This window comes from Bufo gargarizans, chromosome 6 (genome assembly GCF_014858855.1).
Source record: "Bufo gargarizans isolate SCDJY-AF-19 chromosome 6, ASM1485885v1, whole genome shotgun sequence".
NCBI classification, from domain to species: Eukaryota; Metazoa; Chordata; class Amphibia; order Anura; family Bufonidae; genus Bufo; species Bufo gargarizans.
The window spans coordinates 329,109,977-329,254,155 of NC_058085.1; the positions used below are offsets into that span (position 1 = coordinate 329,109,977).

Consider the following 144,179-nt stretch of genomic DNA (forward strand, 5'->3'; position numbering starts at 1 on the left):
AAGAGATGCAAGCAGGCGATCGAATTAATCCAAAGACATACGACAGAAGTTGTGAAATTTTGTAGGGTCCTGCCGCCGGTCTGCATACAACGTATGGAAGTGTCCCTTCCTGAGCCTTTGTGAGACAATAGGATGCACCCATTGCTTCCTTCTCCTCCTTGGCAAATGCCGTCCAAATCGCTGAGAAAGTTCTCTTTCAAAGTAATTTGGCATGATTGTCACACAGAAAAAAACTAGAATCAAATGCCAACAAGGCGCAAGATACCCACTAAGCACAATAAAATGGCGCCTGAATGAGCATGTGACTTTTCTACATTTGTTTCCTTGACAACTATGAATATATAATATTTTTTTTTCTCCCCCCCTTTTTTTTCCCCTTCTGTTTTTTACGGACCATAAAAAACTCAAGACATACGGAACACACACGGAAGACATTCTTCCGCAAAATGCGGACACACGGTTCCATTATTTGCGGACCGCAAATCAGAAAGGATATCACATGGTCGTGTGAATGTACCCTTATCTATACACAGAGTTGATATCGTTACAGGCAGGATTCGAATGACAGATAACACAGGATCGACCATTCACAATAGATGATTGTCTAAGCTTATCTATTCTTTTCTTATACAAAGAACTCCGCACAGGTCACAAACCGGCCTAGAAAACTCTCCCATAAAAGGCAATAAGGTCCTCTCCTGACCATTGTGTCTATGGGCCATGGGGCTGCCGTAAAGCTATTTCTTTTTAATGCTGTGTAAATGCTATTAAAAACAGCTCATGCAAGATGGATGCCCCCATAATCATGTTCAGGAAATAGAAAAGGGGGTTAGACCCCCCCAGTGCTAGGACTGGCCCTCAGGGGAACAGGGGAATCCCCCAAGGACCCCTAGGCAAGATGGGACCCTAGTCCCTCCCTCCCACTGCACAAGTGGGACATTGCACAGTAGACTACATGTAGATAGGCAACATACAGCATCTCAACCAGCCTATGTTCATATAAGAACTGGGCAGATAATTTAACAAATTATCCAGTTTATAATTATAGATGCATCGGGTGGCAGGGATGAATTGTAGGCCCAGAGGCATGCCGGACAGTATCATCTTCTCTCTCAAAGTCAAAGGGGATCCCCATAATCAGTCACCTTGTAACATCTTGCTGCTGAACTGTGAGTAGATAATATTTGCATGTAATTTTACTGGTGGGTCCCTATAATTATAACCTGTGCTGTCACAGGTTACATCACTTCTCACTACAAAACTATGGTTCTAATGGCTTGAGCACCCAGAATTTGCACCTCCAATCCTAAACTTGGTGTGCAGAGCTATGGATGGAGCAGCCTTCCCTATTTATTGACCTCCCAGAGTTATTTTGGCACTGTATAGCTGTGGTAATCAGACCCCGTATGTTATTTCTACACTGTATAATTGTATTAATTTGGCAATATGCCCATTAAGGCACGAGTCATGATAGGGTCCAGTTGCAAGTAAAGTGCAGTACTAAGGTTACAATATTCAATGAAAGGGATCCTATAGACTCTTCGTTTATAATACTTAAATAAATGTTGATAAAATGCAAGAATTACACTTTTCAAATGTAAAATTCTTTTTTCTTTAAGTGTGTTGATTTTCATGCTTCTTTTTGTCTTTCTGCATAATTGAAGCTCAGGTGTTCCCTATGATCTTTGTTGTTTCCTTACACTAAGCTACCGGAACAAGAAATGTGTGAAGATTTGTACTGGACCATGGAAGCATAACACCAACCCACATTACTGAGGAGACAAACCCCTATTTTTTTACCGGAAAGGAAAGATAACATGAAGAATCTGCCCATTAATAATGAGACATCACAGGGGCTTTGGGTTTAGTTTATGTTCTACTGTAAGGAAGGGGCTGGAAGGAATTTATCAAATTGTTCCTAAGGTGATCAATTAAACTGGTTTCTTCCTTAGGAGACAGTTATTAGATAGTAGTGACTAGAGATTAGCAAATTTTTCAAAAATTCAAATTGGCCAGTTTGCTGAATAATAAAAAAAAAAAATCGGTTTGATCCGAAGTTATTCACGGCGAATTGCATTACAAAAACGCTGCAGAGAACCTTTATTGTAACATAGTTTATAAGGCCGAAAAAAGACATCTGTCCATCCAGTTCGGCCTGTTATCCTGCAAGTTGATCCAGAGGAAGGCAAAAAAAAAAACTGTAAGGTAGAAGCCAATTTTCCCCACTTAAGGGGAAAAAATTCCTTCCCAACTCGTATCAGGCAATCAGAATAACTCCCTGGATCAACGACCCATCTCTAGTAGCTATAGCTTGTAATAATATTACACTCCAGAAATGCATCCAGGCCCCTCTTGAACTCTTTTATTGTACTCACCATCACCACCTCCTCAGAGAGCTCCATAGTCTCACTGCTCTTACCGTAAAGAATCTTCTCCTATGTTTGTGTACAAGCCTTCTTTCCTCCAGACGCAGAGGATGTCCCCTCGTCACAGTCCTGAGGATAAATAGATGATGGGAGAGATCTCTGTACTGCCCCCTGATATATTTATACATAGTTATTAGATATTTTTTCTAAAGTGAATAACCCTAATTTTGATAATCTTTTTTAAGGGTCCTGTAGTCCACCCAATCCTGTGGAACACTCCCTGTCAGTATAGAGTCCTTAAATGTTAGAAATAAGGGTCTGCCTATGACATTACTTAATTTTCCTAGGGTACGGGGGTGTATGCCATCTGGTCCTGGTGATTTGTCTATTTTAATCTTTTTAAGACGCCGCTGTACTTCTTCCTGGGTCAGACAGGGCACTTTTAATGGGGAATTTACTTTTACATTCTGCATTTCATCTGACAGTTTATTTTCCTCACTGAATACACTGGAGAAAAAATATGTAATAGCTTTGCTTTCTCCTCATCGCCCTCCGCAACTCCCCCCTCATTACTCTGTAGAGGGCCGACAGCTTCAGATTTATACTTTTTACCATTTATATAATTGAAGAACATTTTAGGGTTAGTTTCGCTCTCTTTGGCAATTAATCTCTTGGTCTCTAGTTTGGCTGCTTTTGTTTGTTTTTTACATATTCTATTTTTTTCCTTTTAGTTTGTCAGTGCTTCCTCACTGCCCTCCTGTTTAAGGGTACTTTCACACTAGCGTTATTCTTTTCTGGCATTGAGTTCCGTCCTAGGGGCTCAATACCGGAAAAGAACTGAATCAGTTTTATCCTAATGCATTCTGAATGGAGAGCATGCTGCGGTTTTATCTCCGTCCAAAATTCCATAACATTTGCCAGAATGCCGGCATTTTTTCCCATTGAAATGCATTAATGCCCTGAGTGTTCCGGCAAAACGGATCCGGCATTGCGGTCTGCGCATGGTCAGACAGAAAAAAATGTGAAAAAAATAAATGCCAGATCCATTTTTCCGGGTGACACCGGAGAGACGGATCTGGTAATTCAATGCATTTGTCATACGGATCAGGATCCTGATCCATCTGAAAAATTCCATCAGTTTGCGTCCGTATTGCCAGATCCAGCGACGGAACTGCCTGCCAGAATCCTCTGCCGCAAGTGTGAGAGTTCCCTAAGTGATTTAAATGCTTTCTTTTTGTCATTTATTGCTTTCCTTACAGTTCTATTTATCCACATTGTTTTTTTTTTGTTCCTGAACCTTTTATTCCCATAAGGTATGTACCTCTCACAATTAGATTTTAGGATGCTATTAAAAATATCCCATTTTGTGGCTGTATTTTTGAGGACATTGTCCCAGTTAGTTAGGCCTATGGCCTCTCTTAGTTGGCTAAATTTAGCTTTTTTTAAGTTTGGTATTTTTGAAGAAACACTCTTTTGAATGACAATTGGAAGGTTATTACTTTATGGTCACTATTTCCCAGGTGGCCCCAAACTTCACATCTGTTGTTCTGTCAGGTCTATTGGTTAATATTAAGTCCAGTATGGCTTTCACTTTAGTCGGGTCCTGAACTAGTTGGGAAAGGTAATTGTCTTTGGTTATTGCGAGGAACCTGTTTCCTTTATGAGATCTACAGGTCTCAGTTTCCCAGTCTATATCTGGTTAGTTGAAGTCCCCCATAATGACGACCTCACTAATGATTTGCAGCCTCGTCTATCTAGTAGCAGATTTTCTGTGGACTCTGGTATATTAGGTGGTTCATAATGTACTCCCATTAGTATTTTATTATTGTTTTTGCCTCCATGTATTTCTACCCACAGTGACTTCACATGTTTATGTCCCTCACTTATATATTCCCGGATAGTGGGCTTTAGACAGGATTTTACATAAAGGCAACCCCTCCCCCTCTACGTTTTTTGCAATCCTTTCTAAACAGACTGTAACCCTGTACGTTAACCACCCAGTCATAGCTATCATCCAGCCATGTCTCAGTTATTCCCACTATGTCATAGTCCTCCTCACATTTCACTAATTCCAGTTCACCAGTTTTATTAGTCAGGCTTCTGGCATTAGTAAACATACAATTAATAGGTTTGTATGTTTTTTACCCTACACCTTTCCTTCTAAACTGTTTTAGCCCCTCCTTCCATTTCTCCCCCAGTCCCATTACCTTGCCCCCTGTCTCTATCTGCACTATTTTCCCATTCTATAACGTGATTACCCTCCCCCCCCAGTCCCTAGTTTAAACACTCCTCCAACCTTCTAGCCATCTTCTCCCCCAACAAAGCTGCCGCTTCCCCATTTAGGTGCAGCCCATCCTTACAATAGAGCCTGTAGCCGACATAAAAGTCAGCCCAGTTCTCCAGGAACCCAAACCCCTCCTTCCTACACCGGTTCTTGAGCCACTTGTTAACCTCTCTAATCTCCAGCTGCCTTTATTGTGTGGCTTGTGGTACTGGTAGTATTTTGAAAAACACTACCTTTGAGGTCCTCGCCCTAAGCTTTGAAGTGTTGTAGAACACTGTGCCTTGCAGTAACACGCATAGGAAGTCTGCTGTGGTAGTGAAATAATACTGTCAGTATGACATGCAGATGAAAGGCGTTGCTCTCAAAATCACTGCACACTTCACTTATTTGGGCAGTCACGGGGCCAAAACTGACCAAATAACTCAAGTATAAACTCAGCCTTACAGGTCAATGTTAGCACCAAGAAGAAGCGCACTCTTTTTACACCCTCGTCAGCTGATTGCACATAGATGCCTACAGAAACCTGTTCTAGTAAACGTTTATACAAGTAGAGCCCCCCCACAGAGTGGAGAGGGTGTAAGCAGCAAGTTTGTGTTGACATCACTGAACATATAGCTGCACCGCTGAACGGCAAATATATTGTACTTTTGCCACTTATACACGCCAAAAAGGGCTTTATAACATATAACTGCACCGCTGAACGGCAAATATATTTTACTTTACCACTAATACATGAGAAAAAGGGCTTTAGAACAAATAACTGTACCGCTAAAGGGCAAATATATTTTACTTTTGCAACTAATATACTACAAAAAGGGCTTTAGAACATATAACTGCACCGCTGAATGGCAAATCTATTTTTATTTTGCCACTAATACACGACAAAAAAAGCTTTAGAACATATAACTGCACCACTGAAAGGCAGATATATTTTTATTTTGCCACTATTACACGACAAAAAGAGCTTTAGAACATGTAACTGCACCACTGAACGGCAAATAAGCCCTTATTTTTTTCCACTTATGCATGCCACAGAAGGCTTTAGAACATATAACTGTAACGCTGAACTGCAAATATATTTTACTTTTGCCACTAATACATTTCAATAGGGCTTTAGAACATATAACTGCACCGCTGTACGGCAAGCAGGCCCTCATTTTTTTCCACTTATACATGCCATAAAAGGCTTTAGAACATATAACTGCACCGCTGAACGGCAAATATATTTTACTTTTGCCACTAATGCACAACAAAAAGGACTTCAAAACATATAACTGCACAGCTGAATGGCAAATATATTTTACTTTTGCCACTAATGCACAACAAAAATGGCTTTAGAACATATAACTATACCACTAAACTGCAAATATATTTTACTTTTGCGACTAATACACGGCAAAAAGGGCTTTAGAACATATAACTGCACTGCTGAACGGCAAATAGGCCCTTATTTTTTTACACATATACACACCATAAAAGGCTTTAAAATATATAACTGCACCGCTGAACGGCAAATATATTTTACTTTTGCCACTAATATATGACAAAAAGGGCTTTAGAACATATAACTGCACCACTGAACGGCAAATTAATTTTACTCTTGCCACTAATACACAGCAAAAAGGGCTTTAGAACATATTACTGCATCGTTGTATGGCAAATAGGCCCTTATTTTTTTCAACTTATACACGCCATAAATGTCTTTAGAACATATAACTGCACCGCTGAACGGCAAATAGATTTCACTTTTGCCACTAATGCACGATAAAAAGGGCTTTAAAACATATAACTGCACAGCTGAACTGCAAATATATTTTACTTTTGCCACTAATGCACGACAAAAATGGTTTTAGAACATATAACTGCACCAATGAACTGCAAATATATTTTACTTTTGCAACTAATACACGGCAAAAAGGGCTTTAGAACATATAACTGCACCGCTAAACGGCAAATATATTTTACTTTTGCCACTAATACATGACAAAAAAGGCTCTCGAACACATACATTTCAAAAGGGCTTTAGAACATATAACTGCACCGCTGAACGGCAAATAGGCCTTTATTTTTTTCCACTTATACACGCCACAGAAGGCTTTAGAACATATAACTGCACCGCAGAACGGCAAATATATTTTCTTTTGCCACTAATATACAGCAAAAAGTGCTTTTGAACATATTACTCCACCATTGAACGGCAAATATATTCCACTAATGCATGACAAAAAGGGCTTTAGAATAGATAACTGCACAGCTGAATGGCAAAAATATTTCGCTTTTGCCACAAATACACGGCAAAAAGGGCTTTATAACATATATCTGAACCGCTAAATGGCAAATATATTTTTCTTTTACCACTAATACATGACAAAAATGCCTTTAGAACATATAACTGCGCCGTTGAACGGCTAATATGTTTTACTTTTGCCACTAATACATGACAAAAAGGGCTTTAGAACATGTAACTGCACCACTGAACGGCAAATAGGTCTTTTTTTTTGCCACTTTTACACGCCACAGAAGATTTTGAACTTATAACTGCACCGCTGAACGGCAAATATATTTTTCTTTTGCCACTAATATACAACAAAAAGGGCTTTAGAACATATAACTGCACAGGTGAACGACAAATATATTTTACTTTTGCCACTAATACACGGCAAAAAGGGCTTTAGAAAATATAACTGCACCACTGAACGGCAAATACATTTTTATTTTGTCACTAATATACAACAAAAATCTTTAGAACATATAACTGTACCGCTGAACGACAATTATATTTTTCTTTTGCCACTAATATATAACAAAAGGGGCTTTGGAACATATAACTGCACCACTGAATGGCAAATATATTTTACTTTTGCCATTAATACATGACAAAAAGGGCTTTAGAACATATAACTGCACCACTAAACGGCAAAAATATTTTACTTTTGCCACTAATACACGCTAAAAAGGGCTTAAGAACATATAACTGCACCGCTGTACGGCAAATAAGCCCTTATTTTTTCCACTTAAACACGCCATAAAATGCTTCAGAACAAATAACTGCACCTCTGAACGGCAAATATATTTTACTTTTGCCCCTAATACACAGCAAAAAGGGCTTTAGAACATAAAACTGCACTGCTGAATGGCAATTAGTCCCTTATTTTTTTCCACTTATACATGCCACAAAAGGCTTTAGAACATATAACTGCACCACTGAACGGCAAACATATTTTTCTTTTGTCACTAATACACGACAGAAAAGGCTTTAAAACATATAACTGCACCGCTGAACGGAAAATATATTTTACTTTTGCCACTAATGCACGACAAAATGGGCTTTACAACATATTACTGCAATGCTAAATGGCAAATATATTTTACTTTTGCGACTATTAAACTGCAAAAAGGGCTTTAGAACATATAACTGCACCACTAAACAGCTAATATTTTTTACTTTTGCCACTAATGCGCGACAAAAAGGGCTTTAGAACATGTTACTGCACCGCTGAACAGAAAATATATTTTACTTTTGCCACTAATACACGGCAAAAAGGGCTTTATAACTTATAACTGCATCGCTGAATGGCAAATAGGCCATTATTTTTTTCCATTTATACAGTACAGACCAAAAGTTTGGACTCATTCATGAAAGACTATAAAAATTGTAGATTCACACTGAAGGCATCAAAATTATGAATTAACACATGTGGAATTATATACATTACAAAAAAGTGTGAAACAACTGAAAATATGTCATATTCTAGGTTCTTCAAAGTAGCCACCTTTTGCTTTGATTACTGCTTTGCACACTCCTGGCATTCTCTTGATGAGCTTCAAGAGGTAGTCACCTGAATTGGTCTTCCAACAGTCTTGAAGGAGTTCCCAGAGATGCTTAGCAGTTGTTGGCCCTTTTGCCTTCACTCTGCGGTCCAGCTCACCCCAAACCATCTCGATTGGGTTCAGGTTCGGTGACTGTGGAGGCCAGGTCATCTGGCGCAGCACCCCATCACTCTCCTTCATGGTCAAATAGCCCTTACACAGCCTGGAGGTGTGTTTGGGGTTATTGTCCTGTTGAAAAATAAATGATGGTCCAACTAAACGCAAACCGGATGGAATAGCATGCCGCTGCAAGATGCTGTGGTAGCCATGCCGGTTCAGTATACCTTCAATTTTGAATAAATCCCCAACAGTGTCACCAGCAAAGCACCCCCACACCATCACACCTCCTCCTCTATGCTTCACGGTGAGAACCAGGCATGTAGAGTCCATCTGTTCACCTTTTCTGCATCGCACAAAGACACAGTGGTTGGAACCAAAGATCTCAAATTTGGACTCATCAGACCAAAGCACAGATTTCCACTGGTCTAATGTCCATTCCTTGTGTTCTTTAGCCCAAACAAGTCTCTTCTGCTTGTTGCCTGTCCTTAGCAGTGGTTTCCTAGCAGATATTCTACCATGAAGGCCTGATTCACACAGTCTCCTCTTAACAGTTGTTCTAGAGATGTGTCTGCTGCTAGAACTCTGTGTAGCATTGACCTGGTCTCTAATCTGAGCTGCTGTTAACCTGCGATTTGTGAGGCTGGTGACTCGGATGAACTTATCCTCCGCAGCAGAGGTGACTCTTGGTCTTCCTTTCCTGGGGTGGTCCGCATGTGAGCCAGTTTCTTTGTAGCGCTTGATGGTTTTTGTGACTGCACTTGGGGACACTTTCAAAGTTTTCCCAATTTTTCGGACTGACTGACCTTCATTTCTTAAAGTAATGATGGCCACTCGTTTTTCTATACTTAGCTGCTTTTTTCTTGCCATAATACAAATTCTAACAGTCTATTCAGTAGGACTATCAGCTGTGTATCCACCTGACTTCTCCACAACGCAACTGATGGTCCCAACCCCATTTATAAGGCAAGAAGTCCGACTTATTAAACCTGACAGAGCACACCTGTGAAGTGAAAACCATTTGAGGTGACTACCTCTTGAAGCTCATCAAGAGAATGCCAAGAGTGTGCAAAGCAGTAATCAAAGCAAAAGGTGGCTACTTTGAAGAACCTAGAATATGACATATTTTCAGCTGTTTCACACTTTTTTGTTATGTATATAATTCCACATGTGTTAATTCATAGTTTTGATGCCTTCAGTGTGAATCTACAATTTTCATAGTCATGAAAATAAAGAAAACTCTTTGAATGAGAAGGTGTGTCCAAACTTTTGGTCTGTACTGTACATGCCACAAAAGGCTTTTGAACATAAAACTGCATCACTGAACGGCAAATATAAATATTTTTTTTGCCACTAATACACGACAAAAAGGGCTTTAGAACATATAACTCCGTGGCTATACAAATTTTTTAATTACATGTAATTACAAAAGTATTCAGATCTAAATGCTGGTTTGAAAACTGTAGAATATTTTTGGCGGCCAAGCGTGATACCAAGCTCAGCCACTATACAATGTACTGCGCTGTGCTTGCTGAACATGAAGAAGGCCGCGGTGCTCACAGGAGCACCGGTGCATTCTCAAACAGCTGATTAGCAGTGATCCCTGGTGTCAGGCCCCCACCGATCAGATACTCATGGCCTATCCTGTGAAACTCGGAAAACCCTTTTAAATAATGATATTCGCTGCAGAACTCCCCTCGCTAAAGGAAAAGCAAGCAACACAGGTTGGAAATTGCTCCTAGAGACATGTAAAGGGTGTATATAGAGAAAAAACACCAGACTCATTCGTCCTGGGTGGAAAAACCTTTTAAAGGTAATCTATCAGCTGTTTTTACCATGCTAAACTGTTGATTGCACTAAGTAAGGGCCGAGAAGAGCAGAAAACACATAACATACCAGACTGTACACATACCGTGTGAGCTTCTTCCTTTTTGTGGCAGAGCTTCACTATGAAGTGACATCTGCCCTCGGCATCCAGCTGTTTCATAATACATCCTTTTTGCTCCAAGTGACATCTATAGCATCCAATAAGGAGACCACTACAGCCCCCACTTTCTGTCAATTTGGACCCTCCTACAACATGGGGACACGTTTATTATATATTTTTTCCAGGGCCACTTTAAGTTCCTGGTTCACTCATGTCCACAACTTTTTCAGAGCAATTGGAGCACTTTCAATTTGGGTTAAATTCAGCCAAATGGCATCTGAATGAAATTACAAGAAATTTGCTAAATATTTATTGTAGACATTTTTGGAATATGTAGCTATTACAGTATCTGTTGGCAATGTAATCATTAGTCAGCATATCAGGCTCAAAAAGCAATGGCATCCACTGCAGAGGAACAACGTGGGCCACAAAATATGAGAATAGTTTTACTTTTGGGTGGACATGACAGGTCCTTATTACCTAACATATAACATGGCAAGCTTCAAAGCTTCCTGAGGATAGGTCATCAATATAATTCGCCATCCCTTTAAGCTAAATGGTGTTTATTATACATGTTTTTTTCTCTTATGACACCTGTTCGAAATAACATGAAAGAAAAAGATGAGGGAGAACAATTCAGGGTAGCAGATTGTGATGTCAAAACGCTTGATTTAACACAAGACAAAAGACCATGTCTATGTGAGCGGTGGGCAAAGTGTGAAATCCTCACGGCAGCTGATAAATTGTCCGACACAGATGAAGACATGTGCCCTATGTCCTCCTGACCTCACCAGTGAATGCAGGCAGAGACTGAGGGAAAGGCCACATTTAATAATGTCCATTGTCTATCTAGGAAGCTATTAATATGATGCTGACACAATATACTATATTGTCTTTCTTCCATGTCTCATATGGTAGGAGATCAGCGTTTGCTCACCAGGGACCATTATTTAAATGTTACTTTAAGCTGAACTCAATAGTTCATTGGCGGATGCATTATAAATGCTGTCACCTCGAGTCAGCACTATGTTTCTGTTGAAGAGTCATAGAGTATAGAAAAATAATGATGATATATAGGCTTCATGCTCATGGTTGTGCTCGTATTTCGGGCCACAAACAACGGATCCACAATATACATATGCATTCTATATTATGCTCCTCAATAGAGAGGGCTCTTCTTGTCCACAATACAGAGCAGAATAGGACATGTTCTATCATTTGCAGACTGGTCACACAGATTCGCAAAAAATACGGATGGGTGCATGGTTCCATAGAAATGAATGGGTCAGTCCACAAAAAATGCAAGCACACAGATGAAAAATACATTCGTGTCCATGACGCCATAGTAAAATTTCATCAACTGTAATTCAACTGATTAATCTAAATGCCGAAAAAATGCTGTTTGCAATCACTCTATCTTCAAAATGGAATAAAATAAAAAAAGTTATCTTTACCCCAAAATGGTATGAATTGAAATTCAATGAAAATGTCATCTCTTCCTACAAAAATACACCCTCACGCAGCTCTATTCATGTATAAAAAATAATAACATTTCAAAAAGTTATGGTTCTCAGAATTCAGCAATTTTAAAAGTAATTTTCCAAAAAGTAGTTTTTTCACAAAAGTGGTAAAACTTAAAAATAGCTATATTTTTAAACGGACTTTTTTGCATTCTCTTTCCTCCCTCAAGAAATACTGTACGGAAACATTAAAAACGAAGTTTTTGAATGAGTCAACTTCGAATCTATGATTTGAAGCTCGATTTGCTTAAGCCTAATAGTTACATACTTAGATATATAGGTGGAAAAAAGACACCGGTCCAGCAAATTAAATTTTAATCAAGGTTAAAACCAAACTGAATTTTTTGTTATCATTTGTGTCGCTTATATTTACCATTTATTATATGTGACCTTGATTTATTATTTTGCACCTATTTATTTTTAGATTTAATATATAATTTTGTATTATTTGTTTTTCCTATTTGGAAAGAATGGCTGTACAACTGAGCATATTGTCATGAGGGTACGGGTGGAGCAGTGAGCGCGGCAATGCAACATAGCAGAAGAGGAAACAATTTAAAATTGTATTCTTTCATGTAGCATACCAGTGCTGTAATATACACCAGAAATTATTTTAACGTGTGTTTAAATTCATTATATATTTCCAACCTTTAGCTTGTGCTCTGTAATAATCTATGGTGACACAGCAGTAAAAAAAAAAAAAAAAAACGCAAATCCCTGTACATTTGTAGAAGCAGACCTTGGCACAGTGAAAGAAAAAAAAAACAGCACAGAAAGCAATTTAGACAGAGACCTAATAATACAAGCTAAGGCCATCAATCTCCTTTTCTTTGAGGCAGCATGAAAAGTGCAGGAAAAAAGTGAAAGGGGAAAAAAAAAATTATTCAGCACCTGATGTGCCAGAGCAGCTGAAGCTTCATCTAGAGGTTTTTGTTTTAGTGTTTTTTTTTTGTTTTTTTGCCTGGTGTCAAACCTTTTACTGTTCACATTAATCACACAGTCCCTGTCCATTTGGGGCTTATTGGTGCTAAATTGTCTTGGTTTCGATGGGACAAATTTAATTTGATAGGGTATTGGAGGAGGGGGGGGGGGGTTGGAGTAGGCGAGCAAAGTCTGGCTCGCCAAAGGCAGTGCCTAGAGGAATGAGAGACACTATGTCCATTAATGGTGACTGGTGTAGTGCAGGTCACACATTCACAAAATACACTAATTAAATTAGATGTACTTGCTGTGTTTCATGGTGGAGAAAAGCCTTTAAGAAATAACAATGAGTCCTGAGGCAGATGCTCTTTGTGAGAGAACGGCCATAAATATTTATTAGAGTTTCCATAAATCTCACTCACCAGACGCAGATTGTGTACGTTGCCCAATATTCTCTTAATAAAACCAACTGCCTGTCTGTGTTTTGCAAAAGAGCTGTGAATAAAAGGCAATTACTTATCTAAGAGGCAAGTGCTCGCTATGAATTGGTGCTTAGACGTGGTGTTTTCACCTCTGTATTCTCCACCTCGCCGACTTAACCCTGGGAAATTGCTCTTATTGAAAGAGATTGGTGTGAAGCTTAACAGCGCTGGAGCGGATTAGGCTCGTATTCATATTGTATCATTATAAGTTTTAGATGTCTTATTGTAAGTCTTACCTCCCTCTGATTGATACAGATATAATATATTAATTACATGACATACTGAAACACTTTAAAGGGGTATTCCCATCTTATAATGTTATGGCTGGGGGGTCCCAGAGGAAATGCTACCACCTATCAGACATTGCCTTGCTTGGCAGAAAGAGAATTAGCGTGTCCATACACCTGAGATTAGAGAGGTTCCCTGCTTTGGACTATTACTACTTGTTAGAAAGGTCCCTTGACAATAAGTTGATCACAACGTGCTGGGACCACCAGTGATCAGCTGTGATGTATGGGCAAAGCTTGCACTAAGTGTTCAGTTTCCCTGCAGTGCCACCACTGGTAAAATGAAGAATTACATTGTACCCATTTCAATCAGTAAATTGGTCCTCCAGAGATGCTACTGGTAACCATTCTCCACTCTGAGTAAGAGATGAGGATCCCAAACAGAGAACAATGATACAGATTTTCTTTGCCTTGCCTAGTGGAATGAAATTACAGTGGCCGTACACCTTAGGTTAAAGGGGTTCTCTGCTTTGGGCTATTCCAACTTGTTAGAAAGGTCCCTTGACTATAGGTTGATCACAATGTGCTGGGACCTCCAGCGATCAGCTGTAATCTGTGGGCAGACCTAGTAGTAAGTGTTCAGTTTCCCTGTAGTGCCACTACAGGTTAAATGAAGCATTACACTGTACTTGTTCTAATTAGTAGGTTGCCTGTGTTACACAGGACAGGTCCTCCAGAGATGCTCTTTGTAAGTATTCTCCACTTTCAGTAAGAGATGAGGATCCCGAACAGAGGACAAACATAAAGTAATGTGCTTTTTTCACCAGGACCCAAAGCTCAGGGATGGCTGTGTGACTGGGGTGACTCTCTGGGAAATCAGTGGCTGCCATATAGCTCAAAACCAACACACAATGCCCACTGTGGTCAATTTCGTAGGAAGCCAATTTGCCTATTTGCATATTTTTGGGAGTTTGGGAGGAAACCGGAGTAGCCGGATGAAACCCAGGCAAACATGGGGAGAACATACAAACTCCATGCTCATATCGTCCCTAACTGGATTTAAACTCAGGACCACACTGCAAGGCACCAGTGCTAACCACTGAGCCACATTGCTGCCCCCTCAACTCAATATTTTCTTATAGAATACATACAATTATGGTTTCTAAAGCACAGTGCAGCACAAAATACTGCCCCACCATCACAAAATACCTCACCATAAGTACCTCACATTCCTAGCATTAATTAAAACTAGGAGCGTAAGGTTGTTAGCTACCCAACTGGCAGCTCACAAGGAGAGCTCAGATGGTCCCCTTCACATCCGCCCACTGAGAAGTTTCCCTTTAGGCAGGGGCGTAGCTATATGGGAAGCAGGGGAAGCGGCTGCTTTGGGGCCCACCCAGGAGGAGAGCTAAAAAAATATTATTGTCAGGGCCCCCTCAACAGTATATACAATGATATTGTATACAATGACATTGTAGGAAATGGACGAAGTAGCTGCCGGGCTTCGTCTGAGTGAGCGATCTTGACTAGCTACATGAGTGGGGGTTGCACTGGAGGAGGGGGTTGCGAAGAAGTTGCTGGAGTGGGCATTCAAAAATTAGCTGCAGGGCCCAGTCATTTCTAGTTACACCACTCCCTGTAGGGTCTATGGCCAGTTGGTCCCTGAATATGGGAAGGTTGAGAAAAACGTCCCTTAGAAATATCACTGTTCCATAAAAATATTAAAAATTCTATTTGGCAGCAAAAACTCTATTTTGTTAAATCAGATTTTTCACCTATTAGTGTTTCTAGTAGTTTTTGAGAAACAAAGTTTGGATGGAGACTTTAAGTTGCCATTAGATTATATCTAAGCAGTTTAAGAACAAGTTATAATTAACCGCTCCAAAATCTGAGGTTAAATGAACATAATGAGTAATTTACTCTTAAACTCATTAAAGATAAGATCATTGTTAGGCAATTACTGAAATAAGTTGAGATGCGGAATAGAGAGGGACGCAGAACACTTTACTAGTCATAAATTACAGCTGTCAAGTGAAATTCATGGGATCAAATGAGCGGGCCTAATTATTTACGCTATACTTTATAGAGCAATTAAAAATTCCCCAAATGGTGTTAATTGCCTCTTACATTCTGCGAACGCTCTTCAGGTTTCAAGTGTGTCTTTAACAGAAATACCAGCTCTTTAGATATTGTTTTGGCTTGCATGCTTCTTATGCTATGTCTTGAGCAAAGGAAACAAATGGGGGAATTTGACGGCATGGACAGAATCAGCACATAAAAAGATAGAAAGCACTGTAACGCTGCATAATAGCAAAACAAATGTCCGGTGGAAATTGCCAGTAAAACAGAACCTTGAGCTGTCCTCTCCTGTCATGGTCCTAAAAATTCTATTCAGCCACCTGATCTGTTTCCTGACAACCACCTGAGGATCACTTTTCATGAGTCTGAGGTTGTCAGTTCCTGTAGGGGCCGTAATGACAGCTCGATAGAAAAGAAATGTAGAATAGCTAATTAGAATCTGACTGACGGAGAGAAATTATAGGAGTATTCTCATCACAACTTAGAAGGGAATTTATCATTTGCGATCCTTTTAATGTCATTTTTAAGGTTTTCTTTTTCTGGCATGGCGCCAGAGGTATGAATTGGTGCCCGCTGGCGCAAGGTGTACCAGCAGTGTGGCTGAGCCTTTGTAAGTTACGTTCTGTGCGACTGGCTGCGACATTGTGTGTGACATTTAAAAATGTCGTACCTCATAAATGCTCCATTTAAAATGGCTACTTTTCGCAAAGTGGCGTGGGGTGGCACTGCTCACAAAAAGTTGCAAGTTTTTACAGAAAAAGTTGCACGTAACAGCACTTGGGACTTTTCCACACCAGATAACTGGCATAAAACAGTCTTGATAAATGTACAAAAATGAGAGTGAATCTGCATCGCACATCCTCATACTATGCTGTGATCTAATAACCGCCCCCTATGCTGCATGCTATACATGAGGCATTAGTCTACATTTTGATCAAAAAGCATAAGCCCGCTCACCATGATAAGGTTGCCTCCTCGAGTGGGAACCTACTCTAAACTTGGCGCGGAGCTGCGCGGCGACCACCAGCGCCGCAGCACTGCACCAGCAGGCGGTGGGACCCAGCAGCCAAACAGCACCCCTGCTGCCTGGAAACGCCACCCTGGCACTTGGGCCCCACCAACCTACCAACACAGCACCACAGCAACAACAGCCGCACCATGTGAACAGTTGATGTTAATTATGCTGAGAAGCATGAGGAGGTGTGATCCAGGTTCATTCTTCTTTTTGGATATTTCATAGTTCCTTTCCTTTTTTTCCACTCTGGTATTAGCACTCCTCCTATTCAGCCCAGGTGATTTTAATTAGCAGGAGACTGCATAAGGGTTAACAAATTCCTACCAGCTCTCAGTTGGAGTTCCTGAGAGCATATATTAAGGTGAGTTTTGACAATTGTTCACATGGTGGGGTGCTGCATGGCGACAGATGTTGCTGTGCTGGTGGGTTGGTGGGGCCCAGTGCCAGGGTGGCATTGCCAAACAGCAGAGGTGCTGTTTGGCTGCTGGGTCCCGCCGTGTGCTGGTGCGGTGCCGCGCCAAATTTAGAGTAGGTTCCCTCTCGAGGAGGCAACCTTGTGCAGCAGGCGCCTCCCCTCAGGGCCCTTTAAGATGAAAAAGTACTTGTTTTCGTGACGCCAGTTGCAATGAAGCAACAAGGGCACAGGGCCCCTTTTAATGATACTGTGGATGGTACCCAGGTGTAGGAATGCCAGAGTGGTGTAGGGTGGCCTAAAGGTCCCTTAATGTTGGTGCACGTTTCACGGTGCTCCTACCTGGATATGCTGGACCCCAGGCGTTGGCCCCGAAGCAATTAAAACGGGGGTGGTTGATGAAGGGGATGATTAAATAAATTGAGTCCAGACCTTGTGATGAAGTTCAATAACAGCTTTACTTTACATAAACGTTTCTCCAACAGTTTCAGGCTTTGTCTTGGTTCCCAGCAGGTTTTAGCATTAACTCTGGCAGGCGAACAAACTCTGCTCTGCTACATCTGTTGCTGTCTGGCTCTGCTGTGCTGACAGGCTGACTTAATAACTTTGCTTTAGATGTCTGCTGCAACTTCTCTCTTTGTAGTCTGACTCTAGCTTAATCCAGGGAACTTTTCCTCCTGACTTCAGAGGCTCTAAGCTGTGGCCTCCACATCCAGCAGAGCTGAAAGTGCTCTAGCTGGCCTAGACACCTGCTGCACACCCTCCCTTGGCAAGGGTTAAGCTGCAACTGACTCGAACTAACTAGTCCCCTCCCCTCCTTAGAGGGAGAGTTAGCATGGAAAGTGTAGCTCTGCCATGCTTGCTGTCACCTACTGGTGAACCAGGTACATTACAATTGAACATAACAGTTTCAAACATAGGAATGCACATTATGAAGGACCTGCAATAAAAACACAGATGACATGATATTAGTCCATTAGTGATAGTAGCAGGGTGCAGAAGTGGTAATGCCACTCTGGGGCGTTACACTTGTCGTGGTGACTGGGCTTATGCTGTTTTATCAAAATGTATACTAATGCCTCATGTAAGCATGCAACATAGGAGCCTGTATACTAGGGGCATAGCTATAGGCTCATGGGCCCTGGTGCAAGAGTTCCGTTTGGGCCCCCTACCCTCAATACTGTTTCCTAACACCACATCTCTGGTACAATAATACCTATACAATCTGTAATAAAGCGTCATATGTACAATTGTACTACATAAAGAGACTGATATCACATTTAACAGAACATGCCTCAAGCATCAAAACATATTGGACCATTACATTTATAAAAGATTAACCCTATAATCATTGTCCAGGTGAAAGCAAAAGTAACCCCCATAAAGGCTACAGCTAATAATCCTCCTGACAACAGGAAAAAGCTTCGCAACTCCAATAAGCCAATCAAAACAAATCACCTGTTTCAGGCATCCTACATATTTTCTAAGGCTATGTTCAAACTGGCGTTTTTCTGTCCGTTGTAACATTAGAACGATGGACAGAAGAACTGACTGAATAACGAATGCAGTCATACAGACTTGTCTACATCCATCAGCATAGACCTAATGTTAAAATAAAGATGGAAGCTTTCTTCCATGACATTTGTTTATGTTTAAAAAAATCACGTGCCCATTATACCCATCTCTCCCAGGACAGACGCATTGCAAGTCCGTTTTTCCATGTGATACATACCTTGTAGGTTCCTGAGGACGGGAATGTAGTTGGTACGATAGAGAGATGAGCACTTCCCACTCCAGGGTTGCCAACCTCCACTTCAGTAACTTCTGGACAAGTGATCTAAAATTCACAGATAAGACCAATTTTAAAGCCAAATCCGACCATCCTCCCATAAAAAGCATAAATGGCTGTTTTAGGGTACTTTCACACTAGTGTTTTTGTTTTCCAGTATTGAGTTCCATCACAGAAGCTCAATACCGGAAAAAAACTGATCAGTCTTATCCTAATGCATTCTGAATGGAGAGCAATCTGTTCAGGATGCATCAGCTCAGTCCCTCTTACGTTTTATGGCCGGAGAAAATACCGCAGCATGCTGCAGTTTTCTTTCCGGCCAAAAATACTGAACACTTGCCGGCATTAATTTACATTGAAGTGTATTAGTGCTGGATTCGGCATTAAGTGTTCCGGCAAAACGGATCCGGATTCCCGGTCTGTGCATGCGCAGACCTTTAAAAAGGCAAAAAAAAAATTAAACCGGAACTCATGGGGGGGCGGTTGGGCCCCCCTGACTTAGGAGCCCGGTCCGCCACTGCTGTATACTATTTATGGCGCTGAGAAGCGATAGTAATTATGCTGAGAAGCAGTTATTAGATCAAAGCATAGCATGAGGAGGTGTGATCCAGGTTCACAGTCTTGATAAATGCACTTGTTAGGGCATATCCATGTCTTTCTGATTCAGGTCCCATCTCTAGGACTCACGCCTATTTTGAGAACCGAGGTCCTCCAACCCTCTCCAGATTTGCTACGCTGATCTCAATCACTTCTAGCAGAGTTAAAGAAATCGCTATTTACCTGTAATAATACTGCGGGGGAAATGATGCTTCATACAGGGCCCACTTAATCAATGGCTTAGTGCAGGGCAGAACTTGTTGCTAGAGACAGAGATACTTTTAGTAATCGTTCTCCACACTGCTCAATAGCTGAGGGTTCTGCGCAGGGATCACGCTCTCTATTAAATCACAATTCCTTACAGGAGTCGGGCAAGAACGGGGGCAGGACCTGTGAAGGGAAGCTAACTTACCTGCTTCCCAGCGCTAGCTTCCCGCTCCTTCTCCTCCAAGCCTGCGATACCCCACTGGGCTCCCTCGCGGTCAACTTGCAGTTTGACATTGCCGCAGTGGAGACCGGATCCCCTTGTCTCATTAGACTATTCTTGCACAACCTCTTTAAAATGAGTTAACAAAATGGGGTTTCCAAACTGGACAACCCCTTTAAATGAATTATTTAGTGGATGTTAATCTCTAGCTCATCTGTTCCAAAAAGTCAGTGCTTAACCCCATTTTAGTCCTACTGCGGATAGAGCACAGCAGGGAGGCCCCTGCTCCTGCCGATTGTTTTACAACCAGATATAGGACAGAGGGGAGGTGGGGAGACCTGGCTGATTTAGTTTAAACGAAAGCATTAGATTAAGGCCTCATGCACATGGCTGTAGGCCATCAGTGCCCGTGCTGTAGACTGCAAATAGCGGTCCACAATGCACGGGCAACGTCCATGTGGCCCCTTTTTGCAAATGCGGACTCATTCTCTCTGTGCCTCCATACTGCACCGTATTTGGCGTTTTGGGGACCTATTCAAGTGAATGGGTCCACATCCTTAATACAGAGAGCACACAGCTGGTGCCCATATATTGCGGACTGGCCGTTTGCGGTCTGCAATATATGGGCACAGACTGCCGTAAGTGAAGAAGTGCTGGGATGTTTTTGAATATTTTTTTTTCATTTTTACGTTATGTTTCCCTTTAATAAGACATGGGCCACTATTAATGAGAGGGATGTGGAAGGAAACATTGATACTGTACCAGATCCAAACAGCATCCAACCATCTCCATTTATTTAAATGGGATATATAATTTATAGATTATTACTAATAAAACCCAAATACTGAGACATATTTTCATATCTTATTCTATTTTCTGTGCATGATTATATTGGTGGAGGGAAGCTTTTAAAGTTATTTTTGCTTGCAGTCTGCATTGGCGTAATATGCACTAAATTTATCAAACCTCACACATTTTATATAAACTGGCCACCAATGCCATAGCTACCACAGAGACAGACAGCTATGGGGCTCAGGGGTAGGTGGGACCAGTAGTAATTCATTTCTCCTGGTCCCAACATACAGTCACAGCATTTTCTTTCTGCCACCACTAGGGGGAGCTAAGTGCATAGAGATTTGACAGCTTCCACTGAGTGTAATGGTAACTGTACACATTCCTGTACACTGAGTTCCCTCTAGTGGTGGCTGCTTGCAGCTAGTTTTGTAATATATTATGTGAAAAGAAGCAGGGGATTTAGAGCTGTATGGTGAAGATTTATCAATGTATTTATACTGGTTGCCTGGTGGTAATACATTGAGAAGTATGGTGTTTACCTGGTCCACTTTTTCTGATATAAAAGTTGGGTAAATCAGAACACATTATTTTTTAATTAAAAAGAAAATTCCACTGAGTAAAAAAATTCCATAAATCTCATTCAAGGGTATCTTTAAAAATTAAAGTTTTGCCTAGATATGTAAGAGATCTAGAGATTGACACTTTCTTTGCAACTTTTTTTAAAATGTTGAAATTGAAAAATCTGGTATACACCTCATTAAAGTTCCTCATATAGTTAACCATGCCCACTTTTCTATCAATTTTTTCACAGTGGAGAGAGCCATGGAATTGCAAAAAAGCCACATATGCTAAAACAGCTTTGGGCAAAATTTGTGACTTTTTGGCTCCACAATTCTGGTGCACATAATATCCAGAGGATAGGTCATCAGTAAAAAAACTCTCAGAAAACCCCTTTAATACTGCAGATCTTGCACACGGCAATGCTTTTGTCTTCTAGCAGTGTCAAAAAACTTCCAGACAGGAGATACTCACACACTCCAGGCAGAATTAGCAGTAGCTGAGGTTGGCTTAGGTTTCAGCCTGCATCCACAGTATCAGCAGCATTACTAGTTCCCGAGCTGACCATAAGAGAAGGATATCTGGCCCCGGCGGGTTTTGTGGGAGGTTGTTGCCATACGTTGCGTTTGCTCTTTATTACTGCCACCGTGGCCTCCACCCTTCTCCTCTGATGTTACTTCTTCCTGCATAGCTAGGCAGAACTGTGGCCTACTACTAGGGGCGTAGCTAAAGGTTCATGGGCCCTGGTGTAAGAGTTCAGCTTGGGCCCCCCTTCCCTCGGTGCCTTGTGGAAAGAGGCAGGGGAGCGAGCACATAGCCTTTCTGCTGCCTGAGGCAAAAATCCTGGACCTAACCCCAGCCCTACTGTTAAAGATATGCTTGGAAAACATTACATACAGTGCTCCAAAACATACAGGGTAATACAGCACCACATTCTGTACCTCTTACATCCAGTGAAGTCTCCTCTGATGTAGATGTTCTCTTTCTTCATCTTCTCCATTCAGACCACACCACCATGATGATTTCCTTCAGTCATCTCTTATCTCTGCAGAGTTTGACAAGCAGATATCTCAGTTTCCTACTTTTCCATCAACCTCCCCACCTTACCCCATCCTGCCACTCCCAAAACTGTGTCCACTGTGCTCCCCAATACTATACTGCAGAAACAGTCCCCCTGAAAATACTAGTACCACACAGATAGTACCCCCTTCAATAATTATTGGCACAAAATGCCCTAAAAAATAACTGTGCCCAGCAAATAGTGTCGCTGACAAATTGTCCCCCGAAAATAGTTGTGCTAAGCTGATACTGTGGCAGAGTGCCCACCACAATAATAGTACTCTCCAAAGCCCCACCAATAGAAATATTTATCTTCCAGAGTGCACTTGAGTGTTAACAGTGCCCCCATTGTGCCTATACTAGTAGTCATGTTCCCCATAGTCATCCGGTAATAATAATTCTCCTTATAATATGTGCCGGTAGAAAAATGCCCACTAATGTGTTTCAAGACAAAAGACCCCCTTATAATATGTGCCAGTACAAAAGATAAAGTGTGGAAATAAAAAAAATACCCCTTACAGTATTCAACAGTACAAATAATGCCCCTTATAATGTGCACCAGTGCAAAAAATACCCTTATTATGTGTGCCAGTGCTAAAAACAGCCGCTTACAATGTGCACCAGTACAAAAAATACACCCTTAAAATGTGCACAAGCGCAAAAAATACCCCAATACAAAAAATGACACATTCTTTGTGCTAGAACAAAAAAATGCTCCCTCTTAGTTCCCCAACTAGAGCCAATATCCCCATTATGCCCCCCTCATAATATGTGTCAGTACAAGAACATGACCCCATATCTGTACCAGTACAAAATGCCCCTATTTAGTGTCCCCAGTAGATGCCCCCAACCCCACCCCACTCCCCATGGTGGCCCAACAGCATGGTGCCAAATAAAAAACAATAAACTCAAATACTTACCTGTTAGCAATACGGTGTGGGCCTCTTCTGACCAGTTTCCTGAGCTATATGCTGCCTGGCTCAGGAGGCGCAATGATGATTACCTCATCGTGCCATCTGTGCCGGGCTCTTAAAGGCTACAGGCACTAGGCCTGTAGCCTCTCAGAGGGAAAGGTTGGGCAGGGAGTCATCGCTCCCTTGCGCTGCCGCACCACCTAACTGCATCGCTGTCCTGAGAACGGCAATTCACAATTGGTGGTGCGCCACCGCAAGAAACAGCACAACAAGTTTTAAGAAAAGATTCACCAGAATTGTTATTATGTAGGGAACCCAAGTATTTTTGAAGATAGACATGTCAGGTCAACCGACAAGATTTGGCCTCCTCTCTGCCCACTGTTCACCCATAAAGATGGGCCCTCTTAGTTGTTGGGCTCCATGGTGTTATACTCATGGGTGAAGGGAACATCTGAACGTGCAGTTGTACAGTGGACCCCACCAGGATGGTGCAGCATCATTTTTGTCTTGCTTTTGGCCCTCCACCCAGACCACAATATACCTACCTCATATCTTCAGAACGGCCTCCTCTCTCAAATTTGTCCACGTTCAGAAGAAAAGAGCACAAAACATCTGTATGTGTTTATTCAGGATTGATTCGGCTTCACAAAAAAGAACCAACCCGGCCCCTGTTTCCCCTTGCTGTTTGCTCCTAAGATTCAGCATTATCTTTTCCAGTTAAATTGGTCTCTAATGACGATACATTTGATTTATAAAGCAGCGGCTTTGGTGATTTTTTTTGCCGGTATCACGGAGAGAAGGGAATACATTGAAAGCTCTTTCACTGTTGTCTTAATCAAACTGACAGATCCCTCTCCAGTGACTTTATTAATCCAGACTGAAGGAATGAATCTAAACACCCCCTCAGGAACCACAGGATCTTATCAGTTAATGTACTGCCATGGTATACAAAAACTAATAAATACCCAACTCTCCTACAGCCACACAAAGTGCTTTATTGTCGATTTTAAATAAAATGCTCTGACATGCGAGGCCTGACAGGTGGCTGCCATTTACAGCGTCTTATATCATCCTGAATAGGAAATGAAGCCCTCAGTACGAATCTCCACTATCGTCCCAGCTTCAGTCAGCAGCCTGTAAAGCAACATATCTCTGTTACTGAAAAAGACAGCAAAACATAATATCAAATGCAAATACAATCGCTTTGATTGGTGGCTGGTAAAATTAGGCTCAGTTATTCCATAGTTGGATCTGTTCCTAGAAAATCAGGATAAAAACAACCAATATCAATGTCATCATGGGGGTTGTCACCAAATTTCCCTCAATATTGCAATATTTTGCAAGAATTGTTTTTCACCGGCGTCAATGTTGATGTGTCCCCCAAGCAGCATGTGGCCACAAAGGCTAGGCGGTCTGGTGCCTCTTGGGGACAAGAGCAGTGAATGGCTGCAGTGGTGGACATGACCATGGAGAAGATGTCACACTTCTGGATACTGTGGACCAGAAGGAGTAGAAACGGGAGCTTTGCCTGTGGAAAGGAGCAGCATTCAGTAGGTGACTGCCTTTTCTTCTTTCATTTTAACACTCCCCTGGCACCCATTAAAAAAATTGGGGTCAGACAATCCCTTGAACCCCGTGACGACATCCGCCGGGGCAGAGCGAGCACTATTGTATACAGCAGACATCCAAGACTAATGTGTGTGATAGGAGATGACGCCAATCGCAGAAATTTAATCTCTCAGATACTGTGGTCAAATGTAACCATGGCATCTGAGTGGAAGACCCCCGAGTGCTGGACTCCCAGAGCCAGAACGCCTTCTCCTCCCTGAGATCGGTGAAGATGCTCCTTTGTGGTAATGGTTCTAAGGCTACCAGGCCTATTACAGGTGTATTCCAATGTAGGCCTGTAGGGGACCTCACTGCACTGAATTGTACAGAATTTTCCACACACTGAAGCACACAAAAAGCACATTACAGTGTGGAAAAGGTAATCTGATTATTGCAAGTTCATGTCCCCTTGGGAGGAAGTTCTAAAAAAAAAAGTTGTTGTTTTTTTTTTAAAAAAAGCTTTTTAAAATATATAAAATATAACATTATAAAAACTCTAATCACCCCCTTCCACAAAATAAAAATAAAGTATTAAAGAAATCATAGGCATTGAGGCTTTTGAAATAGCCTGTACTATTAAACTATGAAACAACGAACGTGTGCTTCCCGTTGCCGTATTGCGGACTGCATTTGCGGATCCGCAATACACGGGTGCCGTTCCGTGGGCATTCCGCATCAAAATACGGAGATGCGGAATGGTGCGGAACGGAAGCACGGAACGGAACCCTACGGAAGCACTACGTAGTGCTTCCGTGGGGCTTCGTCCAGTACTTCCGTTCCGCAAAAAGATAAAACATGTCCTATCTTTCTGCGGAACGGCCGGATCGAGGACCCATTAATATGAATGGGTCCGCGATCTGCTGCGGCTGCCTCACGGACTGTGTTCGTGCATTGCGGCCCACATTTTGCAGGCCGGAGCACGACCATGGGGTGCACACGTTCGTGTGCAGGGGGCCTTAAGGTTGCTTTCTGCACTTTTTGATGAATTTTTGCACTAACTTTTGCAGGTTTTTTTGCTGTAAAAATGGTAACTAAAATGTTAGCTGAAGGTCTACGAGAAATATCAAATGCACACGGAAGTGTTCGTTTGCTCCTGGCGGTTTTTTTCATTCAGTGGTGTGTTTTTTGGGGGCTTTCTGGCTTCTTTTAAAAATGCAGCATGCTGAACACCTACTCTATAGGGCAAAAACACCATGAAGAAAGCATTAGGGGGAAAACTGCGAAAACCCTGCGGTCTAAAAATTCATCACTCTGACATTGTTTACAGGTATAAAAAAAAAATCCAGAAACAAATTCAGGTGTGTAATAACTCTAAAGCTGGTATTGCACATAGTCCATTTTAATGGGGGTTTTTTTTTTGTACATGTTTTTTAATGGCATTTTTTAGGCAAAAACCATCAACTCCAGATGTTACCTGGAAGTATATGGACATTATTAAAGGTAGGACAAACAGGATTTTTTATTTTATTTTTTGAGTTGTGTTTTTTTGACAATTATGTTGCATTTTTGTAGTTCAATGCACTTGCATTATCTGGAGAAACTCCTATGATGTCATTAGAGCAGGAATGCTGGGTGAAGTAGTACAGCAACAGATGTCACATTACAGTCTCACCATCTCTCTCATGTGGAAAGTGATCGCATTATTCAGCTGGGAGAAATGAATTGAGAAAACGTTAAATTGTGTAATGCTATTGACTTTTAGTGAATTTATGCTTGATGTCAATTGCTGTCTATGGAGCCAAATCGATGGGGGTATTACATTTCACTGAACAGTTTGACTGAGATTCTAGCCAGACTCAACACATAGAGACCCAGCTCAATGTTCTACAAGCCTCGACTGATAGCAAGAGATGGTCTGAAAGGTGTCCTGGCTTGTTGGTAATGATTAGTTTGGAAGGATCAGATAGATAGATAGATAGATAGATAGATAGATAGATAGATAGATAGATAGATAGATAGATAAGAAAGACACACAAAAAGGTAGAAGAAATAAGTAAGAAAGTTAGAAAGATAGAGCATTATCTGTCCTATATAATGGTGCCTTTTATTCCTGATATATGAGAATGACATCATGTACAGGATCATCTATGTTGACCTACAGTCTGTATCTATGACCGGCCATGGGAGCCCTCACACCTCTCACCACTGCTAACAAGGAGAAGCTGTCATATGAGTGATGATTATCTCTGATAAATTGGATATTATCCTTTCATCATAGGAATCCAGTAACATCTGAATGGTAACCAGGGAACCCTTACCAAAAAAACTGTATGGAGTATGAATCTATCTATCCATCTCTTTCTATCATCTATCTATTATCTATCTATCTGTTTCTTCCTATCATCTATACAAAATCTATCTACAGTATCTATATATATTATCTATCCATCAGTGTCTTTCTGTTTATCTATTTCATATCCTTCTATCTCTCTAACCCTGCTTTTATTTCTTACTTTCTAACTTCATTATTTATTTCTTCTTTTTGCGCCTATCTATCTATCTAATCCTGCTTTTATGTACTACTAATTTATTCTACCTTTTTGAGTGTCTTTCTATTTACCCTCTCTGTTTATCTATTTTATATCCTTCTATCTATAATCCTGCTTTTCTGTCTTCCATGCTGCTCTCTACAGGATTTAAGAAGGGCAGACAGGCAGCACTCAGGAGCTGGCCTCCTACAGCTTCCCCGGGTCTAGATGCCGGATTATGGGCAGACAGGCAGCACTCAGGAGCTGGCCTCCTACAGCTTCCCCGGGTCTAGATGCCGGATTATGGGCAGACAGGCAGCACTCAGGAGCTGGCCTCCTACAGCTTCCCCGGGTCTAGATGCCGGATTATGGGCAGACAGGCAGCACTCAGGAGCTGGCCTCCTACAGCTTCCCCAGGTCTAGATGCCAGATTATGGACAGACAGGCAGCACTCAGGAGCTGGCCTCCTACAGCTTCCCCGGGTCTAGATGCCAGATTATGGACAGACAGGCAGCACTCAGGAGCTGGCCTCCTACAGCTTCCCCGGGTCTAGATGCCGTTATGGGCAGACAGGCAGCACTCAGGAGCTGGCCTCCTACAGCTTCCCCGGGTCTAGATGCCGGATTATGGGCAGACAGGCAGCACTCAGGAGCTGGCCTCCTACAGCTTCCCCAGGTCTAGATGCCAGATTATGGACAGACAGGCAGCACTCAGGAGCTGGCCTCCTACAGCTTCCCCGGGTCTAGATGCCGGATTATGGACAGACAGGCAGCACTCAGGAGCTGGCCTCCTACAGCTTCCCCGGGTCTAGATGCCAGATTATGGACAGACAGGCAGCACTCAGGAGCTGGCCTCCTACAGCTTCCCCAGGTCTAGATGCCGGATTATGGACAGACAGGCAGCACTCAGGAGCTGGCCTCCTACAGCTTCCCCGGGTCTAGATGCCGGATTATGGACAGACAGGCAGCACTCAGGAGCTGGCCTCCTACAGCTTCCCGGGTCTAGATGCCGGATTATGGACAGACAGGCAGCACTCAGGAGCTGGCCTCCTACAGCTTCCCCAGGTCTAGATGCCAGATTATGGACAGACAGGCAGCACTCAGGAGCTGGCCTCCTACAGCTTCCCGGGTCTAGATGCCTGATTATGGGCAGACAGGCAGCACTCAGGAGCTGGCCCCCTACAGCTTCCCGGGTCTAGATGCCGGATTATGGACAGACAGGCAGCACTCAGGAGCTGGCCTCCTACAGCTTCCCCGGGTCTAGATGCCGTTATGGGCAGACAGGCAGCACTCAGGAGCTGGCCTCCTACAGCTTCCCCGGGTCTAGATGCCGGATTATGGGCAGACAGGCAGCACTCAGGAGCTGGCCTCCTACAGCTTCCCCAGGTCTAGATGCCAGATTATGGACAGACAGGCAGCACTCAGGAGCTGGCCTCCTACAGCTTCCCCGGGTCTAGATGCCGGATTATGGACAGACAGGCAGCACTCAGGAGCTGGCCTCCTACAGCTTCCCCGGGTCTAGATGCCAGATTATGGACAGACAGGCAGCACTCAGGAGCTGGCCTCCTACAGCTTCCCCAGGTCTAGATGCCGGATTATGGACAGACAGGCAGCACTCAGGAGCTGGCCTCCTACAGCTTCCCCGGGTCTAGATGCCGGATTATGGACAGACAGGCAGCACTCAGGAGCTGGCCTCCTACAGCTTCCCGGGTCTAGATGCCGGATTATGGACAGACAGGCAGCACTCAGGAGCTGGCCTCCTACAGCTTCCCCAGGTCTAGATGCCAGATTATGGACAGACAGGCAGCACTCAGGAGCTGGCCTCCTACAGCTTCCCGGGTCTAGATGCCTGATTATGGGCAGACAGGCAGCACTCAGGAGCTGGCCCCCTACAGCTTCCCGGGTCTAGATGCCGGATTATGGGCAGACAGGCAGCACTCAGAAGCTGGCCTCCTACAGCTTCCCGGGTCTAGATGCCGGATTATGGACAGACAAGCAGCACTCAGGAGCTGGCCTCCTACAGCTTCCCGGGTCTAGATGCCGGATTATGGGCAGACAGGCAGCACTCAGGAGCTGGCCTCCTACAGCTTCCCCAGGTCTAGATGCCAGATTATGGACAGACAGGCAGCACTCAGGAGCTGGCCTCCTACAGCTTCCCCGGGTCTAGATGCCGGATTATGGGCAGACAGGCAGCACTCAGGAGCTGGCCTCCTACAGCTTCCCCGGGTCTAGATGCCGGATTATGGGCAGACAGGCAGCACTCAGGAGCTGGCCTCCTACAGCTTCCCCGGGTCTAGATGCCGGATTATGGGCAGACAGGCAGCACTCAGGAGCTGGCCTCCTACAGCTTCCCCGGGTCTAGATGCCGGATTATGGACAGACAGGCAGCACTCAGGAGCTGGCCTCCTACAGTTTCCCCGGGTCTAGATGCCGGATTATGGACAGACAGGCAGCACTCAGGAGCTGGCCTCCTACAGCTTCCCGGGTCTAGATGCCTGATTATGGACAGACAGGCAGCACTCAGGAGCTGGCCTCCTACAGCTTCCCCAGGTCTAGATGCCGGATTATGGACAGACAGGCAGCACTCAGGAGCTGGCCTCCTACAGCTTCCCGGGTCTAGATGCCGGATTATGGGCAGATGGAGCAGGATCTGCACTTATGCTGAGGGCTCATTGTATTCCTGGCTTTACTATAAACCAGAAATAGAGCTGGGAGGACATGAGGTGCTGCCTCCTTCACACTCTGCACCCACAACTCAAGGGCAGAAGCTGCTTTTCTGGGTGTTCAGTTACCTTTTGGCTTGGATACTCAGTCTCAATAAGTAACTTTACTCTGGAAAGTTCAGAACCAGCACAATGTCCTGTCTGAAGCTGTTCTCCAAGTTCTGAGCTATTAGGTACAGCACCATTCTACATAATGGAGTGTCAGCCTGGCAGAACAACAGGTCCAGGGTCATTAGGAACTGTCATGTATTCTCACTTTGCCCAGTGTCCTGCATCTCCCCCTTACAGAAATAGCAAGGGCACCCAAAGGACTTTATAGCCATGAATAAGTGCATGGAGTCTCATCAGTATCTGTAGGGTTCCTAGATGTATTACTTAACCTTTCTACATTTTCTATAAAGACCATGGTCCATTGTCCAGCAAGGACAATACATCTACTGACCCCCCTCTCCCCCTTCAGAATTATAAAAAGTCAAGTCTTTTGGTTCTCCTTGAACCTAGCCTTTAGTTATATCTGCCCCTGGAAAAGCTGAGTGAAGACCAATATGGCAGAAGGAACAGCAACTACAGATCCTTGGCATTTTTATGTGCTCCCCTTCTCAAGGGCCTAGAAAGGCTGTTGGAATATTCTCAGAAAATGTAGATGAATAGCTTTAGCTTCTGTCTTTTTTTAACTGTAGTGTTGCCACGTATTGGCTGGAAGGGGTTAATCCAGGGGGCTAATGAGGAGGGGGATGCTTCTTGAACCCTTTGTCAGCTCCTTTCCTTCTGAGTGCTCCTTCCTTTCCTAACCACAAGAAGTTTGGTTGATGGAGCTGGCGCCAGAGGGTTCCCAGCAGAGTTCACTGGGCAGGTAGGGCTGGAAATGTGATCCTCACAGACAGGGGATTCAGGAAGGGAGATCCAGGCAGACAGAGAGCTCATCAGGCCCCATACACACTTAGCCTGTGTCCATCACCGACTAAAGTGGCCTTTCAGCTGAAGGTGCCTGCTTTCTACTTGTGTGCACCTCAAAGGTCCAAGGAAATCCAGTTCCTTCCATTAACCCCAAGCTATGCAGTCACTGGAGATTGTCCCTGGCCCTTAGGATGATGACACTTTCCCCTATCTGCCGGTGCAAAAGAGCTTTTCCATCTCATAAATGAACTAGAAGCAGCACCCAAGACCAAAGCCTTCCTTCTGTCCACACCAGCCATGGTCACCACGTTGTGAGGGCCTTTCCACGCTGAGACTTGTGGTTCCACAGATGCTGCTAAACTACAAAGGGCAGCAATTGACAGCTGAAAAAAAGAAGTCAATAAATGACTTGGATTTCCAAGATCCCTTTGGGGTGAACTGAGCCCAGGATCACTTTATAGCAGATGGGATCTGACTGTAACCATATGGTTGTGCCATGTTGTGTTAGGAGTGCACTGTCTGTCAGTAAGACCCTGGATACACACACTATAACATACATCTAAATATATATATATATATATATATATATATATATATATATACACACATTGTACACACATGTATACATATATATATACATATATATATATATATATATATATATATATATAACCTCAGCTATATATATATTATATACACATTGTACACATATATACATATATAACCTCAGCTATATATATATTATATAAACATTGTACACATATATACATATATAACCTCAGCTATATATATATATTATATACACATTGTACACATATATACATATATAACCTCAGCTATATATATATATTATATACACATTGTACACACATATATACATATATATAACCTCAGCTATATATATATTATATACACATTGTACACACATAAATATATATATATATAACCTCAGATATTATTTACCTTATTATAACACTACGATTTTTAGGTGAAAATAGCAATCAATAATTGTATTAATATTGATAATATTGATAAATCAATAATATTAATAATTGGAATTAGTAGTATTGTTAGTAAAAAAAAAATAATATTACATTATAGCAGTGGTAGAAATTCTAGTAGTAATTACTCTATATAATGAGAAATGATAACACAAATGAAGAGAATATATTTTTGTATTAATAATCATCACTACTGCATTACTTATATTTGTAGTCAGCTCTGAATCGGTGCTATGTATGATATATATTATATTCAGAAAGTGAATTCTAAAAATGTAATTCTTGTTAATTCATGCAATGTATTCCAAAATAATATAATTGACTACTATTTGTCCCGGCAACGTCTTTTTATAGTAATATATATATAGTATTTATATATAGAGTATTTATTATTTTAATAATTTTAGTTTTATTCTGTATTTTATATTATTTCGGTGTTATTATTTATTATGTTTTCATATCATTATTATTATTATTATTATTATTATTATTATTATTATTATTCTGCTTTGATATAATTATTGTTATTATTAACCCATTAAGGCGTTCTTATTATTCTAAGTAATACCAGTAATGATAATAATCTGTTGTTCATATGAATTATTTACTTATTTAATTTAACCCCGTTATTGTAAATGCCGCCCAGTCTGCACAGGGGCTCTGCGGTTGTCTCAGAGGTCACTTTATCGCTGAATTATTTACCTATGAGGAGAACTGGTCGGAGTTTTCACTAATGGCCTGAAATCTTGGATCGTCCCATGAAATCTTAATGCTGCTCAATTGCAGGACAGAAAAAAATAAGAAGAGGATCGTGTATGAAATATTAATAAAATAATGCTGGATGTAAAGGTCCCCTGGTGCCAGTCACTTGTCTGCCGATTTCCTTAAATAGAGGCAATTTAGCAATGGATTTTAGCGATCCTGCTCAGGATGCCATTGTCCTAAAACTGTGCGACATTTCATCTGTACATAGAGACATTTACACTGCTGTGATCTTGGGCTGACCTCTACAGACCTGTGTATCCATCATCCCCCTTGTGTCACATCATTCTAGTTATTTGTTACATTTTACAATTCTTCTACATTAAGTTTAGCCAAAGTGTTTCTTCTGCTTCCTCCCAGCCATAGAAAAATGTCTCAGTTTGTATAAATTCAGTCTGTTTTTTTTTTTCATGGATTATTGGTAGGGCTACATGGCGATCTGGGGCACCCTTGTGACACCCAAATATCGCAGTGTAAATCCAGCAGTATGGGATATTTTTTGAGATTGGCATGTCATTGTCACTGCAAAGGTGCCAGTCCTGCTGCGACCCCATCCATTCCTATGGCAGCCATCTACACCGTGGATTCTTGTGCAAGACGTGTGCCGCCTCCATGTAGCCTTACTCTAAAAGATCAAATAGAAGGAGGGATCCAATATTTATTGCCTTATGAGAAAGAACCAAATCCGCAAAAATAAAAACTGATTGCAAATGTCTAGTTTTAAAAAATAAAAAAACTGTAGGAGTTAGGGATCAGTCACACTTCAGTGTTTGGTCAGTGATTTGTGAGCCAAAGCCAGAAGCAGAAGCCTCCACAGAGATCAGGTACAATGGAAAGATCTGCACCTGTTCTGAGGTTTTGGCTCACAAATCCCGGATGGAAATCACTGATCAAATACTGAAGTGTGAACCAGGTCTAAAGGATGATTTGAGGAATCCTTATGGAATGTAAGCTCATTCACACGAACGTGGGCTGCCTGTTGCCGTATTGCGGACCGCATTTGCGGATCCGCAATACACGGACACCGTTCCGTGTGCATTTTGCATCACAGATGTGGACCCATTCACTTCAATGGGTCCGCAAATCCGGAGATGCGGAACGGTGCAGAATGGAAGCACGGAACACTACAGAAGCACTACGGAGTGCTTCCTGGGGTTCCGTTCCGTGCCTCCGCACCGCAAAAAAGGTAGAACTTGCTCTATCTTTTTGCAAAAACGTACGGATCGCGGACCCATTCAAGTGAATGGGTCTGCGATCCCCATGCGGCTGCAATTTGCGGTCCACAGCACAGGCTGGGGCTTCACACAGTTGTGTGAACGAGCCCTAAGCTTGTAGCCGTTCAGCCAGGATCTTATTTTTTCGGTTTCTTTCATCCTGTAGCCCTTATTCACTTCGGCGATACGGATTGTGTCCGGATCTGTTCCACTGCAAGTTGAATCCGTTTTTTTTTTTCTGCTTCAGGATTTCATTAGAATTTACAGGAGTATTTCTTCCTTCCTTCATTATTTATGCGGACTGTGACGTGCGCGTTTGGAAACAAATCCGGACAAAGCTCGGACATGCTGCGGATTTCGAATACTGACGTAAATGATGTGGATAGCTCTATTCATTAGCATTAGCAGTAGATTCCGGAACATAAAAATCCGGACTACATACGCATTTGCAAACACGCTGGTCTGAAAGCAGCCTTAGTGCAGATCCCTGGACTGATGGGAATGACAGCCCCGGATTCTTTCCGTCTGGCCCGCCATCCATTGCTACTGACGACAGCCCTGCCAGACAGAAAAAAGACGCAAAGCAGACTTTTGTACTAACGTTTAGTTCAGAATGATTCTCTTTGAAAACAAGTAGATGCGTTTGGAAATCATTTTTGTTTTTGTTTTTTATTTATATGATTTCTCTAAATTCTCATGCGGACGAACGTACGGGCTCTGACCCTGTGCTGCGGCCCGCAGATAGCGCTCCACAATACACGGGCACTGGCAGTGCTCACTCCGTTCTGCGGAACCGGACCCATTCAAGTGATCCACAAGATACAGCAAAAGATAGGACATGTCTTTATCTTTTTGCGGTGCGGAGGCAGGGACCTGAAAATCCATGGAAGCGCTTTGGAGTGTTTCCTTGGGCTTCCGATTCGTGCCTCCACTCCGCAAAAGATAGGACATGTCCTATCTTTCGCCGTATCTTGCGGATCACGGACCTATTCAAGTCAAAGCGTCTGCATCTGAGGGCACATATCCAGTGCCCGTATATTGCGGACCACGGATCCCTTACGGTTGTGTGCATGAGCCCTGAGGGCGGTGTCCATCACAGCTTTTGGGGCAGTGCTTGATGCAGTTTTCGCCAAACCTAGATTTGGTTTGGAAGAAGATAAGAAATATAAAGGAAGGACTTCTATTTTTCTATATTTCCTTTCTGCTGGATCCAATTCTGGCTTTGGCTTAAAAAAAAAAACCTGCATCAAAAACGGCCACAAAACACCGAGGTGACACCAGCCTAAAGTGCGTGACGTGCACAGAGAGTCATGATAGACGTTGGCAGCTGAAGAGAACTGCCGCGAGCGAAGGGTGGCGTCCCATATAGATGGCCATCCTTTCCCAGAGGGAAACTGATGCTAGAACTGGTCCCATGCTTTTCTGTGAGATTGGGCACATCAGGTTTGGCACTCGATGTCTCCCAGTGCCAGGAAGAGAAATGTTGCTTTCACAAAGACTGGATATAGTACAACAGTTGTGTCCGTCTCTGGCGTAAAACAACTGGCCAGATGCAGCTGATACATGGACCTCCGCCTGTTTTGGTGGAATGTGGTCCAAAACGGAAGTAAAAGATTCTGCTTTGTGTTTCGGGCACTGACAATACTTGAAGGAAGACTGGCATCTAAAAAGCTCCCATAGTGCTATAGTTCTTATGGCGTTTTTCTTTGTTTTTAGTGCAAAAAGTTTCACATTGACAACAGCGGGATCTATTGGTATATTGATACAGATGTAGTAGAGTTAACACGCAGGCTTAAAGGGTTTGTCCACTTTTTACTATTGATGACCTCTCCTTAGGACAGGTCATCAATATCAGATCGACGGGGGCCCGACGCCCGACACCCCCCGCCGATCAGCGGTTTGAAGAGAAGGCAGCGCTGCCCTTTCAGCTCTGTTTACCTGCTCGCGGCAGCAATTGCAGGTGTAATTATAAGTATGGCCTCCCCATTCACGTCTATGGGATAGCTCCGAATTATTCACATGAACAGAGTCGTCCCATAGAAGTGAATGGGGGACTCCATACTTACACTGCTCACCACTAAAATTGCTGCGACAAGCAAGTAAATAGAGAAAAGCACGTATGAGCGCTGCCTTCTCTTCAAACAGCTGATCAGCGGGGGTGCCGGGTGTCAGACCCCCGCCCATCTAATATTGATGACCTATCCTGAGGATAGTTTAGACTAAAACCTTCAGGATCATCCATGAAACAAACATAATTACAAAAAACAAAATGGCTGCACACCATTATATATACAAACATTAGAGTATACATGAATAATGGAAGCTCTTAGTGCACATACATGTCGGGCCCATCTACCAGGCGTCAAGGTGGCTTCCACAGATGGGTCCCTAATATACTGCCTCACTTTAGACTTACCTAAGCCTACAATATTCAGGGCAGTGTAGAGACCAGCTACATACGTACTCTGCTCAGGTAGATGGGCGTGTTCAGTCTAAAAGAGGCGCTACCCTCAATATATTCAGACTGAACTCGCCCATCTACCTGGGACTTCTGAGCAGAGTACGTTTGTAGCTGGTTAGGGACCCATCTGCGGAAGTCACCTTGACGCCTGGTAGATGGGCCTGACACGTATCCAGAATGACCCCCGTTTCTTAGCTCTATTACTTGTATATATAATGGTGTGCAGCAATTTTGTTTTTTTGTAATTATGTTTGCTTCATGGATATGCAACTGTGATTCTGACGGTTTTAGTCTAAATTTTCTTGCAATATATTGGGGGTGGCACTCCTTTTAGACTGGACATGCCCATCTACCTGGGACTTCTGAGCAGAATATGTTTGTAGCTGGTTCCTACACTGCCCTGAATATTGGAGGCTTTAGTAAGTCCAAAGTGAGGCAGTATCTTTAGTGATAGGGACGCATCTGCGAAAGCCACCTTGACGCTTGGTAGGTGGGCCCGACACGTATGTGCGCTAAGAGCTTCCATTACTCATTTATAGTCGGTATTGTACCACTTTTATCCAGAATGACCCCCATTTCTTAGCTCTATTATTTGTATATATAATGGTGTGCAGCCATTTAGTTTTTTTGTAGCTATCCTGAGGATAGGTCATCAATAGTAGAAAACGGACAACCCCTTTAACTAGACCTGTTAATTAAACTAGTTGTGTTAAGCTTACATCTTCAATTGCTTTACAATGGCTTTTGTTTCGGGACATCACAATCAGTTAGGCCTCTTTCACACGGGCGAGATATGCGTGAGGTCAACGCATTGCACCTGCACTGAATCCTGACCCATGCATTTCAATGGAGCTGTGCACATGAGCGGTGATTTTCACGCATCACTTGTGCGTTGCGTGAAAATCGCGGGATTCTCTATATTCTGCGTTTGCAGTGCAAATGCAGATGCAGTGCAATTTTCACACACGGTTGCTAGGAGACGATCGGGATGGGGACCCGATCATTATTATTTTCCCTTATAACATGGTTATAAGGGAAAATAATAGCATTCTTAATACAGAATGCATAGTAAAATAGCGCTGGAGGGGTTAAAAAATAAATAACCATGGTGATGGATCATATGATGAGTGCAGTGACGTCACCACGGGTCCTTTTCCTCCTGGGCATCAAAGAAGAAGACAGAAGAGAAGTCGGGTTGAGCGAACAAGTGGATGAGGTGAGTTAAAAAAATTTATTTATTTTTTTAACCCCTCCATCCCTATTTTACTAAGCATATGTCTCTATGTTGTGCCTTTCCTCTGTTATTCCTCCTATAAGCTTATGAATGGTTAGCGGTCTGCATTAAAGGTCTATCTGGGTGTTACACAGTCTGTCACTATCCAATCAGTGTTGCCAGTGTTAGACTACACAAGGACACACACACCCAACTGGTAACACCCAGAGGGACCCTTATTGTAAACTGCTGACCATTCATAAAATTCTAGAAGCAATAATAGAGGAACAACACTACATGGAGTTATATGGTATGGGGAATGCAAGTAGTTAGTTAAACCGAAATGTCGGGAGAGGTGACAGGATCATTTTGAAATGAGGCAAATTTTTAACACCATGAACCACAAAAATAGCACAAAATCTTAGTCTAAAATAAGCCAACCAAGAGGTATCATAAGCAAAGGAAAAACGTCTAAGGCCCCTACACATATGTCCAGCGATCCCCTCCACTGTGAAGCAGAAGTCACCGGAGGGGAAGTGATCCAGAACTGACCCCATCATTTTCTATGGGATAGTACTCATACACCAGATGCATCACCAGACAGAAAACGCGGCATGCTCAGTTTTTCTGTCTGGCGCTATCACTGTACAGGCGCTGGATCTGTGCACCGATGTGCAGTATAAATATATCAGTTTTGTCCGACTCCAGCATAATACAACTGATATATATGAAGGTAGCCTCACATGTGTAAGGCCCCATGCAGAGGGCCATTGTGCGGCCGTTTCGTGCGCTGGGGACCTCAATTTGCGTTTCAAAATACACGGGCAACGTCCTGGGACGGATTGAGACCCATTCAACTTGAATGGGTCTGTGATTCATCCGCACCACAAAAATATAGAACATGTTCTATTTTTTTGCGGTGCAGAGGCACGGACAGAAACACCACGGAACCACTCCGGGGTGCTTCCGCGGGGTTCTGTGCCTCCGTTCCGCACCGCAGCTCCGGATTGCGGACCCATTAAAGTGAATGCGGGGAGCACACGGCCTGTGCCTGCATATTGTGGACGCGCTGTTTGCAATACGGCCATGTGCATGAGGCCTAAGGCCGGATGTACAAATATCACTTGTGTCCGGCCAGTTGTTTTATGCCAGAACTGGACACAACTGATGTATGAAAACTGCACATCGGTGCACACGTCCAGCGTCTGTACACTGATAGCGCCAGACAGAAAAACTTACCTGTAATGCGGATTTCCAAATTTATAGCATGTCAACTATGTTTGTGGTTTTAGCTGTGGATTTCCCCCTTTTCAAAACCGCATGTAATCCACAGCAAAAACCACACTTAGACATTAGATTTGGGCGCGGATATGGTGCAGAAACGCACATAAATCAGCACGGAAATTTGTGCGGATCTTATGTGCAGGTAGACTTAGGGGGACTTCTATTGGAATTATGGAGATACAAATGAAAAGATGTGTGCCCCATCAATGTTGCGTGCTACGTCTCCATAATATGGCACCCAGAGTGCTCTATGGGCCCATTCTGCATCGCCGTGTGTCTTTGATTTTGCATAAAGATACACAAGAAAATATTATGGCCATCATATGTAATATCATATTATGGAGGTATTCTCCCCTAGAAACACGGTTCAGGTATAATAGTTGTGTCTGCAATACCATAGCCTCTACTGGCGCAAGCTACTGGACCTGGACAGAAGAAGAAGAAGAAGAAAATCCCTTTATTGTCCCTCAGTGGGGAAATTTTGCTATAACAGCGGCAATCACATTTATAACAGAAGCAAAATGAGAGTAATTAGAAATTAAAGAGTAAAATACAAGAAAAACATAACAGAATTTACTTAAAAATTAAAAGGCCAGATAAATAAAAAAAAATGCTTTTTGACCCAGCCTGACTGCAGTGGATGGAGACTGCACCACATCCCTAGACATATGTTTTTGTTTTTATTTTATTACAGGATATGTAATAATAAATAGCTACAGACAAATGCTACAGTGAGCCCAGCCAACACATACATCCACACGTATGACTGACACTTGTGATAATGCAGAATAAATCTTTAGCAGGGGAGGTGAATGCTCCTGTCTGTATTCATATTTTAGTTCATTTACATTAAATATGTCACCAAGAAAACTTCTCTACATCTTATGAAATTCTGACATGAATTGCCCAGACCAAAAAAGGCAAGTAGAATGGAAAATTAAGAAATGTATTCTGAAAGAAATTCTGTTCATTGTTGTAACTACTGACTTTAATCTCTCTATTTATTTATCTATTTTTTCTATTTTATTTACTACAATTGTATGTTATTGGCATCTGATATAGAGGATAATGATGTTTATTAATTTTTCATAAGAAGCAAGTCTGTCTGTGTATCTACTTTTAGGTCAGATTTCTGCATCCAATTTTGAGAGTCAAAATCAGGAATGGATCATAAAGGAGAGAAAGTCTGAAGGAGAGACATGACTTTATTTTTTTACATTCACTTCAGGAACCTGTGTGGCTGTACCCTAATTCATCTGTCTCACAGCTAGTTATTTTATGCTATCTTGCTATATTATAATTATCTAGGTATTGATCTCATGCCTAGCTAACCATATAAGTATTACCCATCCATATCTATCTATATATTCTTTATCTATCAATGTTTGTTATCTATCTATGGCTGCTTTCAGACCAGGGTATTGAAATCCATCAGTATTCTGGCTCAGGATCCTGATGATATAACATCAGTATTGTCATCAGGATTGCTTCAGTATTTCATCAGGATTTCCAGGACTATTTCTTCCTTCCTTCATTATTTATGCACTGCTGTATTTGGAAAAAAAATCCCCATAAAACTCAGATATCCTGCGGATTTCAAATACTTATGGAAATTATAAGCCCATGTGAATAGCTCTATTCATTAACATTATTTATCTATCTATATATCCTTTATCTATCAATGTTTGATATATATATATATATATATATATATATATATAGCTAAATAAATGAATAGATAGAAAGATAGATAGATAGATAGATAGATAGATATAAGACATCTACTTAAATCTGTCAGAACTCATGTCTATTTCATTTGGCATTCATAAACCAAAATGTACCAATCCTTGCAGTTTGCACCCTGTTTGATGCCTATAGGGTGCAGCACCAGGTATTGATGGGCTCTTTGTGTTGACATGAATGAAGACAGTGGCAGACTGGTGGGAGATAATATTCTACTGGAAAAACAAAGCACACCACCAGTAAGGGCTGAAGAAGAGAATCACTAATGATGGCCCAAGGCTGGAGAGAGGACCTCTGCCTCCATGCAGGGTAATGAGTGGGGCTCAGCTTACCTCCTCCCCAGCAGACAGGGCTACTTACAGCAATGTCCTCTGTAAACAATCCAAATGGTCCTAATTAAGAAAAACTAAACTGAATTAGCAGATCCCGTGAAAGTGATTATTTGTCCTGGTAGAGATCGTGCCAACACCAATGACAGGAGCAGATTAAACGTCTGGGAGATGAAGACCCTGCAGAACCCCCATACACAGAAATCTAATGTACAGAGAGGTCGGGAGATAAGGAATAATACAAGATCCTAACAAGATCCTGAGCGGCCCCATTACTCACTGCTTAATTACACAATTGAAAGAGAATTGACATAAATTGTGTATGGAAGATGTATCATCTGCTGTAAAGCAAATTACACTGATAACTGCTTATCAATTTATACCATTTCTGGTGTCAACCTGATCGTAAAGGCTCCAATTATTTTACCAGGTCGCAAAAGGCATGAAATAATAACCATAGCCTCATCTATGTGTTCTGTCATTCCAGGAGCAAAGAGCATATTCACTGACTAACAGAGGAGCAGCAATGCAGGGGGTAATGGGATACAGAGAATGTAACAATAGTAATAATAATAATAATATTAATAAATACATTGATGGATAAATAAAACATTCTTTCATAAATTAACCAAACCCAAACATAACAGAAATAGAAAAAAAAAACGAATATATATATATATATATATATATATATATATATATAATTTAAAATATATTATTTAAAATAAATCTATTTAATAAACATCTATACCTATCTACACATACTACTCCATAATAATAAGGAAAATAGTAAAGATATGATGGTGAATATAGATAGAGATTAGATGCAAAGGTAAATAGATAGATAGATAGATAGATAGATAGATAGATGATAGAAAAAAAAGATTAGATAGATAATAGAAAGAAAGATTACAAAGGGAAATAGATAGATAGATAGATAGATAGATAGATAGATAGATAGATAGATAGATATAGACATACTTATCTATATGCATCTATGGATCTATTATCTATCCATTATCCAATCCTTCTATCTATCCATCTTCTATCTATCTATCTATCTATCTATATGACACCACATCATCTCTCTGCACTGTATCACTCTGTAGATGGGTTCTGCTGGGTATTATCTGCTCCTCTCCTCTACATCATGCTTGTTTGACTTGACTTTGTAATGCTCTTCTCTGGCACATGGAGGCTGCTGGGTTTGGCAGGGAAGAAGGAGACTCCTTTCTCAGGCTGTCATTCAAGTGCATGTTGTCCTGCTGCAGCCAATAGGCAGCGAGTGAGGGTGGAAGAGCCCGGCTCCTGTCTTCCAGGCCTCCTGGCTGGGTGATTGATGTCACAGTTTGCACACAGAGCAACTAACCAAATGCAAAAAGCACTATCCACTTCAGCTCTTCCTCTGCTCTTTTTATCCTGCCCCAGGAATTGGAAGCAACTGAAGCGAGACCAAGCTACAATTTTTTATCTCTTAAGTGATCTGAGCTCTGGGGCTGGAGCTCCACCATAGTGTGGGAAGGTACAGCATGGATCACATAGGGGCTCATCACCTGCACCAGAGCCATGCAGAGCCCATCAGCTTTGGAATTGATCAGATCTTGAACAATTCAGATCAAGGGAGTTGTATGATTTCCAGTTCCAGGCTCCAGGATTCAGACTATGGATTGGGATGCATTGTGAGCAGTGCCTACAACACCATGACAGGCAGCTACAGCAACAACAACACCGGCGGATACAACAGCAGTGCCTGCAGCATGGCCTCCCTGACAGGCTCTTACAATATGAACATGGGGATGAACATGAATGGGAACAACCTCAATGCTGCTGGGGTGATTAGGGTTCCTGCCCACAGACCTCTGACTGGCAGCGTGCACCAACCTATTTCCACTGGAATGCCTACTGTACCCAGTGTGGGGGCAATGAACAATATGAACAACCTGACAGGGTTAACTTTCCCCTGGATGGAAAGTAATAGGAGGTATACTAAGGACAGATTCACAGGTAGGTGCCTGGAAGCTCTGCTTGGCCTCTGTGCTTCCCAATGCTGCTGCCTGCACTCTGTACCCCACCAGGTGTCATGTCAAAAGAGGTCATGTAGGACATGGGACATCTAGTAGGACCAGCAGCACCAAAGGCTAGATACAGAATAAACGTTACCAGTTATTATTATTATCCACATATATTATCAATATGATTATTATTTTATTTAAAATATTAATGTATTAGCTAGTAGCCTTCTAAGAGTAATTATTGTTGTTCACACTAAATATAAATGCAACTATATGCCAAAAAATAGGAATTCTGTGCAACAGTAACTAACAGTAATACTACTACTAAAAAGTAATAATAAAATTACATATATATATATATATATATATATATATATATATATAATTGTATTATTACTGTTAGTAGTAGTTGTAGTTATGTTGCATTCGATTTCTAAATGTAAAATTTAATAAGAATAATAAATATTATTACTATAATTTTCTGGGGAATAATTTATTAATAAATGTATCGATAGAATGATAGATATGTACATATATATATATATATATATATATATATATATATATATATATATACACACACACACACACACATAAGTCAAGTGGGATTATTCTACTTTTGTTATTTACCAGACTGCTGAATGACAGACAGTATGATAAAAGATGATAAAAGACAGGTTTTACATAAAGTTTTGCGATAGATAGAATGTAAAATAAAAATGATAAAAAAAAGCATATAGCTGGGTTCATGCAGTTGGGGCCTAGTGATGGTTGTGATGCTGAGATGACAAGTGGAAATTTAATTTAGAAACTTAAATATAAAATACAATTAGAAGAAAAGAAATAAGATAAGAAAATATGGCATAACACTAGGCGAACTGTAATGTGTGTGAAAAATTAATACACGTGCATATACAGTAGTATGTAGGAAAGTATATACATGCATACATACTAATATATCTATACACCAGATATTTCTTCAATAACATGATTCATCCTAGTAATGTGATGATGATGATGATTATTATTATTATTAATATTATTATTTTCAGATGTTTGGCACAGACACTATAACTATAACAGTCGGTCACTTTGGGTTCCTATTAAATTAAACTTTTGGTCTTCAATAAAGTTAAAATATGAAGTTATTTTAGCAATCATTAGGCAGCAGTCATTCTTGGGTTTATTTGTTACATACATATATATATATATTATAACTTTATTGTGCATATTTTAAAATATCGGTAATGTTATTCCTGTGCTGTTTATACTCTCATGCAGGCAGTTTTGCTTTTATTTCAATCAGTACATACTGCTAGATTATTTATGTATATCTATAGATGATAGATATGAAATAGATAGATGGAAATAAATTATTAGAACGGGTGATTTCGTGTATATAATGTACAGGGTTCTTGTATATAATGTACAGGTTTCTTGAACATAGTGTATAGGTTTCAATTATACAATGCACATATTTTTGGTATATAGTAATGTTTCAGTTTATATTATATAGTATATTATATAATGTACAGGTCTCCGGTAGGCAATAATGTGTAAGTTTCTATTATATAGTATAGTAAATATGTACAGGTTTCCTGTGTAATGTGTAGGTTTCTATATAGCATAGTATATATGTATAGGTGTCTATGCTATAATGTACAGGCCCCCTGTATATAGTAATGTATAGGTGTCTATGATATAATGTATAGGTGTCTATGATATAATGTGCAGGTCTCCTGTATATAGTAATGTGCAGGTCTCCTGTATATAGTAATGTGCAGGTCTCCTGTATATAGTAATGTGCAGGTCTCCTGTATATAGTAATGTGCAGGTCTCCTGTATATAGTAATGTGCAGGTCTCCTGTATATAGTAATGTGCAGGTCTCCTGTATATAGTAATGTGCAGGTCTCCTGTATATAGTAATGTGCAGGTCTCCTGTATATAGTAATGTGCAGGTCTCCTGTATATAGTAATGAATAGGTGTCTATGATATAATGTACAGGTCCCCTGTATATAGTAATGTATAGGTCTCCTGTATATAGTAATGTATAGGTGTCTATGATATAATGTGCAGGTCTCCTGTGCAGTAGGGTGTAGGTAGCGGTGCTGTGTTGTGCTCCTGTCTCTCCGCTGCTGACGGCGCTGCCGCTTGTGCCTCTGTCTCCCGCTCCAGTGGCCCTCTCACCCTTCACTGTAACACGCCGTATAGGTCACCCGTACCAGAACCGGACACCGCCCAAGAAGAAGAAGCCGCGGACTTCCTTCACCCGCCTGCAGATCTGCGAGCTGGAGAAGAGGTTCCACCGGCAGAAGTACCTGGCCTCCGCCGAGAGGGCCGCCCTGGCCAAGGCGCTGAAGATGACCGACGCCCAGGTGAAGACCTGGTTCCAGAACCGCAGGACCAAGTGGAGGTAAGACATCTGACAGGCCTCCTGCTTGGAGGGAGGGTCAGCCAGAGGGGCAGATGGAGAACCTAGAGATAAATCTGATAGATAGATAATAGATAGATAGATAGATAGATAGATAGATAGATAGATAGATAGATAGATAGATATTAGATAGAAGACAGCACACAGATAATATAGAGAGAAGTTAGATAGAACACATACAGTAGATATGAATTAAAGCTAGATACTAGATCGACAGAAATAGATAATAATATTGATAGAAATAAAATAGATATAGGTAGACAGAAATGGAAAATAGATAATTTTGATAAATATAAATGAAATCTAAATTAGATAAAGAGATAGTAGATAATACTGAAAGAAATTAAATGGTTAGAAAAATATAGACATTAAGTAGATATTAGATAGATAGATAGATATAATATAGATAGATAAAGAGATGGATAGATAATTTATCTTTACATGTATGGATCTATTGTACACATGCAAAAATGTTTTGCGCCATTCTGTTCTTTTGGAGGTGTATCAGTACCGGTATCAGTATCAGTACCGGTTTCAGTATCATTATCAGTACCGGTATCAGTATCAGTACCGGCTTCAGTATCAGTATCAGTACCGGTATCAGTATCAGTACCATTGCTGGAGTTGTTCTCGTGGATTTTTTGTCAGAGTTACATATGGACCTGTTCACACCTGCATTGCTTGGGTATAAATACAGTTAGTAGCTTATAGCCTGAAGCCCCTTCCCTCCTGATATTGATAATGTGTGAGCTGTGAGCTGTGGAGGGGGATCCCCATCATCCTGCTGCACTGAGCATGTAGTCCTGGTGAGGACACAGCCAGAGATATCTCTGTCCTGATCATTATATTGTGTTCTTATTTCACTTTGTCAGTGAAAATGATGGGTGTTGAGGGTCAGAAAATCCTGATGGAGACGCAAGCCCCTGGTGTGAACGTGTCTCCTGTAGAAACTGTCACCATTCTTCCCCAATTTCAAGTCTCTGCGTTATTTCTCTATTTTAAACAGTGCAGGTAAAATCCGCAGTCTGTCTCTGCGCCTTTTGTATGTCTAAAGTTAACCCTTCAAAAAAAAAAAAAAAAATCAGTCCATTGCCTCCTGTTGATGCACACTGCGCCCTGTACATCGGCCGCATGCGCACCACAAATTCTGTATCATTCTTCATGGATTTTGCCTTTATAATTTCTATTTTATCCGATATATTCACACTGTGCGATGGGAAAATTGTGGTGTCTATCGAAATGGAATAATTATGTCATATGGCAAAGATCTATACCTAGCATAACATCTATCTATCTATCTATCTATCTATCTATCATCTACTATCTATCATCTATCTATCTATCTATTATCTATCTATCTATCTATCTATTATCTATCTATCTATCTATCTATCATCTACTATCTATTATCTACTATCTATTATCTACTATCTATCTATCTATCTATCTATCTATCTATCTATGTTGGGGTTAACAATATCAATGTCTTCTATTACCGCATATTGCGACCTAACATCCCTCTGCGCATATGGGAAATTTTGCATTCAATGAAACTGCAATTAATTTGTACAATTAAACGACCTTTTTTTTTCTATGGGTTTATAATTACCGGCATGATTGCAAGAGTTAATTTAGCCCTGGAGGCTAAATTATTGTAATACTTCCGAGTATTACAATAATTTATCTAGGAAATCAATATTTTTTTTATTGTATGCACATTTTTTAATATAATATTACACTACAGGGTACCCGGAAATTATGGAATTCTAGTCAATTGCATAAGAATTGCTGATATACACACACACACATATATATATATATATATATATATATATATATATATATAAAACTATATATATATATATATATATATATATATATGTATATATATATATATGCTACTGTATCTATTTATTTAAATACTTTTTTCATTTTGTTTGGACAAGTCTCCATTATGTCACATACCAAATACCAAATGCTATAAAATAATACAACTTAATTAAAAGAACACAGTTCAGTGTAATTTCGAACATCCTTGAGCCAGGTGTATTGTTTGTATAATATGACTCAGACTATTGTAAAGCGCTGCTTATGATGACATATTAATATTTATATAGGATACATACATAGCACTTTTGATAATCCTAGATATTTTCTATATGGGTAACGTTGCTCATGAACCTCATCTGGTGTCAAAGATTTCATAAATGTCTACAGAGCAACCCTAAAAAAGTGACAACTGTAATAATTGCTGTGTGCCATGCATCCAGAGTCACCTGGGAAATTACTAAAGACAGGTGAAATGTTCGTCCTAGTTCATTACAAGTAGAATGTCTGTCCTGTATATTATCATCATACCCGGCAATACAGTGCTGTATATAGTAATACTTGGCGACCCAGTGCTGTATATAGTAATACTGTGCTATCCAGTGCTGTATATAATTATACTGTGCTATCCAGTGCTGTATATAATAATACTGTGCTATCCAGTGCTGTATATAGTAATACTTGGCGACCCAGTGCTGTATATAGTAATACTGTGCTATCCAGTGCTGTATATAATTATACTGTGCTATCCAGTGCTGTATATAATTATACTGTGCTATCCAGTGCTGTATATGGTAATACTGGGCTATCCAGTGCTGTATATAATAATACTGTGCTATCCAGTGCTGTATATAATAATACTGTGCTATCCAGTGCTGTATATAATAATACTGTGCTATCCAGTGCTGTATATAATAATACTGGGCTATCCAGTGCTGTATATAATAATATTGGGCTATCCAGTGCTGTATATAATAATACTGGGTGATCCAGTGCTGTCTATAGTAATACTGGGCTCTCCAGTGCTGTATATAATAATACTGGGATATCCAGTGCTGTATATAGTAATACTGGGCTCTCCAGTGCTGTATATAGTAATACTGGGATATCCAGTGCTTTATATAGTAATACTGGGCTATCCAGTGCTGTATAAAATAATACTGGGCGACCCAGTGATGTATATAAAAATACTGGGTGATCCAGTTCTATATATAATAATACTGGGTGATCCAGTGCTGTATATAATAATACTGGACTATTCAGTGCTGTATATAATAATACTGGACTATCCAGTGCTGTATATAATAATACTGGGCTATCCAGTGCTGTATATAATAATACTGGACTATCCAGCGCTGTATATAATAATACTGGACTATCCAGTGGTGTATACAATAATACTGGGCTATCCAGTGCTCTATATAATAATACTGGGCTATCCAGTGCTGTATATAATAATACTGGACTATCCAGCGCTGTATATAATAATACTGGACTATCCAGTGGTGTATACAATAATACTGGGCTATCCAGTGCTGTATATAATAATACTGGGCTATCCAGTGCTGTATATAATAATACTGGATTATCCAGTGCTGTATATAATAATACTGGGCTATCCAGTGCTGTATATAATAATACTGGACTATCCAGTGATGTATACAATAATACTGGGATATCCAGTGCTCTATATAATAATACTGGGCTATGCAGTGCTGTATATAATAATACTGGACTATAGTTTCTTACTATAATTATTATAATAGGCTATCCAGTGCTGTACATAATAATACTGGGCTGTCTAGTGCTGTATATAGCAATACTGTGCTATCAAGAGCTGTAGATAATAATACTGGGCTATCCAGTGCTTTAAAAAATAATACTGGGCTATTCAGTGCTGTATCTTGTTATAATAGGCTATCCAGTACTATATATCAGTATATGCAGTGCTGCAGACTTGAGTAATAGACTATCCACTTCTGTATATCATCATACTACTATACTATCCTGTGCAGTTATTATACCAGATGTATATTGTTATCCTGGACTATCCTTGCTTTTTAATTTTATACCAATCTATACAGTACTGTATATAATACTAGACTGTCCAGTAGAGTATATTATACCATACTATCCAATTGCATATTATTATTCTAGACTATATTTGTTTTATATTATTATACCAGACTATCCAGTGATGTATATTATACTATACTTTCCAGTGATGTATATTTTTATACTAGAGTATCCAGTGCTCTATATTATTATACTAGATTATCCACTGCTGCTAGACTACCCAATGTTGTATATAATTATACTAGACTATCCAATGTATATTATTATACTAGACTATGCAATGTTGTATATTATTATACTAGACTACCCAGTGCTGTATATTATTATACTAGACTATCCAGTGCAGTGTCTTATTATACTAGACTATTCAGGGCTGTGTATTATCATACTAGACAATCCAGTGATGTATATTAGTATGCTAGTTTGTCTAGTGCTGCATATTATACCAGACTATTCAGTACTTTATATTATTATCCAGTGTTGTATATAATTATACTAGACTATCCAGAGATGTATATTATTGTACTAGACCAGTGGTGGCTAACCTATGGCACGGATGGCAGAGGTGGCACTCAGAGGGCACCTACACCCTGGAAAAAGTCTATGGTGTACCAATATGCCTTAGACTTTTCCTGCCATTCATCAGCGCAGGGCGCACTATGAACAGCACAGGCAGCGCACTGAATGTAGGCAGGTTATTTTAGCTACATGATAAAGTACATGGAGGATATACTCTATTGGACTGTAGTATTCAGGGTAAATTGCTGTGTTGGCACTTTGCTATAAATAAGTGGGTTTTGGGTTGCAGTTTGGGCACTCGGTCTCTAAAAGGTTCACCATCACTGTACTAGACTATGCATGGATATATATTATTGCACTAGACTAGCCAGTGTTTTTATTTTATTACACTAAACTGTCCAGTGATTTATATGATTATCATCTACCTACCCACCAGATGTTTAATATTCTAGAGATGGTTCTCAGAACTCCTTAAACTTACTTGATCCCGATATCCACAATTCTGAACTCTTATATACCCAGCTCATTATCATTGTTGCAGTTAGTGCTCTGCTTCCAGTGCTGCATAGACTTAGGGGAACCAGATTTAACAGTTGTTTTAAGCTAAATATTCAGCTTTGTTAACTAAATTTTTGTTAAAAAATAATTACTGTTTGGACACATGCGTCACTTTGTGATCCATATCAGCCAAGTGGTGTGGTTATAAATATAGTTTCCCTTTATTTATATCTGAAATGCAATAATAAAAAAAAAAGAATCACAAAATTAGTGCATCTGCACAGCACTGCAGAAAGAAATATGGAAGCCAGAAGACTAAGGCCTCTTTCACACGAACGTGTGCGCTCCGTGGCCGCATTGCCAACCCCATTTGCGGATCCCCAATCCACGGGTGCCGTTCCGTGGGCATTCCACATCACGGATGCGGACCAATTCACTTGAATGGGTCAGCAAATCCGGAGATGTGGAATGGTGCGGAACGGAGGCACGTAGCGGAACCCTACAGAAGTACTATGGAGTGCTTCCGTGGAGTTTCATCCCGTACTTCAATTCCGCAAAAAAGGATAGAACATGTCCTATATTTTTGCGGAACGGACGGATCGCGGACCCATTAAAGTGATTGGGTCTGCGATCCGCAGCGGCTGCCCTAAGGGGCCTAAGGGTACGGTCACATGGTCTGGTTTCTTGATGCAGTTTTGGAAGCCAACATCAGGAGTGGATCTTAAAAGTAGAGAAAGTATAAAGAACAGATTATATGACTTCTCCTCTTTTCAGAATTCACTCCTGGTTTTGGCTTCCAAAACTGCATCAGGAAACTTGACCGTGTGGCCGTACCCTAAAACAAAAATGTCACACCTTATTCAATATAAAATACTTTAAACAAATGGATCATTGGAAAAATTTCGTCTGATGTTCATATGATAACTGAGGGTTACTCTCTATTGATCTCTTCTCAATGCTGGTGAATGACCGTTACGTCAGCACAGTCATACTCTTATTGGCCATTACAGTCATTCAAACTGGCCCTACATGTTCTATGGCACAAGAAGACAAAGATCTTTTCGGGAATGCTCTTGGAAAGTTCTTTTAGGAAACGTCATTCGGGATTCATGATCAGATGAAAATTTTAAACACGGACTTATTTCCAGATGATGGCATCTAGATGGCTAAAAAGATCCTTCAAATTTCAACTGGAGATCAATCATTGTGATAGAAATCTTCCATCATGATCATCTTTAGAGCAATGTATAAAGGCGCCTTTAGCACATGCTATCTGATCATTTGTAACTAACTGTAGAGTTAATCACTGTGTTAATCACATGTACACATAGTCATTGTGACGGTATCATCCGTGTCACCGTCTAGTCTTCCCTTCTTCCCATGAAATAGCACAACCAAAAAATCCACGGAGCAATAATTCGCTAGTATCGCTAGTATTACTGAATAATTCCACATATGAGCCCAAGCTTAATACTGGAACAAGACTTTACTGGAAGCATCACAGGTATTCAGAACTACACTTTCTTTTATGCCCTGCTCCCATGCAAGGGAGACACCCACAACAAATATACATTAACCAATAATACAAAGGTTACAACCCACATAACATCCTCCCCTCTGCTTGTGATATAATCATGGTACACCATGGTTAACATAATCATCATAGGCAGGAAAATACACAATGTCCTCTGTCCTGGAGAGAACCGAGTTGTAATTCAATTATCTCTCAGGACAAAGGGCAATCGCCAATACACACAGAGAGACAATGGAACAGACCTCACTACTCAACGTATACAATGTCCCATCCTTTACAATACACATAGACATTTAACATCACGAATTAGACCAGGGGTTAAAAGTTAGTAAAAGTCTCTTTGGCCTGGCTGTACTCATGGCTTTTCTGTCCAAAACCGGTTCTACACCGTCTTTTGTCCTGGAGACAATTAAGAAGTGATCCACTTATCTCCCAGGGACAGAGGCCAGACTCCATTAGCCACATGGTAGCAAAAGACAGCAAAATACATGAACCCACATAACTATGCAGCCATTGCACAAAACAGGTGCATTCAACATGGGACTGTAATCACATGGTAAGAGGCTGGCAAGTAGTCCTCTCCAAGTACTCGTGGCAACCTCAAATGAGGGGAGTTTGTCACAGTCATTTTTAACAATTGCTGACCCCATGAGCTATAGATGGATTTTTAGACCGGTGTAGCCATTGTACATATAAGAAATAATTTCCTACAGATATTTAGTGTTATACTAGAGTAGAAGTCTGCATGTGAACTCAGTCCTTACGTGTTACTTTACATTGATGCATAATGATAATATACATGTACAGTTTTGCACTAAGCTATTATTTTAATATGTGATTTAAAACTTTGGAATTGTAATAATAATCTGTATGACTCTTATGTGACCTGAAGTATGTTAGGGGTATTATGGCTACACAATATTAATGACCTATCCTGAAGATATCAGATATCAATAATAAATAGGTGGGGATCTGAATCTCAACACCTCTGTAGAGCATGAAGGCCTCTGGTGCTCTTGCTCACTTGAACATGTCAAATCTGTAATTGTCCTGTACCTCTGCTACTAAGGCTAGTTTCACACCAGCGTTTAACATCTCCGGCCGGCTGTTCCAGGAGGGAGCAGCCTGCCGTAGATATCTGGATACGGCACTGCCGGATGCTACCTGACACCCATTCACTATAATGGGGACTGGCAGAAATCCAGCAGCAACCCGGTAAACACGTTGGGGCGGGCAGCAGTTTTTATCAGGTCGAATCTCAGCATATTTGCTGGTTCAGGCTGGATCCCCACCGGTTCCCATTACAGTTAATGAGGCCAGACGGAATACTGGCAGTGCAATCATGGATCCGGCAGGTTATTCCCAGCAGGAACAGCCTGCCAGATCTGCCGAACGCATACGTATGTGAAAAAGGCATTATTAGATGCTATGGTGGTCAACAATGAGGAGATGATAGGGGCACCAAGGCCAATTTATTTCAACTGATTATCAAGGTTTCTGAGAGTGCTAGATCCCCATCGATCTGATACTGATGACCTCTCCTTAGTAAAGGCCATCAATATCGTGAAGCCCAAAACCCTTTTAAGGGCACATTCACACAAGCATTTTTTTGCTGAATCTTTTTCTTTTTTTTTTCACTCATACAAAAACCAATCTAAACTCATTGAACAACTTTAGGGCTCGATCACATATAGATCAGATGAGGTACTTCATTCCTGCTCCTTTATGCCTCATTCACACGTCAGTGTTTTGATCAGTAAGGGCTTGTTCACATGACAGTTGCTCCTCCGTGTCCGTGCTGTGGACCGCAAATTGCTGTCCACAATGCACGGGCACCGGCCGTGCGGGGGCTGCCGCATGCAGATCGTGACCCCAATCACTTGAATGGGGTCCGCGATCCGTCCGTTCCACAAAAAGATAGAGCAAGTTCTATCTTAATGCGGTGCGGAGGCATGGAACGGAACCCACGGAAGCACTTCGTAGTGCTTCCATAGGGTTCCGTGGTTCCGTTCCATTCCGCACTACATCTCCGGATTTGCGGACCCATTTAAATGAATTAATGTTCTGTCATGAGTCATGATTTTTTTCTGTTTTAACTCAATCACTAGGGAAAATCATGTATAAGAACATTCACCTCTCCTTTTAATCCTTTTTATCAGTTTCCATAGTTTTTAACTAAAAAGTTGGATGAAAAGTGACATCTAATGTATTATTTTCAATGGAACTCAATTTTGATCAATAATTAACCCAAAAGATCAGTTTTGATTACTAATGGCTGTGGCCATTGTAAGAAGATTGGTTGGGAATATTCTAAATCTATTACTATTTGACCAGGGTTTTTTTTTAAGTGGATGTCCGACTTATTAAAAACATGTCCCCCAAAGGCCGCAACTGTGAAAAAATAATAAAATAATGTATTTTAACCTGCTTCATCTCTCCACGCTTCCAGTGCTGAATACCCCATGTGACCACTGCAGCCAATCATCAGCCTCACGCACTCAGTAATTCCCCCAAATAAGGCCCTCATAGGTGTCCCCTAGTATTACTAATGCTCTATTAGTGGCCCCCAATATTAATAATGCCCCAGTAGTGGCCCCCAGTATTAATAAGGCCCCCATTAGTGGCCCCCAGTATTAATAAGGCCCCTATTAGTGGCGCTCAGTATTAATAAGACCCCATTAGTGGCCCCCAGTGTTAATAAGGCCACCATTAATGGCACCAGTAAAATTAATGCACCCATAAGTGCCCTCCTAGTATTATAATTCATCCATTAGTGGCTCCCAGTAAGAATAAGGCCCCCATTAGAGAGAGGCCGCAGTATTAATAATAACCCCCTTCCCCACTCTTCTTGTGCGAAAAAATAAATTAAAACTCACCTCCTCCACTTGATCGCACCACGGTGAACACTCACTGCTGACTGGATGCGCAGGACAGGACCTGTGCTCCAGCATGATGACGTTTCGCAGGTCCTGCTGCTCCAGTCAATGCTGAGAAATGTTATCACGCTGGAGCGCAGGTCCTGTCCATCCAGTGAGCAGCGGGTGTTCCCCGCGGCGAGATCAAATGGATGAGGTAAGTTTTATTTATTATTTTAACACAAGCGGAAGAGGGGAGCAAAGGCTGTTCTAATGAGTGCTCCACAATGGAAGCGCTCATCAGTAATAGTGCATAGGTGGCAACCCTACGCACGGCGTACACAGAGCTGCGTACCCACAGAGAGGGCTCTGAGTGCTGCTCTGGCACCCAAGCCATAGGTTTGCCACCACTGCCCCAGGCTGTCAAAGCATACTTCTGGAGCCCCGCAGGGAGGACAGACAAATGGGGGCACTCATGTTCATAATTTGTTGTAGTTCCCAACAGTAGGGCCCCCACTGATCTAATAGTCATCCCATATTCTATGGAGAGGGGAAAACCACTTTAATTCTACCTGAGGAAGAGCATGCTGCACGTTATGAAGACATATGGAAATTCCACTTTGAAAACACATTGGGGGAAATTTATCAAAACTGGTGTAAAGGAAAACTGGCTTAGTTGCCCATAGCAGCCAATCGGATCCCACCATTCATTTACCAAAGGAGCTGTGACAAAATGAAAGGTAGAATCTGATTTGTTGCTATGGGCAACTAAGCCAGTTTTCTTTTACACAGTCTTGATAAATGTCCCCATTGAGAATGACCATTTTCTCATCAGTTTTTAACTAGCAATCCTATCTGTCATAATGGTAGATAATTGTATTTCTTTTTGTGTTAGTCTGAGATTTTTATCTTTTTTGTTGCATTAAAATAGAAGGTTAGACTCTGTTTATATATGCATCGTCGCTACCATTTATGACAGAAGCCATGACACTGCGGCACTACAGATATCAACATTGCCAGACAGACCCTATTGACTTGGAGGTCATGGTTTCAGTGGGGTGTTCATCGTTCTGTTGCATGCACGATTTTTTTTTTTTCTCTCATCAAATGTTAGCAGAGACAGGCTGGCTATAGAATCTACAGGGAAATTTTCCCCGTGAACTGATGACCTCTTGGGGCAGCATAAGCCCTCCTCATTGCCATTGGCCAGGTTCACAAACTATCGGATGCTCTCAGAATTAATTATTGTTGGGAGCATCATGTATTTTTGTATCTGGCAGCCACATGTGCCCTCCTGAATTCAACTGTATGGTTGTCCTCAGGACAGTGATATAGTTGAATACTGCGGTGGCACATAGGAGACCATGGCTTCCTGGCCTGCTGGCTCATAGGCCACTATATGACGTAGTGTGCAATTGGCACAGGGATATAGGAGTCTCGGGCTTTAAAGGGGTATTCCAAAATTGTGCCTGAGGAAGCCAACAGTCCATTGGCAAAACACGCCACACATCCTTTTAATGTTCTTTTATTTAATTTTTAAATAAATCTGAACACTCTTTGATGGACTAGCAGCGCCCTGTACTCAGTTTTTTTATTCTCTGATACATACTGTAGCCATTTGGGAAGCATACTACCGGGGCACTATAGGGGTCATTACTAGTGGAAGTCCATAGAGCTAAAGGTAGTACTCGCTTGGCTCTGTGGTCTGCATCTCACCTCCTAAGCCTCCTGCTCCATATCTTAATTAGAGACAACTGGAGGAGGAGGACAGTACATGGCAGCCATTGATGGCCACCACAGAAGCACAGCTTCTGGGGAGGTTTTTTGTGCTGCACTATGGTATTGCTGACCTTGTCTACTTGTGATGGCCTCATCTACGTTTGTTGCCTCTTCTTCTGTCAGTTTGGACCTGTCTACAAAATGGGAGATGGGAACACTTTTTTCAGGACAATGTTAAGTTCCCAGTCCACCCCTGAACCTAGCCTCTAACATAAATGTCTACATAGCCATATCTGTAACAGTCCATTGGTAAGCAGTACTGAGGTCTTCTGCAGTGTTGGAATGACAGGAAAACATTAGAGCTTTGTAGATACATTCTATAGGGAATATTGGGCGGGGTGACGCTATCTTACACTTTCACCTATGTGGTTCCATCTTAGGTAACATAATTTCTATGGCTCTAGGGGATATTGATGTACTAGTTACTGTATGTACCTACTTTTTCCAGGAAATAATAGGTTCCGGGAATAATAAGTTATAAGCAGGACTTCATGAAAATTGAAGACATGGAGTAAATGGGTGTGGAACAGGGGCATTTTACCTAGGACTAGAGATGAGTGGATCAATTCTGTGGAATCAAAATTTTACCCAATTTTTTTTTTAATCTGTTTTGTTAGAATCAGAATTTCTTGAGATTCAGTTTGGGGGAATTTTTCCAGAGTAAGAGAGTGAGAGGGACAGAGTGAGAGAGAGAGAGTGAGAGTAGGAGAGAGAGAAAAAGTGAGAAGGGGGAGAGAGCAAGAGTGAGAGAGTGAGAGAGGGAGAGAGACAGAGTGAGAGAGAATGAGAGTAAGAGAGAGAAAGACTAGAGTGATAGAGGGAAAGAGAGAGAGGAAGAGAGAGAGGAAGAGAGAGAAGGAGACAGAGTGAGAGAGAATGAGAGTAAGAGAGAGAAAGACTAAAGTGATAGAGGGAAAGAGAGAGAGGAAGAGAGAGAGAGGAAGAGAGTGAGAGTGAGAGAGAAAGAGTGAGATAGGGGGAAAAATAAATTTTCCAGGCATTTAAAGCACTTTAGATTCTGGTAGAATCGGTTTGTCCCCAGATCAAATATGTTTGCCAATTCGGACCAAAAATGAATTTAGGTAATCTCTACCTAGGACTAAAGCCTCATTGATATCAGAGGCGTATCTATCACGAGGCAAACAAGGCATTTGCCTAGGGCGGCACTTGCCAATGGGGCGGCAAAATGCCTTGTTTGCCTAGTGATAGTAAAATGTTCCAAACTTTTTTTCCCCTTTGTCCGCTGCTTGCCGATCCTTCACTATGCGAGCGGCATCGCCGGCGCCGCATAGTCAAGCAGGGACCCTCCTCCCGAGTCCTCCTGACTTCCTCCCGTCCGTGTTCCGGAATTTTCAACTACTGCGCCGAGCCTTCTTTTTCGCGCATGCGCAGTGGGACGGAATACTTACAACACAAGCGGCAGCCACGCGAAAAGTCTTCATACCTCCCTCCTCACACAAACAGTCAAAGAACAGAGTTGGCCACTTCGCCTGACTCCTGGCCTGCCCTGCGAGGAATGTCCAGGTCCAGTCCAGGCAGAGGAACAGGAGTGAGTAAGACGAGAGTTAAAAAGCAAATAGTGCACTGCGAGAGTGAGACTCCTAAATAAAGGTGGTATGTCAGACTGTCTATGGTGCCCCGGGCCTCTCCTTGAGGCTGCCCCATACAGACTGTATGGGGCAGCCTCAAGGAGAGGCCAGGGCCACCATAGACAGTCTGACATACCACCTTTATTTATGGGGGCAGTCACAAGGAGACACTAAACTGTATTGGGGCTGCCACAAGAACATAGTGCACTCTGCACTGTGTCATAAATAAAGGTGGTATGTCAGACTGTCTATGGTGGCCCTGGCCTCTCCTGGAGGCTGCCCCATACAGACTGTATGGGGCAGCCTCAAGGAGAGGCCAGGGCTACCATAGACAGTCTGACACACATACCACCTTTATTTATGACTCAGTGCAGAGTGCACTATTTGCATGTGGCAGCCCCCATACAGTTTAGTGTCTCCTTGAGGCTGGCCCGGCCCCCTCCCCCCATACAGTATAACGTCTCCTTATGTCTGCCCCCATACAGTATGTATAATGTCTCCTTGTGGCTGCCCCCACCCCCCATACAGTATATCGTCTCGTTGAGGCTGCCCCCATACAGTATACCGTCTAGTTGAGGCTGCCCCATACAGTATACCGTCTCCTTGAGGCTGCCCTCATACAGTATAACGTCTCCTTGTGGCTGTTCCCATACAGTATAACGTCTCCTTGTGGCTGTTCCCATACAGTATAACGTCTCCTTGAGGCTGCCCCCATACAGTATAACGTCTCCTTGAGGCTGCCCCCATACAGTATAACGCCTCCTTGTGGTTTTTTTCTTTTAAACGGGTATTTATCGCGATATATATCGTTATCACGATAAATTTCTTAATATTGTTATGCAAAACAGGAAAGGGTGGAGCCTAAAGAGGAAGGGGTGGCGTTTACAGAGGAAGGGGTTTGGCCGTGACAGGAAGGGGTGGGTCAAATTTATATTAGGGGGGTGCCCGAGTTTAGTCTCGCCTATGGCAGCACAAAACCAAGATACACCACTGATTGATATGGTGCACTCATTAAACCAGTATAAAGCACCCAGAGTCTCTGCAACATGTGGAGGTATAGTAGATCCTCATAAACCTCTATATGTGTTAAGTTACGGCTCGGTTGAACTGGAAGACTGGAAGGTCTGCATGAGGCCTTCCTAAAATATATACAACCTTTTATGATGACTGAGCTTGCGAATTGATCACAGGTTCCTGAAGCGATATAAATGTTTGCCTTTAATAATTCATTCCCATAGGGTTATTGCTGGTTAATGATCATGATGACAAATATCCCTGCAATTAACTCCACCCTGAAATAAGGATTCCTGGAGATGATTATAAAATTATAGGCAGAATATGCTGTACCACTGATGTTCTAGATGTCATGTAAGATAGTACTGGGAGGATTAATGGTGGTTTAATTAACTTAATGGAGTATTTGGGAATTCATACATGATGAGGTCAATTGAGTTTTTCAAGTTAACGCTGCTTACATGCTATGTTTTATTGGCCTTTTTGTGGCTTGTAAAAATATGCTTAGAAGTTATGGATTTTTTCTGTGTGTTTTTTCGGGGGACAGTGTTTTTTAGTCACACACATTTTTCTAGACCCTTTTTTTTCCTATAGAGAAGTCTATGGGAAAATATCTGAAGAAACGTCACACCCAGAGCATGCTGCATGATTTACCGTATGAAAAAACACCAAGTGAGCAATGAACAATAAGAAAGCGTCTTAAAGGGGTTGTTTCATTTCAGCAAATGTCATTTATCATGTAGAGAAAATTAGGCACTTACTAATGTATTGTGATTGTCCATATTGCCTCCTTTTCCAGCTCGATTCATTTTTCCATCACAGTATACACTGCTAATCAGCAGAGGTGATTGTACTTGCATACTATTGGAATTAGTGACATCCTCTTTGGTGGCCGGTAATGAGGGAGCTTGCGGTTCCCGTATCTGTGCTAAAGGGTTATCAAATTAAGTCAGCAAAGGATGGACAATCACAATACAGTAGTAAGTGCCTTGTATTAACTTTCTCTACATGATAAATGCAATTTGGTGAAGTGAGACAACCCTTTAAAATGGCAATGAAAAAAGTTCATATTAACCAGGAAAAACACTGTTAAAAAACAGATCAAAAAACATAACAACTAGGGTTGGGTGAATCGGTGAGCTTCTGATCACAGATCTAAAGTCGATTTGCTAAAAAACGTTCTTTTTGTAATGCTGTTTCGGTACAGCATTTACAATGTATTTGCTCCGTGTAGGAAAGCTTCATCTCATGCAAAGTTGCGTGAGACTTCAGTAACTGACTTTGGTATTCCTATCTGTGGATTTAAAAACATTTTAAAATAGGAATCCAAAGTCGGCTTCAGTACCGAGGTACCCGCCAAATCAACATCGGATCTATGATCAGAAGCTCGGTTCGTTCAACCCTAATAACTTGAAATCACCCTCGAGCTGAAGGCTTTTTCCATTGTGGGTTTGCTGTAAAATCCACAATGAATTGGAGATAAAATCCAAACATATTTCATGGGGGTTTTGACTTGGATTACGATTTGGATTTCCATTCATGTGTTACAATAGGGTGAGATCCGCAATGAAATTGTAACACAAATCCATGACATTAGAAAATCTGCATCATACTCCCAATTCTGTGAAGATTTTTTTGTTCCTTACATATAGATAGGGTGTTCAAAAAACGCCATCCTCATGTATTGTATTGAGAATTGCTGCAAATTTTTTGTGCACTAAATCTGAAGCAATTTCTCAGCATGTAAATTCACCCAAAAACTACAAATGAATGAGCAGCAAGGCTGTCAGCAGGATACAGGTTGTAGTTCATAGTAGAATGAATGTAACAGATATGGCTGATCACAAGCCTCTGTGTCTGCTGACAATCTGACTCGGAAGCTACATGGAATCCAATTCTCCCCTTGCTTAATTGTCCTATTCTCAGTGCAAATCCATTGCTTATCTTGTACTGACCCTGAATTGCAGCCTGTAGTATAGCCCAGAGCTGCATTCACAATTCTGCTGCTTCATAGCTGAATTCCCCCTGTATTCTTGGTGATTCAATGCTTGCAGAGAACTTGGTTTGGTTACTTGCACTCTGAGAAATTTAGGGGGTCATTGACAAACATATATATGACACTTTTCCCCGCTCACGCCAGGTCTTTAAAAAGTGGGAGTAGAAGGAAAAACAGTGGCACTTCAACTTCTGTGTTTATTTCTCACCCAGCAAGGAGCTTGATAAAGACTCATTGGAGTCGAAACGTGGCACGCTGGGTGAGAAATAAACACAGAATTGTCTTGAGAAGTTGGAGTGCCACGGTTTTTCCTTCTACTCCTGCATCTTGGGGATCCTAAGAGGCCAGGATCCGACACCACAGGCACCGCCACCGAATGGACTTACTGAGACACCTCAGCAGGTAGTGCTGTCTTTATTTGCAGGTCTAAAAAAGTGGGCACGGCATGGGCGGGGAAGGGGACGGGGCAGTAGGCCCATCTCATTCATCATTTTCTGCACCTGTTTTAGGCGTAGAAAATGGTCTAAATCTACGCAAGAAGGGAGCTTCTTGGCAAACGGTGGATATGCCAAAGTTATGTAGCGGCCGGCACCTATACGTAAATTTTATAGAAACAAAGACCCATTTTTTGTCATATTACAATAGCCAATGGCTATATTAATTCTGTTTGTGGCTTGTTGTCTTTCTATAACATAACTTTTATTTTTATGTCTAAAAAGAACAAAATAAAAATGTTTTCTTTCTTCCCAAAAGCCCTTCATTGACAAAAATTGAAAGCACATCAGTGTTGTTGTTTCCCTTTTTTTTCCTTATTTTCCTTTTGTTGATAGATATAGTGATTTATTTATTCTGTGTATAGACAGTACATGTGTTTTACTTTGCACTGTCTCTATTTTTTTTGTATTTGAATTTTTAGAAATTGTCTTATATTATTCATATAGATCCTATACTCAGACAAATATCTATGATATGCCTGTCAAGAGTTAAGAGATAAAAGTTATGTTTTAGAAAGACAACAAGCTACCAACAGAATTAATATCGCCATTGGCTATTGTAATACATTAATTTGGCACATTGACCGCCAGCTAAAGGGGTATTAGGACCAGCGTCTAAAACGAAGTGGCAGGGACTGCTGGGAGAGTTTAGCTCTGGAGTCAGCAGCATTGTAAATGCGCCTATGGGCTATAATACAGACTGTAACTCGGGATCAGTACAATCTAAGCATTGCAATGGATCCAGAAAGTTACTCAAAATTCATGAAGATTTTTCTTTACATAAACTATAACAATATGTTCTACAGCTAATGTACTCTTTAGAGGCTGCCAAATGTAGGATATAAATTGATCAATTATAAAAAGACATCTTGTACTAATCCCCGAAAATGTGCCTGAAACGGATTCATAATTCATCTGTCAAATCTAATTGATTTAAATATTGGAAACATGAAAGATTGTATGAACAAGGTCTTGTGCGAATGATCTGTTTGTTGTGATTATTTCCTGCTGAGGTTATCAGTTTAAGTATTGCATTTAAAAACTTGATGTTTGGACATCAGTATACATGATGCCCCTATAGAAAAAATGGGGGGGGGGGGGGATTGTCAAGTCCTGCTGGGCTTCAAAATGTTGCAAAATAGGGCTTTGCATTGCTCCTCTTTGGGCTTATTTTAGATTTATACCACTCAGTCCAGTTTTTAAAAGTGTGTGGGAAAATGGGCAGGGTTAGCCTGTCCAACTGATTTATCAACTGCGACTTTAAAAAAAAGTTGCCACAATCTTACGCCAAGAGTTGGCATAGAAAGTGGAGTAACTTCTCGAGACAGAAGTTTTAGACTTAAAATGGTTGTCCTGCCATATATATTGATGATCTATCGTCAGAATAGGTCATCAATATCAGATCGGCAGGGGGCCGAAACCCCGCACCCCCACCATCAGCTGTTTGAAGAGGAGGCAATGATCCATATGAGTGCTACTTCCTCTTCATTACACTGCCCATCGGCTTGGAAGTCCAGTGTAATGACAAGGACTTGTAATTACACTACACCGGCGCTCTACAGGAGACGACGCGAAGTGTAATTAACAGGAAGCAGCACTTGCATGGAGCGCCGCCTCTTCTTCAAACAGCTGATCAGCGGGAGTGCTGGGTGTCGGACCCATACCAATCTGATATTGATGATTTATCCTGAGAATAGGTCATCTGTATATATGGTAGGAGAAGGCCTTTAAAGACACAGACTTCTGGAAAACTGACTTTAAAGGGATACTCCTATCAGAAAGGGTTATTTAAAAAAAAAAATCATAATAAACAATTTTTTGAGAAGTTTTACGTTTTTTTAATGTAGAATTTCACTGTACCGTTGAAAGTTCAATACAAAATATTCTATAGCAATCAACACAAATCTCCTATATAGATAAGTAATACATTATCCGTTTACTGTTGCTGTGAGGGGTAAATGTTATCTGCAAGGCATTCCTCTAGTATTCCCCTTATAGGCCTAGATAAAGATGAGCATTGCACTGATGAGTGTACCGTGCAGGGGCGTAGCTATAGGGGGTGCAGAGGTAGCAGTCGCTACCGGGCCCAGGAGCCTGATGGGGCCCAAAGACCCTTGTGGTGCATAAGAAGACACCAGTATTATAGAAAGTGCATACTGGTCAAGTTACACCTCTGGCTCAAAGGGGTGCCGTTTCAATTTTTGCCTCGGGCAGAACGAAGGCCTTGTGCTTCCTGCCCCTGGCCACAAAGTACTGAGGGAAGGGGGGCCCCAAGCTGAACTCTTGCACCAGGGCCCATGAGCCATTAGCTACGCCCCTGGTGATGATGTAGCTAAAGCCCCCTAAACTTTGCCCGAGCATTAGACAGATCCTCGCTAAAAAGCATTTGTAGGAACGCTCATTAGCGGTAATCTGATTGTGTGAAGGTGCTGCTGATCACCTAAATCTCTGTTTGCCAGCAGCAGATCGTCCTGTCTAAACACGCTTTGCAACTGGCTAACAAAGATTCTGTATGGGGACAAGGCATTAGTGACAGTTTCTCCCCATACTTGCTACAAGTAAATGTGGTGGTCCCCTCCACTGATGAGAGGGCGATCGTTGGGAAGGAACTCTTTCTTCCTGAGAATCATCTGCTCAATTGCACAAGGGCCTTGAATCCCTACAGGGGGTTCTCCCTGATCGTAGTGATGTTCTAGCTCAGGCAGGCTCAACCTGCGGCTCTCCAGCTGTTGCAAAACTACAACTCCCAGCATGCCTGAACAGCCTACAGCTATCAGTCTACAGCAGGGCATTGTGGGAGTTGTAGTTTTACAACAGCTGGAGGACCACAGGTTGAGCATGCCTGGTCTAGCTGAAAGGTTAAACAAGAGTGTTTGCTGTGCTAAAAGTCCAACCGAAGAGGAAGTTAAAGGACAAGAAAAAATAAATCCAGAAAACCATTCACTCGTTTTTGTATTTTACACATTTTGTAGAATATTTACATAAAGGTTGTTAATATGTGATAAAAAAAAATCATGGAAGTATCCCTTCCCGTTGTCCTTTCCTCATGATACATCTTCCTCCATGTTCGTAAATGCTGTACTGGTTATGGCTAGAACTTAGAAATTGGTGATGTAACCTTCTAGAGAAGAGAAGTTATGCTTTTCCCCTGGCACCTAACTGGTTCCTCCTGGCACCTAGCACACAGGGCATACTTCCCATCCTCTGTGCATGTGCATTTTGCAGACCCTGGGGAGAGGACTCATTTATGATGGTATTGAGCCCCAACCTGTCTCCTGGTTCACAGGATCCTCCTTTACAAGACAAGTTTATAAGGCAAAAATGTATTTGATGTTGTTCAAACAGGCTATTCCAATGAGCAGTATTCATGCCAATGACATTTAAGTTTATTAGAATATAAAAGAAGAATAACAGCAAAGCTTTTTTACTTGACATGCTTGCAAGGAGAATGACATTATTGTTGTTCCACCTACAGAAGACAGACAGCTGAAGAAAGGGAAGCAGAAAGACAACAAGCCAACAGGATATTAATGCAACTTCAGCAAGAGGCCTTTCAGAAGTCTATAAACCAGCCGCTCCAGCCAGATCCAATCTGCATCCACAACTCTTCTCTCTTCGCCCTGCAGAACCTTCAGCCTTGGTCAGATGACTCTACAAAAATTACCAGTGTCACTTCTGTGGCCTCTGCCTGCGAATGAGCGGAAGGACAAAATAGGTTTTTATGAGGTGAAAAGACTGGTTGAAATGAGGACTTTTTACAGAAATGCAGACACAACCACAAGACAAGACTTGTCGAAGCAACGTCAACACCAAACTTCACTGTCTCTACTGAGTCACGGAAAGCCTCCACCCTCTATCTCGGATCTAGATTTTATGACACTACGTTTCTTTGAGTTTTATACAATAACATCAAGGATCATATATGTCCCCAAAAATTGCTTAATGTTTTGCCCTCACTGCCAACGTTGGGCTTAGACACAATTTAATGTTCTCTGATGTCAGATGTAATATTTTCTTATTATAATGGATTCCGCGTTGATGTCTTACCCTAAAAAATTGCCTCTAATGTGTGGCTGGTGGGGTCCAAACCCTGAGACTCCTATAGTCAACAGAATGAGGGTGAGCTCTAGTACCAGATACAACCACATTAGGCCTAGAAAATCTGCTGCCAAGTGGCCCCATGGTCAGACCTTGACTAATTCCGCATTATTCTAAGGATAGGTTTTTTGTATTATTGAATCTATCTTACTGACAATAGATTAATTACTTATATATTGGTGCCATAGCAATTTATGATTTGCCTGTCAAGTACAAACTTGGCCAACTGATTGAGTCAAATCAGCCATTTAAAAAAAAAATAAGAATTTGGCGTAGCTGATCTATGTTCTCCATCTAGAATTGCTATATTTCCCATGGTGCTTGGGCACTTTAAATTTCTTAAGATGAAGTCCAGAACTGTCATACATGTTGTAGTTGGGGTGATAAATCCTATAAATGGAAGAAGATACTGACAGTATAAGGTTAGGACCATAAGGAGCGGTCATGAGTTGTTTTAGGCAGGGTCAGCTGCAGTTGAGAACAGCGCAAGCAATTAGGCTTTAGTTCCCTTTTATTTGCCTAATGAAGATTGCACTGTATAGCCGGTCGTCATTTTTAATGGCTGCGTGGAACTAAAGGTGCCACATGGCTATTAACAATTCAGCCCGGCTATATAGTGCGGAATTCATTAGTTAAATGTGCTCTGTGTGGTCATACCCTAAAACAGGATGACTACATGGCTGTTCTATCTCATTCAACTGCCTTGGTCACAGTGGAATTGGATAAGGCTACATTCACATGACATTTAAAAAAGCGGCCGTTAAAAACTGGAAAACGATCCATTTTTAATGGGTGTTTTTCACAGATGTCTTTCTGAAAAACGGCTATTAAAAATAGACCTTTTAAATTGCAAAGCCCCCTATAGAGAGCACCATTACCTGACCTGGTATAAAAGCACGTTCCATGGCCAAGACATGTTCCATGGCCTAGACATTTGGCCAAATGTGCATTTATTAAGACTGGCATTTTAGACGCCAGTCTTAATAACCCTGCGCTGGCGGGGGATCTGCCAAAGTTATGTAGAGGCACTCGCCTCTACATAACTTCAGCGCATCCACCGCTGGTCTAAATCTACGCCAGCTTTCTTGCTGGCGTAGATTTGGAACATTTTCTACCCCAAAATGATAAATGAGATGCTCAGTTATGCACATTTTGCATCCATTTTAGCCATTTCCGTCTGAGATCTGTTCTTTTAAATGGAAAAAAAAATACTTCATGTAGGACTTTTTTTCCATCTAAAATAATGGCTAAAAGAGGCGCAAAATGTGCATAATACATGCTTAAAATACAGGATCCTTTTTTTTCCTTTATTCTTCTGTTCTTCTGACAGATCAGAAAAACTGAAAAATAAACGGTGATGCGGTTCCGGCCTTAGCTGGTTTAATTTGTTTCACTCCAGATTTATCAACTTCAACACATTCTTTTGCAAAAAAAAAAAAGTTGCCTAAAGGAGGTACAATCTCCCTCCAGGGGAAGGGGAAGGATGGAAAAACTGGAGTAACATCACTAGACAAATTGTTAGGTTTAAGGATAGCAAGCAAAGTGCATGATTTGATATATTTGGGGCAAACAATGCCAATCCACGCTCAAAAACCTTCAAAAATGTATCTCATGATAAATCTCATAATAAATTCTCCCCAGCATTTTTGTTTTCTAATTACATACCATAGACATGATCAGGGCACATTTATACCATGAGCTTGAAGACAAGAGTGCTTCATTCTCTGACAACAAGGAGAGATCTTGAAATCAGGAGACATGAAGGGGAACTTTATAAAATCTAGGACAAGGGGGGAAGTTTGGATGGCAACTAGTCAAATTTCAGAAAGCAGTAATGTTAGATTTTTTATGAGCAACTGATCAATTTTTTTCTTGCTCCCATGTTTTTATAAATCCCCCCAAAGAATATTAGAGAGTTTTATCTGTTTTCATCATAAAATCATTGATATTTTTGCACATACAAAAAGGTAAAATGTAATAGCTAGGAAAATTCAACTATTTACTTAAAGAGTAACTAAACCTTTATATTAACTTTTCATATGACGTCCCTAATGCCCTAATAAAACTATTTGTAATGTACGTTATTAATACATTTTCTATTTTTATGAGACTTTTCCCTTCCTAAAGCGCACTTTTCCCTGTGCGCTTAAAACTCGTGAGCTGTCAGCAGTGTACAGAGTACACATTTTATGAATGGGCAGCAGCAGCGCAGGGAGTACGGGCAGGAGCGCGCATTGCTGCTCCTGCCTGTGCCCCCTGGAGGTTTACTAACTCCTGGCATAGCACATGGGTACTCTGTACCCATGTACTATGGCAGGATTAGCTGAGCGGAAAGGGCTCCTGCTTCTGCCCGCTCCGCTCAGCTAATCCTGGCATAGTACATGGATACAGGGTAGTGGTACCCCTGTGTTATCTCAGGAGTTAGTAATCCTCCGGGGAGCACGGGCAGGAGAAGCAATATGCGCTCCTGCCCATACTCCCATTGCTGCTGCGGCCCCATTGAGAAAATGTACTCCGTACACTGCTGAGCTGTCAGCGGTGTACAGAGAACAACAGAGTTTTAAGCGTACAGCGAATGGTGCACTTTAGGCAGGGAAAAGTGTAGTAAAAATACAAAATTCATTAATAAAGTATATTAGAGATAGTTTTATTAGGCTATTAGGGACAACATATGAAAAGTTCATATAAAGGTTTACTCTTTAAAGTTGGAAAATGAATAGAGAAATAATAATGGCAATTCCTTATTTCCATTTAAAGGGCATGCTCATCCTTCTCCAATTCATATATTGTATACTATAGACTTAATCACAAAATAGTTGATTGACCTTGTAAATATATTGCATTACTGCTGTATTATATTCTGCACTGTCGCTGTGACATCAATGGAAACAGTCAACAAGCTTGTCCTCAGACACATTCCTGGCAGCTTTGGGAAAGTGAATACTCCCTACATAAGATTATATACTGTGCCAGGTGTAAAGACTATACTTCCCAGAATGTAAATCTGAAGCAGCAGGAATACTGGATGAGTTCAGCTCTGAAGCCTCACATCTGAATACAGTTCTGTAATACAGACTGTGACTTAACATCAGAACCAGATATGTGATGCAATGCGTTTACAAAGTTACTAAACTTTTTGGGTTGATTAATTCTCTTGGCATAAAGTGAACTTCGGAGTCTGACTGAAAAAGTAAGAGGTGCACCATGCGATCAATAACTAGAAATAGTTCTAGGCTACATGGTGATATTTTGGTGTGCCATTCAGGACAATGACCACAACTGTAGTGCAATCTTATTGTGTTTCCTAGTTTTTTTTTATTTGCACCATTTTTTACCTGCTCCTCACCCTTCGGGTTCCCTGGCTCCCAGACTCTCTTCAGAGGTCCTCCATCCCTGTATGGTCCACCTCCACATGGACACGGGATTGTGTTCCACAGGAACCAATGACTTCATGCAGTGTGGACTTGTCTCCAAGGGGCACATGGCCTAGTAGTGATGTGCCGCTTGCTAAAAAGGTCACTGCTGAGGCCAGTCATTGGTTGCAGATGCGCACATGAATCTGTCAATATGGAAGTTGATAGATGGTGTCTGGAAGCTCAGTGAAGAGTGACATGGAGCTAGAGAACTGGAATAGCAGGGAAGAGGTGAGTATGGATTTCTCCACAGGTATTCCACGCTGGGGTGCAAATAAAAAAAATTGGAAAACCTTTTTAATGTTGTGGACTACCTGTGTGATATTCCCCAAATTTCTGACTGGGTCAGAATTTTAGAAGTGGGACAAGGTCATTTGCACCCATGTTTCTGATAGAGAAATGCATTGTTTAGGCACATCCGAAATTCTTCATGTAGCCCTAGCGTTTAGGAGGGAAAATTTTGAGAAATTTCATATAATGGTATTTAGGAAGACTTCAATTCGATACATTACTGGGTATTTCATGGAATAACCATTGCTCCTTCTAATATCATAAGATTTATAAATTCAACGCCATTTGGTGGGACACCACTAGAAGAGGTGCCAAAATAGCAGCTCCAGTACCAGGAGGAAGGGGGTCAAAAGAGGACATCAGTGTTATAAATGGTACAAAGTAGGTGGATGACTTGTTACTGATTTCGCATTGAAGCCCAGAAGCACCTTTGGGTGCCACTGTCAGAACATGCTGGGCTTTGTAGTTGTAGACAACATTGATGAGCCCCACACTCTGTGCCCTTTACCCATCTCCTAATAACCACATTCAATTGCTTTGCAAGCACTTCTGTATCACTCAATTGTACTTTTACTATACATTTTAGGCTTCTTTCTTTATTTTATGTTCCAGACGAACAGCTTTCATTTATGAATGAGGCACTTAGGAGGTGCTTATGTCTATAATAAATTATTCACGTGCATCGAGGACTACAGTCTTCACAGCAGACACGGACTGATTGATGCAGAGCGTATTGCTGTGTGCAGACTCGTCTATGAAGATGGCGATGCCGGACTTTGTGTTCATTTTACAGGAAGACAAATTTACGCACAGAGCCCGTTTACTAGGAGACTGAAGTAAAAGCAGCCACATTCTGTATGTGTGTTTTTTTTTTTAGAACTTTTTATTTATTTGTATCTTTATTTCACAATATCAACCTACCGACTATTTATGTGATATGTACATTTATTTCCAAAGCAATTTACAAATGGAGGTTTAAAGGGAATCTGTCAGTAGTTTTGACTATGCTAAACTACTGACAGAACTAGGTAGGGGCTGGGAAGAACAGTATAAACATGCATTTTGAGGAACTTTTCTCACCAGGAGTAGTGAAAATATGAAGTTCTATTTTGCAAGATTCTTCTCTCTCAAGTACCCAGAAAATGGAGCTTCATTGTGAAGTTATTTTTGAATCGAGCTGCTGCACAGCTCTTCTATGAGTGACAGTTATAGGATCCAAGCAGGAGACCACTACGGTTGTCACTCAGAGCAGAGGGTGAAGGCCCGTGAAGAAGCTGAATACAGAAAGCATTTTGCAGTGAAGTTCTGCTTCTTGGGCATTCCTGCAGAATAAAACTTCATATTATCACTACTCCTGATAAGAAAAGCTTCACAAAGATAAGTTTATACTCCTCTCTCCAGGTCTTTACCTAGTGCTGGCAGAAGTTTGGCATGGTCAACGTTGCTGACAGACTCCCTTTAATATCTGCATCCACATGTGTTGTCCATAAACCATGTAAATAAAATGAATAATTTCTTTTTTCATTTTGCCTCAGTTCTATTTTTTGCATTATGTATTCTGCAAATTAAAGGGGTTGTTATGTTCTATGATATTGATGACCTACCCTTAGCAGACCCCCCCTGTTGATCAGTTTGAAGAGACTGCAGAACTCGTGCAAGCCTGTAGCAATGTTATTACAGATTCCTCTCCCATTCAAGTCAACGAGAGAAGAAGCTGTAATTACACTGCACCCCCTGCTACAATCTAGATGTCATGCAGCGTTTTCACAAGTGACGCGGTCTCTTCAAACAGTTGATCGGCGGGGTGTCAAACTCCTGATCCTGAGGATAGGTCATCAATATCATAGCACTGCACCCCCTGCTACAATCTAGATGTCATGCAGCGCGGTCTCTTCAAACAGTTGATCAGCGGGGTGTCAGATTCCCGATCCTGAGGATAGGTCATCAATATCATAGCACTGCACAACCACTTTAATATCTTGGCCCTTCCTTATGTTGCTTCACTTTGGCCCACATTTACTACTGTCAGTGCACCTAGATTTTGGTGTAAATTGTGCCAAAATGTAGCACAATTTGGTGCTTCCAGGTTTAGAGAACTTACCTGTTTTTAGTCAGAAAAAGGAGCACAGCTTACCAGGAGGTAGGTTTGTGGGAAAGGGGATGTGACTTTATGAACCATAATTGAACCACAATTCTGGCGTAAAAATCTGTCTCAAACTAAGCCAACCAATATGTGATGTAAAATTAGACAAAATAGTCTGTTCCTGCACCAGATTTAAGCCTGAGCCCCTGTGATAAATCTGGAGCCAGTCTAGGTTTACGCCATCTACAGAATTAGTAAATCTGCCCAAGAATCTTTCACTTTGCTTCCCTTCCATTTTTTTGATAACTTTAGTGATATTAGACAGTAGCCCCAATCAAGTGCTCCTTGTTACCATCACACTCATAACCTGATGCCCTCATATTATATCAGGGCTCATGTATGTCTTTCACTTACTTGTTTGCTAACATTGTTGCACCCGTGGTAACCCAAACCCCATGCAGGTTCTCACCACCCATTAAATTGGTGACAAGACCAACTTGGTGAATGCACAATCTTTTCCTCTTTCGAAACCGACAGTTCTAGCTTTTGCCAACTTTGATTGGGGTCTTATGTACTCAGTTGGCAGTCATCAGTGCAAAACCTTATCATGCGTCCTGTCTAAAGCTGGACATACACATTAGATGCATGTGGAGTGAACCAGACAATTTAGGCAGGATAGGATAACTTTCTAATGCATATGGGGGCCTCTGGACTTTCCTGTAGACAAATATCAAAGGAGAGAAGGGGATGGGCATGCTGGATTTGAACATGCTTTATCCTTTTGTTCTCAGATAGATAACCTGCCCACCAGAGGTGTCTTGTAGTGTTTTTCTCTCAGCTGGGCCAAGCATGCATGTGTGTGGAGGTAGGGAGAGATAACGGTAATCTCATGCGTGTGGCAAATTTAAGGCCAGTTTTAAATGTCTGTATTATTACCACCACAATATATTGACCCTTCATAGTTCTACAAGCATAATTTAGATCAACATTAGGTTCTAGAAGATATTAGTTTGGTTCAGAAGAATGAGAGGGTGTAGTGACCATAACACAGATGTGGATATGAAACTGTCTAAGAAGGAGTTCACTCACTGGGCCACATATGGTGCACACAAGTGGACCAGTGGTAGATTACAGCTGCCATATCATCGATGGAAGTTACAAAAGAAAAGATGTGATGTCATGTTCTCTTCTCTGCTATGTTGTAACAGGCCAGTAATTTATTATATACTATTTCAATTGTTTCAGTCAAGAAAGGATCTGGAACAGATCCCAGAAAAGATCACCCGCAATTGCCTATAAAGGACATTCCTCAACAAATTTTTTATCCCATATTAACAGCCTACAGTGGTGTTTAAAGTTTACGAACCCTACAGAATTTTCCATAATTCTGCATAAATTTAACCTAAAACTATTACAGATTTTCACACAAGTCCTAAAGGAAGATAAAGATAGCCACATAAAAAAATGAGTCAAATATATTACTCTCTCAGTATGACCCGCTTCTGCAGCAATAACTGCATCAAAACATTTCTGGCAATTGTTGATTAGTCCTGCACATCATCTTGGAAGGATTTTAGCCCATTCCTCAATGTAAAACAGCTTCAAATCTGTTGGTGGGTTTCCTCCCTTGAACTGCTCACTTTAGGTCATTCCACAGCATTTCTACTTGATTAAGATCAGGACTTTGACTAGGCCATTTCAAAATGTTAACTTTATTCTTCTTTAAATATTCCTTGGTAGAATGACTTATGTGCTTAGGGTCGTTGTCTTAAGATTTGTTGTCTTAAGTTTAAGAACCCACGTTCTCTTGAGATTCATGTCACAGACGTGCATACTATACTGTACCAGTATAATAAAAAATTCATTTTTCCATCTATGGTGACAAGCTATCCTGGCCCAGACCATGGTACTGCCACCACCATGTTTCCTAGTTCGGATCAGAATTTTATGTTGGAGTGCAGTGCTTTCCTTCCTCCAAACATAGTGGCACATTTATTAATACCAGTGTTTTAGGTGCCGGTCTTAATAAAGCCCTAAGCTGGTGTGTCCGCCGAAGTTATGAAGATTCATAAAGTGACACAGACCCTATCTGGGTGTAGGTACATTACGAAAAAACACACTATTAGCCACAAGGTATTATTACCAAACTTGCACCAGATAATGTATTGGTACTGGAATAAAATATTACTTTTAATAATACTTTTAAAATAAACTTTTCCCTGCCTATGAAGTCTTATTATTTTGTTAGACCTTGCCTATAGTGGAAGGTCCAACAAAATAATAAGACTTCATAGGCAGGGACCAGTTTATTTTAAAAGTTTTTTGCTCACAGTGATTTTAAGACACTATTAAAAGTTATATTTAATTCCAGTGCCAATACATTATCTGGGGCAAGTTTGGTAATAAGCCCTTGTGGGTAATAGTGTTTTTTTTTAAGTAATGAAGAGGCGCATGCCTCTTCATAACTTTGTTGGATTCTGCGCCAGTTCTGAAACAGGTGTGGAAAATGGTAAATGAGACTGGCCTGCCAGCCCTTCCCCGACCATACCGCGCCCACAATTGTATACCTGACGTGAGCGGGGAAAAGTCGCAGATGCCGGCACAACTACCCATTGCGCTGTAATCTGCGCCTGAAATACGTCTAATATAGGTGTATTTCAGTATAATAAATTACCCCCATAATGTTTTTAATTTAAACAAAAACGTTCTATTTTGGTCTCCTAAACATTGTTCCAAACCTTCTTGCTTGTCCAAGTGTTCTTTAGCAAACTGCAGACGAGCAGCAATGTTCATTTTGGAGAGCAGTGGCTTTCTCCATGCAATCCTTTCATGCATACAATTGTTGATCAGTGCCATGCTAATGGTGGACTCATGAGCATTATAAACATTAACTCATGAACATTAACATTAGTTGATGTGAGAAAGGCTTTTAGTTTTTTAGAGGTTACCATGGGTTTCTATGTGACCTTGCAGACTATTACACACCTTGTTCTTGACATGATCTTTATTGGTTGACCACTCCTAGGGAGGGTAATAATGGTCTTGAATTTTCTCCATTTATACACAAACTGTCTGACTGTGGATTTGTGGAGGCTAAACTCCTTAGAAATGGTTTTGTAACCTTTTCCAGCCTGATGAGCATCAACAACTCTGCTTATGATGTCCTCAGAAATCTCCTTTGTTCCTTCCATGATGCACTTCCATAAATATGTAAACATGTACCATAAAGATTAGACTTTGATAGATCCCTGTTCTTCAAATAAAACAGATCGCCCATTCACATCCGATTGTTGTCCAACTGAAAACACCTGACTCTAATTTCATCTTCAAATTATCTGCTAATCCTAAAGGTTCAAATACAGGTCCTTCAAAAAAAATTTGCATATTGTGATAAAGTTCATTATTTTCTGTAATGTACTGATAAACATTAGACTTTCATATATTTTAGATTCATTACACACAACTGAAGTAGTTCAAGCCTTTTATTGTTTTAATATTGATGATTTTGGCATACAGCGCATGAAAACCCCAAATTCCTATCTAAAAAAATTAGCATATCATGAAAAGGTTCTCTAAACGAGCTTTTAACCTAATCATCTGAATCAACTAATTAACTCTAAACACCTGCAAAAGATTCCTGAGGCTTTTAAAAACTCCCAGCCTGGTTCATTACTCCAAACCGCAATCATGGGTAAGACTGCCGACCTGACTGCTGTCCAGAAGGCCATCATTGACACCCTCAAGCAAGAGGGTAAGACACAGAAAGAAATTTCTGAACGAATAGGCTGTTCCCAGAGTGCTGTATCAAGGCACCTCAGTGGGAAGTCTGTGGGAAGGAAAAAGTGGGGCAGAAAACGCTGCACAACGAGAAGAGGTGACCGGACCCTGAGGAAGATTGTGGAGAAGGACCGATTCCAGACCTTGGGGGACCTGCAGAAGCAGTGGACTGAGTCTGGAGTAGAAACATCCAGAGCCACCGTGTACAGGCGTGTGCAGGAAATGGGCTACAGGTGCCGCATTCCCCAGGTCAAGCCACTTTTGAACCAGAAACAGCGGCAGAAGCGCCTGACCTGGGCTACAGAGAAGCAGCACTGGACTGTTGCTCAGTGGTCCAAAGTACTTTTTTCGGATGAAAGCAAATTTTGCATGTCATTCGGAAATCAAGGTGCCAGAGTCTGGAGGAAGACTGGGGAGAGGGAAATGCCAAAATGCCTTAAGTCCAGTGTCAAGTACCCACAGTCAGTGATGGTCTGGGGTGCCATGTCAGCTGCTGGTGTTGGTCCACTGTGTTTTATCAAGGGCAGGGTCAATGCAGCTAGCTATCAGGAGATTTTGGAGCACTTCATGCTTCCATCTGCTCAAAAGCTTTATGGAGATGAAGATTTCATTTTTCAGCACGACCTGGCACCTGCTCACAGTGCCAAAACCACTGGTAAATGGTTTACTGACCATGGTATTACTGTGCTCCATTGGCCTGCCAACTCTCCTGACCTGAACCCCATAGAGAATCTGTGGGATATTGGGAAGAGAAAGTTGAGAGACGCAAGACCCAACACTCTGGATGAGCTTAAGGCCGCTATCGAAGCATCCTGGGCCTCCATAACACCTCAGCAGTGCCACAGGCTGATTGCCTCCATGCCACGCCGCATTGAAGCAGTCATTTCTGCAAAAGGATTCCCGACCAAGTATTGAGTGCATAACTGAACATAATTATTTGAAGGTTGACTCTTTTTGTATTAAAAACACTTTTCTTTTATTGGTCGGATGAAATATGCTAATTTTTTTAGATAGCAATTTTGGGTTTTCATGAGCTGTATGCCAAAATCATCAATATTAAAACAATAAAAGGCTTGAACTACTTCAGTTGGTGTGTAATGAATCTAAAATATATGAAAGTCTAATGTTTATCAGTACATTACAGAAAATAATGAACTTTATCACAATATGCTAATTTTTTTAGAAGGACCTGTATGTTTGCCACTCACAGAAGTGATATTGGACCATTTTCCTCAATGAATAAATGATCACATCTCATTTGTTTGATTTGGTTATCTTTACCTACTTTTAGAACTTGTGTGAAAATCGGATTTAGTTTTTGGACAAACTTTCAAGCACCTCTATAAAACATACATTAATTCATTCCATTAATGGTTTCTTTATGAAGCCCCAAGTGCCTAATAGGGAGTTTTTAAGCCTTGCAAGTGCTCAAACCCACCCCTTATAACCAATCCCATCTCTTCCCCCTTGGTCTACAATGTCCTCCCTCTGCTCTCCTGATGTCACTCTTCCCTGATGCCCATACTGTGCATTCCAAAACATATTGAAAATATTGGCATTACAGTTTTTACTGTGCATGCACTGCCTTTCTGCAACCAGGAGGAGCATGTCAATATTACTCTAAAGGGATGGACTTTTCTGCTGCGAGTAACAGGTCAAGAAACAGTGCATTGGGTCTCACTTAAGTTGGCCATTTATTTTAGATAGCTGCCCCCCCCCCTTCCTCCATACACATGCTGAGAAAGCATGCATATGTTTTGAATGGAGATGAGAGTAAGGCACTGCCAAAAAACCTATCTCCCGTATTATCCGTTTCTTTCCCACAACATCTGCTGTCTCATTAGGCGATGGTCCACTACTGCCATAATCAGCAGGTTCTGCCAACAATTATCTAATGTGCATGAGCAACCTAAGATCAGGCATTAACTGGTCATGCCAATACCATATTGTGCTGTAACATGGTATATACGTTATATACTCCATACAACATCCAGACACATGCAAGGGGAATTTATCTGTGTTGCTATAATTTGAAATGTATCAAGTCGCATGTTGGATAAGTTTCGTTTGACCCCTGCGGTACTGGAACAATGGGAGAGGAGGACGGCCATAGGGAAAAGCAGGACTTGAACCCTACAGCAGATGCACAGTACATGTTGTGAAACCAGTGCCCATAATATGGATTGCAAAGTGCAGGCTGAGTGGTAGCCTGTGCGAGATTTGGATGCAGAAGATCAATGACATCACAGAGTGAGAGAAAAAGGACACAAGAGGATAAGAGGTAGGGGCCAGGAATGATTGTAGGGACGGGCTTGGACTCTTTGAAAGAAAGAAAATACCAACCTGGTCACTTGATGCCTCATTTGCACATACATCAAAGTACTTTTTTCTTGGGAAATGTCAAAAAGTCAATAATAGGTATGGTTTTAGCGATGTATAAATGACTATAGTACATTGGCATTAGTTTAAGATCTAGAGATGCTACTACAGTTTTTTATGCCACCCTTGTAATGGAGTAGGATTGTGCCTTTTTTGCCATCGATCAGCATGGTGGCTCAGTGAGTGTTAAGCTAGGGTTCTAGGTTCAAGTCTGACCAATGGTAACATCTGCATTTGTCTCCCAATGTTTGTGTGGGTTTCCTCCAACACTCCAGAGACATACTGAGAAGAAACTTAGATTCTGATCTCCACTGGTGACAGCAAGCAATAAAAATGTTTGTAAATCGCTGCAGAATATGTCAGTGCTAGATAAGTGAGTAAAAAATCTGGTGTAAAACTTAATAACAGAATTAGCTAAAAGTGATTACATTGTTGTAAAGTCACACTTTTTTTTGCCCCCACTAGAATTCACAATGGGAATCATCATTTTTTCCCTACAACTGCTCTGTCTGCACAAGGGGGTTCTTCAGAAACTCAGATTTTTTAGCAGGAGCCTGCAGACCCCTCTTTAAACAGAAGGTTCTTACTTACTTGTGCAGCGATGGGGCCGCAGGGGAAATATGTGGGCTACGGTGGGCCGATGGGGCTAGTAGTAGTTTTACTCACAGTTCTGTAGCACTCCCTGGGCTGGCGTGCAGTGTAGGGAAGGTTAGCACCAGTTCCTTCGGGGCACATTCTGTGGTCCATGGACTCTTACCAGATGGTGGTTGAGATGCCCTTGAAGGAATATAGGTTTAAGGTGCTGTGGAGGTAGGGTCCCTGTTGTCCGTGGCGTCAACAACATTAGGTGCAAAGGAAGGTGGCAGAAAGGATGAGGAGTCAATACTTGTAAACAACGGAACATTTACTTAATCAGTTGCTTTGAGGTAATTAGTGCAGTTCATTTACATGGCAAGGGTGACAATGACAACCCATATATAATGCATACACGATTGGCTTAGCTGTAATCCTAGTAACAGGCTTGACAATAGGTGCATTGAGATTTTCATTTGGCTTTTGCCAGATACTGGATATAATAAATTTTTACTTGTAATTAGCAACCCACAGGGTGGTCTCCCTAACGGCAGGCATGAATCCTCTGCTCCATTGTTTGCACTGGTTGCTTTCAGAAACACTGGTCCACAATGTCCATAGAGGTATGTGGTAATAGACAACCTTACGCCTACTCGTCCAGCTGTGTCCAGGTGCTTTTAGGCTTCTCCCGGTCACTGGTGCCGTGAGGTCCATAAGCTAATTCTGCTCCTATCTCCACTAGACTTTTTTTATATCCACAGTTTACTCTAGTCTGCTGGGTATGCAATGGGAACCTCCCCCCATGGCCCTCTCTATCGCGTCCCAGATGTAAGAAAGTCGAGTGGTATAGTGCGGCCTAAAATGTATCTTGACGTGTCACGGTGCTCCTACCTACCCGAAGCAATGAAAAGGGGAATAATTGAGGGATTGGAAAGAACTTAAGTCCAGACCTTGAGATGAAGTTCAACAGCAGCTTTACTTGAATAAACGTTTCTTCCAATAGTTACTGGTCTTGTCTTGGTTCCAGCAGGCTTTAGCATTAAACTGGCAACCCCTGCTATATCTTTCTCTTTGACTCTGCTGTACTGACAAGCTTAAATAGCATCTTTGCTTTCTTCTTGATGCTGCACTTTCTCTCTGTAGTCTGACTCGAGGTTATACCAGGGGACTTTGCTAATGTTTTCTGAAGCTTTAGGTTTCTGCCTCCATGGCCAGCAGAGCTTAAGATTCTCTGGCTGGCGTGGGCACGTCCAGCAGAGACATGCCCCTGCACACCCTTTGTCTGCCTAGGGAAGACTAGAACTAACTAGAACTGGTCCCCACCCTTCCTTCAGGAAGTAGGACTAGCCCCCTCCCCTACAGAGGAGGGGTTAAAATGGAATGTTCCATTCTAAGTACAGCTCTGCCATATTTGCTGCCACCTGCTGGTAAACCAGGTATATTACATGAACATAACAGTTGCATACAGATTAGGAATGCACAGTGTGGAGGACCTGGACAACAATACATAAGATGACATTTTGTTAACCCATTAAAGACAGTAGCAGGGTGCAGGAGTGGTAACACCACTCTGGGATGTTACAGGTAGCTGTAAGGATGTTCTCCACACTCCCTCAGCTTGGCCAGGGCCAAGGGGCTAAACTGGCAGCTACATATTGGACTTTGCTTCTCCTGCTCCCAGGGGCATAGCTAAAGGCTTATGGGCCCTGGTGCAAGAGTTCAGCTTGGGCCCCCCTTCCCTCAGTGCTTGTTGGCAAGGGGTAGGGTAGCACATATCCTTCCTGCTGCCTGAGGCAAACATTGAAAGGGCACCCCCTCATGCCAAATTCTTGACCTAGCCCTAGGTGTAAATTGATCAGCATGCACTTTCTATAATGCCAGTGTCTTATGTGGCACAAGGGTCTTTGGGCCCCCTCAGGCTTCTGGGCCCGGTAGCAACTGCTACCTCTGCACCCCCTATAGCTACGCCCCTGCCTGCTCCTCATACATCACTACCTCTCTCCTTACTCCTCAGCTAGCTTCCTTCCCTCTCCCTCTGCCTTGGCACACCCTAAGATATATATATATTTAGTGCCTGCACCATCTAGGGATAAATTGATGTAATGACATGCACATCTTAAAACAGCCTTTTATAAGGAATTACAGTTCACACAGCAATACATTGGCATGGTATAATGCATATGCCCAAAGTTATACAGGGCCCCATGACCATCACAGAGTGGGACACTACACCTGCTCCTCACCACTCTGGTCCTCTGAGTTGTCTCCACTGTGTCCTTGTCACTGTCCCTACTCATTACTAATAACTCATTAATTGTCTTTACTAATATAGTCCATGTTTCAATTCTGTGCCATTTTCTATATTTCATAAGGTATGCCCCTCTGTTTGCTAAGTCTTTTGTGCTGTCCACACAGAGGTCTTGTCCATAAAATGGCTGCTGATAGAGGGTCATGTGATCAGGCAAATCACCTCCATGTGATGCCTCCTCCATTTAACTTGCCCAGTTGAATCCACTTGCACTGTTGGAAGATTAGTGAAGGTGCAGTGTATTTCCATGAGTGAAGTGTCTGGTCACATGACTCTCTGTCAGCGACCATTTTATGGACAGTAACCCAATGCAGACAGCATAAAAGATTTGCCAAACAAAGTGGCATGACTTATGAAATATAGCAACAGCAAGGCTATATTAGTGCGTCTCATACAGTAACCTTACCTACACACTGGTCAACAGTAACCAGAAAGTGGACGACCCCTTTAAGGTCACTGGCCTCTTCTTGAGCAAGGAGCATTTTTAGGAGCATTTACATTTTAATGCAGGCTCAATTCTTAAATATTAAAGAGATCTTCAACCAACTAAGGGACCAGAGACCCTTCTGACCATGGATCCTCAAGTACTGCTCTGATGCTTGAAGTCAAACTGTCCTGTCAGGAAGTATTAAGTAGCCTTCCATGACACATGTTCTTAGGTGTATATTTTGGAGGTATTTTATAATATTGACTGGTTGTATGGGCAGTTATCAAGCTACTGAAAACAAAAGACGTGTGCCCTGGGGTCTACAAGGGCGTAGAGTTGTGGTGGAAATGGGTTCTTTTTAGCCGTTGGCAAAGAGTGTAAGGAATCTCTAGGCCTGTCAAATAACTCTCCATGATGAAATGGTTAAAAGGTCCAGACCTCTTGTCTGTTGCCCAAGGCTGAAGCTGTGACTTCAGATAACCCGTCTTCCATCTATGGTTCAGATCCTGTCATCTAGGCCCTGAGCTGTCATCTGCTACTTGTAAATCTTCTGTACAGAAGAAATAGAATGGATCTTATACTCAGAGTGTGGGAAGTGAATGTAAAGACACAAAAAAGAATGGCTGGAGAAGGGACAGTTGTCAGGACCAAAGCCCCGGGAGCCATGACACTAGTTTAAAACCGATTGTTGGGGTAGATTTCTAGGAGGGCTGTTTATAATAGTGAACAAACAGATTATCATGGGTATGTCTACAGGTTCACAAATAAAGATAGATGACTGACATAAACAAAAATCATGGGGCTCCATTGTAAAGGTCAGAATAGGCTACCAATATATCTATCTATTTATCTATCTATCTCATATTTATCTCATATCTATCCAGCTCTAAAAAATTATCTGCTAGTTTCTCTAATTTGGCAGCTTATCGGTATATGTTTGACTAAAATTAGCAGTTTGGTTTTTGCTATAAACTACTGCCAATTTCTCCCCAAAAAAAATAAAAAATTTTTATAGCATCTTTTTTTTTTTAAATGACAACTGGTCAAAATAACAAATTCCAGTAATATCAGACCTCAAATAATACTCAGTAAACATAATCATTTGTAAACAGCACAGTACTAGTTCAGCCTAGGTGGAGTCCAAAAATCAATATTTCGTAGAATAACCCTTATTTTTAATCCCAGCTTTTATACATCTTGGCATGCTTTCCACCAGTCTTTCACATTGATGTTGGGCAACCTTATGCCACTCTAGGTGCAGAAATTCAAGCAGCTCGGCTCTGTTTGATGGCTTGTGACCATCATCTTTCTGTTGATCACATTCCATTTGTCACAAACCAGCGGGTGTGAACCCACTGTGCCACGTGTCCTACTTCCTCTAAGGGCGTTGTCTAAGTCAACCCCTCGATCTTCACAGTACCCCTGATGGTGGGGATTGATTTTCCTGAGGGGAACATTGGGTCGCTACCTCTTGAGGAGGATAGGCACACGAGGAAGCTGGCCCAGTCGGACCAGGAGGTACCTGAGAAAGGTACCAGAGGTACAGGTGTTGTCAGCAGGCTGAGTTGTTACCAGGAGCAACAGTACAGGACCGAAAGGATGAGGCAGAGGCAAAGTCAGACAGGCAATAGGTCAGGGCAGGGTGCACAGGTACAGGTCAGGCAATCCGGAACGTCAACAGGAGAGTCAAGGCAAGCAGGCAGGGATGAAACAGGTAGCAGAATCCAGGAACACAAGTACAAGTCAGGAACACGGGAACACAAGCAGATATCAGGAACCTTAGCAGGACACAAGGACCTTGACACTGAGGCATCTGGAAAGGGGGCTGAGCCACTTATATATGTACAGGAGGGCTAGGATTGGTTGGTGAGGTCACATGATCCAACCCATAAAACACAGAAAGTGACGCACGCCGGCCCTTAAGGAAATGCTGCAGGAAACAAGCAGCAAGCATGCTGTGGCCAGGGTTGAAAGGAAACACTGGCAGCAGATCACCGCTGAACACGGCTCCCGGGACCGCGGCGGTAAGCAGGGGAACAGCAGCCACTGTTACACCATTGGAATGACTGCCATACATGTGGAGATGCTCATTTAGAAAAGAATTGGAGTGGTGACCTCTTAATTTTTTGCAGAGCTGTATGCATATATTGTGGGGATTCGCTCTGGTAGTTGGGATAAGCGGGTGCAGTACAGAGGCAAAGAGGCAAAGTACAAGTTCGTAATTCAAATGTCCGTGTTTATTCACACATAAGGTCAAACAAAAACACTCTTTGCAAGGTTGTTGTTTGTTCACACCGAGTAGAAAGTTTGTGTATAAAAAAACATCACCTTGTTGGCGGTTCTGCCTCCAGCTGTCCAAATGCAGGCTTTAGGTGGCCTGCACTCCCAACACACAGGTCTCAGCTTTCCAGCCCAGCACAGAGCTCAGTTCCCACACCAGCGATCGGCAGAGCTCTTCTGTCAGAGAGAGGTAATCACTCCCAGCTGACACTGCCGGCTGGATTTTTTATAGCAAATTTCAAAGGAGACCGCGGCACTCACAAGTCTTCATTATTCCAAAATGTAATCACCAAAAGAAAGCGACGTTTCGTCCAGTGTGGTCTTTTTCAAGCAATATACAAAGTGAATAAGGCAAAATATTTATACCCTCCCATACAAATCACATGATCTAATTAGACATGTAAATCACAAAGCCCCGCCTCCATTATTAATTGGTGTAGACATAACATTTCAATATCGCATCCAATCCAATCTTTCTTGTGTCAATATAATAAATCTTATTAGTATTCATAAAGCGTGCTTACTGTATTAAGAAATCTGGTGGGCATAAGTCCTACATCCATGTCCGGATCCCTTCTGCGCTCCTGTAGCGAGTGAGCTTGTCCTGACGTTCCTCCACTACTACTGCGCAGGCGCTCTGGGCGCACGTGTTTAAACATCACGGCGTCCCTCTAATATCAATGCGCCTGTGCTGGAAATATCTGACAAGCGCTACTGGAAGCGATCGGGGATACAGCTCAAATCCCTTCTGCGCAAGCTCCTTGCCCCTTGCGCTTTCACTACAAATGTCACGTCTTTCTGACAATATCATCTCTACCACATTATTATTATTATAGGTTCAGTTTATGTCCATCATTATAATATCTAAAGTTCCATTTTAACCCTCAACTGTCATGGCTGAGGATGGGGAAAACCCTCAGCCGTGCGATGCCCAAAAGATGTTAATGGCTGCTCGGCCAGGACGACAGAGTTAGGGAGCAGGTCACCTCCTAACACATCCCTAATCCGTCCCTAACTCCTAGCTGCATGGGCCGACCTTGAAGGTAGGAGGGCCTATGCTCAGGAACCTCGGATCCCTACTCACCCTCCGACCGGTCCCTGAACTAGGAGTGAGGGTAAGACGACCTGTTCCTTCTGGACGCGGAGGAACAGGAGTCTCACTGGCCAAGCTGCAAGGAATGAGGAACAAAAACAGGCCTATGGATATGGCAGGTGCTGCACTTGTTCCAGCCACCTGCCACAGCCTTGCTGACTGGATCTGTGTGCAGGCAAGCTGAAGTCCACAACAATACAAATAGAACACTCAGCACACACACATCCACACACAGGAACCCAGATCCATAGCTGCACAGAATAATAAAGGAAAACATCAACTAAACATCACACAAACATAAACTTATGACCACAAGGGTGGCCCCCACTGGCAGGTGTAAATACCAGGAGGGTGTCTCCAGCAAAGCATGGCTGAAGCACCCCTCAGCTTCTGATCTCCAACAAGGCTTTATAGGCCCAAGTAGTCACACCCACACAGACACACCCAGTGTTCACACACACAGAAGGGAATTAACCCTTCCAACACCAGGGCGTGTAGTGAGACCACATAAAGGGAAATACACACAGATACTCACTGCAGCTATTACCCGATGACAACGACATGTGTGGCAAACGTGTCCTGGGAGCCGACCAAAAGGCCGAGACACTGCCACCACATGTACATCAAACCAAACGTTGCCACGGGCAGCTACAGTGAAGGGAAAATGTCACAGTGCACACCAGACATACAAAAGTGCATAACATACACACATTACCAAAGACCACCGCACGCATGGACAGCGAGCCGCCCAGCAACCAGCTCCGGCTGCTCCACTGCCCAACAACCACAAGTTGCCAGCGGCAACCACACGTGAGGCAAGATACTGGCCCTCACCTGTGATTGACTAGGAAAAGACCGCGGGCAAATGCATGCGGGTCTCAAGGAGTCACGACCATAACCATGGCCGTGACATCAACCAGGGCTCCATTATAAAACTTGGGCATCGTTGTCTTGTTACCTAGCAACCAACTTAAAGCAACCGCTACATGGATGCTACATTGGTATCTAGGGCTCTCAGTGAAATGGATACAATAGTGGCAAACACTTAAAACACATATTATTTCTAGAGTAGCACCTCTGCTATTTAACCGTACTCATTGCTCATACAGAGAAGAAAAATGTATTTATCAAAATAACTAATAAAGGGCATCTTCTGCTGTCCACAATGTCCTTAGGCATAATCCTTCACTTGGGCTCTTTCATTCAAATTCAAACATGGAGGCGTTCCCCCCACCTTTCTGTGAGGGGAACGTCATATTTCCAATTATAGACATACCAACACCCTACGCTGGAGGTGCACCAACCCCCTGCGTGGAAGAACTGCACTCTCCCCCATAGGGGGTACCATCCACTCCATGGGCCGGGGGCGTGTCCTCCACTCATGAAAGAAACACCCGCAACCAGGATCTATATCAATCAAAACTGATGGTTATAGAAAGCCAGTCAAGCAACCCAATAGGGCTCACCCCGCTTCACAAAACCATCCCACACATCATAGCCCTTTGCACAACAGCCTTGGACAGTCTATATAGGAGATAACATATACTATAACATACGGAAACAGCAGAGGTCATACTCAATGGGGACCGCAATGGGGTCCAATGTGGCCCAAACGTATGCAAATGTGTACATGAGTAGGTTTGAGGAATCGTTTATATACACATCTGGCCTCTTCAAATTTGTGAGGGGCTGGATGAGGTATATAGACGACATCTTCTTTGTCTGGACTGGTACACTGGAGAGTCTTCTCGAGTTCCAACAGTATATAAATTCTATCTATAGCGAATTACAGTTCACATTGGTGTATTCACAGACAGCATTGTATACGACTGTATATTGTGCAGAAGGGACTCTGTGTACGGATCTATATGTAAACTCTACAGATCGAAATAACATGCTTACCTTCAATAGTGACCACCCAAAATATATGAAGAAATCGTTACTGTACGGCCAGCTCCTTAGAGTAAAACGGATAGTTTCGGATAATGAGAGACTTGATGTGAGGTTAGAGGAGATGTGTAACAGATTCTATCTACGGGGTTATCCCAGAGCTATGGTGCAACGACATAAACGTAGAGTGGGGGAATTAAACCGTACTGAGTTATTTAAGGACGGTAGGGAACAACAAAAGAATAAAAGGATTCCCTTTGTCTCAACCTACTCTACCCTTAGTATCCGGATAGCGCAGGTTTTGAAATCTATTTGGCACGTAATCGCACAGTCCTACCCCGGTATAGAGGAATTCCGTACCGCTCCCTTGTTGCCATATAGACGGTCACGCAGCTTGGGCGACAGACTAATACACGCTGATGTAAAGGCACAGGGCCTACCTAGGGTAAGGAAAAAAGGCTGCTTTCCTTGTCTGGGTTGTTGCATTTTGTTGCAACTGTAATAACCTGCTGAAAGGCTTTCACCCACCCAAGGACAGGAAAAAAGTATCAGATAAAAGGATATTACACATGTAAATCAGAATATGTAATCCATGTATTGCAATGCCCATGTGGATTACTATATGTCGGTGAAACGACCCAGGAACTTCGTAATAGATTAAATCAACATCACTATCAGATACGGAAACTGCTCTCGGGAGAGAGACAGGTGGACGCTCCAAAAACTGAATTACCAGTACCAGAACATTTCTTGAAACACAGACATAACGTCTCTCAGCTTCGATTCCACATTGTAAATGCGGTTCCTCCCCAAAGGAGAGGAGGTGATAGAGAAAGACTCTTAAAAAGATTGGAACTAAGGTGGATTTTTTATTTGCAAACACTTCAACCTAAAGGCCTTAATAGGGAATTTAAGATAGGCTCGCTTTACTAAACCGGACAGCATTATGATTGTTTCCACACTTGATATGATTATTATACCTAGTTTTATAACTAGACATGTTTTTATCTAAGTATGGTACCCAGCCTAATTGGTTGTGTTTGATATATGTATTTTTACATTTTTTATAGGCATTTTGCACCGATGGAGAAACCTTGGGGCATAACCTGTGAAAAGGATCCCTTTTGGACTGCTGACATATAGTGGTAGTTATATATATGAATAAGTGGATAACTGATAAATCGACACGATATAACAGTATTTGTAATGTACTAGAGTACCTGGGACTTGACCTCATTGAGTATGACCTCTGCTGTTTCCAAGGCTGTTGTGCAAAGGGCTATGATGTGTGGGATGGTTTTGTGAAGCGGGGTGAGCCCTATTGGGTTGCTTGACTGCCTTACTATAACCTTCAGTTTTGATTGATATAGATCCTGGTTGCGGGTGTTTCTTTCATGAGTGGAGGACACGCCCCCGGCCCATGGAGTGGATGGTACCCCCTATTGGGGAGAGTGCAGTTCTTCCACGCAGGGGGTTGGTGCACCTCCAACGTAGGGTGTTGGTATGTCTATAATTGGAAATATGACGTTCCCCTCACGGAAAGGTGGGGGGAACGCCTCCATGTTTGAATTTGGATGAAAGAGCCCAAGTGAAGGATTATGCCTTCGGACATTGTGGACAGCAGAAGATGCCCTTTATTAGTGATCTTGATAAAGAAATTTTTCTTCTCTGTATGAGCAATGAGTACGGTTAAATAGCAGAGGTGCTACTCTAGAAATAATATGTGTTTGAAGTGTTTGCCACTATTGTATCCATTTGACTGAGAGCCCTAGATACCAATGTAGCATCCATGTAGCGGTTGCTTTAAGTTGGTTGCTAGGTAACAAGACAACGATGCCCAAGTTTTATAATGGAGCCCTGGTTGAGGGTTAAAATGGAACTTCAGATATTATAATGATGGACATAAACTGAACTTATAATGATAATAATGTGGTAGAGATGATATTGTCAGAAAGACGTGACATTTGTAGTGAAAGCGCATCACGGGGCAAGGAGCATGCACAGACGGTTGAGATTTGAGCTGCTTCCCGATCGCTTCCAGTAGCGCTTGTTAGATATTTCCAGCGCAAGCGCATTGATATTAGAGGGACGCCATGATGTTTATACACGTGCTCCCGGCGCGCCTGCGCAGTAGTAGTGGAGGAATGCCAGGACAAGCGAGCTCGTTACAGGAGCGCAGAAGGGATCCGGACACGGATGTAGGACTTATGCCCACCAGGTTTCCTAATACAGTAAGCACGCTTTATGAATACTAATAAAATGTATTATATTGACACAAGAAAGATTGGATTGGATGGGATATTGGAATGTTATGTCTGCACCAATTAATAATGGAGGCGGGGCTTTGTGATTTACATGTCTAATTAGATCATGTCATTTGTATGGGAGTGTATAAAATTTTTGCCTCATTCACTTTGTATATTGCTTGAAAAAGACCACACTGGACGAAACGTGGCTTTTTTTTTGGTGATTAAATTTTGAAATAATGAAGACTTGTGAGTGCTGCGGTCTCCTCTGAAATTTGCTGTTGCTGGGGGCGCTTCGCACTGGCACCCAACACTGCGGGCACCACCACAGTAAGGCTGTTTTTTTATGTGCTGCTACGCTCCCCCTTTTTTTCCTGGGTTTTTTATAGGCCAGTCAAGACCCGGCCTGGAACGTGGGAAGTAGTCACCCACCCAGCACTTTGCCTACTCCCAGTAAGAGCCGTCCCGAATCAGCTTAACAGCCATAGTAAAATAATAAAGTGTCAATCAGTATTAGCTGCTGCTGACACCTGAAAATACCGGCTCTTACTTCACCGAGGCCAGTAACCTCGGTGACACATACCTCCCGTCAACGATGGACCCTTGCGCCTTCCCACAAGTAGGTAAGGCTGCCGTGCAGCCTGTATTTGTGGGAGGGGCATAGGCCCCGCCCCTTGGCTATTAAATCCCACGGAGTGCAAGGGACGGGACGTGCAGCCAGGTACATGGTACTTCCGGTCACGTCTGGTTCCTGCACGTCCCGCTCCCTTAAGCCTCGATCCGGGTAAGTAGTTGGATCGGCTTCGCCTCGTCCGGGTCAGGTAAGCAACGTGTATCCGATGCCAGCAGGCCGGTCGGATCCTTGCCACGGTACGGGGGCAGGCGGACAGCGGCTCTAATCCTAACCACACCGGGGACGCCGCAGACACGCGGGGGGGGGGAGTTGGGGCCGGAACTCCACACCTCACCTCTGGTTCAGGCCGGGCGGCGCTGGCTGTTCGCGGACGGGCGGGTGGTCCGGGGGCGGCCGCGTGTGCCGGTTGCTAGGCACGCTCGGCGGCTCCGCCCCTGGTCACGCTCGGCCTATGTTGGTAACCCCGCCGCCGGCCGGGGCCCTGCGGGTGCAGTCACAGAGGCGCACGCACACCAGCACGTGCACATCACTATGCACGTGGCTGGTACAGGGGAGCGTCACCCTGTTTCAGTGTTCCACATACGGTGCCCACATTACTGAACTTCGGTCAATACCATGTCAATAGCATTATGTCTGGGCTCAGCTCACTTAGGGGCACAGTCACCCAGCATCACATACCTATAGATCTGCGTCTAGTTTCTTTAGGTAAGGTGGTGCAGTTGAGACAGTCTACCTGGGCATGTATTCATTGTAATTCAGGGAACCTAGACATGTATTCATTGTGCACATTCTCATTATGTTCCCTGAATCGCATACGGCGGCCACCCCCTGTCCCGGTTACCCACGGGTCAGAGTACTCCCGGTGTCACCAAGGCACTGGGGTCGCCAAACCTCGCAAGTGTACGTTTTTATGTTTCAGGGTTTTTCAGCTGTGAATTCCTGGAATCAGTCGGGGGTCATACGTTCCCCGAACCGCTCAGGCGCTTGTGTTTGTGGTTTTTCTTGAAGCACGCCTGTGCTCTGGCTTCCCTGAATCGCTCAGGTTTTGTTCCCTGTTTCGCTCAAATGTCATGTTTTCCCCCGAATCACAGGTGTCACGTGCCCGGAATCGCAGGTCACGTTCCCAAAATCGCTCGTGTCATGTCTTCCCTGAATCGCTCAGGTTATGTTTCTCCAAATCTCAGGTGTCATGTCCCCAAGAATTGCATGTGTCATGTCTTTCCTGAGTCCCTCAGGGTTATGTTTTCTCTAAATTGCAGGTGTCTGGTCCCCAAGAATTGCAGGTGTCATGTCTTCCCTGAATCGCTCAGGGTTATGTTTTTTCTCCAAATCACAGGTGTCAGGTCCCCAGGAATCGCAGGTGTCATGGCTTCCCTGAATCGCTCAGGGTTATGTTTTCTCCAATTCACCCTGTTCCCTTTTTTCCCAGAGCTGTATCCCATGCTGGGTGTATCTGAATAAGATCACTGATCACGGCGCTGGGATATGTGGGCTGGGAATTGTTGGCAGGAGCTGTTCCAGAATATTCATTTTACTAAACACCTTTCTCACTCTTTTCATACACACATCATATTGGTGGCAATACGTGACAGTTACGTCATGCCTCCATAGTTGTATCTGAGGCCATGTCCATAGCTCCCGCAACCCCGGTGGTCTGTTGGGCCGTGGAGCACACTACCGGAGTTACCTTATCAGGCATGTATAGATAAGACCGCTCCATGTGGTCCATTTGAATACATCTTACCTGGATCCAACAGGTATCCGGTGGGTTCTAACATTGCCATTGGTCAGCCGGTATTGTGGACTTGTGGGGCTCTCCGTGCTGGGGCAGCAGTTGCCTGCGTCCTGTGGCTCCGGCGGGAAAGCTGGGCTGGCCCGGCCCTGCTAGAAAAAAAAAAAAAAAAAAAAAAAAAAAAAAGTTCCGCCATACAGTTACATTGTTGTGATGCATCATCATATTTCAGTGGCTTCGTTCTGGTCGGTTATCTGACGCTTGACACCATTCCAAGGATTCCCGTACGTACAGTAGGTGGTACGTTCTGATTTTACATACGGGTATGTTATGTGTCACTGTCACGGTGGGTTTGGCCGTAGGCACGTTCTCACGTCTCCCACTCACGAGAGGTGGCCAGCCGGGGTTCCTTGGTGGCGTACTCACCTACGTTGTTTTACGTCAGCTTGGGTTTCAAGTCATGTTATGTCCGCCGCTCCGGTGGCATGTTGTCCCGCTTGGCAAGTCCAGGTTGTCATACTCGTCTCTCTCGTTGCTCGTCTGCTTGAAGCGTTCAGGCAGTGTTCTGTCAGCCACCCCGGTGTCACATGATACTGCCTGGAACATCCAGGTTGTCACTTTGTCTATTGTGGTACGTCTGCTTGAAGCGTTCAGGCAATGTTACGTCCGCCACTCCAGTGGCACGTGGTCCTGCCTGGAACGTCCAGGTTGTCACTTTGTCTATTGTGGTACAGCTGCTTGAAGCGTTCAGGCTATGTTACGTCCGCCACTCCTGTGGCACGTGGGCCTGCCTGGAACGTCCAGGTTGTCACTTTGTCTATTGTGGTACATCTGCTTGAAGCGTTCAGGCTATGTTACGTCCGCCACTCCTGTGGCACGTGGTCCTGCCTGGAACGTCCAGGTTGTCACTTTGTCTATTGTGGTACATCTGCTTGAAGCGTTCAGGCTATGTTACGTCCGCCACTCCTGTGGCACGTGGTCCTGCCTGGAACGTCCAGGTTGTCACTTTGTCTATTGTGGTACATCTGCTTGAAGCGTTCAGGCTATGTTACGTCCGCCACTCCAGTGGCACGTGGTCCTGCCTGGAACGTCCAGGTTGTCACTTTGTCTATTGTGGTACATCTGCTTGAAGCGTTCAGGCTATGTTACGTCCGCCGCTCCTGTGGCACGGGGTCCTGCCTGGAACGTCCAGGTTGTCATAGTCGTCTCTTGTGGCATGTCTGCTTGAAACGTTCGGGCAATGTTACGTCGTGGTCCTGCCTGTTAAACGTCCAGGTTGTCTTACTCGTCGCCCTTGTTGTACGTCTGTCTGAAGCGTTCAGGCAATGTTACGTCCGCCGCTCCGGTGGCATGGTGTCCTGTCTGAATATGTCCAAGGGGTCTTTCTCTCCAATCTTGGCACACATCCGCCATAGCAGCATGCATGACTTTGCAGCACCCCCGGGGGGCTTGTCCCCTGGTTGGTCTGCTCGTCAGTCCTCATCATTGTTTGCCTGAAGCGTTCAGGCCATGTTTTTTCTTTACCCTTAGGGGCAGGCTGCACGGCCTGATGCAACCAGGTCGGTAATATTTCCAGTGCACTAAGATGTTCATACATTGTTCTTTGTTTATACAGCAGCACGTTGTGGGGTCTCAGTGCCGTCGTCCTTCCTTAAACAAGGCCTCCATCTCGGTCAGTGGGTACGGGCCTCCGGTACGGTATCTGTTCCATTCTCATCAAATTCCATAACCAGGTGAGTATCGGTTCTGACCCTTGTGGCACATGCCAGTCCATTTTTCATGCCGCAGGATGGTGCCCCAACGAGGCGGCCGTTTAGCCAGACAGAGCCTTCCAGGGACTTCGGGGGTCCCCAGGGGCCCGGCCCTCATGGACAAGGTTGGTAGGCCGATTGTGTATCTGGGCAAGAGCCAGATGTGCAATAAGTTCAACTTCGTCTCTCTCGTTGCTCGTCTGCTTGGAACGTTCAGGCACTATTCTGTCAGCCACTCCGGTGTCACATGTTGTCACTTTGTCTATTGTGGTACGTCTGCTTGAAGCGTTCAGGCAATGTTGCGTCCGTCACTCCTGTGGCATGTGGTCCTGCCTGGAACTCCAGGTTGTCACTTTATTTATTGTGGTACGTCTGCTTGAAGCGTTCAGGCAATGTTGCGTCCGCCACTCCGGTGACATGTGGTCCTGCCTGGAACTCCAGGTTGTCGCTTTATTTATTGTGGTACGTCTGCTTGAAGCGTTCAGGCAATTTTTACGTCCGCCACTCCTGTGGCACATTGTCCTGCCTGGATCTCCAGGGTGTCTTTTCGTCTCATGTCGTACGTCCGCTTGAAGCGTTCAGGCGTTATTGTGGTGGTCACTCCGGTAACAGGTGGTCCTGCCTGGAACGTCCAGGTGGCCATAATCGTCTCCTGTTGCACGTCTGCTTGCAGCGTTCAGGCAAAGTATGTCTGCCACGCCGGTGGCACGTGGTCCTGCCTGGTACGTCCAGGTTGTCTTGCTTGTCTATTGTTGCACGTCTGTCTGAAGCGTTCAGGCAATGTCGCGTCAGCCGCCTCGGCGGCATGGTGTCCTGTCTAAGTACGTCCAACAGGCCATGGCAGACCTGTCAATGTGGAGCACATTCATGTCCTCGTGGAATGGCGTGAGATTGTTCATTCCCCCTCGTGACCCGTCCTCTCCCACGGTCTATTCTGACGCGGCCGCATCCAAGGGCTTTGCAGCCATTTTTGGCAACCACTGGCTTGCCGGTGCCTGGCCGTCCCAGATGGCAGCGGCCCATGTATGGGGCCACGATTGGTCAGACTCAAGGGTGTTATTCATCACCGAGAGTCAGGACTTGGTTGACATCATCTGCAATGGCAGAGGAAAATCCCCTAAGATCATGGCTCTCATGCGTAGGCTGGTTTGGTTGTCCATGGTGCATAAGTGTTTGCATTGAGGGCTCCCACATTCAGGGTTCCAGGAATACTGCTGCTGATGCGCTGTCCCAGTTTAACGTCAATATCTTTTTTCAGAACATACCACTCGCAGACGCAACAGGGGCAGGCGTTCCAGCATATAGTGACCTGGTGTGGAATTAACATCATTGGTCAGCACAGCAAAGGACCTGTGGCACCAGAGCCTGTCTGAGAATACAGTCAGGAACTATCGCACGGGCTGGAATCTGTATGGAGAATTTGCCGTAAATCATCCACAGGGCAATGTGGATGACTTGTCATTCATAATGGCTTTCATCGCGCATTGCCATGCCGACCTCGGACTCGCTCACAATACCATCCGCCTGTATTTGGCGGGGGTTCAACATCAGTTCACGTTGGTCAATCTGGCCCGGATCTCTTTCTTTACATCGCAGGCCATCAAGGCCACGCTTCGGGGCATTGAGAAAGCCGGTGCAAGTAGGCCGGTGGTCCGTCAACCTATGTCCGGCTCCTTGTTCAGGCAGTTGTCCTTGGCTCTGGGTGGTGTTCCTTTTGGGCCCTTGGTTAGCACAATCATTGAAGCCGCCCTTTACCTAGGGTTTTACGGGTTCCTTCGACCGGGGGAATTCACCACTTCCGTCCGGAACGGCTGTCATCTCCAGAAGCAGCACTTGACCTGGCATCACGACCTGTTGGTTCTGAGCATTCCGTCTACTAAGACCGCTCAGACAGGGCCTCCAACCCTGGTATCATTCTACCCCTCGCTCAGCGACGGGTGCCCGGTCAAGGCGCTGCGACAATTGTCTGTGGCCCTGCAGGTGGCGGTAGCAGACAGTCCTCTACTTCCCTTCAAGGGAGGGCCGTTGTCCACGCCCCAGTTCATGTCACACGTATGCTCATTGATGGCGGGGTTAGGTCAGGACCCGAAGGGCATCTCGGGCCACTCCTTTTGTATTGGGGGCTGCCTCTGCGGCAGCTAGGCACCAGATTCCTCCGCATGTCATCAAGTGCATAGGGCGCTGAAGGTCGTCGTGTTTTGCTAGATACGTTCCAAATCCTCAGTCAGAGGTCCGTAATGCTTTCTGTTCTCTGGCCCTGTAACAGTACAACAAAGTGTCTGTCCGTATGGTTGTGTCTCCTTTTTGGCCCCTTTTAGGCCTATCCTCGTTACAGGCTTCCGGCATTAACCAGCCAGAGGTTGGCGCTAGTTCCTACGTCCAGGGGCCGTCGCCCTGACCACAATATATATATATATATATATAGATAGTGATAAGTGTGTCTGAAGTAGTCACATGGTCAACAGGCGATTCCTCATGACAATCATGCCGAACTTGCATACAGTGCATACTGGTGTGCCAAACTCCAAGTGGCAATGCAGAAGCACTTAGGGGGTTCTGCAATTTGCGCCTAATTTAAGTGTATTTCTTTTTAATAAATGACCACCCTAATCGATTCTCTGTGGGGACTGGCTCCCTTTAATAGTTAAAATTCCCTCCCATTTAATATAAACTCCAACTGTCCTCCAAATGTGACACTTTACTACACATACCTTATCGTGCTACTAGAACCTTTCTAAAAAATTTACATATCCAAAGACATTCTGAGAGCGAACTTAGATTGTGAACCCCATTGGGGACAGTGAGTGATGACAATGCCTGTAAAGCGCTGCAGAATATGTCACCGCTATGTAAGTCAGTAAAATAAATAGATAAAAGAAAAGCGAAATCAATTCAATTATTGTGCAGACTTTATAACAGAAGTTGGCCAACAGCGACCTCTACAGGACAAAGAAAGAACACATGAAATACGTAGAAATGTGACTAATTAGCAGTTGAGAACCCAAAGACTATTAGGCTACTTTCACACTAGCGTTTTTGCTGGATCCGGCAGGGTTCAGCAAAAACGCTTCCATTACTGATAATACAACCGTCTGCATCCGTTATGAACGGATCCGGTTGTATTATCTTTAACATTGCCAAGACGGATCCATCATGAACTCCATTGAAAGTCAATGGGGGACGGATCCGTTTTCTATTGTGTCAGATAGTGTCAGAGTTAAACGGATCGGTCCCCATTGACTTGCATTGTGGGTCATGACGGATGCATGCTGCGGTTTTCTCTCCGTTGTGAGAAAGATACAAACGGAACGCATTTTGGAGAGTTACGTTCTGCTCAGTTACGTTTTGTCCCCATTGACAATAAATTGGGACAAAATGCTTCCACTACCCTATGACAAATCTCAATATTAACTCTAGTGTGAAAGTAGCCTTAGATGAAAAACAAAAAGTGCTTTTAAAAAAAAATAAAAAAATAAATAATATAAATATTATTAGAACTGTTCCTATGGAACACACTATAATGGAAAAGTATAATTCACATTTGCAAAATTTTGGCACAACTGCCTTTTTGCACCATCATTTGTTACTTTTTTTTAATGTTTTTTGCCACCTTGGCAATTTTTACAAAGAGTAAAGAAGGAGGAATTGGGCAGTCGATGGGTTTCCTGCAGACCAATACATTTACCAATATGTGTGTCATTGCATCTAAAATCCTCGCCATCTCCCAGCCGGCGTAAATTTAATCTTCTGGCAACTCCTGAAAATGCGCCAAAATTAATCCCTCATACGGCAGCGGGGTTTGTTCTTAAGACTGGTGTTAAAGACGTCAGTCTTAATACATTCCCCCTAAATGCTCTGATAATGACCTTGCGGTGACGTCATGTGCATATGAGTGACCACTGCAGCCAATCACTGGCCTCAGTGATGATGGTAGCAGGTACGGCACCGGGTCGCTGAGGGTCATGTGCTTCATGTTCCAACTACAGGAAAATAAACAGAGGTAATCCGAGACCACCAGAGCATCGGCGCTAGAGGGACGGGGAACTTAGCAGGAGAGCAATGTTTGTTTTTTACTTTTATGAGATAGCCTGCAGCTTGTTTCATTTGTTCAACTGGCGGACAACCTCTATAAATTACAACACATATAAATAAAAAGCAATAAAGGGACGCTACTAGTGTTGAGTGAAGCGAGCTTCGGATGCTTCATGCGAAGTCGCTTTGTTCAAAATTTCGGAATAATACTGTACGGAGATCCGTCTCCGAGTTTGGTTGCAAGTTTTAAAGTGGTTTTCCACTACCGAAGTTATTCAACGAAGTCACGTGCGACTTTGCGAATAACTGACTTCGGCTCATCAGAGCCCATAAATTCTAATACTGTACGGAGATGGATCTCCGTCTCGGACGTTTTTGGACCACATAACGCTATCCGGAAGGTGCGGTGCGGAACGGAAGCACGGAACCCCAAGGAAGCACTTTGGAGTGCATGTTCTATTTTCTTGCGGTGCGGACGGATCACAGACCCATTCAAGTTAAATGGGTCTGGATCCATCTGCGGAAAAGGAAGTCTACTAAATGTATAGGCAGACTCATACAAAAATAGGAAGGGATGCTTAGAAAATCTCTGTGTACTTCTGTCCTTTATTCTATAATATACATAAGAAGAAAAAAAGAATATACCGGAGACACAAATCCCCCGTGAGCTTCCATCACACTGACTCTTCAAAGAAAATTCAGAAACATTGTTATAACCTTGTAACGCGGAGGTGAGTGTAGAATTTGGTTTTATTAGGGGCATTAACCATAAAGAAGTCACTCACACAATGTCACTCTGTGTCACAGGACACCGTACTCCTTGTTTTGTCTTCTGGTCTATACTAAATTCCTGAAGTGCCATAAAGTGATACAGTTCAAACGAGCTAAAAAAAGAAAAAACTAAACAAAAAACAAACCTCAAAAAACCTGGCGCCGCATGCTATCATTTCTGTTCTGGATGCATGGGTTGCCTGCTCGCTTGGCAAGTATCTATGAGCAGGCTGAAATTATTTGACCATCCCTACCTAATGTTGTATTTGATGGTCCTTTTTCTGGTTTCAAAATTGGTCAGGGAATTATCAACAGGAAGTTTTTTTAGTTTTTTTTTTACAGAACATCTGCTTTTTTAACTTTGGACATGCCTATTCACAGTAATGTAGAGAGCATCCATAGTATATAACGTCCCACTGCAAACTATATATGGTGTCTAGTGTTTGTCCAAGTTAAAGAGGTTGTCCCATAAAAAATATTAGACAGATTGCAAACCAACTCCTGGATCTGAATACTTTTGTAATTGCTTGTAATTAAAAATGTATTATAGCCACTGAGCTATTGAATAAAATGTATTTGCACAGCGCCACCTGCTGTTTGTTTTTTTCTTATTTCTTTGACCTGCTCACTGAGAAGGCCGCACATGCTCAGTTTCATCTTTCAACTACCTCCTGAACTGTTATAGGGAGAGAGCTGCAGCAGAAAGGACACACCCCTTGAACTGCCAGCTTGATATGTTTCAGTGACACTCTGTGGTCATCCCTGCTGTTGTTTCCCTGGCTGCAGCGGTGACGTCCGGTGAGGTCAGTGATTGGCTGTGCAGTGACCTGTGTGCAAGTCAGGAAGATGACGTCAGTGGCGGGAGGTCTGGAGCGCAGCGCTGGAAGCAGGGGAGAAATGGTTAAAAAAGGCTTCTTTTGTTATTTTAGCCCATGTACAGGGGGTGGATGAGTTTTTATTCCCTCTAATCCGAACAAAATGTAAAACAAATATTTTTTTTATACAAGAAAATAAGAAACGATCCTGAGTCATGAGTCAATTTGTTAAATCATAATTTTATATTCTTTTTGCTCTCAAAACATTGTTCTTCATTGTATCCTTCATTTTCTTAAAGGGACTGTATCATGAAGGTAACCCGCTTAAATTGGAGAATAAGCAATCGTCAACCTTGAAAATTATTAAAGGAGTTTTCTAGAAGTACTAATCTGATAACCTATGCTAGGGAGATCAGATCTTTGGGGGTTCGACACCCAGCACCTTCGCCAATCTGTTTGGAAGTACTCACAGCATACCAAGCACAGCGCCATAGATTGTATAGTGGCTGTGCTTGGTATTGCAGCTCAGCCCCATTTACTGCCCATAGGCCACAGGACCAATGAATGCCACAACAGTGGCCTAGGAAAAGGCTGCAGGCATAAAGCTGACCACTGAGGGGAGACAGACCCCTTCTGATTGGACCCTGATGATGGTCATCAATAGATTGTACTCTAGGAAAGCCCCTTTAATTTTAACCCTTCCTGAACACAGGGCCCATTTTTACTTAGATTGGTGGAGGTCCCAGCTGTCAGACAGCCACCAATCTCTCACATTTTTGAGATGTCTGATGATTACATCATAAGTTTTGACGGAGAACCCCTTTAAGTTAGAATTCCTATGTACATGGTTATTGTATTGTATTGTACATGGTTATTTTATTGTATAAGGTATTTAAAGAGAATAGGTGTGTTTTACGATAATCTTCATGCAGTGTCCCGGTTAATAGGAAAAGAGACATTCATTGTCAAACAGGAGGTGACAGATCACAGGGCAGGGAAAATCCAGAAAGACATATTTCATTTATAGCCTGCGAGTTCTCAGCCTCCGCCTAAGACATAAATCGCACACGCCAAATGTGCTTTATGACACCTTATCTGCCATAAAACGTTCATGTTCAGTAGATAGAAAGGCGCAGGCTCTGAAAAAATTGCAGAATGCTTTGAAAAATTCTGTGTGCAAGAAAAAGTTTTTTAAAAGGGTTTTCCGAGATTTTTTTAAATGATGCCTTTCCTCAGGATAGGTCCTCAGTATGTGATCGGTGGGGGTGCCACACCGGGGACCCTCCGCTGATCAGCTGTTTGAGAAGGCACCGGCTCTCCTGTGAGCGCCGCGGCCTTCTCACCGCTTACCAATTACAGCTGCGTATATTGTATAGCGGCTGTGCTTGATATCGCGCTCAGCCCCATTCACTTGAAAGGGGCAGAGCTGCTCCTAGGCCACGTGACACATGAACGCATCGTCATTTAGCCTAGGGAACGCAGAGAGAAGGCCGCGGTGCTACTTCTCAAACAGCTGATCGGCAGGAGTGTCCCCGGGTGACTTTTTTGGACATTGATTTTATAAAAAAAAAAAAAAAAATAAAAAGAGAAAAAATAGTTGACAGATCACTTAGAAATACATAAAGGGACACTACCATCAAATATTGTTTATTACATATTAACATATATCTGAATATATTATGTTTTTTTTTTTTTTTTAAATGGTGAATCATTTTTAATAGAATTTTTTGAAGTCACTCCATGTATTCTACTTCCTATCCTGATTCTATAACCTCCTCCATTGTTTGGACTTTTAGCAAACAGAAGATGAGTGACTCGGTTACAGCATAACAGATTATACTGATAAGTGCAATCATCTGATGTGAACATCTTTATCTAGACCTATCAAGAGAACAACAGAGCTGTCATACTGTTACCCCAATTCTACTAATCTACTATTATATTAACATAGAGCACCTTTCCCTCACAGCAGCAGTAAACTAACAATAGGTTATCTAGCATAGAAGAGTTTTATCTCTCTGACTGCTACAGAAGGATAAAACTTTGCATTTCATTTTCGATGGCATATAACTGCTAAAATGGAAAAGAAACAACCAACATTCTTTAAAATAGTTTTCTATGAATTATGATGGGCATTTATCAAGACTGGTGTTTCCATACACCAGTGAGATGCACCTAATTTAACAAGAGGCAGATGCCTCTTAATAAACTAGCTGCACCTCTACCCTGTTGCCCGCCCAAAAAAATGGGTCTGGCGCTGACTTCAGCTACAATTTTTGCCAGTTTCTAGAGTAGGTTAGAGTAAATTCAGTAGGCCATGTGAAGTACCTTCCCTCCCGCTAAGCTCCATTCCTTTTCTTGCCACTTTGGAAAAGTTTAGAGAAGTTTAAAAAGTCAAAAATTATGGTGCACGTGTCCTGTGCACCATAATTTGAGACTTTTTTACTCCACAGTAACGGTGTAAAGAACATCGTAAATGCCTCTCATTGAGTTTAAAAAATACCCCTTGAAGTGTCCCTTGAAAAATCTGTATAATACATTATTGTGCGTCAAGTAAGCTTACACATTAAGAGAGAATGCATAGCATACAAACTAACGAAAAACGTCATGATACATATAAAACAGATTCATTTCTAAATGATAAGGTGTATAGCATCAGATATTACGCTGTATTTACCCCTATTATAATATGCCTTCAAATGCCTCAGATATTAGTGTAATGAGGTCAGTCTTTTAAGAGACAGCAAAACCTATAGCAGGTGCCTTTCCCAACAGTGTCGCTTGGTACTCAGCTGCCCCCCAGGACTTACAGCAGGGCTCAACTGCACAACAACTGGATAGTGGCAAGAAACATATATCAACAGTCCACGCAAGAGCTTACATTCTATGAGGAGAGAGGGGCGACACAAAAGGTAACAAGTGCTTGTTTTGTATAATGGTCCAGTTATCTTTTATAAGTCAGTCACCAGTCGGTATCAGTGTATGCACAGACGTAGGGGAACAGTCATAGGGGTAATGTATAAAGTTAGTACGCCTGGTTTTAGGTGTACAAAAGTCACAAATGTTGGTGCAAGCGCAATTTTGCACCAAAACTTAGGTCTTTTTACCATTTCACCAAAGCCCTACTGCTTTTAAAAAGTGGTCAGATTTTAATATTTAAATGACTTGTTAGCCAGATTCATCACTGCTAGTTTTTGGAAAAATCACAAAAAAGTTGCCAAAAACCTTCACCAGCTATGGGGGTGGTATAGGAAAAGTGGAGTGGATTTTCTGCCCAGTTTTAAAGAGGACCTTTCATCAGTTTTGACTTAGGCTAATTTTGGTATTACCTTGTAGGTTTTTCAAACCCCCCTCCCGTTCATCCGCTGTGGCCCCCCGATGATTTGGCGCGCTGTATTATAATGAGCGGTATACTCGCAATGGGGAGGAGACTCAGTCTTCTGCTGTGGGCGTCTCCTTCTCCCTGGCTGTGAGCGGTCTGCTCTGATTGGATCACGCTCACAGTCAGGGAGAAGGAGCCGCTCACAGCAGAAGACTGCGTCTCCTCCCCGTTGCGAGTTTAACGCTCATTTTAATACAGCGCTCCAAATCATCGGTTGGCCTCAGCAGACGAACGGGGGATGGCGGGGTTTGAAAAAAAAAATACACCCATGGCATCAGTGGGGGCCACCCTGCAAGGTAATACCTTAATTAGCAGCATATGTCAAAACTGATGAAAGGTCCTCTTTAAGATGCACCAAATTTAACACCCATGATGTGACTTTTGATAAATTTGGCACACAACTCTGTCTAAAGCACTAAGGACAGGTCTAAGAAATGGTATAGAAAAACACAGCATGGGGCTAGGGATGGATGAAGGGATCAGGTTCTGAGGAAGAATGTGCAAGGGGGATGGGTAAAAGGAATTATGGTATTTGGGTCCGAATAGTAAATTTGATAGGCCTGCATAAAAAAAATGTATGGATGACTTAAAACTGTGGATTTTGGGAATTAATTTGATTGTCTGGGGTAGTGCATTCCAAAGAACTGGTGCAGCTCGAGAGAAGTCTTTGATATGGGAGACGACTATAGAGGATCTTAGTCTTACATTGTTGCCAGAACTGAGAGCACGGGAAGGGTGGTAGATAGAGATGAAGGACAAGATGTAGGGTGGAGCAGCACTGTGGAGAACTTTGTGGATGAGAGTGAGAAGTTGAGATTGAATTCTATAGTAAATAGGAAACGAGAGCACGAGGAAGGCACTAATGTAGTAGCTGGACAGAAAGATCAGCCTGACTACTGCCTTGAGGACAGATTGGAGGGGGGAGAGTTTAGTGACGGGAAGACTGAATAGTAGGGCGTTACCGTAATCAAGATAGAAAAGACAGTTTTCTTGGAAACTTACATAGTTAAGAATGTCATTCATACAGTTAATCTGACGTCAGAAAAGCAGCACGCGGCAGTCTGGAACAGGCTACCGGAGTTCACAATGCATATGTGAATGTAGCCTTAGATACTCTTAAAGGAGAGAGGATACTTTTCATAGGAAATGAATCATCCACACAAAATTTGGGCTGTTGTGCCATCTAGTGGCTATGCATGAATGAGCGCAGGGAATGAGAGAAGCTATGTGCATGAGATGAATCCGGAAATACAGCAGTATACATGCACATGATGTAAATATACCCAGGACACATTAGCATCAGTTTCCATTCATTTTAATCATGATGAATCCTGCATTATGATTTTATTAAGGAGAAAAACATGCCGTAAATATGAAAATGTGAATCCAGGAGGATGCAGATGGACAATATAGAGCTGCATACATTCAGTGCACTGCTGTATGATGCTCTGTATGGCACCACATAACAGAATTATTCTTCCCCTATAAGCAATGCCTATAGTGCCGCTTCATATGATACTTTAGTGGGACAAGTTCTGCTGGCGCAAAGGGCAGGGTTTTCATTGGTTCCCTATCACCTAGAAGTATATTGTTCTGTGACACCAATGAGGGGCAAGCGCCCATCGACTCCTGGTGCCCAAAACATTATCAGCCACTTTACATAGTGTCTCATTGGCTGAAAAATTGAAAGGCTATCTTTTTTTTCAAACCATTAACTGTATATTCCCTATTAATGACATCCAAGGTGACCACCTACCCCTCCATCCTGGCTCTGGCAAAATGGCATCAGTAGCAGAATGCTAGGCATAGAAATAGAGATAGAAAAGGGCTGGTGTCGACCTGGGGTTCCTGGGGCCCACCGCAGGAAAATATCCTTGAGGAGCAATATATATCATTAATAAAGTTTATTGAGTTTTGAATCACAGAAATAGATTTTAGGGCTGTTTCACACGAGCGGATGCCGTGCGTGACATCCGCTGCGTGAATGAGAGCCAAGACCTGCTGCGGACAGAAGAAGCACGGAGCATTAACATGATTGATAATGCCCCGTGCCTCTCTGTGACCTCTTTACTACGAAATCACAGTGAGATAAAGTTGTCACTGTGATTTCTTAGTAAAGAGGTCACAGAGAGGCACAGAGTATTATCAATCATCTTAATGCTCCGTGCTTCTGCTGTCCGCAGCGGGTCTTGGCTGTCATTCACGCAGCGGATGTCATGCACGGCATCCGCTCGTGTGAAACAGCCCTTAGTGGTAAGTGATTGGCTATAAAGACAAACAAACAGTTTGGTATCAAAGCCTGAGCCCACTGCAGAATCCTCTGGTACACTGATGGGCCAGTCCGACACTGAGTAGGGCCCCAAAAAAAGAAATCGATGGGTACCATATTAAATTCATGCAGAAGTTAAATGAGAAACCTATACAAACAAATATGTAAAAGAAGTACCGTAATTAATCTATTGATATATATTATACCATGTATATAAGACAGCACATTGATGTGAAACCACATATCCTCAAATAGCAATAAATATATAGAATAATGCAAATAACTACAATTAAAACTGTGTAATCAGGGCTGCTTTAACATTGGTCGGATTGGGAAGGGGGTGGATTAGGAATTTAAAGTGGTCCTGGAAAAATAAATAAATAAACGTAAGTAAATAAAATAATAAGGATAAGCGAACCACTTTGGTAATTTTTCAGACGGCAGACGAACCCGAATATTTTCAGGTTTGTTTTGGGCGAATCCACTAAAACGGCGAGTAGCGCCATTTTAGTGCACACGTTGGCGGGGAAAAAAACAGGGACTATCAGAAATCATCAAGCTTATTGCCAGAGTTTACCTTCACTGGTAAACTCTAGGATTACAAAATAGAAGGCAAATACTTTCACTCCCCCCGCCCCATTTTCACAGAAATCCTTTTTCCTTTTATATATGTGATTACTGCAGCAAAATCCAAGGTGTGGCAGCAATCTACCTGTGTGTAATAAGGTGAAATTGAGTGTCAAGCTTCAATCGTTCGTTTACGTCAGGAATGTTCAACCTGCGGCCCTCCAACTGTTGTAAAACTACAAATCCCATCATGCTCTGCTGTAGGCTGATAGCTGTAGATTGTCAGGGCATGCTGGGAGTTGTAGTTTTGCAACAGCTGGAGGGCTGAAGGTTGAGCATCCCTGGTTTACGTATATATCATTTCCAGGGGTTTGAATTTTTTTTTGGGGGGGTTTAATTAAATTAAACTAGCATATATACATGATTACTGCAGCAATAACCAAGGTGTGGCAGCAATCTACCTGTGTGTATTATGGTGAAATTAAACGTCAAGCCTCAATTGTCCGTTTACGTATATTCAGTTTCAACATGGTTAACGCTGTATGTTAATGCCTTCAAATATGCCTTTACCAAAAGCTATGTATGTCAGTGCCACTGAGACATCATTTAGTATTGCTGTCATTGGGTTCCAGAGCTTGGGGAGGGAAAACTAATTTTATAAAAAAATGTATGAAAAAGGTTTTCCTAAAGACTATGAGTCCTAGGAGGCTAAAGTGGGTTACATATCTACTTTCAGGGCAATCAGAGAAATTTTGGTTCGGTCCCAACTGATTCAGGTCCAAACCGGACTTTTTAAAAAAAATTGTGAGCCAGACCCAAAACAAGTCTTGACTGGTTCACTCATCTCTATAAGTAAAATAATTAAATAAAAACATCAAAAACTGGCCTTCAGTGGAGGGTGGGCCCAGATGGACTTCAAATTTAATTAATTTTTTGGAAGTAATGATTGCTAACTAATATCCAATCTATCCCAAGTACCACACAGAATCTCCATCAAAGAGGCATGTATGTGAAGCAGATGTAGCACAGATGAGTTTTTCACACAATGCGCCATTTGTGGTTACAAATTCCCCCTTGCTTCATCTGTACCATATATGAGCTGTTTGGGCAATGGAGGGAAGCACAGGAATAATGGGGGTTATTAAAAATAAAATATTAAAAATTATTTCCTGTGTGTGAGACACTTTCCCCTGGTCATGTACATGCCACTGAAGTACAGTCTGAAATGCATCCATCTACCCCCATTATGGCAATTCTGCCACAATAACGGCAGTGAAGACCAGATTCCTAGCTTAACGTTGACTTGACGTGATGTGATTGAGGGGGACATGTGAACTCTGTTCTATGGTTAAAACCTAAAACCTAGGTCCCTAAAACCTACAGTTAGAGCAGTGATGAGATGAAAGCATAATACCAAACAAAAAAGAACCAGAGTAATTCATCCTGGTGTCTCAGGCCTCATGCATATGACCGTATCAGTTTTGTGGTCCACAAATTTCGGATCCCCAAAATATGGAAACAGTCTGCATTGCAACCACATTTTTGGAGACCCATTTACCTCAATGGGTCTGTGGTCTGCATTTTGCAGCTAAGCATAGGACATGTTCTATCATTTTGTGGAACAGACATACGGATGAGGAAAGTCATTTTTGTGCTTTCTGTATCCAAATTTCTATTCCACAAAAAGATAGAATATGTCCGCAAAATGTGGACCACGGACCTATTGAAGTAAGTGGGTCCACAAACAAAAATGCAGATGGCCTCATCCATATTTTGGAGATCCATGATACTATACGGTTATGTGTATGAGACCTAATAGTCATCTCAATAATGACACTACACGACTGGCTTCTTCTAGGATACAAAATACAAGTCTATGTTGGCACTGTCATTTGAGACACTTGTGGAAGTTCTGTCAATTTTGATGCCCAGAAAATGATAGAAGCCTCAATGGTTAAATAATTTCTGTGCTAAGATGGATTCAACATTGTGTCATGGCTTCTATTATCAAGGAAAACCAGACGATGTGAACAAAGCCAAACACAATGTTAAGCATTGACAAGCAGTCAATCCTTAAGTGCAAATGATTGTACCTCTATTGGAGGCACAGTATCTACCCTTTAGTCAATGTCCAACCTTTTAGTAGACCTTGAAACATGACTAAAGATATTAGCCAAACCAAGGGTCTTCTCCTAAAGGAAACCGAGACAGCCGTTTCAGGGTTCTTGCCCTTCATCAGTACAGAGCATGGTACTTGGTTGGCTAGGTAAGAGGCCTTTTTTTGTAGATCTCTGGGGATACTATTCCCCTAGTGGAGAGCACCAGAACTGGTGTAGGCAGTACTAGACAATCTAACACTATTTAACACTCCAGACACCAGCTCTCCACATGCAATCTTCTAAGTACACGTGCACACTGTTTTTTTTAAACTCGACAGAGAGATTGTTTCAAACATCTTGGAGAACTAACCACAGATCTGTCATGGTGGGGAGTGGGGGAAACCCCCAACTATACAATGTGGTGATTATAATGTTGCAGCTAGGCCTGGAAACAGGGAAAAGGGAGCTGGCAACTAACTAATCATTCCTGAATCCTATCCCTGATCTCATGACTGTATGAGCCGTCCTCGATGATAGGGGGGCTCATACTCTTGAACCTGGGCCCTACTGACCCAAACGGTCCCTGCAATATCGCGTCAGAAGGTGGAGACAACCGATTCCTCCACGACACGGAACAACCGGAGTCTCCAACAGGCCCAGCACCAAAGGGGACGAAAGCAGCCAGCAGTGGACAACATGACAGGTAAATGTCCAGAGGCAGAAAACACCATTGCCAACAGGACCAACATGGACACCTACCTGACACAGGTGCAAGTGGAACTTGAGCCGTCCACGTCGCTACCACTGGATCCTTGAAATGCGCACTAGGCCCAAACACACACACCAGGCTGGACCCAGCACAAACACCAAACACAGAATCCATTAAAAACAACCTGGACCACCATGAGGCATGAACCATGGCGGCACAAGGACGATGAGCTCGTAGTTCCCCCTCCGGGGAACTCCAGAGTCACCCTTCCGGAGGTAAGGACATACAAAGGATATGTCTGGCATCAATGCTGACCTGAAACACCAAACAGGCCAGACATGAAACACCAAACCAGACATAACAACAAACCCCAAACATTAACCCACACCAAACATACAAGTGAGGTAGGGTAACAGCAACACACACAAAGGGGTGACATCAGGTGACATCGAGACATCGATGTCCCATAAGGTGGCCCTCAACGACTGGGCAGATGGAATAGCACCAGCTCCTCAAGACAATCTGACCTCATGCTCACAACTCAGAATAAGAGCCAAGAGGCCACACCCAGCTCCACCTTGCATACACATTAAACCCATACACACTAGAAAAGGGAAGGGAAACAGCCTTAAAGGGGAAGTGCACACGGATGCATAACATACAACACGTTGCCACCGGCAACCATGATGCGCGGCGAAAGTGTCACGGCAAACTACCACCAAGCCGTGACAAGATCTTCTGTGGAGGTAGGCTTGCTCAAATCCTTCTTCTTCTTTATGCAATCCCAGACAGACTTGATTATTTTGAGATGATAACTCTGTGGTGCCATGTCATCATTCCAGGACTCCTTGTTCTTCTTTACCCTGAAGATAGTTCTTAATGACATTGGCTGTATGTTTACATAGTTAATATGGTTGAAAAAAGACATAAGTCCATCAAGTTCAACCAAGGGTTAGGTGGGGATGTTTGGGGTTGTTGTCCTGCTGCAGAAGAAATTAGGCATTACACAGTGCCCACTGAAATCAGTTGGCTTACCATATAATATAGATGTTCTTTGTAGATTCTCTGTGCTCTTATTAGGGTCCTGAATGAGGTTGTCAAGAAATCCATAAGAGGGTATTTCAAAATGGGTTTTCTAAACCATATAATTTCCTAAAAAAGCACTCCCACAAACATTTTTATTTTCTGATGTAAACTGCTGTGAAGGTAATCTTCTTACTAGTGACTGTATGTGTGAGTTATAATCTTCCTTCCGATTCTTAGCTGTGTCATGTGACCAACACCCTGCTCTCCAACTAACACACTGTTGAACTGGGGTGTCGAGGGCCCACCAGTAAAATTCATTCTGGAGGCCCACTGTACAGCTACACACAAATACTACCTGCTCACACAGTGGAAGCAGCAGCAATAACTTTGAGAAGGCAGGCCTGGGGGAAAGAGGATACTTGCCGCTAGCGTTTGCATATAGACACCATCTCAGCCACTCGATGCAAATATAATAATAAAATAGGGTCTGTGTTAAATATTTTACACAGTTTTTCATATGGACATAGACTAGTTTAGATACTGTATGCTGCCTATATGTACGTAGTACAGTCAATCTACTGTGCCATGTGTCACGTGTGCGGGGGATGGGGGACTGGGGACCACCCTTGCTCAGGGCCCACTGGGGGCCAGTCTGAGCCTGTAGGAGACTGACATTGAGGCTTCAATAGGAATACACACAGAAACTGGTCCCTGAAAGGGACCTACAAATATTAGAGCAGGGGTATATCACAGCCCAAAGATTTTATGAAATTTAGGTCCCTGGTACAAGAGTTCAGCTTGGGCCCCCATTCCCTCAGTGCTTTATGGCAAGGGGCAGGGGAACACCCAAACTTTCTGCTGCCTGAGGCAAAAATTAAAACGGCACCCCCCCCATGCCAAATTCTGAACCTAACCAAGACATACTTGGAAAACATTACATACAGCGTTACAAAACATACAGGGTAATACAGCACCACATACCTATTACAGTCAGTGTTGTCTCATCTGATGTAGATATCCTCTTTCCTCATCTTCTCCTTTCAGACCAGATGACCATGATGATTTCTTTCAGCCATCTCTTGTCTCTGCAGAGTTTGGCAAACAGATATCTTAGTTTCCTACATTTCCATCATCGTCTCACCTTCTCAACACCCCAATACTGTGGCTGGTGCACTGCCCAATACTATCCTGCAGAAGCAGATAATTCCCTTGAAAATACTAGTATCACACAGTGCCCACTTCAATAATTATTTCCACACAGTGCCCTAAAAATCAACTCCACCCTGCTCCCTGACACTGATAGTGCCGTAAACATAGTATGCACAAAAAATAATTGTGCTAAGTAGAATTGAGCGGACACCTGGATGTTCGGGTTCGATGGGTTTGGATGAACTTCACAAAAACTTGACCCGAACTTGACCCCGAACCCAAACCCCAAAGTCAATGGGGACCCGAACTTTGGAGCACTAAAATGGCTCTAAAAAAGTCACGGAAAGGGCTAGAGGGCTACAAATGGCATCAACATGTTGCTAAGAGCATGGCAAGTGCTCTGCAAACATGCAAACAAATGTGGATAGGGAAATGACTTAAAATAACATAAAATACATACAAATAAAAAATAATAATCTCGATCTAGGAGGACGAGGTCCATATGGAGTAGGAGGTTGAGGAGGCGGTGGATGTGGCAGTGTAGGAGGAAGCGGCGGTGGAGGAGGAGGTAGCCAACACTGGTTTTTGGTTTTAATATTTTTTTTTGTTTAAATTAGGGTACACCCCAAAACATTGAGAAATATAACCTGTGATAACCCCCTCCAGCCGTTCGAAACAAATGTTCAGACAATACACTGGCTGCAGGGCAGGCCAGCACCTCCAAGGTTTAAAGGGCAAGCTCGGGCCATATGCCTAATTTGGAGACCCAGAAGTTGAAGGGGGCAGACCCATCAGTCAGTATGTAGGCATGTGCACACATACTGCTCCACCATGTCGCACGTCCCTGTGATGTCAATGATCCAATTGGATATCTGCTCTATCAACATTTGATGTTCTTTTCTGCGCCTACCATGTTGATCACGGTTAGCGGCGAATCAGGGTTCCACGCCGGAGAGGGAGAGTGAGAAAGGGATACCACATCCAAGGGAGGTCAATGGCTTCAATGTGATCGAGCTGAAATGTGGGACAAGTTATTAAAGCGGAAGGATCGAATGAAAGGGCCAATTAAAGGCAAATTTTAGAAATTTAAGTCCCTGTCACCTATGCAGAGCAGGGGTTTTTCATTGGCAAAAATGGGTTAATGTCACCCACCAATGGAACAGACGATTTTAAAAAATTTCGGGCCCTGTCAACTATGTAGAGCAGGGGTTTATTCACGGCAAAACTGTGTTCATGTCACCCACCAATTGAACAGACAATTTTACAAAAATGATGTCCCTTTCACCTATGCAGAGCAGGGGTTTGTATACGGCAACATTGGTAAAATGTCACCTGACAATATAACAGATGATTTTTAGAAATTTAGGCCCCTGTCACCTATGCAGCGCAGGGGTTTATTCATGGCAAAAATGGTAAAATGTCACCCAAGAATGTAACAGACTAATTAGTGAAATGTATTTCCTTGTCCACTAGGTAGAGCAGGGGTATATCACAGCCAAAAATTTGTGAATTTCACCCGACAATGTAACAGACAAATTAGTGAAATTTATTAACCTGTCCACTAGGTAGAGCAGGGGTATATTACAGCCAAAAATTGGTGAATTTCACCCAAAAATGTAACAGACAAATTAGTGAAATGTATTAACCTGTCCACTAGGTAGAGCAGGGGTATATCATAGCCAAAAAATTATGAATTTCACCAGACAATGTAACAGACAAATTAGTGAAATTTTTTAACCTGTCCACTAGGTAGAGCAGGGATATATCACAGCCAAAAATTTGGGATATGTAACCTGACAATTTATCAGATAAATTAGTGGGAAATATCCAAAATACAACAATGAGCAATAGCGCTGTAGTATAACAATGTAAGGTCGGTATACATGTCTATTCTGCACAAGGTACGGACAAGTCCTGTGGGATGCATGCCTGGTTCATTTTAATGAACGTGAGCTTGTCCACATTGGCTGTGGACAGACGGCTGCGCTTGTCTGTGATAACTCCCCCTGCCGTGCTAAACACACGTTCAGACAATACATTGGCTGCAGGGCAGGCCAGCACCTCCAAGGCGTGAAGGGCAAGCTCAGGCCATATACCCAATTTGGAGACCAAGAAGTTGAAGGGGGCAGACCCATCATTCAGTACATGTAGGTGTGTGCACACATACTGCTCCACCATGTTGCTGAAATGCTGCCTTCTGCTAAGACGCTCCATATGAGCTGTTAGTGCTGGTTGTTGTGGCGTGCTGACAAAGCTTTTCCACATTTTGGCCATGCTAACACTGCCTTCTGAGGTGCTGGCGGTGCCCCAGCTGCGTTGGCGACCTCTTCCTCCTCTTCTGCCTTCGCCTTGTGCTTCTACTGTGCCCCCGCTGTCAGGTGGGAATGTCACCAGCAGAGCATCTACCAGCGTGCGCTTGTACTCGCGTATCTTATGATCACGCTCCAGTGAGGGAATTAAGGACGGTACGTTGTCCTTGTAACAGAGATCCAGCAGCGTGCCCACCCAGTAATCAGCACAAGTTAGAATGTGGGCAACTCAGCGGTCGTTGCAGAGAAACTGCAGCATGTAATCGCTTATGTGTGCCAGGCTACCCAGAGGCAAGGAAAAGCTGTCCTCTGTGGGAGGTGTATAATCTGTGTCCTCTGTATCCCTCCAGACACGCACCAGTGATGGCCATGAGCTGGTTTGGGTGCCACCCTACTGTGAACATGGTTCCTCCTCCTCATCCTCCACCTCGTCATCCTCCAGAACTGTGCCCTGGCTGGACAATTGTGTACCTGGCATTTGTGGGTGCAGGAACCTACCCTCAGAGTCACTTGTAAATGACTGGCCTGAAATCCTATGAAATTATCCCTTTTCCTTGTGCAAGGTGGAGTTCCACCTTGTGGGTACGTCACATATAAGGCGGTGAGTAGGAAGGCCGAAGTTACGCTGCAGCGCTGATAGGCGAGCAGCAGCAGGATGAGAATGCCGAAAGCGCGCACAGACGGCCCGCACTTTCTGCAACAGCTCTGAAATATTGGGGTCATTTTTAAGGAACCTCTGCACCACCAAATTCAGCACATGCGCCAGGCAAAGGATGTGCGTCAAACCGGCTAGCCCCAGAGCTGCTACGAGATTTCGCCCATTATCGCACACCACCAGGACGGGCTTGAGGCTCACTTGCACCAACCACTCATCGGTATGTTGTTCCATGCCCGTCCACAGCTCCTGGGCGGTGTGGGGTTTGTCCCCCAAACAGATACGTTTTAAAACTGCCTGCTGTCGTTTACCCCTGGCTGTGCTGAAGTTGGTGGTGAAGGTGTTACGCTGACCGGATGAGGAGGCGGTAGAGGATGAGGAAGCCGAGTAGGAGAAGGAAGCAACAGGAGGCAAACCGAAGCGCCCTGCAATCCTCGGTGGTGGTAGGACATGCGCCAAACTGCTATCCGCCTCAGGCCCAGCCGCCACTGCATTTACCCAGTGTGCTGTTATGGAGATATAACGGCCCTGACCGTGCTTACTGGTCCACGTATCCGTAGTTAGTTAGACCTTGCCACAGATGGCGTTGTGCAGTAAACACCTAATTTTGTCCCCCACTTGGTTGTGCAGGGAAGGGGTGGCTCGTCTGGAAAAGTAGTGGCGACTGGGCACGACGTACTGTGGGACAGCCACCACCATAAGGCTTTTAAAACTCTCCATCTCCACCAGATGGAATGACAGCATTTAAAAGTCCAGTAATTTTGAGATGCTGGCATTCAGGGCCAGGGATCACGGGTGGGTAGAGGGGGACCTCCTCTTTCGCTTCAGTGTTTAGAAGATAGAGAGTTGAAACGCTTTTATGGGACATTGTGGAGATTCTTGGTGACCCAGGTGGTGGCGTTGCTGGCAGATCCTCTGTTTGCGGGGTGGCAGGTGCCACTGTCATTCCAGAGGTGGATGAAGAGGCCGAGACTGCAGCAGAAGAGGAAGCAGGAGGAGACAGAAACCTTTCTTTGTTTTTGAGGTGTCTACTCCACTGCAGCTTCGGCTTTGCACTTAGATGCCTGGTCATGCAGGTTGAGAACGTTTATGCCTCGCTTCAGGCTCTGATTGCACAGCATGCAAACCACTCGTGTCTTGTCATCAGCAAATTGTCTAAAGAACTGCCATACCAGGGAACTCCTTGGAGCTGGCTTTGGTGTGCTCGGTCCCTTGGTGCGGTGGGCAGTAGGAGGCGTACTGTCTAGGGGACAGCAGCTCCACTTTTGCACCCTGCTCCCTCTTCTGCTGTGCTGGTGGCTCTGTGCAACCACCGCCTCTTCCTCCGAACTACACAGGTCACTCGTATGACCTTGATTCCATGTGGGATCGAGGACCTCATCATCCTCCACATCATCTTCCACCCAGTCTTCACCCCTGCCCTCCTTGTTGGTTTGCACACTGCAGAAAGCCCAAAAAGTTGGCACCTGTGTTTCGTTGTCATCATCCGAGACGTGCTGCGGTGGTCCTCCCATGCACTCATCCTGAAACATAAGTGGTTGGGCATCGGTGCACTTAATCTCTTCCACTTCTGAGCAGGGCTATGTAGATGGGCCTGGTAAACCCTGCTAGCAGAGTCATCAAAAAGCAGAAGAGACTGCTCCATGACTTGGGGCTCAGACTGCTTGGCTTTTTTACAAGAGGGGTTAGGTGAAGGACTTATGGACATGGGCTGCAGGTGCCAACTCTGATCTTTCAGCAGGAGACTGGGTGGGAGACAATGTGAATGAACTGGAGGCACTGTCAGCAACCCAATCTACTATCGCCTGTACTTGTTCTGGCCTCACCATTCGTAGAGCCGCATTCGGCCCTACCAAATAACGCTGAAGGTTCTGTTGCCTATTCTCACCTGAAGAAGGTGTTTCACTTGTGCGTGTAGCTGGCACAGATCGACCACGTCCTCTCCCTGCAACAGGAGCTCCACCAGCAGCACCACGACCGGGGCCACATCCCATATTTGACGCTCTCCTCATTCTTTGCGTTTACCCACCAAACTAACAGATGATTTTTGTCAGGCGACAATGTAACTGCCAATAGTCAACAATTAAGTTCACTGAGAGTAAGGCAGTGCCGGTGTCATAAAGAGGAAAAATTTCTTGAGGTCACACAACTGTGTGACAGGTGAATTTTATACAATTACTTCACGGTCCCAAAATTTTTTACTTTGTCAACCAACAATGTAACTGCAGTATTGACTGGTTGTATTTGACTGTGACAAATGCATCAAAGGCCCCAGATGTAGGGTCTTGCAAATAATTGGTCTTTTTTTAAACCCAGAATATAACAGCAGTATTTAAAGTTTATATTTGACTGTCACAAATGCAGCAAAGGCCGCAAATGTAGTATCTTGGCCAAAATGGGTGCTTTTTTAAAACAAGAATATAAAAGCAGTATCTAACACTTGTATTGAACTGTGACAAATGCAACAAAGGCCACAAATTTATTATCTTGCCAAAAATTGGTGGGTTTTTTAATACCAGAATATGACAGCACTATCTAACGCTTGCATTTCACTGTGACAAATGCAGCAAAGGCCCCAGATGTAGGGTATTGCAAATAATGGGTGTTTGTTTTAAAACCAGAATATAATTGCAGTATTTCAAGCTTGTATTTCACTGTGACAAATGCAACAAGGCCACAAATATATTATCTTGGCCAAAATTGGTGTTTTTTAAACCAAGAATATAACTGCAGTATTTAAACTTTGTATTTGACTGTCACAAATGCAACTAAGGCCAGAAATGTTTTATATTGCCCAAAATGGGTGTTTTAAGAATACCAGAATATAACAGCGGTGTATTGGACTGTCAGAAATGCAGCAAAGGCCGCAAATTTATTATCTTGCCAAAAATAGGTGTTTTTTTTATACCAGAATATAACAGCATTATCTAATGCTTGTATTTCACTGTGACAAATGCAGCAAAGGCCCCAGATGTAGGGTATTGCAAAAAATTGATGTTTTTTTAAAACCCAAAATATAATTGCAGTATTTCAAGCTTGTATTTCACTGTGACAAATGCAGCAAAGGCCCCAGATGTAGGGTATTGCAAAAAATGGGTGGTTTTTTAAAACCCCAAATATAATTGCAGTATTTCAAGCTTGTATTTCACTGTCACAAATGCAAATATGCTGTGCTGGTGCACTGAACTTGCATAAAATGGCCGCCGACGCCCACCTAACTAACAGACAGATAAAAGTTCATTTTCTGTGTCACTGGGCTCAGGGCAGAGTAAAAAGAATTGTGCACTGCGCCTACAAAACAAAATCGCTGTAGATCGCTGAGTTAACAAGCACTTCTGATAACTGATTCTTTCCTATTCTCTCCCTCACAGCAGCAGCATCCTCTCCCTACACTAATCAGAGCAGAGTAACCTGCAGCGCTACGTGACTCCAGCTTATATAGAGGCTGGGTCACATGCTGCTCTGGCCAATCACAGCCATGTCATTAGTAGGCATGGCTGTGATGGCTTCTAAGGGCACACAAGTTAAACGCTTGTTGATTGGCTGCTCTGCAGCCTTTCAATAAGCACCATTAAATCGCTGAACACCGAACCCAAACCCGAACTTTTACTGAAAAGTTTGGGTTCGGGTCCAGGGTCCAAAAATCCTAAAGTTCGGTATGAACCCGAACTTTACAGTTGGGGTTCGCTCAACTGTGACAGGGTGCTCCCCAAAGTCCCACCAATAGAAATAATTATCTGGCACAGTGCACTTAGTGTTAACAGTGCCCCCAATAGTAATAATGTCCCCGTTGTGCCCATACTACTAATCATGTTCCCCATAGTGCCCAACCAGTAATAATTCTCCTATAGAAATACCACCTTATAATGTGTGCCAGTAGAAAAATACCCTCTTATAATGTGTGCCAGTAAAAAAATACCCTCTTATAATGTGTGCCAGTAGAAAAATCCCCCCTTATAATGTGTGCCAGTAAAAAAAATACCCCCTTACAATGTGTTCCAGTAGAAAAATACCCTCTTATAATGTGTGCCAGAACAAAATACCCCTTTATAATGTGTGCTAGTACATAAATATCCCCTTATAATGTGTGGCAGTACAAAAAATACCCCTTTATAATATGCACCAGTACAAAAAATACCCCTTTACATATCCCTTACCTTTCTGATCTACCCCCATCAGAACAGACCCCCATATCAGACCTCAAATCAGGCTCCCATATCAGACCTCCATATCAGACCTCATATCAGATCTCCAGATTAGACCACCATATCAGATCCTCAGATCACACCCCCATATCAGATTCTCAGATCAGACCTCCATTTCAGACCTCAGATCAGACCCCCTTTAGACCTCCATGTTAGGCCCCCATAAAACCTCAGATCAGATCCAAAATAAATAAATTCACTTACCTCTCCTGCTCCGCCGCTACTCTCCAGGTTCAGCGGCTCTTCCTGCATTCTCGGCTCCCTGGTATTCTCGGGGCCTGTGCTGCATGGTCACCTGACTGTGTACAATGTCAGATCATAGTGCTTGCTCTATGTCCTGTTAAAAATCTGTAACTATGCTTTATACTTTACACGCAATATACTCTTCTGTCACTAGATGGCAGAAAATTCCTGTTTTGCTCTACTTCTCTTTCCATGCTATTATTTCACTGACTGACATTTCTTTTTAATTGCAGAGTCACCTTTCAAGAAACTTGTCAATGCAGCAAAACTGGAATACCTTCAGGTCCACCTTTAGCCGCACCTAAGGATTCAAGATTTCTTATGACAACATAAAAATGTCTATGCATCTTGCACCTGAGAACAGATGTGGATGTAGAGAAGATAGACTACACTGTTTATTATTTAGTTTTTGTTCATAGAGTTTACATTGGTCACTGTGTTCTTCTCCAGATCAAAAACTTCAGCATTACAGACTGGGCGCTCTACTGGGTCTCCTCATACCTCACCAAATAAACATTTCATGGTTTACACTCGGACACCATCTACTGAACTTCTTCCCATGAATTTCACGGTCATCTTTACACTTATAACAATCAGATTTACCTCTTCAACCCAGATTATACTCAATCCACTCCATCCAAAGTTCCATAGTGTCTGTCAGCAATGTCCTCCTTCTTTTCCTCCAACTTCCTAAACCTCCGCCTGGATAAAACTAAAGTCATCATCTTTGCACCACCATCTAACCTATACCTGCCAACAATCCTGAATTTGCTGCTGCTGTCTCAATTTTTTTGGAAATATTCCCAAATATTTGTCTGGGGCATTGTTTTTGGGTGACAGCTTTTTTTCCTATAAAATTATCTGTTTGTATCGTAATGGAGTAATCCAATAGATGATGGACGGTATTATTTACTACCCACTCCTTGTGGGATTGCAATTCTAGCTGTGTTACAGTCAGAGATACACCCAAGTGAAGCGGGAGCTGCATATATCTGTTATGTTGCGGCCTTATGCTAAAATAAACATACATTCTGTTTTCTACATCATTTTGCACTCAATAACCCATAATGAGAACATGAAAAAATTATGTTCAGAATCTTTGCTTATTTATTGAAAAATAAAAACTCAAATCTTTCATTGACATAAGTTTTCAGACGCTTTACTCAGGACATAGTTGACGCACCTTTGGCAGTGATTACAGCCTCCAGTTTTCTTGGGTATGATGCCACAAGGTTTGCACATCTGGATTTGGGGATTTTCTGCCATTCTTTACTGTAGATCCTATGACGCTCTGTCATGTTGGATGGGGACCATCGATGGACAGCCATTTTCAGTTCTCTCCAGAGATGTTCAATTAGGTTTAAGTCAGGGCTCTCGCTGGGCCACTCAAGGACATTCACATAATCATCCCTAAGCCAGTCCTGTGTTTTCTTGGCTGTGTGCTTAGGGTCATTGTCTTTTTGGAAGGTAAACCTTCAGCCCAGTCTGTGGTCCCAAACACTCTGGATCAGGTATTCATTAAAAATATCTCTGTGCTTTGCTCCATTCAGATTTCTCTCAGCCCTGACCAGTCTCCCTGTCGAAAAACACCCCAACAGCATGATGCCGCCACCACCGTGCTTCACTGTAGGAATGGTACCAGGCAGTTGGTGAGCATTGCCTGGTTTCCTCCAGACATGATGCTTAGAATTGAGGCCAAAAAGATCAATCTAGGTTTTATCAAACCACAGAATCTTGTTTCTCACAATTTGAGAGTCCTTTAGGTGCTTTTTGCAAACTCCAGGTGGCTTTCATGTGTCTTTTGGTGACGAGAGACTTCTTTCTGGCCACTTAGCCATAAAGCTTAAATTGGAGCAATGCTGCAGTGATGGTTGACCTTCTGGAACATTATCCTATCTGCACACAGGATCTGTGGAGCTCAGCCAGAGTGACAATTGGGTTCTTGGTCACCTCTCTTACCAAGGCCCTTCTCCACCAATTCCTGGTTGTTCCAAACATCTCCCACTTAAAAATTATGGAGGCCATTGTGCTTTTGGGAGCTTTCAGTACAGCAGAAATGTTTTGTACCCTTCTACAAGTCTGTGATTGCACACGCTTCCTATTAAATAAATTTTGCAAAAATTTCAAAAATTTTGTTTTCATTTTCTTATTATGGGGTATTGAGTGCAGATTGATAGGGAGAACTTGATTATTTTTATTTAGCACAAGAATGCAACATAAGAAAATGTGAAAAAAGTGAAAGGTCACAGTGGTACCGCCAGGTACTAGGTACCGCGATGGGAACACCGGTGTCGTGCACATTTGCGAACCTGTACCTGGCAGTATTCGAAGAGACGTACGTCTTCTCGGTGGATAACCCCTTCCTGCAGTCTATCCACCTGTTTTTGAGATATGTGGATGACATTTTTCTGGTCTGGTCGGGGAGTGAAGCGTCTTGCCGTGCCTTTGTTGATTACCTTAATACGCGCAACCAGATGAATATGAGATTCACCATCAATTTTGGTGGTGGATCCCTTGATTTTCTGGACGTGCGCGTTACGGTCACAGATGGTGCAGTACACACCAAGGGCTTCCGCAAGCCCACGGCGACCAATTCGCTCCTCCACCAGACCAGCTTCCACCCGCCATCGGTTAAGCGTGCTGTCCCGTACGGACAATTTGTCCGCCTACGGAGGATCAATGACACCGATGCCGGCTTCCTCAAACAAGCTGGCGAACTCAAGAGCATGCTGCTGGACCGGGGTTATCCATCGAGGAGCGTCTCAGCAGCTCTTTGCAGGGCCGCCAAGCTGGATCGCAATTCCCTACTCATGCAAAAAAGAAGTAATACAACACCCCCCCCCCCCCCGTTTTGCCTTTTCTTTTAAGTACAGCTCTGCTGCTGTAGCAATCAAACGGGCTATCAATGAGAATTGGGATCTATTGAAGGGGGATCCCTCTTTGAATAGCTTCTCCAACCAACGACCCCTAGTTACATTCAGAAGGTGCCATACCCTTAAGGATAAGCTGGTCAAAAGCGTTTATAGCACACCGCAGGAAGAGACATGGCTTAGGAAACCTAGAGGTAATCACAAATGTGGTCATTGTTCCTTCTGTACACTTAATACCTGTAGCAAAGGGTTAGAGATAGGAGGAATTAAGCACGTGGTACGTGATTTCATCAATTGTCGTACATCTTATGTCGTATATGTTGTTTTTTGCCCCTGTAAACGATTCTACATTGGCAAAACCATCCGCCCTTTATTTGAACGGATCCGTGAGCATGTTGGTTCCATACGGTCCGGCAGAGGTTGCCCACGTTTGATTGAGCATATCCGCACCTCCCATGATGCCCACCCACATTGCCTCTCCTTTGCAGGAGTGGAGCATGTCAGACCCATCCCTAGAGGGGTGGACCGGCATCGCCTGCTTCTGCAAAGGGAGGCAAGGTGGATTATGCTCACTGGGGCCATGGGAGCTGCAGGGTTAAACGAGAGGAACGACATCTCAGTGTTCCTATAAGGGCAAACCGTCACTGTCTTGAGTACCTGGTACATTTGGCCTGTAGTATGTGTTAATTCAAGAATCATTGCGCATATCCTTAGCTATAACGTGACTCATGTATTTATCATGATTGATATCATTGTATCTAAATTGTACCTTCTTTACCCCTGCTATGCACTTTAGTAATTGTCTCCCCGATTCACATGTTTTTAAAGTAATGTCACTGATTCGTGGCGCACAGCTGTGGCCAATGGTGCCGGCCGCATCTAGCCCGCCCCTATAAAGCGCAAGTGTGCGCCATGATGTTCATAGCGGCCAGAAGAAGCGCGACTCGTCGCGCGAAGCGGCCGTAGCCGCTACTATTTGCCACAGTGTGTCCGCCCCTGGATCCGATTTGTGCACCGCCTTGTTATGAAGTCCTGAAATAAAGCTGCAACATTATAACTACTTCGGTGAGTGCCGCGAACTTTGTTTCTTCTTCTCCATGTATTGTACATTGATGGCCTTCACTCTATTACGCTGAGCACCACTAAGGAAGTACATCTACACCACCGCACCGGCTCCCTGCAACCTTGGGCTGCAAATCAGTGAAGGCAGTGCCACCGCATTCATTTCTCTTAGGCTAGGTCTACACGACGACATTTGTCGCGCGACAGTAAGTCGCGTGACAGATAGGGCGCAACATTTGTCGTGCGACATTTTGTTGCACCAATGTCGCGCGTCAATTTTTAGAATGGCAGTCTATGGTGTCGCACTGCAACATGCGACATGCTGCGACTGCGACGCAACAGTCGCAGAAAAATCCATCTCGAATGGATTTTCTGTGACTGTTGTGTCACAGTCGCAACATGTTGCATGTTGCAGTGCGACACCATAGACAGCCATTATAAAAATTGTCGCGCAACATTGGTGCAACAAAATGTCATGCGACAAATGTCGTCGTGTAGACCTAGCCTTACTAGTCACAATAGTTCTATCTTGCAGTATTTTTAAGCCAGAATTCTGGAGAGCAGATCTTGATAAATTTCCCAAAATGTATTTTTGGTCCTGCCCAGTACCAAATAATATCTATTATCTAAAGGGGTGTTCCCATTTCAAACACTGATGTCATATCACTAAGATATGCCATTAATGTCAGAGAGGTGCGGGCCCCATCTCTGAGACCCGCTCCTATCTCGTGAACGGGGCCAATAAACTGAAGGAGGGCACACCACGCTTGCGCGGCATGCTCTCCATTCATCACTATAACCCTGGGTTCACACCTGAGCGTTTTACAGCGCGTTCAAACGCGCTGTAAAACGCTCAAGACATGAAAACCAATGCTTCCCTATGGGAATGGTTCACACCTGGGCGTTTTACAGCGTGTACGAACGCGCTGTAAAACGCCCGACGCTCAAACAAGTACTTGAGCTTCTTTGGGGCGTTTTGACGCGCGTTTGTGGCCATAGGACACTGCAGTCAATGACACAAACGCGCGTCAAACGCGCGTTTACTATTACAAAAAACGCGCATAAAAACGCGCGTTTGCGCAACGCTCAGGTGTGAACCCAGGGTAAGGCCTCTTTCACACAAGCGTGACGGATTAGGTCCGGATGCGTTCAGGGTGCGTTCAGTGAAACTCGCACTATTTTGCAAGCAAGTTTAGTCAGTTTTGTCTGCGATTGCGTTCAGTTGTTCAGTTTTTTTCTGCGAAGGTGCAATGCGTTTTGATGCGTTTTTCACGCGCGTGATAAAAAACTGAAGGTTTACAAACAACATCTCTTAGCAACCATCAGTGAAAAACGCATCACACCCGCACTTGTTTGCGGATGCAATGCGTTTTTCACGCAGTCCTATTCACTTCTATGGGGCCAGGGCTGCGTGAAAAACACTGAATATAGAACATGCTGCGATTTTCACGCAACGCAGAACTGATGCGTGAAAAACAACGCACATGTACACAGACCCATTGAAATAAATGGGTCAGGATTCAGTGCGGGTGCTATGCGTTCATGTCACGCATTGCACCCGCGCGGAAAACTCGCTCGTGTGAAAGGGGCCTAAGAATCCTGAAAATAGCTGGACGAGAACGCTAGGCAGTTTTCAGAAGCCCCATAGTGGTGAGAAGAGAGTGCACTGTACAAACATGGCCACCTCTCTATTCACTGCTATTGGAATGCTGGAAATAGTCGAGCGGGCACTTGGCTATGTTTAGAACTCCTGTATTGGTGAATGGAGAGTGGCTACGCGTACATTCACTTTGGTGGCCCCATTCTATAGTGAGGACAATGTACGGGGAATATTTGAACAAAACATAGTTTATTCTGTCAAACCTCGCCCCATGGCAAGCCGCATCCATCAAACTCCACTCCATAGCAGAGCTATTCATCAGTCAATGGCTCTATAGTTTTTTACCCAGTCTCTCAAGTCCACAGCCTAGGCCCTCCATACATTTTTGCCCTAATCCTTCCCCACGTGCAATCTCAGGCTCATGCAAGACCTTCCACCCTCACCTACTCTCTCCCTACCTTCTGGATTATAAACCCTTTGTGGGCAGGACTCTCTCTCTCCCTCCGTACCAGTCTGTCAGCCAGTAAGCTCTTCTTCATTCTACCTGCCTGTTTAAACCCCCTACTAACCCCTATTAATATGTACAGTGCCACAAAAGGTAATGACGTTATAAAATAAATAGTAATAATAAAATTGTGTATGATATTGTCTTAACATTATAGTTTGCATGCAGTATACTCTTCTGCCACTAAATGTCAGAAGAGTCCACTATTTTACTAAGTTTTCAGTTGACTGCACAGGTTTTAGGCTAGGGCTACACGGCGACATGACTTTGTACAGACAGCCCATTAAATTGAACAGGGACTATGTAATACTTAATTTCCACTATGGCGGCGCCGCAAGAAAAATAAAGACTTACTCCTACGTTTCTGCACAGATTATAGACAGGGTTGCCAGCCAGCCGGTGTCCGTGAAATAAAATAGACATGTCCGTGATTTTTTTTTTAGGCTGGTGGTACTTGACTAGAATCTTTTGGTGGTAATTATCATTTTACAACTCACAGTAAATGCTGGTAATGAGATCTTATCAGTATATTGAGTTATAGACATGTATTACCTATAATATTTATCATCCATTATGGTTTTCCAATTTGTCCATAAAAAATGTTGGCTGTCCAGGATTTTGGCATAAGTTGTCCAGAAAAAAGAAAAATTCTGGTTGGCAACTCTGATACAGATGCTGTTTGTTGCAGCTTGGGGACACTTTTTAATCTGTTATTGTTAGGAGTCTCCTAACAAGTGTGAATTAGCTGACAACTCTTTTAGGCCTCTTTCACACGGGCGCCCCGGATTTGCTCCGGATTTGCTCCGGATGCGTCGTGTGTGCATTGCAGGAAACCCACCTAGTAGGCACGCAATTGCAGACAGTTTTGACTGCGATTGCGTTCTGATGTTCAGTTTTTTCCGCGCGAGTGCAATGTGTTTTGCACGCGCGTGAGAAAAAACTGAATGTTGTACCCAGACCCAAACCCGGACTTCTTCACTGAAGTTCGGGTTTGGGTTAGGTGTTCTATTTATTTTATTATTTTCCCTTATAACATGGTTATAAAGGAAAATAATAGCATTCTTAATACAGAATGCTTACTAAAATGTTGCTTGAGGGGTTAAAAAAAATAAAAAATTAACTCCCCTCATCCTCTTGTTCGCGCAGCCGGCATCGTCTTCTTGCTTCTTCTTTCAGGACCTGCAAAAGGACCTTTGATGACGTAATCACGTGGTGAGCGTGGTGACGTCAATGCAGGTCCTGCTGAATGAAGATAGAAGATTTCTATCTTCATTCAGCAGGACCTGCATTGACGTCACTGCGCTCACCACGTGGTGAGCGCGATTACGTCATCAAAGGTCCTTTTGCAGGTCCTGAAAGAAGAAGCAAGAAGACGATGCCGGCTGCGCGAACAAGAGAATGGGGTGAGTTATTTTTTTATTTTTTTAACACCTCCAGCCCTACTTTACTAAGCATTCTGTATTAAGAATGCTATTATTTTCATTTATACCCATGTTATAAGGGAAAATAATAAAATGAATAGAACACCTAACCCAAATCCCGAACTTCAGTGAAGAAGTCCGGGTTTGGGTCTTGCATTGCACTCGCGCGGAAAAAACTGAATATCGGAACACAATCGCAGTCAAACACACAAGTGAAGGGTGAAAATCACCGCTTATCTGAACAGCCCTATTAAAGGGAATGGGTCCGGATTCAGTGCGGGTGCAATGCGTTCACCTCTCGCATTGCACCTGCCCGAAATTCTCGCCCGTGTGAAAGGGGCCTTAAAGTCTGTTAAAAAATATTTTTTTGTTATTTATGGCAAATCAAGTGTGCCATGGATTCATAACTGATAAGGGGCCCAAGACCTTTAACACCCAGGGGCCCAGATCGCTCTTGATGTTCCTCTGTCTGTTAATCATTTGTTGATCATTTTTGTTTCTTCATAGTGTGGAACAGCTGCGGGGACACAGCCATCGCCTTCCCCAGCAAACCTCAGTAAGATTATGGACAGTAAACATGTTGTCCCCAGCGCTGTCTCATCCTTATGTCATCCGAGAAGTCTCCACAGCACAGGCTCACTCATCTCCATGCCAAGCTGGGTAAAGTCACACTAAATCATACAGGAATTAGCTTTACATATTTCCTCAGCGATGGCATGCTCAGATATTAAAGGTCACTGAGTTTTGTTGTCCTCTTCATTCATAGACAATGCTCACCAGAGGTTTACATATAGCGATGATCTAATGGCCAGTGGTTTATGTGTACAGCGTTTATAAATGGCGTGTGACATGCCGCCATTAACATGGGCCAGGCTAGGGGGCCACAGATGCATGTACCCCAAATGCTGGTTGTCGGGGGCACCAATTAGCCATTTTGCCTTGGCTGGGGTATTTAAAGGGTTTGTCCGCTTTTTTCTATTGATGACCTATCCTCAGGATAAATCGGCTCAAGTAAATAGGACAGAGCCATCCCATAGCAGCGAATAGGAACGCCATACTTCTCATTTCTAATGCTGCAGCGGGCAAGTAAACAGAGGAGATAAGGTAGAGCTTGTCTGAGCAAGGCCTTCTCTTAAAACTGCTGATCGGCAGGGGTGCTGGGAGTCGCCCCCCTTCCCGCCGATCTGATATAGATGACCTGTCCTGAGGATCGGTCATCAATAGAAAAAAGCAGACAACCCCTTTAAATACCCCAGCCAAGACAAAACAGCTCATTGGTGTCCCCCAACAACCAGCATTTGGGGTACATGCATTTGTAGCCCACTAGCCTGGCCAATGTTCATGGCGGCATGTCACACGATCATCGGTCATCAACAGAAAAAAGTGGACAACCCCTTTAAATACAGAACTAGGTCAATGTATGGAACTTTTCACCAGGGTCAAGAAACGCCAAGCTACTGCTCATCACTGACACATTCAGTGTGAAAAATATGGTTGGTAAAATCGGAGTATTGCACCATGCCCCGGGCTCACCCAGAAGTCAACCAGGAGCACCCACTGCTAGGCAGGGTTTATGCACACTTGTTGGCAACTATGGGGATTATTATTCCATCTGCATTAGTGAGCCCTCTCATGTTATGTGTCTGGTTAGGGGCTCATACCCACGAACGTGTGCCGGCTGGGCCTGTACTGCGGCCTACAAACAGTCGGTCCACAATATACAGGCACCAGCCATTGGTCCACCGCATCACAGATGTGGACCCATTCACTTGAATGGGTCTGCAATCCGGCGGGATGCGGAACGGAGGGTTTTCTGTCCGTGCCTCCACAGTGCAAAAAAGTAGTGCATGCATGCATACTTTTTGTGGTGCAGACCGTCGGATGCAGATCGCGGACCCCATTCAAGTGAATGGGTCCTGCGTCTGCATACGGCGGCCCTATGGTCGGTGCCCGTGAATTGCGGACCACAATTTGTGGTCCACAGCACGGACCCGGCCGGCACAAGTACATGTGCATGAGACCTTAGTCTTCATGCACACTGCCGTGTCCGTATTTTGGTCTAAAAAAAAAGATCTGCAAAATACAGATACTTTCTGTGTGCTATTTCTCAATTTTCTCACTTTCATCAATAGATATTATTTGTGTCCTCAATATGGCCAAGAATAGGACATGTTCTATAATTTGTGGAATAGGCACACTGATCCACAAAAAATACGGATGTGTGCATGGCAACAGAGAAAGAAATGTGTCAGTGTGTTATACGCAAAAAATACAGATAGCACAGAGATGAAAATTACAGTGCATGAGGCCTTGTGAACATTTTTGGAGAGACTATCCATCGTGTAAGTAACATAAGAGGCTTTTCATTCTCCTGATATTGATGATACCCTGCACCCCCACCAATCAGCTGTTCTCTGCAGCCTCCAGCCCTTTAAATGAAAAAGGAAGAACAGCTCCGTTCAAAGTGTAGTGGCCGCGCTGGGTAACTGCAGCTCAACTCTCACTGAAGTATCAGGTGATAGAACAGGTGCCTATTTCTTGAAGAGGAGGATATGGAAGAGAAGCGCATGGGATCTGTATGCTTCAAGCATTATAACCACAAAGTTGAAATAGCAAATAAGAGGTAACATGTACAGAATAATTACCGATACAGAAATCTTTATTATTTTATACACTATTATGCTGAAATACTAGGAATAAAAGGAAGTCCTAGAGGACTGTAAAAAGATATAAGAAAAAAAAGAAGGGGTCATTTATCAAAGACTGGTGTGTGCTATGCTGGTCTTGATAATCCCCGGCTGCTGGAGGATGTGCTTAATTTATGACGAGGTGCGTGGCTCTTCATAAATTAATTGCATCCTCTGGTAGTCCAGGTGCCTGATTGAAATCTATGTCAGCTCATAGCTGGTGTTAATTTTCAGCCATCATTTATGCCATAAAACTGCAGCAAAGGGTGATAAATGTGCGAGGGAGAATGGACCCACCCAGACCTGACCTCACAACACCCCATTTTCAGAAGGTGGCAAGGGTGGTGCATTATTTGAAACTAAAGGTATTGCAATGGAATTTCAAAGGTCGCAGACTTTTATTTGTAAATAACCTCCAGTGGATTATGTGGATACCATTGTTCCCCTGGATCTATCTTGCAGGACGTCTTTTCTGCAGCATTATTACTGTGGTCGGTATCATGTTTATTTCATGATGCCAGCGATATATACATAAGTTGGTTTTCCTAGATTAGGCATGCTCAACCTGCGGCCCTCCAGCTGATGCAAAACTACAACTCCCAACATGCCCTGATAGCTGTAGGCTGCCCAGGCATGCTGGGAGTTGTAGTTTTGCAACAGCTGGAGGGCTGCAGGTTGGGCATCCCTGTCCTAGATGAATCTGGTTGGAACTTGGCACAACAATAGCACGCCATTACTCATCATGCTGCACTGCACACGTGACTCGTTTGGATATAAGAAATAAAATTCAATATTGCACAGTGTTTGGTAAGTGCCGAGATTTCACTCCAGTATCTTGATACATAAGTTAAAGGGGTTCTACACCCAGAGGCGGCTCTTCCATTAGGACACTTAGGCCGCCGTCTAAAGCCTCGCGCTGGTGGGGGCCTCGATCTGGCTCCCACCCGACACCGCCAGAAGTACAATTATTGGCTTCTGCGGGAGGCGGTTGGCCTAAGCGGACTGATGGAAGAGCCTCAGCGGGGCCCGCGGCCGCTCTGAGCCCCTCTCTGCCTCTTAAAGAGAGCAGTGGCTTCTGGGGCTCAGAGCGTGCCGCCGCACAGGCACGTCTTCTGAACGTTGCCTGCCCCGCCCCCAGAGCGCTGCGCAGCCACGCAGGGGAGAAGAAGAAGGAGCCAGGGCCCTCACCTCAGTCCGTGTCTGGCTGCCGCCCACAGACAGACAGTGGTGCCCGACCAGTGAATATAAGCCCAAGGTGTGTTAATGTCTCACTGCTGCCGCCCTGCCCAGTGCCCACTCCTGGTCGGGGGCCACAGCAGCAGTCAAAAACAGCACGGCAGGCAGCCCCCCCCCCCCCCCACACACACCCGTTGCGTGATGGCTACTGGCTGGCTTCTGTGATGATAATAACTTACTGGTGCCAGACAGTGCTTACCGTGGTCCCTGAAGCTAGCCTGGGCCACCCCATGCCATACAAGATCACCCTGTACTATGTGCTGCAAGCATGCAGCTGCTTAACCCTGACTGTGACATCACTGTGTATACCCGGTACTGTGATGTCACTCACTGTGCATGTTAACCCTGTACTGTTAGTCACAGTACAGGGTTAATATGCACAGTGATGTCACATACAGTACAGTCAGGGTTAATATTCAATGTGACATCACAGTATAAGGTTAATATGCACTGTGACATCTCAGTATAGCCAGGGTTAATGCAAAGTGTTAATATGCACTGTACTGTGTTGTCACTGTGCATATTAACCCTTTACTGTGAAGGGGGTATAAATCCCCTATCCAAAAGATAGGAGATAAGTGTATGATCGCAGGGGGTCCGACCGCTGGGAGGGGTCCCCACGATCTCCTGCCTGTTGTGGTCAACAAGCCCCCTCCATGTATCTCTTTGGGAGAGTCGGAGAAACACGAACGCTGTATCTCTGTCTCTCCCATAGAGATGAATGGAGGGGGCGTGCCGCTCTGAAGCCTAGCAGAGCCGGCGTTCTGGGCGCTGGGCAGCAGATCGGGGCGCCCCTCCCCTTCCACAATCAGACATCTTATCTTAATTGCCTTCTCAAACAGCTGATCTGCAGGGATCCAAGGTGTCGGAGCCCCACTGATCAGATGCTGATGATCAGTAATCAAAAGGTGTAAAACCCCTTTAAAGGTTTACCCAGGTCATATGGAGCGCTGTCATTCTTCACACCAGGGGCATAGATATAGTGGAAGCAGGGGAAGCGGCTATTACGGGGCCCAAACTCAGAAGGAGCCCGCCCAGAAGGAGGACTGAAAAATGTTTTTGTCAGGACCCGCCCAACAGTATTGTACAATGACATTATATACACTGACACTATATACAGTGACATGACATAGAGTATATATGTGTAGGAAAAGGACGGAGTGGCTGCCGGGCCTGGTCTGAGAGAGCAATCTTGACTAGTACAGGAGTGAGGGTTGCACGGGAGGAGGGGGTTGTAAAGCAGTTCATTCATAAAGTACACGGCGCAGGCACGTGACTTCAGTCAGTGACGCTGCCGCTCGTCTGCCCGGCCGGCCTGCATTACGATAACAGTAGCCCTGTGAGTAGGATGGATATATTGAATGTTATACTACAGAGGGGGCAGCATGAATAGAATCATTATTAATTTTACACATTTTATAACTGTACTGGAGTGGCGGAGCCGGAGAACAGTGAACGCACCGGCCCCCAGCTCCTCCTCCCAGTCCCTCCCCGCTGATACATCGCAGCCTGCGATGCTGGAGCGTGGCAGGCTGCAATGTCAAAAGGTGGCGGAACGCCGTTCCGGTGCGTTCCGCCAGAAAAAAAGCCCTGACTGTAGGTAAGATAAGGGAAGGAAACAGAACCCGGCAAAACAAACAAAACAACTGACTAGGCTCCAAATGCTAGGGAACAAAGGGGTCACCTCCTAGAAATCCCTAAAAGACTTTCCCTAAGCTGCTATGCCCATGTGCATATCTCAATGGTAGATATGCACATGCCCACATACCTAAGGCTGTAACACACTGAACCAAACCCTCAGCTGTAGGGAAGAGGGAAAGAGACACCCAGCTCCTTCTACATCCGAGGGAACTAGCATCTCCGTAGAGGCCTAGACAAAATTGACACAGAAGGAAACAGGGAAAGGGACTTATCTAGTGATGTGTAGGAGCAGATGATCCACCAAACTTCAGAGCTCACAGAAGGCAGAACTATAACCCACAAAGGCTATAGGGACAGGGAGAAATAAATAGCCTCACCAATTACCTAAATAACAACAGCTGGGAGGAGGTGGGATTCTGCTCAAACCCACAACAAAACAAACTGTCAGATCGAGTCGCGTGCAGCAATTCTGACAGATCTCCTCCTAACACCCACAGGGCAGGGTGTGACAATGGGCTTGGATGCTAGGGACCAAGATTACGTTTGCGGATTAATGTAGCAGAAAACTGGTGCACGCTTGCTAGACGCAGATCTATCAGAATGACCAGGCTGCAAAAAGCAGTAGACAAGCAAGAGCGGAACCAGGAAAGACAGACAGAGCCCAAATAGCAGGCCAAGGGTTAATCCAAAAGCTAATCATGGTAAGAATATGGGGAGGATCAGTAGAAGTAGATTGGACACTGAGCCAGGAACCTGAATGGGACGGCTTCCTGCCTCACGGATAGGTCTACCAGCCGGGGCTTGACTGGTCTGCATTTGTTTATGGTTTTCTATTTTTTTAGAATTTTTTTTTTCTGGGTTCTGTATTTAGTGAATCTGGGTTATGTTTTTAGCAGTCTGGTCTGTGGTCTGTATCTAATTCCGGGTCAGGGTCTGTACTTACCGATCTTTATAAATTCCATTTATTAGTCTAAAAGGCAGTCTTAGTCTTAGGCAAGACCTCTGCAATGTACATCCTCTCATCTCTTTGGTTACACAGGAACTTTACTCCTGGCAGTAAACAGAACCAGCCTACTCCTAACAAGAGGGAGGAACAGGGTGGATAGCCCTGTTCCTTGCCAACCATTGTCATGGACATCCTTAACTGGTAGATATGGCCATAACATAATATAAAATACATACCAACATAAAACAATACATTAACCATTTATAATTGTACCGTAGTACCCCTGGGTCTGGGGTATTGCACTTCCAAGTACAACTGAAGGAATATAGAGGTACAGCAAAGCCTGATATTTTTGATTGGGTGCCACATTACTGCTCCAGAACTTTTACGGAACTGTAATAAATCTGTGCATGAGACCTAAAGCCATGAATGGGTTTTTTTTTGCAAACATTACCACTGCACAAGTCCGGCTTGTCATAATTTATTTACATCTTGAAAATAAAAGTGTAAAAATAAAGTATAGGCCCAGGCATATTTTTTAATATTCTGCCAAATTTCTGCCTAATTTGTACTTTTGTAGTCTTGATGATTCCAGTATTCACAAGAGGCAAAGTACACTGCTCAGTAAGTACAGATTTCTTACATTATTGGCCCCATGCTGTCCACATAATAGTTTGATTAGGTTTGTCACAGGGCATAGGATTTCCTCATTACTGACTCGTTTTATTACTGCTGCACGGCAGGAGCTCTCCACAATGGGAAAAGATGGAAATTAAGAGTTTTGCTGAAGAGTTTTGTTGCTGTTAAAAATGAAAATTAGAATAAGGATTCTGAGTCCTTTGGCAATGCTGGATTTTTTTTACATTGTTCCACCACTGTTTTCTGTCAGGCAAACACAAAAGGTTTATGTTTAAAGCAGAACATTAAAAAAGCAATTGTTTTTTATTGTTCATAATGTTTCGGAGGCTACATGTTTTCCATGTACAGGGGCAGTAGCAAATTACTGGAACATTATATTTTAGTATACTACACAAGGAAGGAGCCAGGCAATTATATTAGCGCTAGTTAGCAGAAAATATTTGTGTCATAATTTATGGGTGTATGTAAAAAGCTTGTTCGTTCTATCTATCTATCTATTTACGTCTGCCTGCCTATCTGTCTGTCTGTCTATCTATTGTATTTTTTGTTCCATAAGATGCACTGGACCATAGGATGCACCTATGATTTGGAGGAGGAAAATCTGAGAAAAATAGTTTTTATAAGACTTCGGATCAGACCCCCAAACTTTATCAGATCTCAAATCAGATCCCCCAATCTTCATCCAACCCACAAATTAGACCCCTAATCCTAATAGGACCTCAGATCAGACCCCCAATCTTCATTAGACCTCAGATCAGACCTCCAATGTTCATCAGACCTGAAATCAGACCCTCATTCCTTAGCAGACCTCAGATCAGACCCCAATTCCTCATCAGATTTCAGTACAGACTCCAAATCAGACCCCAATTCTTCATCAAGCCTCAGATCAGACCCACATTCCTCATCAGATCTCAGATCAGACCCCCAAATCAGACTCCCATTCCTCATCAGACCTTAGATCAGAGCCACAAATCAGACCCCTATTCCTCATCAGACCTCAGATCAGACCCACAAATCAGACCCCCATTCCTCAACCCACATCCCTTTACACCACGTTCTATGACTTTTCCCCGCTCATGCCAAGTCTAAAAAATTGGGAGTGGACGTGTGGGGAAGGACCTGCAGACCCATCTCATTCATACTTTTCTATGGCTGGTTTAGACATAGAAAATGGTCTAAATATAAGACAGCTAGGATGCTGTCTTACATTTTGAAGCGGCAGTGGATACGCTGAAGTTATGTAGAGGCCGGCGTCTCTACATAATTCTGGCGGATCCACTGCCAGTTATAGGGGATATTAAGACCGGCATCTAAAACACTGGTCTTAATAAATGAACCCCTATGTACTGACTAGAGAGGAGCGAATCGAAGTTGACGAAGTGGAATTTGATCCGAATTTTCAGGAAAAATTTTATTCGCACTGAAGCCAAATTTCCTCGTGCTTTGTGGTAACGAATCACATTTTTTCCTAAAATGGCTGCTACACATGTTAGAACATGGAGCAAAGAACTCTGGCATGCAGCCAATCAGCAGCTATCCAGCCCCTGTGATGTCACAGCCCTATAAATAGCCTCAGCCATTTTGGATTCTGCCATTTTCCAGTGTACTTAGTGCAGGGAGAAACGTCAGCAGGCGCCAGGGAAACTGCTAGGAAAGACTTAATTGTACTGAAAAATCGATTTAGAAGCTCAGGGAAAGATTATTCAAGGTGTAGGGAAAGGATAGGGAGGCATCGTCTACACTATAAAAGGAGAAGAGGGTGCAATAGGAGAGTGTACAGCCTGGGTAATAGGAGCGATTCTATTACACCTTGCTGCACTAATTGGACTTGGGAGCCGGGTGAAGAAGGAGCTTCATCATCAGCAGGGCGGCAGCAGCGGGAGGTCGGGAGCCAAACATGCCAGGGGTAGACGACCTGCTTCGCAGGAGCCTACCTGCCCGGAAAGTAGCGGTGCAGGGGTTCACAGAGAGAGCGGTAGCAGAAAGTCTGCGCGGAGTGTTGGGAGGAAAATGCCATACTCGGCGGTGAGGCAATTTTTTGTCAGGCCGCCGAAGGAGGTGAACATGGCTATTTACCAAATTTGTGGGTAGAAGGTGAAGCGTGGGCAGGGTGCCAATGTTGGCACCACAGCCCTGTGTCAACACATGCAGCATCACCATAAAGTGGTCTGGGAGAACTGTGGCTTCGATGTGGTGGTCCAGCTTGCCGCAGCAACCACTGCATCACCCAGTGGCACGCACCCAATTTCATGCAGTCAAGGCTCCACTACCTTAGCTGAAGGGAGCTGTCTGTCCTTCCCATCATCTACTAATCTTGATGCTTCTGCTCCTCCTCTGTCATTCTATCAGCAATTGATCACCGAAGCGATTGCCAAGAGACAACAGTATGTATGCACTCATCCAACGACGCAGAAGCTGCATGTGCTCCTGGCCAAGTTGCTGGTGCTGCAGTCTCTCCTTTTCCAAGTGGTGGACTCTGCATCTTTAAGAGAACTGATGGTTTGTGCCGAGCCGAGGTGGAGAGTCCCAAGCCGTTATTTATTTGCGAAAAAGGCAGGACCAGCCCTGCGAACATATGTAGAACAGAAGGTGGGCCAGTCCTTGAGTCTGTCGGTGTCTTCCAAAGTACATGGCAGCACCAATGTGTGGAGCTATAACTACAGTCAAGGACAATATATGTCATTTACGGCCAGGGCTGGCCTTAGGTGTTCAGGCGCCCTGTTCGAGCTAATCTTGTGCCCCCCCCCCCCCCCCCCCGGTTCACAATACATTAAACGGTTAAACATACACAAAGAGGAAAACAATTTTTGTAACAAATAGTTTTTCACACAATCTCGGGCCGGCCTGCTGTAAGAGACCGACTGCGAGCTGTGTCCAGTGGCGGATCCAGAGCCTGGTCTCGGGAGGGGCACTTTCAGATTATTTTCTGTCCGCCGCCACAAAACAATGATGTTTATAGAACAGACTACACAGTGTAGCGGTATACTGTATATTGTGTGGCACAGTGTATGCTATATGTGTATAACAAACATATTTCACATGAAAAATTACCTGGCTTGGCCCTTGGGGATCTCGTACACCACTTTAACACTTTGGCCGGGGGCTCGGCGGAGCTGATGTTGTGTTTTTTCCTAACGAGAAAGATTTCATAATAAGGATTTGGAGGGGCAGAGGGATAGAAGAGCAGAGAGAGGCTGGTGCTGCTACTAGGGGGTCGTACTATGGGGGAGTAATAAAGCCCACCATAATGCCCCCCCAGTAGAAATAATTCTCCTTTATAATGTGACAGTGCAAAAAATACCCCCTTGTAATGCCCCCAGGAGAGCTAATGACCCCATAGTGCCCCCATAATGTGCCAGTATAAAATACCCCTATACTGTGCCCCCATAGTGCTCCTCTCCCCCTTCCTTCTAGTGCCCCTCATAATGTACCAGTATAAATGCCCCAGTAGATGCCCTTAGTGTCCTCCTTAATTTGCAAGCATAAAATACCCCTTCTTAGTGCCCCCCGTAGATGACCCCATAGTACTCCTCTCCCCCCTTCCCCATAGTGCCCACCATAATGTGTCCCAGTATAAAATGTTACTGTACAGAGCCCCCACATAACATACCCCTTCTTTGTGGCCCCAGTAGATGCCCCTATAGTGCTCCCAATAATGTGCCAGTAACAAGAGCAACCCCCCAATCATGTGCCAGTAATAACGGCCCCCCATCATGTGCCAGTAATATGAGCCCTCCCATCATGTGCCAGTAATAACAGCCCCCCTAATGTGCCAGTAATAACAGCCCCCCCAATGTGCCAGTAATAACAGCCCCCTAATGTGCCAGTAATAACAGCCCCCCTAATGTGCCAGGAATAAAAGCCCCCCCAATGTGCCAGTAATAACACCCCCCCATCATGTGCCAGTAATAACAGCCCCCATCATGTGCCAGTAATAACATCCCCCCCATCATGTGCCAGTAATAACAGCCCCCCATCATGTGCCAGTAATAACAGCCCCCCCATCATGTGCCAGTAATAACAGCCCCCCATCATGTGCCAGTAATAACAGCCCCCCATCATGTGCCAGTAATAACAGCCCCCTCATCATGTGCCAGTAATAACAGCCCCCCCAATGTGCCAGTGATAACAGCCCCCCCAATGTGCCAGTAATAACAGCCCACCAATGTGCCAGTAATAACAGCCCCCCAATGTGCCAGTAAAAGTATTGCATATATATAAAAAAAAAAAAAAAACACTTATACTTACCTCAGTGTCAGCGATGCGATGCCATGCAGGCCTCTTCCGGCCTGTGTCCCGCGCTGTACGGCTTAGGCGTATGACGGCATGACGTCATTGCGCCGCCTGCGCCGGCCTAGTACCTGCAGCTATCAGAGGAAGGGAAAGGGACACGCCTCTCCCTCCCCTGCCTCATCACAGCCATCTGTATCGCTGTCCTGAGGACGGCGATGCAGATGACTATGGAGATGAGCGCCAGTGGCTGTGTCAACCCCCGGGCGCCCCTGTTGCCATGGCACCCTGTGCGGCCACACAGCTCGCACACCCCAAATATCGGCCCTGTTTACGGCCCACTGGGTGAATGTGGTTCCTGCCCAGTCACACCAGCAACTCGGCCAGGTGACGCCGCTTCCGTCTCCACGTTTTCACGCCGTCCGCCTCTGCCTCCTCATTCTCCACCATGTCCTCAGCCTCCACTGCAGGGACAATTCACAGTGCTCCTTCAGCATATCACATGTGCAGGGCACGTCGGCATCACGCTGTTCTGCACCTAATGTCACACAGAGGAGAAACTGCTCCGCGTCCTTTATCAAGAAATCAAATCCTCGCTTTCTCCTTGACAACTCAAAATCGCAACTATGGTGAACGACAATGGGAAGAACATGGTGTCAGCGCTGTATCAAGGAGGGCTGAGCCATGCGCCTTGCTTGGCGCACGTGTTCAATCTGGTTATAAAGTGATTCCTGAAGTCTTCACCTCATCTGAAAGACATCCCGAAAATGGCCAGGAAACTTTCCATGCACTTCAGCCACTCGTACACCACAAAGCACACCCTCCTTGAGCTGCAGCGGCAGAACAGCGTCCCTCAGCATAGGCTGATATGCAACGTTTCCACCCATTGGAATTCCACCCTCTATATGTTGCACAGAGAAAGGCCATAAACAATTTCTTGATGATACAGGCGGACAGAGGTACTCCCCTGTGTAAGTTCGATGTTAGCCAGTGGCAGCTTATGCGTGACACCTGCCGTCTGCTCGGGCCCTTTGAGGAGGCCACTTTATTTGTCAGTTGCCAGGACTACGGGATGAACAATGTCATTCCACTGATTCATGTCCTGGAACAGATGCTGCTAAATCTGGCTGGCCAGGGGACAGGAGACGTGGCGACTACATGTCATGGCCACATGAGCCCTGTGGGGGCAGGGCAGGTGCAAGGATTTTTGTCGCCCTAGGCAAAGATCCATTTTGCCGCCCCCTCATGTCACTCACTCACTGACAGACACACACACACTCAGACACTCACTGAATGATCTACACAGAAACTCACTGATAGACACACTTACATTCACTGACAGACAGATACACACTCACTCAATGACAGACACTCACTGACAGACATACACCTACCCACTGAAACACACACACACACAGAAACTCACTGACAGACACTCACTCACTGGCAGACAAACACACACATATACTCACTGACAAACACACAGACACTTACTGACCGACAGACATCCACACTCACTGACATACACACACATACACTCAATGACAGACACACATACATTTACTGACAGAAAGACAGACATACATACACTCACTCACTGACATAAATACACAGGCAGACACTCACTCAGTCAAACACTTAAACACTCACCTCCCTGGGGTCCAGTGTGGTGCAGCTTCTAAGTCCTCCAGAGCGCCGTTTAGTATAATGGGGCCGGAATGACGTCATATTCCGGCATCACAGAGGGCGCACGAGGGAGGAGTGGGGAGCTGCTAGAACAGCCTCCCTTGCCGCCCACCTCCTGTTCTCCGGTAATTTACTGGCAGAGCAGGCACCTGCCATCAGAGTAAGCAGATGCCTGCTCTGCCATATTTAAGAAGGACCTCCACCTCCTGGCCCCCCTGTAACGGCGATGGGGGTGGCTCAAGAGCCGCTCACCCAGGGCTGCAGCCCCAGTCAGGGGGAGCCCACCAGGGCGCCCCCAGCAGGCCGGCGCCCTAGGCGTTTGCCTATATGGTTGCACCGGCCCTGTGTGGGGGCTGAACTAGAGGAGGAGGAGGACATTCGGGCACAAGCAATGCTTAGAGAAATGTCTGGTTTTTCTACACAGGTGACAGGAGAGAAGGAGCAGGAGGATCAGGAGCAGTCGGAGGTGCTACAGGACGATGACCCAGACACACTGTGGCGGTATGCAGTGGAGATGGAGGCAGGGAGTGCCTCCAAGTCACTTGCACAAATGCATGCTCAGTTGTTTACGTAGTGACAGTCGAATTGTCACCATTCGGCAGAGGGATGACTACTGGCTCTCCACCATGTTAGACCCTCGCTACCGGTCCAAATCATACCCTACCCAAGATAATCGCCCAAAAACTGAAAAAACTATGGCTCTCAGACTATGGAAACACTGAAACATGATTTTTTTTTGTTTAAAAAATGAAATCATTGTTTAAAACTTACATAAATAAAAAAAATTGAATACATATTAGGTATCACCGCGTCCGTGACAACCTGTTCTATAAAAATACCACATGATCTAACCTGTCAGATGAATTTTGTAAATAACAAAAAAGATATACGGTGCCAAAACAGCTATTTCTTGTTACCTTGCCTCTCAAAACGTGTAATATAAAGCAACCAAAAATCATATGTACCCGAAACTAGTACCAACAAAACTGCCACCCTATCTTCTAAAATGAGGTCACTTTTTTGGAGTTTTTACTGTAGTGGTGCATCAGGGGGCTTCAAATGGGATATGGTGTCAAAAAACCAGTCCAGCAAAATCTGCCTTCCAAAATCCGTATGGCATTCCTTTCCTTCTGCGCCCTGCCGTGTGCCCGTACAGCAGTTTACGACCACATATGGGGTGTTTCTGTAAACTACAGAATCAGGGCCATAAATATTGAGTTTTGTTTGGCTGGTTTTTTTTTTTTATATTAAATTTTATTTGTTGTGATACAAAAACTTAAATACATATTGCATAATTAACATTATAAAATCCATAAGTCCGCCAATTCTAATCTGTGAACGTGGTTGACAATAATTTCATACGAGTATACATAATAGTGTCTACATTTAAACCTTCACATTCTACATCTATAGAATAAATGCTGAAAAGCCGGACAGATAGCATTTTCCCCGTCTCTCCCCACCAGTCTCACACGCTTCCTCCCCCATAGTAAGTCATTAAGCATACGCTCTATCAATCTGAAATGCTTGTCTGTAATCCATATAGGCGAGTTGCGCAGGACATAAAGAACCTGGGGCAGCACTACCATTTTTATTAATGAAATTCTGTCCGCTCTTGCTAGCAGAATTTTTTGCCATATCTTAATTTTTGCTCTCAACTTCATCAACAAGGGGAACAGGTTAAGTTGTAAATATTCCTGAGGTTTAGCGGAAACTATTATCCCCAGGTACTTTATTGAATCAGAGATCGTTATCTGATTGTTTAATTCGCCTCGCAGCTCGTCTATAGGGAGAAGTACGGTCTTCTCCCAATTGATCTCAAGTCCGGATATGTCGGAAAAGTGACTGACCAGATCCATTATGCGAGGGAGGGTGGTATTTGTTTGATGAATAAAAACCAGAATGTCATCTGCGTAGAGGGACACACGGTCATGCTTCCCCATTATGCCAAAACCAGCCACCTCCGGATCATGTCGTATCATGGCCGCTAAGGGTTCGATATAAATATTAAATAAAAGGGGAGAAAGGGGACAGCCTTGGCGGATGCCTCTTCCCAGAATAAAGCTCTCTGTCATCAAGTCGTTGATCCTAATCCTGGCGACTGGGGAGTTGTAAAGTAGCCGGACCATTGCCATAAATTTTGGGCCAAAGCCCATTTTTTTCATTACCTCCCAAAGAAAAATCCACTCCACCCTGTCGAAGGCTTTAGTAGCATCCAACGACAGGATGGAGCGGGCGCCGCGCCACGGGGATTGAATATTCATAAATAGCCTGTGCAAGTTGTGATGGGTGCCCCTGTTTGGCATAAAGCCGTTTTGATCCGGATGAATAATCGTAGGGATAACCCGCGAGAGCCTCCTAGCAAGGACTTTTGATAGTAACTTAGCGTCTGTATTTAATAAGGAGATTGGTCTATAGGAGCTCAATTCTGCCGGATCTTTATCCTTTTTTAGAATTAGAACAATAAGGGCCTCCATCATAGAGTGTGGTAATCTCCCTCCCTGTGCTGCTTGGGAGAAGACCTCCAGCAGCTGGGGGAGGATCACCTCACTATACTTGCGGTAGACCTCATATGGAAGGCCATCTGTTCCTGGCGATGAGTTCCCCGAGACGGACCCAAGGGCCTTCTGCAACTCAGCAAGAGAGAGCTCCTCCTCCAGATATTCTTTTTGAGTTTCATTTAACATAGAAAGTGGAATTTTCTCCAGGAACCGCATCGCCAGTTCAGACGACAGTCCAGGGGAGGATCTATATATCTGAGCAAAATATTGTAGAAAGGTATTCCCAATTCCCTCTGGATCTGTTATGGTTTCGCCCTCTACATTACGAATTGAGATAATAGATTGTTTTTTCTTATCTTGTTGCAGAATTATTCTAGCTAGAAGCTTGCCCGGACGTCCAGACTCGATGAAATAATTGAGCCCCTTGAAGAATACCCTATGATTTGCTTTCTCTGTTACATATTTCTCCAAGGAGCAACTAGCCTTCTGCATCTCTTGCCTATTGTGCTCAGTGGGATAGCTAGCATATCGCTCAGCTGTAAGTGCAGCGATCTTACCCAGTTACTCCTCTTTCTTCCTAAATGTTCTCTTTACTGCGGCAATCTCACTTATAAAGACCCCCCTCAAATATGCTTTCAAGGCATCCCATACTGTATTGATATTAGCAGAGGGAAGGTTAACCTCCCAAAAGGAGGATATCAGTAGTTTAATCGTCTGCGGATTGTCCAGAATAGTGAGCCAGTATGGATTTAGCTTAAATCCTAGCCCCCTAGTATCCTTATTCTTCCCGCTGCGAACCTCAACTAGTACGGGTGAATGGTCCGAAACTGTTCTTACTCCGTATCGCATCTTACAGATATTACTCAGATTGCTCTCATTAGTAAATGCTAGATCGATCCTAGACATTGCTCTGCCCCCCCTACTGACACAGGAGTATACTCTCTTTCCTCCACCAAGATGTTCCTATATATCCACCACTCCCACCTCAGAGCAGAATTGAGGCAGCGGGGAGTTACAAGGATACCTCCCCTTTTCCACATCAAGTGAAAATCTGTCTTTATTAGGATCAATGACCGCATTGAAATCCCCTATCAAGATTAAGCGGCATTCTGGTCTCTTTTCAAAAAAGAGCATTAACTGAAGCAGTGGGTACATTGAAAATGGCGGAGGTATATAGAAAAAGGCTAGGATATAACTATCACCATTAAGCTTGCCATGCAAAAAAATAAATCTGCCCTGGGCATCTATATGGGATTTTATAAGGGTGAAATCTATGGAGTTATGAATAAGAACCGAAATACCCCTGGAAGAGCCACTAAAGGTAGAATGATACGATTGGGACTGCCATCCCGTTGTCAGGCGGAACAAGGTTTCCTTAGTTAGGTGAGTTTCTACTATACAGATAATTGCTGGAAGATATCTTTTTAATGCGTCCATAATCGCTTGCCTTTTAACTCTTTCCCCAAGTCCTCTGACGTTCCAAGCTACAATTCTAGTGGACATCACTCACAAAAGAGAAAGAGAGAGAAAAAAAAAAAAACATTCCTGCAAGGTGGGTTCCCCCCCCCCCCCCTCTCTTGATCCGCCCGAACTAGTCAGCGAACCTCTAACCTCCGGCCGTTCTCCCCCAGCCTGGCCCCCCCTCCTATCCCTCCAATCATAGTGAAGCACAGTTTCAAATGCCCGTTTGATCCATCCAGTCTGATGCCTGTTGTGGTGACTCAAAAAAAAGGGAAGACCCGTTGTGAATTACTCTTAATTTCGCTGGGTATTGTAAGGAGTATTTAATCTCCTTAGCCGCCAAGCGTTTCTTTATCTCTATAAAATTTCTTCTTCTTTCCTGAGTCTGCCGCGCAAAATCGGGAAAGAAGAGCAGTTTTGTACCCTGATATTCAATAGGTGTACATTCTCTTGCTCTCCTCAAGATACTATCTCTATCCGCGGACAGTAATAATTTAATTAAGACTGCACGCAGGGGTCTCCCTGGTATGGGTTTCCCTCCCGGAATTCGGTGGGCTCTTTCTATTTGAAACATAGAGGAAAAGTTATCGCTGCCAAAGCTGTTGTTTGGCTGTTAACCCTTGCTTTGTAACTGGGAAAAAAATATTAAAATGGAAAATCTGCCAAAAAAGTGAAATTTTGAAATTGTATCTCTATTTTCCATTAATTCTTGTGGAACACCTAAAAGGTTAACAAAGTTTGTAAAATCAGTTTTGAATACCTTGAGGGGTGTAGTTTATAAAGTGGTGTAACTTTTTAGGAGTTTCTACTCTAGGGGTGCATCAGGGGGGCTTCAAATGGGACTTGGTGTCAAAAAACCAGTCCAGCAAAATCTGCCTTCCAAAAACCGTATGGCATTCCTTTCCTATTGCGCCCTGCTGTATGCCGTTCTGCAGTTTATGACCACATATGAGGTGTTTCTGTAAACCATAGAATCAGGTCCATAACTATTGAGTTTTGTTTGGCTGCTACCCTTGATTTGTAACTGGAAAAAAAATATTAAAATGGAAAATCTGCCAAATAAGTGAAATTTTTAAATTGTATCTCTATTTTCCATTAATTCTTGTGGAACAACTAAAGAGTTAACAAAGTTTGTAAAATCAGTTTGGAATACCTTGAGGGGTGTAGTTTCCAAAATGGGGTCACTTTTTTGTAGTTTCTACTCTAGGGGTGCATCAGGGGGCTTCAAATGGGACATGGTGTCAAAAAAACAGTCCAGCAAGATCTGCCTTCCAAAAACCGTATGGCATTCCTTTACTTCTGCGCCCTGCCGTGTGCCCGTACAGCAGTTTATGACCACATATGGGGTGTTTCTGTAAACTACAGAATCAGGGCCATAAATATTGAGTTTTTTTGGCTGTTAACCCTTACTTTGTAACTGGGAATAAAAATATTAAAATGGAAAATCTGCCAAAAAAGTGAAATTTTAAAATTGTGTCTCTATTTTCCATTAATTCTTGTGGAACACCTAAAGGGTTAACAACATTTGTAAAATCAGTTCTGAATACCTTGAGGGGTGTAGTTTTTAGAATGGGGTCATTTTTGGGTGGTTTTTATTATGTAAGCCTCGAAAAGTGACTTCAGACCTGAACTGGTCCTTAAAAAGTGGGTTTTTGAAAATTTCTGAAAAATTTCAAGATTTGCTTCTAAACTTCTAAGCCTTGTAACATCCCCAAAAAATAAAATATATCATTCCCAAAATGATCCAAACATGAAGTAGACATATGGGGAATGTAAAGCAATAACTATTTTTTGAGTTATTACGATGTATTATAGAAGTAGAGAAATTGAAACTTGAAAATTTGCAAATGTTTCAACATTTTTTGGTAATTTCGCATCATGCATTGCACCTACGTGGATAACTCGCTCATGTGAAAAGGAGCCTTACAGACGAACCTCAGTCAACAAAGGGGAACATGCATCATGAGTGTACATCAGTTTTATGGCATTCAAAAGTCACAAATTGTGTTGCAAGTGCCGATTTGTGACTTTTCCCCCTTCCCAACCACCCTCGCCACTTTTGCAAAGAAATCTGGGGCTCATCGCACTTTCATTTTCTGGTGCATGAAACTGGAAAAGATGCACCAGAATTGGCATAAGAAGTGCCAGTCTTAAGACATTCCCCCTCCCCCCCTCACCCTAAGACTTGTACTTTCATAGTTCTATGATGAAAAATGGCTGACACTGTTTAGTAAAACAGTACAACATCGATCAATCAATCATATATCAATATGAATAGAAGCTCCAGAAATGTTATTACATGAGGAATGCAAGTAGTTACTAAGGCTATTTTCACATCAGCGTTTTTCTTTCCAGTTTTGAGATCCGGCAGAGGATGTCAAAACCGGAGGAAATGCTTCACTTTTGTCCCCATTCATTATCAATGGGGACAAAACTGAACAAACCGTAGCGCACCAGAATGCATTCTATTTGGTTTGTTGCATCCCCATGTCGGACACAAAAAACGCTGCATACTGTATATTAAATGTTGCAGTGTTGATCAGTTTAGCGCATCTTTAAACCTTACAGTTATGTCTCTAAATGCTACTCCACTTTGTTGATACCACCCCCCTTTTGGAATTACTTTGTGAATTTTTTTGCAATTTTTTTTTTTTTCAAAAGTCACAGTGATCAATCTGGAGTGACACTTATTAACATATTTACCCAAAACCACTTTTCAACCACAAAAATGCAAAAAGTCACACAGAGGAAAACTGCCTTTGTTGCCCATCGCAACCAATCAGATTCCACCTTATTTTTTTAGAGCTCTTTTGGTTGCTATGGGCACCTAAGCCAATTTTCCCTTGCACCAGTATTGATAA

General features: G+C 43.2%; 1 protein-coding gene across 5 annotated transcripts; it reads left to right on the top strand.

The window, feature by feature from the left end:
* The first annotated feature begins 42,363 nt into the window (after positions 1–42,363).
* Positions 42,364–120,640, top strand: TLX1 (T cell leukemia homeobox 1). Of its 5 annotated transcripts, none has more exons than XM_044299913.1 (3): positions 42,364–43,005; positions 45,191–45,428; positions 117,067–120,640. In XM_044299913.1, exons 1-3 carry the CDS (start codon positions 42,531–42,533, stop codon positions 117,164–117,166), a joined length of 813 nt encoding a protein of 270 aa, XP_044155848.1. In that variant the 5' UTR covers positions 42,364–42,530; the 3' UTR covers positions 117,167–120,640. The 5 variants fall into 5 exon arrangements, with proteins under 5 accessions (XP_044155848.1, XP_044155849.1, XP_044155845.1 ...); XM_044299914.1 differs by lacking the exon at positions 117,067–120,640 and adding an exon at positions 70,042–70,951; XM_044299910.1 differs by lacking the exon at positions 117,067–120,640 and adding an exon at positions 65,103–66,752.
* The last annotated feature ends 23,539 nt before the right edge of the window (positions 120,641–144,179 follow it).

Excerpts from the sequence above, each read along its gene's own strand:
- TLX1 (XM_044299909.1), top strand. The coding sequence starts at position 119,381 with ATGGTGCAGTACACACCAAGGGCTTCCGCAAGCCCACGGCGACCAATT.